General features: G+C 33.6%; 11 protein-coding genes and 1 non-coding gene across 12 annotated transcripts; 8 read left to right on the plus strand and 4 right to left on the minus strand.

Annotated features, from left to right (window-relative positions):
* Positions 1–8,470: 8,470 nt before the first annotated feature.
* Positions 8,471–10,230, plus strand: LOC125204847 (putative 2-oxoglutarate-dependent dioxygenase AOP1). Its single transcript, XM_048103592.2, has 3 exons — positions 8,471–8,885; positions 9,220–9,550; positions 9,744–10,230. Exons 1-3 carry the CDS (start codon positions 8,509–8,511, stop codon positions 9,990–9,992), a joined length of 957 nt encoding a protein of 318 aa, XP_047959549.2. The 5' UTR covers positions 8,471–8,508; the 3' UTR covers positions 9,993–10,230.
* A 2,954-nt stretch (positions 10,231–13,184) lies between these two features.
* Positions 13,185–14,809, plus strand: LOC148923438 (putative 2-oxoglutarate-dependent dioxygenase AOP1). Its single transcript, XM_089059970.1, has 3 exons — positions 13,185–13,549; positions 13,765–14,086; positions 14,558–14,809. Exons 1-3 carry the CDS (start codon positions 13,185–13,187, stop codon positions 14,807–14,809), a joined length of 939 nt encoding a protein of 312 aa, XP_088916096.1.
* Positions 14,810–17,127: 2,318 nt separating this feature from the next.
* On the plus strand, positions 17,128–18,560 carry LOC148923439 (putative 2-oxoglutarate-dependent dioxygenase AOP1). The gene is made up of 3 exons (XM_089061737.1): positions 17,128–17,507; positions 17,747–18,068; positions 18,171–18,560. The coding sequence occupies exons 1-3, from the start codon at positions 17,143–17,145 to the stop codon at positions 18,417–18,419; spliced, it is 936 nt and encodes a 311-aa protein (XP_088917863.1). The 5' UTR covers positions 17,128–17,142; the 3' UTR covers positions 18,420–18,560.
* A 14,499-nt stretch (positions 18,561–33,059) lies between these two features.
* On the minus strand, positions 33,060–34,829 carry LOC125207668 (gibberellin 3-beta-dioxygenase 1-like). The gene is made up of 2 exons (XM_048107105.2): positions 34,271–34,829; positions 33,060–33,761 (listed from the first exon to the last, which is right to left on the minus strand). Exons 1-2 carry the CDS (start codon positions 34,729–34,731, stop codon positions 33,125–33,127), a joined length of 1,098 nt encoding a protein of 365 aa, XP_047963062.2. The 5' UTR covers positions 34,732–34,829; the 3' UTR covers positions 33,060–33,124.
* Positions 34,830–49,832: 15,003 nt separating this feature from the next.
* LOC148923440 (uncharacterized) lies at positions 49,833–50,588 on the minus strand. The gene has a single exon (XM_089059889.1). The coding sequence runs from the start codon at positions 50,463–50,465 to the stop codon at positions 50,142–50,144; it is 324 nt and encodes a 107-aa protein (XP_088916015.1). The 5' UTR covers positions 50,466–50,588; the 3' UTR covers positions 49,833–50,141.
* A 3,988-nt stretch (positions 50,589–54,576) lies between these two features.
* TRNAF-GAA (transfer RNA phenylalanine (anticodon GAA)) lies at positions 54,577–54,649 on the minus strand. Its single transcript has one exon. It is a non-coding gene; the product is annotated as a tRNA-Phe (tRNA).
* A 4,279-nt stretch (positions 54,650–58,928) lies between these two features.
* LOC125204757 (putative 2-oxoglutarate-dependent dioxygenase AOP1) lies at positions 58,929–60,467 on the plus strand. The gene is made up of 3 exons (XM_048103485.2): positions 58,929–59,386; positions 59,491–59,812; positions 60,109–60,467. Exons 1-3 carry the CDS (start codon positions 59,013–59,015, stop codon positions 60,352–60,354), a joined length of 942 nt encoding a protein of 313 aa, XP_047959442.1. The 5' UTR covers positions 58,929–59,012; the 3' UTR covers positions 60,355–60,467.
* Positions 60,468–62,243: 1,776 nt separating this feature from the next.
* Positions 62,244–64,702, plus strand: LOC148923442 (deoxypodophyllotoxin synthase-like). The gene is made up of 3 exons (XM_089060712.1): positions 62,244–62,686; positions 63,284–63,605; positions 64,206–64,702. Exons 1-3 carry the CDS (start codon positions 62,307–62,309, stop codon positions 64,461–64,463), a joined length of 960 nt encoding a protein of 319 aa, XP_088916838.1. The 5' UTR covers positions 62,244–62,306; the 3' UTR covers positions 64,464–64,702.
* Positions 64,703–79,836: 15,134 nt separating this feature from the next.
* LOC148923443 (putative 2-oxoglutarate-dependent dioxygenase AOP1) lies at positions 79,837–81,596 on the plus strand. The gene is made up of 3 exons (XM_089060591.1): positions 79,837–80,251; positions 80,586–80,916; positions 81,110–81,596. Exons 1-3 carry the CDS (start codon positions 79,875–79,877, stop codon positions 81,356–81,358), a joined length of 957 nt encoding a protein of 318 aa, XP_088916717.1. The 5' UTR covers positions 79,837–79,874; the 3' UTR covers positions 81,359–81,596.
* Positions 81,597–84,550: 2,954 nt separating this feature from the next.
* LOC125203877 (putative 2-oxoglutarate-dependent dioxygenase AOP1) lies at positions 84,551–86,175 on the plus strand. Its single transcript, XM_048102383.2, has 3 exons — positions 84,551–84,915; positions 85,131–85,452; positions 85,924–86,175. The coding sequence occupies exons 1-3, from the start codon at positions 84,551–84,553 to the stop codon at positions 86,173–86,175; spliced, it is 939 nt and encodes a 312-aa protein (XP_047958340.2).
* Positions 86,176–88,493: 2,318 nt separating this feature from the next.
* On the plus strand, positions 88,494–89,926 carry LOC125204924 (putative 2-oxoglutarate-dependent dioxygenase AOP1). Its single transcript, XM_048103698.2, has 3 exons — positions 88,494–88,873; positions 89,113–89,434; positions 89,537–89,926. Exons 1-3 carry the CDS (start codon positions 88,509–88,511, stop codon positions 89,783–89,785), a joined length of 936 nt encoding a protein of 311 aa, XP_047959655.2. The 5' UTR covers positions 88,494–88,508; the 3' UTR covers positions 89,786–89,926.
* A 14,498-nt stretch (positions 89,927–104,424) lies between these two features.
* On the minus strand, positions 104,425–106,194 carry LOC148923444 (gibberellin 3-beta-dioxygenase 1-like). The gene is made up of 2 exons (XM_089060238.1): positions 105,636–106,194; positions 104,425–105,126 (listed from the first exon to the last, which is right to left on the minus strand). Exons 1-2 carry the CDS (start codon positions 106,094–106,096, stop codon positions 104,490–104,492), a joined length of 1,098 nt encoding a protein of 365 aa, XP_088916364.1. The 5' UTR covers positions 106,097–106,194; the 3' UTR covers positions 104,425–104,489.
* Positions 106,195–117,466: the final 11,272 nt, after the last annotated feature.

Raw genomic sequence — 117,466 nt, forward strand, 5'->3', positions numbered from 1 at the left:
TCGATACGATAACGATATGAAATTTTTTTATATCGAAAGTTCGATATATCGAAATTCGATATATCGAAACTTTCGATACGATAACGATATGAAATTCTTTCATATCGATATTTTCGATACGATACACGATACAACGTTTTCGATACGATATATCGTATCGACCCACCTCTAGTCGAATGTTGTATTAGAACTTGTGAGAATTTTGAAATGCGAATGTGATTACATGGGATTGTGTTGAAATGTTGCGATGCTTAGACTTGGACTTTTGAACCTAGCATGCTTTAGCTATACGATCACAGCACTTTTACCAACAATAGAAACGTGGAATGACTAGTATAAGGCCGTTAGTGTATGTGGGGATTCGACGAAACGCGAATGGAAAATGCACGAATAGTTATCTTAAGGACGAGAGCCTTGGACACGACGCTACCTTTGTACCATCGCCGTTTGACTTTTATACACTTTCGCAGCACCATTTGAGATCACACACTTTCTATTCTTTTCCACCCTTGTGACGGTGCTGACTTGTTCCTTTCCCCTTTTGTAGATGGTTCAACCCTATCACGCCCTTATGCGTCGCCGTTACGCTAAGAATATGAACTTTCCGGTGGAACGCTATAGAGAGCTGGAATGGGACGGAGAGCAGTTCCTCCTGAACTTCGTCACCGATTTCTACGGTCATTGGTTGGACGCTTACGCGTACGGGACTACCCATCACGAGGGAATCATGCGACTTATCCACATACTGTCTTACCCTTGGAGCGAGTGGACCGCTCAAGCCTCAGTATCCTACACTTGGTTTAGCCCGCCCAAATACACGCCTCGAGGAGACTTCGTCGGCCTAATAGGAGTCTTACTTCCGGCCATGTCTGCCGCCGTTGACGGACCTCCACTCCATCCGCCAACGCAAAGGTACTCGCAAGGAGCAGCACGTCAGATCAAGTATCGCGGTGACGAGGAGCCGCACGTTGCCCGCGTTCCCCGTAGAAGGACTCTTAGGATGCGCGTTTTGGCCCCTCGAAGGATCATAAGAGAGGCCGAAGAGATGCTTACCTCGATTCCTTCGCCCATAAGCGACGAGAAGAAGGACGAGGAGATGGGACCGTTCGAGAAAGGAGAGAGTTCGAACGCGGAGAGTGTCGGAGAGTCAGAAGAACCCGAAGAGGTCGAGGGCGGAGATGTCTAGTGCTCGAATAGAAATTTTGTTTTCTTTTCCCCATGTTTTTGAATTCTAGAACTTCTATTTATGTTGTTATTTTCTTCCGCGATTGTATCGCTCTTTGCCATTCATTGTACCAAGACCTTTTGAGATCACTTTTTGAAATTTAATGGGGAATTCGTACCTTTCATTTTATTATCTGGTAATGAAGCCGTCTTCACTCCTATCCATCCTTATTGCGTGAATATACTTGCTCGTTCTATTATCTTCCAAGTGTTTCCACCTTATGGTGCAACCTTATTATGTTCTCTCTTGCACGACTAAATTCCTTACAACTGTTATTGTGTGGTCTTTCTTTAGACCCTGCTTGTAAATGAGTTAAAAATTTCTTTTCTTTTCTTTCAAAGTACCCTATCGCTACCTTGAGTTTTAAATAAGTACGCTAACAACTCGAGTGTAATGAATCAGAATGCCACCTAGACGCAACGCAAGGAACGAGGAGCTTACCTCCCAGGCTTCGTTGGAAGAAAGTGTGACGCAACCAAGGCCCCGTCACCACCACCACCACCACCTCCACGAGTAGATAGGGAAGTCGTGAAACTGTTCCTTTACCAAAAGCCTCCTACCTTCGACGGGATGGGTGAACCTGCAAAAGCTGAAACTTGGATACGTGCCTTAGAGTTAGGGCTGGCAAATCGTGCGGATTGGGTCGTTATCGGGTCAACCCGATAACGACCCAACCCAATAAGGCCAAACCCGAACCCAACCTGTTAAGGAAACCCCAAACCCGAACACGAACCCAACCCGCCACCTTCAAACCGGGACACGACCTGGACACGACCCGAACACGATAACGACACGAACCACTTTGGGTTGACCCGACACGATAAGAACACGATATCGACCTGGACACGATAAGAACACGATATCGACCTGAACACAATACCTACACGAACCACTTTGAGTTGACCCGACACGATAACAACACGACAACAACCTAAGCACGATAACAACACGATTACATATTGCTTCACAAAATGATCAAGACTTTAAAAAGCCATATAGCATGAAGATGTTCCATTTTAAACAACAAAACTCTAACAAAATCCAAAAAAACCCAACAAAATACATAATTTTTGTTCCAAAACCCAACAAAAAAATTTGAAACAAGATAAAAGAACTAAAGAAGTAAAAAGAACAAAACAAAAAAGAGTGAAAATACTAATAATTAAATTAAATTTATTAAATCATAATAAAAAGAATATAATAGTAATAAAATTATATTATAAAATTATTTGTTGATTAGTTTTGCTAGTACGTAATATCTGAATTAACGTTTTGTATCTATAAGTATAAACTTACTTTTCATAAATTTATTCAAATTATCCTTTTATTCTAAACACTAATTGATTTAGTTTTATTTTTTACTTGGATCTCTCACGTACATTGTATTTTATTTCATTTCTTTCGACTACTTTAATTTTTGTAATTTGAAATATAATTTGAAGCTTGTAATTTCAAATATTTTCTATATATTATAACACATGAAGAAATATGCAAAGTAGGGTCATTACATGGTCATTTAATATTATTATCCAAAATTACATGAATGAAGACATAATTATATATTTTGAATATATTAACTAATATACTTGAAGTGTCACATGCCTAGACGTTGATAGCAACAACCTTCTATCGTCGAACTAGCTCTTATGCATCATTTGATGCACTATAATATATAACAGATTATTAATCATAAATTCATTTTCTAATATGGGTCTAAAATTTGTTGTGGTTTATCATAATATTTAAATATATCAATTTATATAGCAGTCATATAATTAAAGGATATGTTACAACTTACATGTTGGGTTCCACATGTTATCATCATACCATCTCTATTATGATATTATTACGCACTATGAAAATAATTATAAAAGTAATATTAAAATAATACAGTAATGAAATATTGAAAATATTGTGATTTATCATATAGTATACTAATAATTTTTCATGATCTTATCAATTTATGGAGCAAGCGATATACATTTGAATGTTGTATTACTATTATATGTGTTGAGTCCAACAATGTCTCATCATTGAATGACCCATATTATAATGTTAATAACTTTAGATAGAATAATCAACTATAATATTATTTTCAAAATTAAAAGTTAGAAATTATTGATAAAATATCAATGGTTTCAAAAATAATATGAGAGAATTTCCTAACAAAAAAATGTTTTCCTAATTTATACTTTGTAAAAAAAAAAGTAATTTATTTATCTTTATATCATTGTGATAGTTTAAATAAAATGAATAAAAAATTATTCCATTATTATTCTATTAAAATACTATGGATGGTTATTCTCTCTAAAATTTTATCTTTTAATAAGGGTCTTGGTACATATTGTATAACAATACAAATGAAAAATGAAAAATTATAAATAAGGTCAAATTAGTCACAAAAATATGTAATTAATGATGCTATCTAATCAAAATAAATTAATATTATCCTTTTTAAAATTTGAATGGCATTTTGTGTATACAATTTTTGCAAATTTATCTTTACTCAAAATAAAAATAATAATATTAATTTTTAACGGGTTACCCGACCCGACCCGCATCCAACCCGATTTTTTCGTGTTCTTAGTGGGTCGACCCAATAATGACCCGTATCCAATAAGACTTGATCCAAACCCAATAATTTCGTGCGGATTCATGTCGGATTATCGTGTCATATCAAAAATTGCCAGCCCTACTTAGAGAGCATCTTCAAGACATTGGTGTGCAACGATGCGGAGAAGATGATCTATGTGACGCATCAGCTGACCGGGTCCGCCGATTTTTGGTGGGACACTAAGTTAAAGACCATGCCCCAGGATCGCATAGACGAGATGACTTGGGAGGAATTCAAGACTGAGGTCTACGACAAATACGTACCCAAGAGCTACCGCAAGGCGAAAGCAGCCGAGTTTCACAACCTCTCCCAAGGACGTCTGTCCGTGACCGAATATGACCGCGCACTTTGTGACATGACCCGCTATGCGCCGGAACAGACGGATACCGATGAAAAGCTGGCTGATAAGTTTCGTGAAGGCCTTAGGCATGAGATTAGGATGGCATTGGCAGTCCGCGGAACCCTTACATACACCGAGGCGCTAGCCCTCGCACTGGACGTAGAGGCAGCAATGCCAAAGGAGAGGAGCGCGGGGAACGCCGCCATGACATTACCCCCGCCACGTCCTAACCATGATAAGAGGAGATGGGAGGAGAGTAGGATTCACTATGACAACAAACGATACCGCCCCACTCAGAATAGGCCGCCGTACGGAGGAGGACAAACTTCGTTCAATCCGAGGAGCGACCCCCGTGCCAGGCCACCCCAGTGTAGCGTTTGCGCCAAGTACCATTTCGGGGAGTGTAGAGGACCGAACTCGAATAGGTGCTTCAACTGTGGAGGGAATGGTCATTTCTCGAGGGAGTGTCCGAGCAAGAATATGGGGACCGGGTCGAGGCAGAACCATCAGGGTTTTCGTCAGCAGCCGAGGGCGCCACCTACGGGCTCGGGAGCAAACCAGGATCAGCCACTGCGGCTGCAGCAGCCTGTCCGCCCAAGACTTCCCGCCCCGGCTAGAGCATACGCTATAAGTCAGAGAAGCAGCCCAAGATCGAGCAAGGGAAGCCCGAGAGTGGAAATTTAGCAGGTATAGGCGAAATCCTCAATACCCCTATCGTTGTTTTGTTTGACACGGGCGCATCTCATTCGTTCATCTCTGAGTTATGTGTGCATACCTTAAGCTTGCCTACTAGGAAGTCTGAACATAGGATGATGGTGTCCTCACCAGTAGGAGGGATAGTAGAGATTTCCCGTTTTTGCACGAACATAGAAATCACGCTAGGAGAGCTTAAACTAGTTGCCTACGATCTGCGAGTTATGGCGATGAGAGACGTTGACGTAATCTTAGGAATGGACCGGTTAACCGCGAACTTTGCGACGATTCGCTGTAAGGAGAGGCTAATAACCCTACAAGCCCCGGGCACGAAACCCGCCGTGTACCACGGAATCTCGATGAACCGACGAATCGATATAGTCTCCGCGTTACAAGCCACCGCCATGTTAAAGAAAGGACGCCCGGCCTACCTTGTCTATCTCCACGGAGAAGAGAAGGAGGAAGCGAGGCTTGAAGACGTTGCCGTCGTACGAGATTTTCCCGACATTTTTCCCGAGGAGTATTACTCAATTTTGGGAGTATTACTCAGTTTTGGGCTTACAATTGAAATAAATGGGCCTTTTCTTGGTGTTTTTAACTTAGAAACGAAATTTGGTTGGATGCCTTTATCATCGTATATAAACTTCAATAATATTGGATACATACATTGTAACTCAAAAATATAAATTGGATGTATGCGTTTGCTTTAAATAATCTAATAAAGTAATAAAATAAAAAATTAAATATTTATAAAATGAAGTGATAATATAAATTGAATTAATACATTAAAATCCAGCAACATCAACAATGATTAATACTATATAAATTACTGTTGTTGATGAATAGCTGATCAAGTAGCTAGCTAGACTAGGCCTGCTTAACCGGTTCTCCGGTTCTCGGGTACCCGGAATCGGAACCGGAACCGATTGGGTAATTAAAGAACCAGAACCGAAGAATCCGGTTCCGGTTCCGGTACCGGTTCTAATGTTTTCATAAATTCCGGTTCCGGTTCTACCCGGAACCGACCGGTTCCTACCCGGAACCGAATAATATATATTAAATTTAATTATTTTTTTTACTAAAATTGAAGTATAGTAATTAACGGTAATTCATTTATTATTATCAAGGTTGGTTTTGATTCTTTAGTATTACTGAATGTATTCCTTTGCTACTTTGATATTGCTTAAAATAAATGCTACTCTTGGTTTGACAATATAATTTTTCAATTTATGTGTTTGGATCATTATTTACCATTATACTTTGAGTTCTTTAAACAAAAATAATTTTAACAGATCATGAAAGCTCTTAGAGGAGTCAAGGTGGAGGTTACCAATTGAGGAAACATGCGAAAGAATATACCGTAATTCTGGTTTGATATCACATACAACTCGTGGGCTAACGTGAGAATCATATTTCTTGATACTAAGTGGAGATAATGTAATTGTTGTTATATATAAGTTAAATCTAGATTGGTGTCAGATTAAAATTAGGTAAATAATAAACAACTTTTCATTAATTAGTATACTTAAATTAAAATTAAAACTACAAATCGGTTCCGGTTCGAAACCGGTACCGGCCGGTTCTTATCCGGTCGGTTCCAAACCGGAACCGGACGGTTCCGGTTCCGAGATTCATGAGATTTTGCAACCAGGTATCCGGTCACTGGATCGGGTAGAACCGGAACCGACCGAATAAGCAGGCCCAAGCTAGTCAGTATGTAAGTAATTCGCTTATGTTAAAGAAGTTAGTCAAATTGACTCAAATCCATGTCTTAATTAGATAAAATAAGTTATCATCATTCTCTGCTGTCAAGTATATTTAATTAAAACTATTCAATAAAATCGAAAAAAAATGTATGTATATACCTGTTGATAAACATAATCTTATTAATAGTTATTACGAAAACAGGTCGTCTTTAACACTTTTTCTCAATATAGACAAGCTCCGCCCCACTCCATCAACTGGCAGTAGGGGGGCATAATAGCATTTTAACTGGTAGCAATAATCATCAATAAATATCTAAAACTTTTAAAGAGCTAATTGTCTATTTTTATTTTTCTATTCCATCCGTTCTATTACAGTGGAGACATTTCTTTCTGGCATGGAGATTAAAAAGAATTGTGTTTAAAGAAAAAGATAAAGAGATGAAGGTAATTATTCAAGTTCTCAATTACTAATCTCTTTGCTAGTTTTATATGCAAGAGAAAATAGTTAACCAATAATTTAAAGTAGTTAACCAATAATTTAAAGTTGTTCAAATATTCAAAATTAGAGATCGATCCATTAACCTCTGATTAAGAAATAATGTCAGGATTATTTACTTTGTTGTATAAATTATTCATTTATCATGTTTAAATTGACATACTACTAAAATAAATAGTGAGACCATGCGGATATATGTAGTATTTAATTTGGTGACGCCGCCTCTTAATTATTAAGGCAGTTAGCTTAGTCTTGTATAGCTACAACAAACTAATGATACATAGCGGCGATATTATTACAACCTAAGTTAAACTTTATGCATTAATTGACAATTAATCCAAAATAAATGATAAATCAACCTGGCCGAAAAAAATCGCCTCAAATTTTGACAAATTTTTATTTTTTTCCTTTATCTAATTCATCTTTAAGTTTATGAACATAATAGTTAGAACCGAACCCATATTAATGTGTATAATTTATTACATAGGCAAAATAGACCAAGGTACTTTCTGCTCACTAAATTATAACCAAAACTATTAAGAATAACTATTAAAATTTGATCAATATCTTATTTTAATGCAAATATAATATTAACGGCTGCGCATGCCAGCCCATTCTAGACCAAGCCCATGACGAAAGTAGGCTAGACGGGGCTGAATTTCTTTCTATAAATTTAGACTCAATCCAGCCCAAGCTAGGTTGGGTAACCCATAAAATTATTGTTTTATCAATTTTTTACAAAAATATCATGTATTTTTAGTTGTTTTTTTTATTAAAATTGTGTTACTCCAAAGTAAAAATAGTTTTATTTAGAGAATTAAATAATTTATATTCCAAAAAAATTCTAATTTTAATTGTATTTCATTTTTATTTATTAGATGATTTTTGAGTCACGTTAAATATTACTCCCGTCGTCCCATAAAAATAGACACTTTTGGGATGACACGGGTTGATGCAAAATTGGTAAAATATGAGAGAAATTGAGAGAAAAAGTGGTTGGAATATTAGACGAGAATGAGCTCCACTTCATTAGAGAAAAAAAATTGCAAATATAGAATGGACTATTTATATGAGACGGATGAACATTAAATATGTATATTTAAATTTATCTTACTATAATTATTTTTTTAAAAATCAATTGCAAGGAGATTTTGAAAAATATATAAATAATTTGACTGAGTATAATTTAAACAAGATTAAAATATAATTTGTGGGTCATATTTGAGCCGGTCTTGGATTGAAGTAGGTTAGTTCTATGTTGACAAATATTAATGCTTACCATCCCTACTAAATGAGCTTTTTAATGCATAATTAACCCGCCAAACTAATTTTCATTTTGTGATCTATAAATAGCCCTAAAAAATGGAAAGTATAGCATAACCACAACCAACATCATTTGAGTTTTCCAGCAACAAAAGGTTTTTATTCAAAGAAATGAGTTGTGTAAGCATGAAGCTCCCTTTGATTGATTTGAGCAACCTAGGAGAAGATGATTCTCCAAGGTGGGAATCAACCAAAATGAAAATTCGAGAAGCCCTTCAAGAATATGGGTGTTTTGAAGCTACATTCAATAACATTATTCCTCTTGAGTTGAGGAAATCAGTTGGTGATGGGATTCGACAAATTTTCGATCTCCCTTTAGCCATCAAACTACTTAACAAAAATTCACACAAACCTTTCCATGGGTATGTTGGCCAAAACAATTTCATTCCACTCTATGAAAGTATGGGCATCGATGGGGCCCTCTCGTCTCACGCAGTCGACACTTTTGCCAACCTCATGTGGCCCGATCAAGGCAATCCCACTTTCAGGTTTGATCGATATGTACTTCAAAACCCTAATATGAAGTACTCATCCGTTTTTGTTTTGATTTATTAATTTTACCATCTTGATGAACCAATTTTAATGATAAAAAAGATTAATATTTCATTGAACTTATATAATAGTTTTAGTTTTGTTATAGTACTAATACTTAGTTTCATTTTTACATCGATGTTGAATATTTGTTTATGTTTATTTGCCAACATCAACTGGTGATTCAGTGGGGTGCATTATATTTGAAGTGGTCAACCTACTTTTAATTTTGACTAAACACATTTTGCATTAAGACAAATTATTTCCGTCTTGATTGTACTATTGTAATAGCAAGGATATACATCAATACTGTGAGAAACTGTCTGAACTGGACAAGATTGTGAGGCGGATGATAGTGGAGAGCCTTGGACTAAAAGGCTACACCGACGACTTCATCAATTCCACCGATTACGTCTGTCGATTCCAAAAATACGAGGCGCCTCAAACCCCTCACGCAACGCTCGGGTTACTTCCCCATATGGACAATAACATTGTCACCACATTGCATCAACTCAATCATGTTAATGGTTTGCAGATTCTTACCAAAGATGGCAAAAATTGGATCCCTGCAGATCCAACATCGCCCGATTCATTCGTCGTCATGATTGGTACCTCTTTCCATGTATGTTACTACTATCCTTTCCTCGTTAAAAAAAAATAATCTTTTTTTCCAATTATTTTATTTTATTTTACCACTATGTGTTCGTCTTCTACTATTGAGACTATTTTTTTTAATAGTAATAATAATTTTTTTTTTTGCCTTTTTAATTATAATGAATCTCATATTTCATTTCACCAATACACGTTATTTACAGGCATGGACAAACGGGAGACTGCATGATCCGTACCACAGGGTGGTGGTGAGCGGGGATGAAGCTCGATACTCTATCGGATTGTTTTCAGTTCCAAAAGAAGGGTGCATGGTTAAGACTCCGGAAGAGTTGGTTAACGAAGATAACCCGTTGCTCTACAAGCCTTTTGATTACTTCAAGTTCATTGATTTCATGTCCACAGATGCCGGTAGAACCTCTCCGGATCCTCTCAAGGAATATTGTGGAGCCTAAACTCGTCTCCATGCATGATTCTCAGCTTATGTATATGCTTCTTCCAGTTTTTAATTTATAGTTAATTTACTGCTATAATAATAGAAGCTTTGATGCTTCAAATAAAGGTGATAAGCTCATTTCTGGGTTTCTTTTGTCGGTTCTTTTCCCGAATCGCGAAAGAAGAGTCGAACCGCATATTATATATTTGAAGTTTGTATCCATTCATAATGTTAAAAAACATCCTCTTACTCTCCAACGCTCTCTCCTTTTAAAAAATTTATTTTCTCATACGAATGACATTATATTGAGATTTTGATATTTTGTACTCCCTCTGTCCCGTCCCGTCCCACAATAAAATATCTATTTCACTTTTACCATAGACAGATTAGATCCCACATTGCACCAACTTATTTAGTTCATATTTTATTATAAAACTAATATATATAAGTGCGACTCATATTTCACTAACTTATTCAATAAACTTTTCTTTACATTTTTTATAACCAGTTTCATAACCAAATATGAATCCTATTCCGGAGTATATAAAATTAATATGGAAAGGCCCTATCACCACCAACAAAATTATACTCGTACACGGACAATCTATTTGTTTTTTTTTATTCTTTTTTTAAATTAAGCTGGAATAATTTTATTAAGTATTTTAAAAATCATTGGTTCCGCCGTGAACCATATATAGGTTTATTTGGTGTTTTAAAAACAGGACCAGCCAGTTCGGCCTTGAACCAGTAGGCAGTTCGGTCAAATTCAGCTCTAAAACTGTAGGTTGATGCAAAACGTATAGAGAAAACAGACTAAACGGAGAAGTAACCAGAGAAACCCTAGTTTCTATGAAAAACGAAATATTATTATAAAAATTCAACTGCGGCCAAAAACAAAAACAACGCTACTTATAAGTATCTAGAAACCCTAGAAATTCAAAAGGAAATAAAACGCTAAATAGAAAATTAAAATTAAGTCCGAAAAAACAATAAAATGTCGTATTCACCCCCTAAACGATGTCAAATGGCCAAAATCCATCGTTCATCGTCGCGATGGTGTCACGATGAGTTCGATTCTGAATCGTGATTCAAAAGCACCGTGTATTATTACCTACTATATTTTTTATTAGTGATATTCGCAATTCATTCATCGTTATTACCTACAATAAATAATTAGTGATATTCGCAATTCATTCATCCATTTATTACTACCTACTATATTTTTTTTCTTTCAACGTTAATTATATCTCGTATTCTATAAAGAGTAAATTGCCGAGAAAATCATGAAATTTTGTCAAATTATGTGTCTGATAATTTTTTTAAATAACTCAGAAAAATCATCAATTTTTGTAACAATCTTCTATATATATATGACCATATTTTTTCAATGTAAAATACTCCAAATCAACCTAATGGTATTTTTCAGCTGATTTCCACGGGATAATTTATCAGAATTTGACCAAACTTCGTGGTTGTTTTTTAATTCACCTCTACAAATAGTCAACTAAGAAAGTTTATTAGTAATTGTTAGTTTAAATGTTGAATTGATGTGATGCTATTTTTTCACCAAATTATATAGAATCAACAAACAATGCATGAAATGTGAAATGTAATGTTGATTGCAGGCATGGAGCAATGGTAGGATATACTGTCCCCTTCACAAAGTGGTGGCGCGAGGAATGAAAGAAAATATTCTATTGGCACATTTTCATTTGTTAGGGGAATAGTGGAAGTACCTCAAGAATTGGTGAATGGACAAAAATCCACTCCAATTCAAACGTTTCAACCATTTGGATTTTCTTGACTACTGCTGTGAAGGGGGCCCCAAGATGTACGGAGCCATTCAAAGATACTGTGAAGAAGAGTCGAACCGCATAGAATCCTAGATCGAACCCGCCACCCATGGAGATATAGGGACTATGTTTTCTTCTTGTTGAATATATGTAGACTATTATTGCTTGAGCCTGATTTAATTTGTGTCTGGGCCTTTTATCCTTATTGGACTTGGCCCAGAAGCCCAGCTGCTTCCCCTTCTCACTTGGATGGCTACCACGTGCCTCTTCACTTGGATCCTGCTTCCTGGCCGTTGGATTGAGGACTTGTGTGGTGTGTTTGTTTATGTGAGAGCGTGAGCCGTTTCTATTCTCATTCTACACACTTCTCTTTCTCTCTCTACTCTCTAAAAACTCTATGTCTTCTCTCTGCTTCTCCGATGGCTTCTCCGGTTGATTCCTTGAGATTCTTCACCACTCTTGTATGATTAATCTAGCGTGAGTTGTTGAGAAGGCAACTTCTTCGGTTGCTTAGTGTCCGTGAGAAAACTAGGGTTTCTTCTCTGAGTTTGGGTGTGGTGAGCTAATCCGGTGTGAAGGGGCGGTGCGGTGAAGGTAGTGACGGTGTGAGGGTAGACTCCAGTCGATTCATCGGCGCTCCCTTGGATTCGGTTCTAGTTGAATAGATATGGGCTATGTGGCGGGTTCTGAGCCATATTTTGTGATCTATTCTACTTTGCTTTGTTTTCTCTTGTTACTAGTTGTTTAAGGTCCGCAAGGATCTTGTGTTGTTATACTAACAAGTTTCTTGAGTGTGCAGGTGTACCAAGAGGTCAAGATTACTCAAGAACCTTACCTAGAACTAGTTACTGTAATTGTAATAGTTGTGAGGGATTTTCTTTGTAATCTGTTGTACTTATCAGTCGCGTGGTTGGAGTTTGAATGAAGAACAAAGAGGTCTTGGTAATTAGTGAATTCGTCCTTAGTCTGATCCCTACACTTCTATTAGTAGTATTTTAATAAGTACCACTGTTCGGCGGTTCTTTCCCGAATCATATCAAGAGTGTTGAACCGTATTTATATGTTCCTAGTTTATTTATTTAATGTTAAGTTAATATAAGCAAAAATTAAAACTATTCTCTTTCCTTTAAACATCTCTCTCTCTTGAATTTTCAAATCCTATTTACAAGTAATAGCTAAAAGTCTTTTATTTATATACTACCCCGCCGTTCAAATTAAAGAATTTTCGAATGCTAGATATAGATATGACAATGAACTATACAAGAAAAACAATGACTAAGGATGCTTTTTGCTAATCAACTTTACAATTAAATTTATGTCACATGGTAATGATCGCTGCAGATTAAAGTGGCTCCAATATTTAACAACTCAACCCACGAAAGAAAAGGGAATTAATCAACTCTCAAATTGAAAAGAAAATGGGTTCTGAACCAATTAAACTCCCAATCATAGATTTCTCCAACCTTAAAAATCAAACTGAAACCTGGGAATCCACGAAAGCCCAAGTCTGGCAAGCCATAGTAGAATACGGCTGCTTCGAAGCAACATTCGATCACATTCCTCTTCATCTTCAAAAATCAGTCATTCATGAAACGAAACAACTCTTCGATCTCCCTTTATCCATCAAATTACTCAACAAATCCAACAAACCCTTCCATGGCTATGTCGGCCAGTACTCGATAGTCCCGCTCTTTGAAAGCCTCGGGATCCCCGATCCCCTCTCCCCGGGAAAAATCCAAGGCTTCTCTGACCTAATGTGGGCCGAAGGCAATCCTTCGTTCAGGTACCCTTAGCCAGAATAATTTCAAGTTCAAGATTTCGAAAAAACGCACAACTATGCTTATTTTTAATTTTTTATAGTTTTTAAATTTATGCACAGTTCAATGATCTGAATCATCTAAAAAAATATGTTTTCGAATATTTTTTTTTTGTGTAGTCCTTGGAGTTAATATATTTTTTTCTGCGTCCGCTTCTGTTTATGTGTGTGTAAATTACCAGCAAGACTGTTGAGTCCTTCTCGGACAAGCTGTCAGAATTGGACAAGATTGTGAGGAAAATGATTGTGGAGAGCCTTGGACTACACAAGTACATGGATGAACACATGGATTCATCGGATTACATCTTTCGATTTCAGAAATACGATAGACCTCAAAGCGATGAGAGTGAGCTAGGGTTAACATCCCACACCGACAAGAACATCGTGACGATCTTGTACCAGAATGAGATCAATGGACTCGAAGTGCTCACCAAAGATGGACAGTGGTTTACTTCTCAACCCTCACTTAATTCCTTTGTTGTCATGATTGGAGACTCCTTGTATGTAAGTCCTTTTCTACCTTGGCTTTGAGTATGAGAATTCGCAGTAAAAAAGTGAATTAGCTCGCCGGATTAAGAAAGCATGGAATTTAATGGTCAGGCAGAGTGAGAATAAAGTAAAATAGAGAAAAAAAAAGTAAAATAAAAAAACAAATAAAGTAAAAGAAGTTAAATATGTTGTGTTTTATTCTAGAAACGACTCAAGTAATTTGTGACACGATACGTTATACTCCATGGGACGGATGAGAGTATTATAACGTTAGATTTAGGGCCTAATTTTCTCTTCATTTGTAGCACTATTTTAACTCGAAAACGTTAAATAATGCCAAATTTTTTTCTTTCTAAAAATTTATGTTATGAAACTACAATTAAATGTGTCACATAGTTCATTTTAGACTGCAAACATTTTCACCCAATGAGTCGTTTAAAAATTATGTTCTCGATTTGTCACTTTTAACCTAGCTATTGGATGCAGTCATGGACAAATGGGCGGCTGCAGGCCCCCTACCACAAAGTGATGATGAGCGGGGACCAAGCTCGATACTCTATTGGTTTGTTTTCGGTTCCCAAACCGGGGTACATAATCAAGGCCCCTGAAGAGATGGTGGATGAAGAGCATCCAACGCTCTTCAAGCCCTATGATCATCATCAGTTTCTTCAATTTTTCTATACCCAAGCTGCTCAGAAATCTTCCATTGATGCTCTCAAAGAATATTGCGGCGTCTAATCTCTATAAATTGTTACTACTCATAATGTTATGATCCAAATTTGTGTTTGTTTATGAATTTCTTCAGTTTCTTGGAGGTTTTCCTATAATAAAGAATACTACTAGTATAGGGTCCTATTCTAATGCTTTTAGCACCCTAATCCAAAATCAAGACTAAATCTCCACCCTTGGATTTTAAAATGAGTGGATGAGATTAAAACTCACAAAATCTCAATAAATAATAGACAAAATATCAACAAAAGGGTAATATCGTCATTATGTTATCATATGATAATTTTCGTGAGTGTTTTTTTATATCAACATTGTGTATTACAAATATCAACACAAGGACAAGAAAATATCAACACATTTTTATTGAGATTGGACATACATAATATTGAGATTTTGCCTACAATATATTGAGATTTTTTGTTGCATTTGTTGAAAATAGCTGCTTATCAACATGTACGAAAATTGAAATATAATTTATCAAATTTCATCACCCGAACATCGTCGGAACATATGCAATTGAGATCTCGTTGGAATCCTTATTAAATTATCTTTAATTTGATATATTTTTTGCGAAAAAATAATTTAAATTGAGAGAGTTACGGAAATTTAAAGATTTGAGATGATTTTGAGGAGAGAGAAAGTAGTTAGTTATAATTACTATATATAGGATTTGACATTAATACCCTTTTAATTTAATTAATAATTATTTAAATTTAAAATGTATTACACTTGGCATTATATTAACCACAGGATCTTCTAGTCTAATGATTGAAAATTGGTCTCAATTTAAGATTGATAATTAATTAGTCATTGATTGCATCCCCTACTAGTATATTAATAGAACGATGTATTTTTGCAAACAATTATAATAAGCAATAGTGCTCAATGTAGATGACTGTAGCACGTTTTAATCTTATAAGAATAAGAATGAGTTTATGAGTTTACTTTTCTTTCGATATTTGTTGGGCCTTTTAATGAGATCACATCCCAAATACTATATGGGTCGTTGGATTAGCCCACTTAGTAATTAAAACTCAGAACCAAAAATGAAGCAAGGCCTAATATTTTGCAAGCAGCGAGATTTGATCATTGACCAATCATACAAATTTGTCCCTCCAAAATCAACTGCGCTGCTCCTGCGGACTAGTCATCCATACTCTAATATTGCAAGAAAGGGGCTAAACAAGTTTTGTTCATAGATACATACGCCACCGTTCAAATAACAGGTTTTTCTAATGCTTGATATAGATATTCTGACAGTAAAGGATAAATATGTACTACAATGAATATATAGATCAATAAAATTAAAAATTAAAAATTTTCTGTCACTTAGCAATGATTGCTGGAATGGTCCATCAATTAGATCCATGGATCTTCTGTTCGGCAAACAAAATATTCCAGGGACAGTTTTCATTTTATAATATAACTCCATACACAATAATTAATTGGACATTACTCGAACAAATGATGGAATTGATTAAATGAAACATATAAATCCCATAATATATAGTATTTATTTAATTTCGTATTGTATAATTCTATCACATATCACTAAAATGAAATATTACAAAGAATATACTATATATATAAAAGGGGGACAACAAAATCAGCTTCAAATCTCTTCTCGTAAGTACTCATTGCATAAACTATATTATCATAGAAAAATTTATGTATGCCAATTTATATCATTACAACGGACAATTTGCAGTTTGATTGCATATCTTAAACTTATACTATAAGCAATTTAAATATTCAGTAATCATGTAGTAATCGAGTATTTAATTAATCAGTACGAAAGTGGTCCAATAATCTTTCGTTGGTTTATCTTTTGCCATGTAGTCTAAATGGTATTTTAAGTTTCAATTTCCACTCTTCACCTATTAAGGATTCACGGTTAAATCAGAACTGTCGGTTCTGTTTAAAATCAGAATAGTAGTCTTGGTTTTTTAAATGTAACCGCTTCTCACGGGGTTAATCAGAACTGACATGCTAGTTGCGATCATGTAACCATTGGTTAACCTTCGAGTTTAGCTAAAAAAATAAAATTGGAAAAAATAGTGGGGCTTAATTGGATCGACATACATGTTCTATTGGTCTGATTTCAATATTTCTTAACATAAATTAACCATCGATTTCGGCCAAAATATGAGAAAATTGGAAAAAATTGTGGGAAACCACGAAATCATGGGTCTAGGGTTTTGAAACTGTGAAAAAACGTTTCCAAACCCAGAACCACCATTTCCTTTTTCAAACTAAACCGGCGGTTCATGAACCGTATTCAAAAAGTGATTTCTATAAATTTGACTAAAGAAAAGGAACCACACCTCTCACATAGAAAGAAAATGGGTTCAGAAACAATCAAACTCCCAATCATAGACTTCTCCAATCTCAAACCTCAAACTGAAACCTGGGAATCGACGAAAGCTCAAGTCCGGCAAGCCTTAGAAGAATACGGCTGCTTCGAAGCAACATTCGATCACATTCCTCTTCATCTCCGAAAATCAGTCATTCATGAAATTAAAGAACTCTTCGATCTCCCTTTACCCATCAAATTACGCAACAGGTCCAACAAACCCTACCACGGGTATGTCGGCCAGTACCCGATTGTCCCGCTCTACGAAAGCCTCGGGATCCCTGACGCCCTCTCCCCGGGAAAAATCCAAGGCTTTTCGGATCTCATGTGGGACCAAGGCAATCCCTCGTTCAGGTATTGCCTAGGCCGGAAAATTTCAAGTTTATGATGGTCGGGGGGTTAAGCCCCGACCATGCTTATAGTCTTTGAATTTATTCATATTTGTGTAGATCGTTACGCAAAAACCTCTATCATGATTTGATTACTTATAAATATATTTTTGAATAAATTTTTAAAATATAGCCCCTACCAAAAAAAAAATTCCGTGTCTGCCCCTGCTTATGCTTGCGCGTGTGTGTGTTTGCTCTTACCAGCAAGAGTGTGGAGTCCTTCTCGGAGAAACTATCAGAATTGGACAAGATTGTGAGGAAAATGGTTGTGGAGAGCCTTGGACTAGACAAGTACATGGATGAGCACATGGATTCGACGGATTACCTCATTCGACTGCAAAAATACGATAAGCCTCGAAGCGAGGAGACAGAGCTAGGGTTATCATCCCACACGGACAAGAACATCGTAACAATCTTGTACCAGAATGAGATCAACGGACTCGAAGTCCTCACCAAAGATGGACAGTGGTTTACCTCTCAACCCTCACTTAACTCCTTTGTTGTCATGATTGGAGAATCCTTTACTGTAAGTCTTTCGTATTACAATTTTACCCCTTATTTGAGTAAATGAATCCCGTAAAAAATTATATCTTGGATCCGTCACTGCTAACATAGTTATTGGGTGCAGGCATGGACAAACGGGCGGCTGCACGCACCCTACCATAAGGTGATGATGAGTGGAGACGAAGCTCGATACTCTATCGGATTGTTTTCGGTTCCTAAACTGGGATACGTAATTAAGTCCCCCCAAGAGATGGTGGATGAAGAGCACCCATTGCTCTTCAAGCCCTATGATCATCACCAGTTTCTTCAATTTTACTATACTGAAGCTGGTCAGAGATCTCCAGCAGCTCTCAAACAATACTGTGGTGTCTAAGCTCAGGAAATTCTCACTTCTGATTATGTTAATTATCTTCCAAATTTGTGTGTGTTAGTGAATTTCTTTAATTTCTGTGAGGTTTTCCTTTGTAATAAAGAATTACTACTATATTATAAGATCGTCGTACTTCTCTCATTATTAACTTCTTTGAAAATGTGTTGTAGCTCTAAGTTTAATTATCTTATAAGATGTCTCAAAAGCTTATAAAATAAATGTTTGTAATAAAATTAATAATACTCCCTTCGCCTATGATTAAACGTGATATGGTTTACGGGTTCAGATTTTAAGAAATTATTAGACTTTAAAAGAGAAAATGGATAGTAAAAGCTAATGGAACGTGAGTCCTACTTTATATTTAATTTTATAATAAAATATAAGTAAAAGAGGTTTAGTTGAATGTGGGATCCACTTATTAAAAAAATAAAAGTGAAATGAGATTTCATTGGCGGAAGAAGAAAAAGAAAAAAATGAGACATTTAATAATGGGCGAAATAAAAGAGTATACTACAATGACATCAATTAAGATACTATACCATATATAGTGTATATGGGATCACAACATCATCTTTTAAGGTGCTAAATTCTACGTTGGATCACATGAGATGAAAACTACATGGGCACATGCATTTTGAAACCAAGATCAATATTACATTCATTTGAACTTAAAAATAAATGGGAATGACTTGAATAAAATCAGAGTATCATTTCAATAATTGACTAATTCAAAGAGATACAATATCTCATCCAATATATGAACTCAAAAGAAACAAGTGAAAGCATTCGAGAAAAAAATAATACTTTTATATATAAAGACATAATATATTCGGAGCATTTAAAAGCAAACACATATCTTCACCAGCTCAACCTCATTCGTTGAACACCAAGCGTACGTGAAGCCATCCATTAATTTGATGTTGATGTACTCCGGCCCAATCCTAATTAACTCCAATCCATCTCCTTATCACAACAGTAGGCCCAAATCTTAAAATTAATCACTTCGGCCCAGACATTAGATAAAACAAAGGCCCAAACGTTAAATCTCATTTTGGGATTTGAAGTCCCCAAATTTCTTCTCCTTTTTCTCTTTTCTCTCACTGCTTTTTTCGATTTCTCACCAGACACTCTCTCGCCTGTGAGGAGTTGGAGTTTCTCCAATGTGAGAGAATGGTGCACTAGATGTAAAGCGTCCAGATAATGGGAGAATGCACGGTTTCTCTGAAATTGAATGAATGTGGAGGGAGATTGTGTGATTGAGGAAAATATACGATCTGATTTTGTGGTAATAGATTTGTGAAAAACACACGACAGAATTAGAGAATCAATTGGACTTATTTGCAGACAAAAAAATAAACTTGAATTGGGGCTCAACAATAATAAGAAAAATGGTTGGACATTGAAAAAGAATACTCCCTCCTTCCACGAAAATTTGTCTCATTTTTCTATTTTCGTTCATTCCCTAAAATTTGTCTCATTTCATTTTTATTATTTATGATAGTGGACCTCATATTCCACTAACTCATTTTTACTCACATTTTATTATAAAACTAATATATAAAAGTAGGACCCACAATCCATTAACTTTTTTAACTCACTTTCTTTTATATTTCTTAAAATCCATGTCCAGTCAAATCGGGACGAATTTTCATAGACGGAGGGAGTAATTGTCTAAGCCCATAGTTTATTGAAAGATTCAATTGTCTAAACTTTTGAAAGAGTCAATTGTCTATTTTCACAATATTAATACGATATTTGAAAACAGTGTAATAATATATACGTAGTATGCAACTATTGTATTCTTTCTTTTACTTTACTGCTTCTTATTTCTCTTACTTTATTATTTTTTCTATTTTATTTAATTCATTAAATATAACTTTCTTAAATCTCGTGTCAAAAATAAATGTCTCAAGTAATATGGGATGGGGAAAGGATTTGAAAACAATGTAATAGTTACCACTTTCGTTTAGTTTATACTACAGGTATTTATTGTAGGTCTCAATTACTAGTCTCGTTATATGCAAGAGAAAATAGTTAGCCAAGAATTTAAAGTTGTTCAATATCCAAAATTGGATATCGATATATTAACCTTTGATTAAGAAAAAAATGTCCTATTTTCACAATATTAATACGATATTTGAAAACAATGTAATAATGTCACCACTTTCTTTTGGTTTATAACTAAGGTATTTATTGAAGGTATCAATCACTAATCTCTTTGCTAATTTTTAGGGATGTCAATCGGGCCAGTTCGTCGGGTTTCGGGCTAGCTCTACTCGGGTTGCGGGTCAGTTGGATGCGGGCTAATTGAGTTGTGATTTCTTTCGGGTTATAAAAGTTCGACCCTAACCCTAAAAGCTCGGGTTTCGAGCTAGCTCAGCGGGTTAATCGGGTTGCTATCGATAATATTAACATGCGATCAATCCAATAAATAATAATTAAAATTACTAATATTCATACAAGGTAAAACCTTTAAATATGATATACTTGAGATATATGCTTAAATCAAATACTAACATTTGAGCTATTTTGTGACATTTTAATACATGTTTTAGAAATTTAAATATTTTTTTTGTGAATTTGAAGTTTTTAATTTATTTATCAATTATTATATTAATAAATATTTAATATATAATTTGTATATTTAATATAAAATTGAAAGTTATTTTTTTAGTTAAAATTAATCAATGAAGTGTCGACCTAGGAGTAAAAAAATAGAATAATAGAAATTTTATCGGGTTTTCGGGTCTGGCCCTAGCGGGTTGCGGGTTAATCGGGTGCGGACTAATCGAGTTTTGATTTTATCGGGCTATAAATTTTCAGCCCTAACCCTATAAATTTAGCTGGCTATTCTGACCAGCCCACGAGTTACGGGTTACATTGACATTAATTTTATACGAAGGAGAAAATAGTTAGCAAGAATTTAAAGTTGTTAAATTTATTCAAAAATAGAGATCGATATATTAACCTCTCTGATTAAAAAATAATGTCAGGACTATTTAATTTGCTATATAAATTATTCATTTATCATTGATGTATTTAATTTGGTGACGCCGCCTCTAATTATTACTACAACCTATAGATAACGGCGATGTTATCACAAGTTCACAACCTTAGTTAAACATTATGCATAATTTACAATTAAATCAACGTCGCCGAATAAACGCCTCACAATTTATTTGAAGGAATGGATTTTGCCAAAAGTTGCCAAAGTTTTCTTTTTTCCTTTATCTTTATCTTTAGGTTTACGAACATAATATGGAGTAGTTAATATTAGAACCACACCCATATTAATATGTAAAATTGATTACATAAGACAAAATATGCATACTAAATTATAACCCAAAAGGCCAAAAGGCCCAAAACCATTAAGAACATCTTAATCAGAGTATCTTATTTTAATGCAATAAAATATTAGCCTATCACTTTACATTCAAAATAGAGTTGTCCCACACAATTCTAGACCAGGCCGATCTAAAGTAGCCGAAACGGGCAGAATTTCTCTATCCAACCAAGGTAGGTTGGGAATACCCATAAAATTATTGTTTATCAAATATTTTTTAAAAAAAGATCAAGTAATTTTAAATATTTTTTTTACTAAATAGTACGATAAATTAAAAAAAATTATTTAGAGAATAAAATCGTTTATATTCCTATAATTTTAATTCTAGTCATGGATGATTTTCGAATAATATAAGTTATTTGAGGGAATGTATTTTAAACAAGATTAAAATTAAAGTACAAATTATTAAAATAGTATAGAGTTGGTTGTAATTCCGATCTATGCTTGACAAGTATTCATGTTTATCCATCCCTATCAAATGAGCTTTTATTGCATAATTAAACCGCCGCCAAATAGTTCTTTTTGTTATCTATAGATAGACCTACAAAATGGAAATTATAGCGTAACCATAACTAAGATTATTTGAGTTTTCCAATAAGAAGAGAGCTGCCTAGGTTTTTATTCATAGAAATGAGTTGTGTAAGCTTGAAGGTCCTTGGATTGATTTGAGTAACATAGGAGAAGATGATTATTCAAGGTGAGAATCAATCAAAATCAAAATTCGAAAAACTCTTCAAGAATATAGATGTTTTAAAAGTGGAATGAAATCGTTTTGGTCAGCATAGTCATTGTAAGGTTTTGAGAATTTTTGTTGAGTAGTTTGATGGCTAAAGGGAGATCGAAAAGTTGTCGTATCCCATTACCAACTGATTTCCTCAACTCAAGAGGAATAACGTTATTGATTTTGAAGGGCTTCTTGAATTTGGATTTTAGTTGATTCTCATCTTGGAGAATCATCCTGGAATGTGATCAAATGTAGCTTCAAAGCACCCATATTCTAGCAGGGCTTCTCGAATTTGGATTTTGGTTAATTCCCATCTTGGAAATCATCCTTCCCTAGGTTGCTTAAATCTATCAAAGGGAGCTTCATGCTTTCACTGCTCATGATTTCTTTGGGTAAGGAACTAAATGATCAATGGTCTTTGGGTTGTGCATCTAATTTACATTCCGTAGGGATATTTATACATTGTCATGATCGTTACGAAGGTCAAATCATTGCTAATAGTTATCCGATACAGTTTTTGGTGTCAGTATCGCTTGAATAAGGTGAAAAAACTTTAAATTATGTTTGTTGATATCATATTTAATTAGCTAAAGAATTGTTTTTAATTCTTAGATTGAAAACATAGTCACTTTATCATCTTAAATTCAAAATATTTACACATTATTTGTAAATAGAGGTATTGGCGTGGGTGTGAAAAAATTACGTGACTTAAAAATTTGTGATCTTAAATATCACACTTAATTATCTTAAATTATACTCCGTATTATAATTTTTTTCATTAAATTAAAGAGTATACAATGTTTATAATGAAATGTGAATCGATGATTTAATGGATGTGAAGTCCATAAATAAAATAGAAAAAATATATATATAAAACTTTTAAATCGTGAATATTCTAAAATGATAAAATCAGAGATCCAACTTAAGCAAGGAAGCCTAGTCAGATGATTAAGATTCATAAAATACCGAAAAGAGCACATCTTAAATTTCATTAATTCGATATTAAATATCGGAAGAACACAAAATAAAGAGAAAATAAATCAGGAACATTTTATGTATCGAAATTTACTCCTAACAACTCAAATAATTAAGAAATAAAATACTCCAAACCATTCTCCAAGATCCCAGACAAGGGTTGGCAAGATTTAGTTCGTAGAAACCTTGAAGAAATCTAAGATATACTATCTAATAGAGTATCTATTAAATCCATATACCATTAATTTATTCTCTGCACCCCTAATTATATTTCATCAGCCATAATATAACTTTTGACTTCCCCAAAACATGATCTAATTATAATTAAACATCACAAACCAGCAATCATATCCTAATAAAGAAGCTAGAAAAGATAATAAAAGAAGGTTGACAATAAAAAAAATACGATTAGAAAAGATATAAATCACGCCGTAGATGTAGTTTTCATCGACAAATCAATATAAAATTCATTGATTTGGTATTAGAAATATTCCCTTTAATTGTAATATTAAAAGAGTATTATGGAGTATATTAGTATCCACCATAACTAGATCTTCAATTAAATTGTGCTTTGTTTTACAAGCACCGACGCATCTATCAGTTCAATTCCATGTAGTTGACATTATTATTAAATGTTTAAAAGTGCTATTGAGTTTTAATTTTAGAACAAATTTCTAAAACAACTCACGATGGTTAATATCTAGTCAATTCCTTAATTGTCCCGCTTATTTGAATTTGAAGAAAATTGTGTATGATATGGAAACCGAAAATTCATGATTTAAACATAAATTTGTATGTCACTCAGAAAAGTCATGAACTTTAATATGAAAATTATAGAATATTATAAGATAAAGCTAATGTATTTGACTTTCAAATAGTACATTTACCCCCCAATATCCGAATCAATATAACAATTAAAATATATGTTAAAATTATGATATAAACAACTACTTAAAAATTATGGAATAGATCATAAATACCGAGCTTTGTGAAAAAATATGGCAATTTGCCCATATTTTTATTACAAACAATGTTCAATATGGCTGTCGTTATTCTTATGGGAGTGGGAAGAGAACAATATATAAATATATTTTCACATGAGAAAAAGCATAATTTAGTGCTACTATATAATTGAGACAGGCTTCAAGCAACAAAATCATTTTATTTTTAAAAAAAAATTATACTCGATTTTACTCCCTCCGTCCACGAATAAGAGTCCCGTTTTTTCATTTTGGTCCGTCCACGAATAAGAGTCCCGTTTTTTCATTTTGGTCCGTCCACGAATAAGAGTCCCGGTTTATAATTACCATAAATGGTAAAGAGACCTCACGTTCCATTAACTCATTCCACTCACATATCATTTAAAACTAATATATACAAGTGGGACCCCTATTCCACTAACTTTCTTCCACCCACTTTTCTTAATATTTTTTAATATTTTTTAAAATCTGCGTCATTTGGAAATGAAACTTTTAATCGTGGAAGGAGGGAGTATTTCTTTTCTATACAACTTTGAGAGAGAGGGAGAATTGCGTTTCCTGATTCGTTTGGAAATTTATAAGATTGTATACTCTGTTTTGGGCTTAGTTTTGATATAATGGGCTTTGTTTAGCCTTTTTTTTTTTGGCAATTAGACTATAAATTCGTTTGCGCTTTGTTTTGAATTAATGGGCCTCATGCATTTTTTTATTTGAAATAATAGGCCTTAGTATATACTCCATAGAGAGAGTTCACAATTATTGGATCTGTTGTGACACTAAAATAATTATTGGATAGATGTGTTTTTTTTTAAAATATGACATATTAACAAAATATAAGATTAACTATTTAAAGGATAAGATGGTGAAATAAGCTTACATTTATGTTATTTTGTTGATGATGTTAAAGAATGTTAGTCAAAGACACATTTCTTAGATAAAATAAGCTGTTGTCAAATTTTTTGACTGCTTCAAAATATTTATAAAGAAATTATGTGTATATTCTTTTGATAACCATATTTCTTATTGGAGGAATAAGGATTGGGCGAACATGTAACTTCAAAAATTGTGGTACAGTACTTCTTTAATTATCATGTCACAAATTATTTTTTAGCCATTTGAAAAATCAAAACACATCTTACAAAAATCAAAATCATATTATTTTAATCAAAAGCTAAGTATATAGTTTGATAACCAACTAACAAAGAAAAGTTCGATTAATCTGGCCAAACTAACTCGATTTTCAAGCTAGTCCTATTCGACTCAAACCATTATTGATTCAGACCAATTACACTGATTTTTTTTTTTTTGGATTAGGCTTTTGGCTCTAACCGGCGGTCTCTTGTTACGTGAGACGTATCTCTCTAATTATATTTTTTTTGGAAAATTGACGAAATAACCACCAAGTTTGGTTAATTTATGGTCCATCCCACAACTTTAAATATAATCGATCATAACACTTTCGAAAAATTTATCAAATGTTCCATGACCAAATAATCTGCGGTTTTACATGTCTTAGATAACTTTTACGCTGTACATAAAAAAATAACACATATGACACCAGAGTTTTTTGACTATATGACACTTGGGAAAATTGCCCAATTCATGATTTAATCACTTATTTTTTCAAGTTTCTAGATTGACCAGAAACTAACCGAATTTGGTTGTTTTCCGACAATTTGTCCTACATTTTTATTGAAGGGATATATAAATATAGTACTCTATATATTTATCTCTCTATACATAATAATATCTATTTTGTACGTTCTTGTGTGGATTGTGGTTGGATTTCATTTATGGAAAATGATATGAACCTCATAAACCTCCTTTTTCTATGGCCAACATAAACCTCCTCCTTTACTTTATATCCTCCAAATATCAGCCTGAGCAATTAAATCTTGCAAAGATCACATTGTGCTACATTTATTTTCCCAACATACATAAAGATTCCAACAGATTTTATCGACAGAAAAAGGAAGATATGGTGCAAGTTGATTGGGAGTGGCACACAATCGTGTTTGGACTTACTTCACACCCTTTTAATATGCAGTGATCATTATTAATATTTGAATTTCATAAAAGTGAAACTTTTTCACTTTTGAGCCTATGTGATGTATTGTTATTTGTTTTATTTTATCAGAACTTTATTAGTAGTTGACAAAATAAAGAGTGATGAGGGGATGCACACCATTTCTTTATTGTGTTTCTTCGTTTTCATAAAGAAGTGGGTGCATTTTGTCATTTTGCATAGGAGATTAATCATCGATGTTGTATATATAATGTGGAATAATAAAATGTAAATAATCGAGATTTAGACTATGATTGAGTGAGCATGTGATATTTCTATTTTTGTAGTGCTTTTGTTGAGTCTTTAGAATATATAATGAGTGGATGGAGGAATCATATAACATATCAAAAAAACGGAATTTGTGGGTTGGGTGCAGTACAAAAGGTTGTTGTCGGTGTCTGAAGGCAGACAGAGGTGGTGTGACGGCAATTGCTAGCCACAGAGATGATAGAAGAAAATGGAAGTGAACCTCGATCCCAATGGGTTGGTATGGAACTGTCATTGTCGTAGAATAGACGACGATGGCGACTCTAAATATCTTATATAAATAGAGTATTCCGACCCTCTAAACCCCGAATTGATCGATCCCTGAGCCCACATGGATATGACATTGCATAAAATTGTTGTGGTTGCATCAACTATTTCTAAAGCACATGTTAATTTTTAGGATTTATGATTAACCACTCAAATTAGAAAGAATAAATTAAAAATTAGTAAATTATGGTATAAAGTTGTTGTTTAGTTACTTATAACATGATTACTATATATGATCTAGTGGAAGTGGTGGAAATGGTTAATTATAGTAATATTTATTATCTTAAATCGCTATTCTCATTCTTTTACTTTTGCATTGGTGTATGGTGACAAAGGAAAAGACTAAACTACATTTCGACAAAGCAAAATAGGCAAATCTTGAAATTTTATTTCGCCTTCTTTTTATCTGTTAGTCACAAGCTTGGTTCGGGAATTTCTGCCACAAAACATTTATCTCTTGGAATCACAAGAAAATATTCAAACTAACACTATTGTAACATTCTAGTAATTTGTAGATATATAATTGGCAAATAGTATCAATTTATATGGTGTGGTTCCACTATAGATTATATTATTACTAGCCCTTTTTACCAAATGAATTCACCTTACATATACATATTCTAATCATTAAAGCATCTCCAATGCAAATAGGCTAGCCATAGGCCACGCATTCTCTCTCCCTACCACGTCAGCAGCACTAAAAATCCACATGCCACATCAGATTTAGGCCAGCCATATGTCAGCCGCAATAAAAATAATTCAAAATATACTATATTTACGGAATTAAAATTATGATTAAATTACGGATTAAATTTACGACACAGATACGGGAAAATTAATTCATTTCATTCAAAAAAGGTACAAAGATTTAAAAAATATACATGATTTTTTTTTTAAAAAAAGGGCTTCCACACACGAGCCTCGCCACTCTCTACTCCTCGTCGCCGTCGCCGCCGTCGCCACGGCCGCTGCCGCCACCCGGGGTATCTGACCCCACGTCGGAACCCCCCATCTGTGCCCTCGCGGTATCCAAATCAACCCGCATGCTCTCGAGCATCGAGTGAAGAAACATCTTCTCCGTGGGGTCAGTGGCGTTCTTCCAATCTTGGAAGACCTTGTACATCTGCTCCCGCGTTTTGTTACGCGAATAGAGAGTGTACTCGAGTAGGGCAGGTGGGAGGGCGGCGGACTGGACCTCATGGGGCGATAGGGGGGATCCTCCCCTCGCAGCCCGTTGCGCCCGCTTCTGTCCAACCGGGCGAGGGCGACCAGCAAATGAAGGAGGGGATGGAAACTCCTCAGCATCCGGGGGGAGGTCGTGGGATCCGCCGTTGCAGTCGCCGGTATAGTTCAGCCTCTGCTTCTTCGGCCACCCAGCGTCGCACCCCGCACGGAACTTCTCGGAGTCCTTCAGCAACTCAAAGCATTCCCAGAAGTGGAAATCCTTGTACTTCCCCGCCAAGGGAACTGATTCCCGGCTATCCTCCGGGCGTCCTCCTCATTCTGCCCACTAGTGAGGTGACGGAGGGCGTTGGCGTACAACACCGAAAAACGGCCGACCGCGGCCCTGATGCGCTCCCACCCCTTCCGGACCTCCTCCCCGCTGAAGTCCTTCCCGTGCGGGCAGGGCCTCCTGTAGGCAGCTCTAATCTTCGCCCACATATTGACGACCCGCTGGTTGTTCACAACCAGCGGATTGTCGCACACCTCCAACCACCCCCTGGCCACCCCGGCGTACTCATCCTCCGGCCGGGGGTGTCGTCACCAACGGGCTGCGACGAGTCGCCGACCGCCTTGGCCTTCCCCCTCGTCTTCTTCTTCTTCGCCGCGGCCCGCCCCGCTGGAACGGGAGTGTCCGGATCGCCGAGATCGATCCCCATGTCATGCAATGACAAAAGGTCATCGCCAGTGAACTGCGTCTCCACTGGGGTCGACGTGTGAGACGAAGCCGTCAAAAAATCCAGAGAGGGACGATAGACCGTGTCCCCCCCCCCCCCGGTGACCCGTGCATCCCGGGATGCATACCCATCATCTGCTGCTGCATCTGGTGCATACCTCCCCACCCCTGCCCGCCGCTGGCCTGTCCGCCGCCCGGCATACCCCACGGCATGTTCCCACCCCCTGGCGCTCCGGCCATCATCCCCATCAGCTGATTCCAAGGGACGTTAAACCCTGGGCCTATCTGCCCGCCCATCTGGCCCCATCCAAATCCCACGGGTACCGTGGGAGTTTGAGATCCACTCGTCGCTGGACTGGACTCGTTGTTGTGATCCATCGCTCGATGATGCTACAGAAAGTTAGAGAGAGAGAAAACTCGTTAAAACAAGTGGTGCAAATGAAAATGAAACTAAAATCGCGTTTATATAGGTTTAAAAAAAAATCAAAAATCGTCGCTGGCCGATCGGGCCGCCACAATGGCGGCCAGCGCATCGGCTAGCGACACGCGTTCGGCTAGCCCACGCCAAAAATTTGGCCGATTTCCCGATGCCCGCCTCCTATGGTTCGGCTAGCCGACATTGGAAATGCTCTTAAAAGTAGTTCATAATTCGTAAGAGCTATTTTTAGTAAGGTGGGTCATATCAAAACTTTTCTTAGTTTAGGAAATTAGGTCAATCAATATCACTAATCTTTGCATGACGTAATATTGTCATGATGTAAAGAAGCATTATTATTATTCACACATATATGAATATAATAGTATTAGCCATTAGGAATAGGGTTATGACTTATGATATATATATATATATATATATAAGAAAACCTTTACCTTCTACCCCAGTCATGTGATAACGAGATATTATCAACAATAGTAAGATTCCATTAGACACAACAATATTTTATTATTGGGTACGTGTCGTGTCAGAGCTTCATTAATCGATAATAAAAAATGTGGATCTTTACTCGGTTGACTTTGACTAGCCATCAATCTTTAATGTTATGTCATTATAAATATTAGTGCAAAGATTTTCCAAAAGATAAAATAAATATTTAAAAAATAGAGATAGTTATGAATTATACTGATTTTAATGTAAATTTAATAAAGTAAATAAGAGATTTATAAAAAAAAAGTAATTAAAGTATTGGTAGTGTAAAATGACCTTATTAGAGAGAGAAAAAACTTATCATAAAAATAGAGAATAATTTTCATGAGTGATTCAAAATATATATAAAAAAAAAGATTATTTTTTATGGGAGCAGTACAGAGGAAAAATAATCATGAACTCCTAATACTTTCATTTAAGGAAAAAAAAAGTTATGGAAACATTTTATTTTCCATCTTTTTCCTCAAAGTGGAGTAAGGTAGCTACAAATATAATACATTATCTTAATTTGGTCCATCATTGAATTCCTATTGTCTCCAAAGTGAGAGTATTGTTTGCAGTTTGTAACATTGTTCAGATTGGGACAAAACATAGCCTTTCACTTAGAAATTTCTGGTAACAAATCTAAATATTCATGTATGAGTGGTGGAATACATATATATTTAGCAAAAGGTTGATTCCTCCTCTTTGCAAAATGGCTGATCATCGTTGGTGTTCTGACTAACTAGCATATCTCATGTTTTCAAAAAATTGCATTGACCAAATTTTCTATCTAATTGTCGTTTTTAAATACTCGAAAAAAGATGTTGGTGCTTTGATTTAGATCTTGTTTGTTGTTTTTGTTTTCTTTTTTCTTGTCTTTTATGGTTCAAAAATATTTATTTGGTTTTCTTGTTTAAGAAGATTGTAGTGTTCACTTGTGTTGTCATATTGATACTTTTATACCGATCCTTTACTTTGGGTATGGAGCAACTTTAAATTCTTGCGCCAATTAAGATACATAAAAATCAGTAATAGAACTAGTCACTAGACTGCTAGTGGAAGACCTGTTATAAACAATAAAATGGGATAGACGGACACATTAAGACAGTGGTAGTAATTTTTTTGTTGTTTGTTAGCTTGATTTTGTATCTTGTCATTATTATGTTGCTCTTTCATGTGCTTTGTTGATTTTATATTGTTTGAATTGCCACCATTATGGTGCGCAGTTTCTGACTTTGAACATTTTTACACTCATCGAAAAAAACACCATCGATATCTCTCTCTCTTACACACACACTTAGGCCTATCTATCGACAAGCATGACCCCCAATGTGAATGATTAGATGCAAAACATGTCCTTACAAAACTTCTAAACTTTTCATGATCTACTAGGAGCTAGAGAACCACATAATTCAGACAACAAACTAGTCTCTCGATTTTGACTTCACAACCTACATTTCTGAAGTCGCCATGTTATATTATTTGATTGGAATTGGATCTTCCCCCACAAACCACTTATACTAATAGATAACACGATAAAAAAGTTGAATTTGCCAAAGAAGATGAAACAAGAGGAAACAGGGAGGGCTACACTAGTCCTATACTATATAACTCTTCAATTTATATTTTTTTATCTTAGACTTGATAGCTGCATTTGAGTGATTATGAAATGTGACAGGTGCTTTATCTTAAAAGACATAAGCTTTTTCACAAAATGTATGAAGACCAGACAAAATTGTTTCTAAAGGTGAAAGAAGGCAAAAAACTAATGACATTTATAGATTAAGACAATAGTGAAGACACCCTTTATTAGGCCGACGAAAATTCAACGAGGAAAAAAAGCAGCAGCTTTGTCCTATCTTTCTTGCATTGAATCAATGATCATTCCACGCATTAATCATTTGCATTCACACAACAACATAATTTGTAGGGTAGTTTGCCGTCCGAGTGAACAAACGGTGGAAGGAAAATGTTTTAAAAAAAAAAACTTTTATAGGGATAAATTTGTGATTTCATAACGATTTTTTTGAAAAAATATACTAAAATCATTCTACAAAAATCTACATATCAATATAACAATCATGACATTTTCGACCGACCCTAAGTTAAAAGAGTATTTGTAATTAAGTACTACTCCTACTTGATTTAAGTTTACATGCAAAAACAATATTCGAACCATTTGATAATCCAAAGAAATCTTAGTTTTTTTTAGATACCCAACTTTTATTCAATATAAAAATTGACTTCAAAAACAATCTTCCCACTATTTCAATGAGGTACAAGCTCTAAAAGGAAACAATATAAAATGTGGAAATATGAAATTAAATTCAAAAATAACACAAAATTTGAAATTTATGAAAATGACATTTTTACCCCTCAAATGACTTCTAATACCAGCACTCCTCAAACGGTGTCCTGAGTTCAATTCCCCTTTCCATTTTGCAGGTACCTACGAATTTCAAGTCATTCTAAGACAAAAGTTACATAGAGAGAGATATTTCCTAATGTTGAGAAATGTTATATACAGAGATGGTGAGAATATTTTGGAGTCGGCAGGAAAATAGTTTTTAATAAAAAGGACAACGTGGAAGTTGCAATGCAATGTAATAAAACTACCATCGTTGTTGCTACTATGATTAATCACCCTTTGTAAAAGAGCACATGGTTTCAGAGACAGATCACATCTCAACTCAAAGTAATGTGCACAACCCTACAAGAACTGTCCCTCAATCTTTACAATAAAACCAAATTTCTAGAGAGAGATTCAAGAGAAAATAGACAAAATTATACACCTAATCTTTCCCAACTTGTCCTACAAATTTATGTGGTGGTAACAATTTTTTTGTTTCACAGCTCATCATTCAGCAAAACTAACAAGCCCCATTTTTTTCATTCACACTAGCTACGATTTTTCCATTCCAAACAATTCAATTATTCAATTAATTTCATATTTAAGGTATAAATTTAAAGATGTCGGTTTCCATGTCCTTTGCCCGTAGATTTACATTCAATAAATCCAAATCCATATCCCTTCTCTCTCTCTCTCCAGATCACGTTCGTTTTGAATATTGGTGATTCAATTCAACTTTGTTTGTTCCATTTAACACTATTGTTTAATGTTCATAACTCGTTTTACGTTGCTACGGCTTTAAGTACCGGATTATGTTGATACAAGATTTTGGTTAAATTAGAAAGAAAAAAAACACTCGAGACAATAATTGGTTAAATTAAAGTTAAACACTACTATAAAGATAATATAATTACACAATCAATTATCCAAAATCTATCCAACTCTTACACTACTATGATCATTGGTGTCGACAAATCCTGTCCGTGGCGCGCAGAGGCGCACTGACGTCAGCGCCTTGTCGAAATGCTTAGCTTTAGTCCCCAAATATTCAGTCCAAGTAATCGGTCTATACATTTGGGGGTGAGAGTGATCGACTAGTTTCGAAATTGGGCTTATTTTGACGCTCGTTGGGGGCCCATAGAGGTACGCCACGGAGAGGCGGTGCCGAGTCCGGTTCACCATGGCCCGGTGGAGCACGCTCGGGTACGACCCGTTGGACAGTATGTGCATCAGGTCGCCCACGTGCACCACGAGGGCCCCCGGGTGCGGGGGCACCGTAGTCCACCTCCTGGCCCCCTCCCGGAGCACCTGGAGCCCGCTCGTGTTGCTCTGGTGGAGGACGGTCAGGATGGTGGAGTCCGTGTGCGCGGCCAGCCCCATGGCCCGGTCGGGGTCCGGGCAGGCCGGGTAGGAGTTCATCTGGAGGGCCGCGCACCCTTCCTGGGTGCCGTCCTTCTTCGGGCTGGCCCACTTGACGTCGTCGCTCGACACGCCGAGCGAGCCCAGCATCAGCCACATCAGCCTTCCAGCTAGTTTGTTCATTGCCTTTTGGTATTCGTCCACCGTATTGCTGGAGTGAAACACGAGACGAAAATTAATTAATTAATTAATATATCATTGTTAGGAAAAGGACATGGTATTTTACAAACTCATATTCTCTGTTTCTACTATTTTGTACTTCCTCCGTCCCAAAGAAGATGACTCATTCCTTAGGCGGCCCGAGATTTTATGCAGTTTCATTTTATGTGTTAGGTGAAGAGAATAAAGTAAGTGAGAGGTTCTTAGTAAATAAGTAAAATAAATGGATTTCTATTTTTAATAATAGGTCATTTTGATTTGGACAAATTAAAAAAGAAAGTGGAAAATCTTCGATAGGACGGAGAGGGTACTCCCGCTATTCCCTTAAAATAGGGATTTTGAGGACAGTATAAATTTTAATATGAAATTGGTAAGGTAAGAAAGTTAAGAAAGAAAATAAAAATTGCCAGAAATGAAATTGGACTAATTTTATAGGTCGGATCAAAATGGTAAAAAAGAAGATTATTTTTGGGTAGGGAGTATTTATTTTATGTGACATACCAAAATTGATGGTGACGATGGTCGTGGGGCCAGAGGAGGCGGGCGTGGTCGGCGGGCGAGCCGGTAATGGTGAAGCCCTCGGACCACATGAGCTTGGGGAAGAAGGAGGAGATACGGGCCACACCATAACCCGACACGCCGTCAGCTGCACGCGCCGCCTTCATCTTCTGGTGCATGGGGAGGGAGAAAAGGCTTCTGCCCGTCTGCTCGATTTCGTCTAGCAAATTCTTGGGGACACTGTGGTTGATGACTTGGAACACGCCCCAGGTCTTGCATGCATGCCCTATCAGCTCCTGGGCGCTCCCGTTGTTCAGATCAATGATGGGGACGCCCTCGGGATCCGGGCCATCGCAGCCGCCGGCGTCAAGGGGCGGAGACGTCCATGCATGGGTGTCGGGGAGCTCCTTCACGGAGTTGAGGTCTAGGAATTTGTTGGCATCTGAGAGTGCTATTGAAGGCATGTTTTTTTTTTAATTTTTTTTTTAATTTCTCTTTTCTTGTTATAGGAAGGAAGAAGAGGAGTAGGGCTAAGTTTTTTTAGTGGGAAGAAAATGTGATGTAGGTTGAAGAGAGGGGTGTGTTGTGTATATATAGATGAGGAGGAGATGGTGACCTCTCATTGTGGTGTAGTTTTTGTGTTTATTTAGTGAGTTTGTGTGTGTGTATGTGTGTGTGTGCATATATTTGATTGGTGTTTATTTGGGCTTTAGTGGAATTGATTTTAGTGGGAGGGGTGGGTTGGGGTGGGGTGGTGCAAGATAACAAGATATGAAACTTTTTCTTGAAATATATAGTATCACACAACAAACAATCATCTCATCCCCCATAAAACATATGATATTTTCTAAATAACACTCTTACACCATGTTGCCTTTTTATTAGTATAGACATGACATATAATACTAAAAAGAAATTAAAATAGAAAAAAAATTCATACTATTCTTTAACACTTGTATGTATACATATCGGAAGAATTTGCAACTACTATCTTTGATGCGCACGAAATGTGTGTATAGTGTAATAAGAAAGGGTCCTCTTTCTCTCTCCATGTGCCCTTGTCTTGTCTTCAAGTAGAAAAACATCTTCTTTCACCTCTTCCCTACTTGGTGCTAATCCCTCTTCCACTAAGAGACAACAACATTCACCTCTTCCCCATTTATATATGTTTGAAGATACCATCTTGCCCCTACCGATTTCAAACTTCTCTTCACTCTAGAAACCATTCATGTAGTCACAAATACTATGATGATAAACATTAAACGTGGAAGGGTTTTATGTCGTATGATAATATTTTTTTTCTTGTAATCGCTTTTTAATTACATCTACGTAGAAGGATGAGTTTGTTATATTCTAGGAGAAATATAAATTAGATTTAATTAATATTAAAATTTTTTTATGTATTTATGTACTACTAAACATCATTATTAGGAGTAGTTTTTTCGAGTAGGTTCTACTGGTCTAGAAAGAATGTTTAGAACTTTGCTATAACTTTCTTCAAAATAGATTCTCCCACGTTGATAATGACAATGGTGATAAGAATAGCACTATTAAGTTGGATGCTTTTTTATGAGAAATTTGTAGGAGTTTTGGTGAAAAAAATTGCAACTATACAATGAATTGAGGTCTTTTGGGTAAGAAATTAATTAAGGAAAATGGTAGATAAATGCAAAAGTTGGGGCTGTTTTAGATTCAGTGTAGTGGAGTGATCTTGATTTTGCATTTTCATTCATGTATGTAGAAAAAAAACCAATCTTTTTCATAAATTGAATGCGTGAATTGCATTAATTTGTTTCTATAATTAACAAAAAAAAGATTTTATCACTAATACTAGTATGGACGTTGGGGAGGGCATACTTGTCCTTAAACAAAGCACGAGTGCTCTATTGATTTCTTTTCATTTGAATTTGAATTTTATTATAAAATAAAAGGTCTATATATTTGATAAATCTCATAGTCACTTTAGGTTTCTATGGTTAGATCTGTGGATTTTGTCCCTATAGTCCAAGTGGGAACCCTAATCATCAAATTGATTAATCCAAGCATTTCTCACATCCATCACATATATTTGGGTCCTCATTTTATCTTGGATTTCGAATAAATAGGAATCCATTGCCACTACCGCTTGCCTTCTAGCTATCCCCACATAAGAGATAATTCTATATATATCTTTTAATTCTTGAATAAACTAATGTTAGTTGAAACTCGTACAATATCGGATAATAAGAGAAGTTGGAAACAATACACAAGTATTTTCCAACATTGATTAGTTTGAGACCTTTTAAAGTGATCCACAAAAATATGTGCATACTTGACCCAAAGTGTAGCCGGTGATGGTAGCAGAGCAAAAACAAATCTGTACAAACTTGACTCAAAGCAGATAATATCCAATTAATGCAATCGTCCTAACGAATAGTAATTATTAAAGTTAAATCCATAACAAAAATCCCTTTTTGTTTGTTTATGTGGTTGTTATATGGTGACCACACTATAGATGAGAACAATAGGAGCCATGACATATTTTGGCATGCAAAGGACATTAGCATACATTCGCATGTGCTATAAAGGACACATACACATGCATATTTATCATTCTGCATGCATATGCCCATCACGTGAAGCTAACATGCTTCACCTCATATTTATTTAATTTGGTTCATTTATGTATTTTTTAAAAATCAATCACTATGATTTTTTCTTGATGTGATCGGTGAAGTATGTTCAATTTATGGTTAGCCTTAGGATGACAATGTTTTATTGATGTGCTATATGTTTACACATGATTTTGGCTTCTTATGTATGAGGGAAAAGTAGCCAAATATCAGAAATCAAAGCTTCAACCTCTTATTTTATTATAGGTTAAATTGCTAGTAAAACATCTAATTAGGTCTAATTCTGTTTAATACTGCAACTTTCGAAATAGTTGATTATATATTTTAATTTGGATATTTTTGAATTGCCTCTTGATGGAGAAATATGCATACCATCTAAACGCGTAGAGTATTTAATATATTCGCATATATATAGGAATGTCAATTTAGTTGGAAACAAATTGTTCATTCGAATAGATTAAGATTTCTACCAAACTAGCTCGAATCGATAATATCCAAGGCCTGATGGCCCGAAATGACATATCATATCATGAAAAAGCAATATATTGAATAGAGTTCTAATAATTCATAGAATAACATGCTGATGAGAATCAATGAATCATAGTACTCAAACCAAATTACTACGCCTTCTTATTATAAAGTGGATTTTTGGCTTTAAACTTACTATTTCACTTCTTGAATTGAATCATTTGATTATAAAATTTTATTCGTGAAAACTAGATTCACTAAACTGTAAAATCAATGCAATAACCTTAATTGTAAGCGTAAAAAATGAAATTAAATGATAGTTTTGCTCCTTATGGTTTCAATCTAACTTTTTTAAAAATAAATAAATTCTTATTTTAAATATATGTCATCATTTAAACATATCTTTCCAGGAAAATAATCAAAGCAAAAATGCATCTTAGTACTGAAATGCAACTCAAATCGTGACCCTTGACACTGTGTTGAAATTTTTTCTGTTTATGTTATTTTATCACCTGTTGACATTTACTAACGGTCTAGATCACATTTTAGTGTTTGTATGATATATAGAGTTTGTATTTGATTACATCCTTATATATATATATATATATATATATATATATATATATATATATATAATAATCCCTCCGTCCGCCATCAAGAGTTCCATTTATGGGCGGCACAGGTTTTAAGAAATGTTTAAAAAAATGGGTGGAAAAAAGTTAGTAGAATAGGAGTCATACTTGTATATATTAGTTTAAATAAAATTTGAGTGGAATGAGTTAGTCGAAGGTGAGACCATATTACCATTTATGGTAAAAGTGAACCTAAACTCTTATTCACATGTACTAAAATGAAAAACTAGACTACTATTTGCGGACAGATGGAGTACTACATTACTCCATTTGACGGTTATTTCCGGTAAAGCATGGAATGGGCCCAAGATATTTCTATGGTCGAAAATTTTCACTACTTTCAACCTTTTCATTTATCAAAAAGATGATGATGGTAGTGCTGATGGTAATAATTTCAATAGCGATGATGATAATAATATCAATACCAACAATAATGATAATGGATTAATGGTACTAGTGATTTTGTAGAGTTACACATATATATTTATCCATCTAAATAACTCAAATTCTTCGACCAATTGTTAAAACTATATACCTTTACCTACCCATGCCAATCCATAAAAGTAACTACTCTTATACTCCTATGAAGATAAAAATTTATCAAATATCACATACTCTAATAATTTTTTTCCATGCACTAAAGTTTTAATCAGCAGTTTCATACTGATATGCATTAATCAAGAATTGAGACTGTTCTCATTCTAACACGAAAACTGAATAAAAAGTTAAAAACGCTATGTGAAAGGGATTTACGTGGAACACGTAATGTCATTTTTAATTATGACAATAGGAAGAGTTTGTATATTTGAATTCAAGAGACTCTTAATTATGAATGGAATGACAAGAGTCTTGCACATTTGAATCCAAGAGACGCTTAATTAAATATATTCATATCACCATCCAACAATATATATAAACGAGTCCATACATACACATCCTCAACCTAAAAATTAAGAGGAACGGACAAACGGTGGTGGAGAATAAAAGGGAATGGGTGAAGGAAGATAGATTTGGGAATTGGGGATGAAGCAGCGCCGCTGCAAAACTCATTTCTCTTGACGCTAGAATGAAATTCTATTGACTACGTATGGTTTGTACATTTAGGGTCGAATAAATAAAGTTATACTTTTAATTTTGTTCTCTATATTTGTATAATGTAGATTTTAGGAGCTACTTGGTATGATGGAATGGAATGTGATTCATACTTCCATTCTATTTATTTGCTTGGTGTGATGAAATGAATGAGTGAATGGATGAAAATGCAAAGGAAATCCAAGGAAATTGATATTTCATTCCTATCTTCATTCCATTCCACCCTCATTCCATTCTATCATACCAAGCATGGCCTTAGTGTTTGGTAGAAATCCACCACCACCATCCTCTTCTCATATTGTTCTATAAATTCCAATTAAAGAAATATTGAACTGGGACGGAAGGAGAATTTTATTGATATTTTGCATATTTGTTAGTCATGATTAGCACATTTTAAAGTTATTTAGGATTTAGGTTTCAAGGTTTGGATTTTTAGTGTATAGGATCACTATATTGTAATGAAATGAATGTTTTGAAAGATGATTGAGAGAAGTTAAAAAACTATAATGAATATTATAGTGGTAATAATCTAATTTTAAAGATTTATTTTAATACTATAAAATTATCTATTTGATAATATCAGTATACTATTGTAGTGAAATATATAATTAAGTTAACTAGTAATTTATATTTTCTATCTTCTATCAATAAAAAATTATTGTATTGATAAACTCACTTTTGTACGTCTGCGTGAATGTTATTTAATACTAATAATTTATTTATTTTTATTATAATTATAATCTTTCTAAATTGATATGTACACTTTAATTTAATTTCAGGTTTATTATCACAAATAATTATGGTGAATAGTGTTTAGTATGCACCATACATAAATATATTTTTCCGTTTCTTGATTCTCAATAATTAAATAAATTTTCATTCACATTAACTATAATTAGTAATTCATTAAATTTATTTAAAAATTTAAAAAGTTAAATTCACAATTGTTTATAATTTAAACAAAATATTTCATAATTGGAAGAAAATAAAATGGACCGTGCATAGCACGGCGGTGATACTAGTTAAAGATAAACATTAAGATTATAGAGACATAAAAATAAACTGTAAAATATGGAGTAAATCTTAGAGTTCTTAGCTCTATTCACTACTAATATCAGTATTATACTTCTTTTTCTTTTCTCTGACACTTGTCACTAATTTTGTTATTGTCTCTATGACTATATGAAGAAATGCTACATTGTTGCAACATATACAAAAAATAGTATTCTGGGATGAATATAAAAAAACAATTATTGTATATTACATGCTCGATCGTGTTTTAGATTACCACCCATTTTTACTTATATAATAAATATATAAAAAATAATCGACCAACATATCATATTGAAATCATATTTAAAATATAGTTGATTAAATCATTCGATTATATTATTTTTCTAATTTTGAAAATTCAAGGTTACCAATTTAATTTTAATTTCTAATTAAAAATTCATGGATCAACGAACAAAGTCAATACTCATGGATAAATATAAAATAATGATTATAGGAGTACATATTTAAACATATTTTAGACTATTGCCAATTATGTTATAAGAACAAAATCAATACTCTATTCTTGGGGTAATTTTGATATACTAAAAATCATATCGGAAATATGATCGATTAATCTATCATTTAGATTTTTTAATTTTAAAAATCGAATGAGAGAAATTCAATTTCATATTTTAAAGTTCATGATTACCTGAATGGAACCAAAATCCATATATAATTATAAAAAATAATGACTATAGTTTATAATAAAATAAAGAATGCTATTAATGATCATGGTCACACTAATAATAACTATAGGTTACAATAAAATAAAGAGTGCTATTAAACTTTAGGGAAATTAGAAGTTAATATCAAATAATTTGATTTGGGCTTATTAAAGGTTAGAATAAATAAATAGATGAAAACCATAATTTAAGGATCTTATTGAAACCTATTACAACTATGCAATACAATTTAGGTAATTAATTGTAGGTATAGTTACTGATATTTTAAATAATCTATTAACTAATAGTCTGATATATTGAATAATTACTAAAAATTAGTATTTTCTTGTGATGGATGGTAAAAAGAAAATATAATTTTTGAAAATGCAAGAAACACATGTTCTTAGCTCATCTATTTAATATTTTAAATCAATATAGTTAATATTTTTAAATTTCATATAGAATATTACATAGAAAAAAGTATATTGCACAATGTTGTTAAATTGTAAACTATGTTGCTAAGTCGGCACTACAACCTAGCCCTATGGATTACTAAACCCTTTGGAGATGGATTTAACTTCGCTTACATAGCGAACGGTATTTTATTGAGTCGGTATTATACCCTAACCCCATGTACTACTAAACATTTGGAGTGTTGGATTTACACTTCAGCCCCAGCGCGATGCGCAACTTACGATATTTTTAGCAATCAAATAAGTACATAATCATGTATTATCGATACATGTGAACTTTAAGAATCGAATTATTATATGCTCCATCCGTCTAATGTAATATTGTCCATATATTCAATCCCAGTGCGATGCACTATTTTATTAATTGAATAAGTATATAATTAAGTATTGTTAATAACGTTAAATTTTGATATCACTATATAGTATTAAGATTGATTTCTATTCCACAAAAATAAACAATTAATGATTGAAATGAAGAGAGAAAAAGAGCTCGATATTTTAATTGGAATGAGAAACGTGGTTAAGTGTATTAATTGAAGAAGGAAAGTTTTAAAAAGGAGAAAAGTGTCATTTTATTTGGGACAAACTAAAAAATAAAATGTTTCATCTTAAGTGGATGATAAAATTTACTAAAACTAATACTCCTACATGGCCATAATTAAAATTTTAAAACTAATACACCTACATGGCCATAATTAAAATTTTACTAAAACTAATACCTTCAATTTACTAAAAAAAATATTCCTACACGGCTATAATTAAAATTTACTAAAACTAATACCTTCAATTTACTAAAACTTATAACCATAAATTAAATTTTAAATTATCATTTATTAATTCGAAGTAGGGTTTTAGGCCCCACATTCTATAAATGGTATTAGGCCTCACATCCCACTATCCTTTTTCCACTCACATTTTATTATAAAACTAATATTAAAAAGTAGGACCCACATTCCACTATATTTTTTCACCAACTTTCCTTTACATTTCTTAATACCCGTGCCGAACTCAACCGGGACTCCTAAGGTGAGACGGAGGGAGTATAATGTATCAAAGTAAACAAAAAAATCATTTCAAATAAATAAAAACTTCACTAAGACTAAAAATAAATATGATCGAATAAACACAAAACAACATTTTTTGGAAAAACTCTATAGAATTTACAAATACATTATCTTTAGAACCAATAAAAATGCAATTACATTATCTTTAGAACCAAGAAAGATGCAAATACATTATCTTTAGAACCAATAAACATGTGAAAACATCTTTTGGGGTAGAAGAAAATAAATTTCCTCCAAAATACATAACAACATCCACAATGATAGGTATTTGATTGCATTTATTCAAGGTTTAAATCTTAGCACCTCCAATAGAATACATAAATATAAAAATAAAGATTGGTATATATATAATTACTAAATTGGGTGAAAAAATAATAATATAAAAATTATCATTTATAACAATCCTATTGTGAATTGTCCAAATCTATAACCGAACAAACTTCATTGGATTCAAATAAAGCTTAAATCCGAGCACCTACAACTAAATAACAAAAGGTTAACAAAAACTATTATATAGAAGTATAATACATGCAAAAATTATTATTTAAAATAATACAAAAATTTCAAAATAACTACCATCTATGACAACACTATTCATTGAAACTATTGTAACATTTCAAATAGATAAAAAAAAATTCAGGCCATAAAACAAAATAAGACATATAAAATTTTAAATTACTTCTGTTGTTGTATATTATTTTTATTCAATGTTTTAAGATATTAATTATTTTCAAAGTACAAATAATAATTTTATTAGAGATAAATGAAATAAATGCAATAGAAAGAAAACCGAAAAAGTATAAAAAAGGGAATAGAAATCGTAAATAAATTGGAAGTGTTGAAATAAAACATTTGTTCAAATAATGTTGGTGCAATCTATCTTCACAAAGTATCGCAAATATGAACTATATATTTTTTAAAAGACCATTTTTGCAATTCAAATCACTTTTAAGTTTTGAATCAAAATTTGTCCACTCAAAATAAAGCAAGGAGCATATGCCTTTAACTCAAATGTCCAAAAATAATGAAAATTTATATCAAAGGGAATAAAAGCTTTGTTCAAATAATTCTGGTGCAATTTATTATTAAAAAAAAAATTCTCAATAAAGGTAAGAATTAGTTTTTACATTACACACAGTTCTGTTAAATTGTAAACTATGTTCCAAAGTCGATACTACAACCTAGCCTTATGGACTACTAAACCCTTTGAGGATGGATTCAACTTCGATCACTTAGTAAACACTATGTTACTGAGTCGGTATTACACCCTATCCTCATGAACTACTAAACCCCTGGAGTTTTGTGCCCAAAACACATAGAATTGTTATCAAACGACGTTCGTATGATAAGTGAATTTGCACTTCAGCCCCGACGCGATGCGCAGCTGACGATATTTATAGTAATCAAATAAGTACGTAATGATATACTATTAGTACCTATGAACTTTAGTACTATTATACATTATCGAATTGTTATATACTCCATCTGTCTATTAATAATTGTCCATATTTTCAATTCCAGTATGATGCAATATTTTATTAATTAAATGAGTACATAATTAAATATTATTAACAACGTTAAATTTTGATATCGTTGTATAGTATTAAAATTGATTAGTAGTAATAACTTTAATAACTTTAATTAACGTTAAATTGATTAGTTGGCAGGTGATTCAATTTGTTTTATGCAACATGTACGTAAAAGATAACTTTAAAGCAGTATAGTAAACTTAAAAAAAAGTAACATAATAATACTAATTAAGTTTATGATTGCATGTTCTTTAACTCATTTATTTAATATTTTAGGGAACAAATCATCTATTTCATATTTTAAAGCTATATAATTGATATTTTCTCTGTTTCTTTATAAAATACACTTAGCAACAAATCAATTATTTATACTAAATAAAAAATGTTTACAATTTTATTAGTAGAACATTAAATGCGATACCTAATTAAGTAAATAGACTTAATCATGGAATATGCGTATAATTATGTGTACAGTTATGCGTATTATGTGGATTATGTGTAGTTAAATATTAAAAACAAATTTTATACACTTATTAATAAAATTTTAAATGCAATACAAAATTAAATTAAGTAAATTGACTTTATTATGGAATGTGTATAATATTAAATATAGAGATATGGAATAATTATGTTGATTAAAAAAACAAAAGAATATGGAATGCTTATGATGTGTCTGATATAATTTGGAATTTCGTTTAGTTTATATTATGACTGATTTAATATAAAATATAAAAAGCCTATAATGTAAATCATGACTTAGTTAATTTGCAATGAATCAATTATAATACAAAATGCTATATTTTTCTTTCATTAATTCCATCAAGCCCAAAAGGTGATGCTATGTGTTTGAGAGAATAAACACTAACATTTGAATTTCAAAATGCTCAACTCTTCTGCATTTGACGTATTTTGATGATACGATTGCATGTCTTGGCAAAATGTTGTATTCGTAGTCGATACTCTACTAATTAATTAATGGTAGATCTATACCCTTGGTATGTAGATATTTTCAGGTAATAATGGTAAATCTATATTCTTGGCGCGTAGAGTTATCCAATAATGTAGATATCAATACTCTTGGCACGTAGATAGTCATGGATTATCTATCTCTATCTATCTCACTTGGCAGAGATCTCCTTTTAGTTGTTCGCATACAAATCTTTTGGTAAAGATTTGTGCATGCAACTGTAGGTTATGAATCAAACTCATAATTACTCCGTCTGTCCCTAAATTTTGTCCCATTTTTTTCATTTCCGTCCGTCCCACAAAATTTTCGCATTTCACTTTTTACCATTTTTGGTAGCGGACCTCACATTCCATTAACTTATTAGCACTCACATTTTATTATAAAACTAATACTTTAAAAGTAGGACCCACATCCTACCAACTTTTTCAACCCACTTTCCATTACATTTCTTAAAACTTGAGTCCGGTCAAACTATGACAAAATTTGGGGAACGGAGAGAGTATTTTTTTTATCGGCACTTCTGGTGTTTGATCTGAGTAATCTATCTCCCCTCAACCAATTACCTAAATAATTGCCTGTACATTAATTGCAAATTAACTTTTACATGTTTGTATTGTATTTGTTCTTGTGCAGTTCAGAAGCAATGGAAAATGAGAGGCTCAATTATCAGTCAGTAATAAAGTTTTTGTAAATTTTCAAAAAATTTGCACGTGAAGAAAGGTTTACTTTGTTATATTTTTATTTTAACTTTGTAGACACCATGTAATTTTTTTTTTATTTCTTTTATAAAATATTAATTTGTCAGTATAAGCAGGAAAAACATTTGACCATATGGTATCAAATTTTTGAATCACCCAATTTGTGTCGACCCAGATTCATCAATATCTTAACTAATGTATAGCAATAGCTGTGAGGAAGGTGAATGAAAATGCATGATGGTACTTGTGTTTATCTTTTTGTAACATCAACTTTTAATCTATTTTCTTACACATGTCAATTTTATATCTTTTTTCTTTCTTTTTGTCATTTTATCATGCACTTCAACTTTCTTTACGTTGTAATCAACTACTATTGTCATTATAATCATACTAATTTATCTTTAATGTTAAAATAAATATTCATTAACATATGTTAATAATTCTTACTAAGGTTTGATTACTTAAATATAAAAAACAAATATATCTAATGGAAACTTGAATATAAATGAATTTGTTATTTTTGGATTTATTTTATAAACTGTCACTAATCTAGATCCTAATTATTTTTTTATAGTACATCTTCACTTAATTTTTAAATTCGGAAAGATATTCACTATCCTTGATTCTAGGATTGAGAAATGTTTGTTATTGGAATGAATATTTATAGGGCAACTTCTAGTTGAGTTTTGGCTCTTAAAATTTAAATTTTAAATTTTTAGCTCTGAAAAATGATCAAATTTTCCTCCCATTGTTTTGGAGGGAAAGAAAACCTGCTCTTTTTTTAAAGGGGAAAACCTGCTCTTTTTTTAGGGGGGAAATTCCTCCCATTATTTTGTGGTGAAAACTTGCTCTATTTTTTAGGGGGGGAATACCTACTCTTTTTTTTAGGTGGGAAATCCTTGTTATGTAGAAGTCACGCTCATTATTTTTGGGAAAAAACCTTGTTATGTAAAATTGGTTTTGTATCTATATTCAAAAGTTGATGCGTAGCAATAGTTATGAGGAAAGGTGAATGAAAATGTATGATGGTACTACTATTTGTCTTTTTTGTCACATCAACATTCAATCTTTTCTTACACATGTCAACTCTATGTCTTTTTTATTTTACATGTGTCAACTTTTTGTCATTTTATCACACACTTCAACTTTCTTTACGTAGTAATCAACAACTATTGTCATACTCCTAAAACAAAATAAATACTCCACATGATTACATAACATGATACATATATGATTAGTATTTAATCAGCTCAGTCCACTAACTATATTCTACTACGTAATTTAAACCTAATTTTATCTATCTGCAACGCTGCTATCTTCTTTCCCTTCTCTTTTTTTTTCATTTTCTTCTCTGGCTTTGCATCTCAAAATTTTATTCCCAAGTACTTCAACCATCAACAACTCTCCAGGTAAATCCTTGCTTCCATTTGGAGGCGAAATCTACCCCCAAAGATGAGTTTTGCATCATTGTTGCCCTGCGTTTCAATGAACAATAAGTTAGAGAGAAGAAATTGTAGGGAGATAAAAAAAGTCACTCTAAGAATATAGAGAGAAAAATAAGAACCTGGGATTGAGAAACGCTTATTATTTGTCCTATAATTTATAGGGCAAATTGTATTGGAAATAAGAGATAAAGTTTCTCTACTTTCTTTGTTGTGCAGTGTGCTTAAGATGTTGAAAGAAATTTGTCTATGTTTCTTTATTGATTTATGCAGTGTAAATGTAATAGGTAGAATTATAAATAAATACAATAATATAAGGAAGTAACAAACCAAAAAATAATAAAAGTGAAGCAATGTAAAATAGAAAATTGTTAGGTAGTGTTCACAAACCTTAATTATTTGCAAATACACATAATACTCCATGCATGCAGTCTTTTTGACGTTAACATTAAAATGATTATCATAATTTATTCACCAAATGATTTCCACCTTACAAATTTATTTTATTTCATATTTTATAAAAGATGAAAAGACATAAAAGATTGAAAACATTCATTTCCAGACATTGAGGATTGTGCAAAGAGTGCAAGTTGCTTCCCATTTTCAAAGAGAAAAGATTGAAAAAAGATTTCAACAATCAATAATTAGTGTAGTATAATATTAATAGGTACTAATATATACATTTTCGCCCCCAACTTAATGAGTTCATGTGTTTAAATTGTGAGATATACTCCCTTGTGACATTGAAGATGACTCACTTTCTTTTTAGTTTGTCCCAACCAAGATAACTAATTACTAAAAATGGAACAATCCTATCTTTATTTTATTTTCTCTCTCTTACTTTGCTCTCTACATGTCACACACAAAATAAAATTACATAAAATTATCAATTTTTATCATGCAATAATAAATATTTCATGCAATAATATTATTACAAAAAATTAATAAAAATAAATATATAATGGTGTGGTTGGATAGACACAAATAAATCATAAAAAAAATGTATAGTTGAGTGGGTTAAATATTGAGCCTATCTTAAAATATTATAATTATTATTTTGCTACATAATTCAATCCTAGAACTTATCATATCTGAATCCTAGATTGTACTCGTTTTAAGATATGTCAATTGTAAGATCTCACAATTCAATTCTAAATTGTATCTTGATATTATTTTATGTAGGAAACCGAACATCATCATAGTAAATAAGTCATCGAATAATGACACATTGTAGTTTATAACTTATCACATCTAAATCAATACATCACATTTTATGAGATCTTACTATTGGATGATTCACTTTTGTTTTTAGCTTGTCCCAACCAAAATGACTCATTACTAAAAAATAGAAATACTTCTATCTTTATTTTATTCTCTCTCTCTTACTTTACTCTCTTCACTTCACGCACGAAATAAAATTACATAAAAATATCAATTATTATTATGCAATAATGTAATAATATTATTATAAAATTAATAAAAATAAATATATAATGGTGTGGTTGGATAGTCACTGATAAATCATAAAAAAATGTATAGTTGAGTTGGTTAAATATTCAACATATCTTAAAATATTATAATTTATTATTTTGGGTTCTCTTATACATATATGATACAAAAAGTAATTGTCCATTGTACAAAACAAAAGCTTGATTGATCAATCAAACACACTAAAAAAAAGTCCAAAAGTTACATCAATTATATAGCTTCTTTTAAAAGCTTTGCATAAAACCTAAATAAAATGCAAAAGTATAAATTGAACCAAATTGATTAAATTTATATACTCCATATATCAATACGTGGAACGATTTTTAATTTATATGACCACACCTGATATAAAGTACATAACATTAGACTAAGGTAACAAATTTTTACTTTGTATTCTTAATTAATTTTTGACAAAATTCAATAAACCATTCAAACGATTAAAATCTAAGAAATAGTTGGATAAATACCATCGTTATGACCTATTTAATATATTCTTTTTTTGGAAAACTACTTGTTTGATAATACTAATATCTAAGTAATGTTTTTAAGACGGCTAATTAATACTAATATCTTTCATTTAAATTTCATTTCAGTAATTATTTTATTTTAAAATGGTAGTTGAGATTTATTTGTGATTGGATTTTGTAGCAGTGTGTTTCGAGGACTAATACTATTTAAGATAAAAACAAAGATTAAAGAATGTTTAAAAGAATAAAATATTATTTTGTGAATGACAAATGTTTTTTCTATATAGCAGGGTTTGGTAATTATATTTCGAAATGATAATCATACTATATTATTTTTTTTAGTTTTGTTCTATTCAAAGCATGAAAATGATGAAAAAGAAAGAAAGAAAATGTCCTATGTTTAATGCTTAAAATTACCAAAATAAAATAAAACTGAAAGATATTAAAATTAATTACCCATAAAAAAATATCCTATAAAAATAATTAACAAAGAAAGTAAAATTAAAGCTGACAAAGTGACAAGTATCACAATAAATAAACAATAAATCTATATAACCAAATTTTGTACAACCAAAATCTAGTTTATTTGAAAAAAAATAGATTTATTTATGCATTTAATTAAAATATTTAGATACATATATTACATGGAAAATGTATAATATTGTGGTCATATATTTATGATTTTTGTATAATTTTTTTTATTTTTTTAGAACTATAAATGTAATTAGTACATACTTTAATTCAAATTTTAAAAATAATAGAAAGAAAATTTAAATATAAATATAAAAAATGAGTTTAAAGGCTAATAAGTCTTTTTAACTTATCCACTTACCATATTTTAATATATAATTAATAATCAAATTATTAATATAATCTTATTTTGGTTGTACAAAATTTAGCTGTTTATCATTACTCAAATGCAATGATGACTTTACAATAGTCCTAGGACATACCTATTATTTCTACCTATTTACTTTTACAATTTCCTTTCAATTGGTAATCTCTTCATCTTCACATAGACATTCTCTCTCACATACACAAATCTATGGGCTGCCATGGCGGAGAACTGAGGCTGGCTACGCTTGTTCCGTCAGTGGACTTGTTTTCTTTTGTTCCATGAACAAATTGGCTATCACATTACCTCACATCAATTCAGCAGAAGTAGCATCGAAACATTAATAAATAAATAAATAAAGGCTTCAAAAGGGGAGAAATCTAGCATCAAAATTACACGTTTTTCCTTCTGATTTTTCCCTTGCCGTGGGACTTTTTCTTGACAATCTTAATCTTCTTCTTGAGCTTGTTTCCAATAGGTTTGAGGAATTTGGAACTCTGATTATCATCCGCAGCAGTCTCGACTTCCATGGCGGCGATAGAGACGGAGGCATCGTCGTCGGCGCGGGTGGGTTTAACTGGGAGCTTGGGAGCGGCGAGGGCGGCCTCCTGGATGGCTAGCTTGGCGGCGTCCTTCTTGTCGTTAATCGGCTCAACCATCTCCCTCCTAATCGACCTCAGCCTCTTCTCCCTCTTCGATCTAATCGATTTTCCCATTGCTTCGGCGGCGCCCAAATTTGCTGCTCAATAAAATATTTGCACAGCCATAGTGAGCTTTGATAGAAAGTATACTCTAGCAGTTAGAGCATGAACTGTATGTATTATGTTTTCATGTTTACAAATTTATGTATGGTTTTTCAAAAATGAACTTGTATTGCTGTTGTCTTCTTCTTATTCTGAAATCTGATTCTGTTTTGTGTTGATCTATGTCGTGTAAATGTAATAGCTAGAATCATAAAAAACAAATACAACAATAAACACAAATAACTAACTAAAAAAATACAAAGTGAAGCAATGTAAAAAGGAAAAATGTTAATTAAAGCTAACGTACCTTAATAATCTGCAAAATAAACACAAACTAAAAATCAATAAAGAGTTAAGCTATGTAAAAAAGAAAAATATTAGATAACATTCATATATCTTAAATATTTGCAAAATATAAATAAAAAATGTTGATAATATTCACATACCTTAAATATCTGCAAAATATAAATGGTGAAAATAAGCAGTGAAATATTAAAATAAAAAAAAATAAAAAGATGAAGAAAGATATGAAAGCAAATGTAAAGAGTGAGAGAAGAACCTGCAATTTATGAATGTGTGTTGTTGCCACTGATATTTATAGAGCAACTTTCTAAATAACTCATGGGTTTTAAATTTTAAATTACAATTTTTTTTTACTCTAAAATGAACTGATTTCCTCCCATTTTTTTGGCTCCAAGAAACCCCTCCATTTTGGAGGGAGGAAAACCCACATTATTTTTGGGAGGGAAAACCTACTTTTTATTTAGGTGGGAAAACGTTCTCATGTTATGGGTTTCATATGCATACAAATTGTAAATTGTGTATATATAAATGATGTGATGTTTAGTCAGTTTTACAATTAAAAATGATCCTATTAACTATAGGTTTTAATGCATGATGTTGGTGGAGTCATTTTAACTTTTGGTCAAAGAATGGAAGTGTGAGTTGCCTCTACCACTTGCAAAATTCTCCCCAAATCAAAAATTTGAAAACAGGGGGGAATTCCCTTTGATTTCCCCCAAAAAAAAACTGAGCTTTTAGAGCATCCGCAATGGTGCTTAGGCCAGCCATAGGCCAGCAATAGGTCAGCCATTCTCTCCCCTGCCACGTCAGCAACACTAAAAAATCCACCTGCCACATCAGATTTAGACCAGCCATAGACCAGCCGCAATAAAAATAATTCAAAATATACTACATTTACGGAATTAAAATTACGATTAAAATACGGAATTAAATTTACGAGACATATACGGGAAAATTCATTAATTTTATTTAAATAAAAAAAAGTACATTAACTAAAAATCATAAAAATAACATAATAAAAAAAAAATCCGGGCTTCCACACACGAGCCACCTTGAATCTGTTATAGTTTGCCGCTAGTTGTTGTTGTCCATCGCTAGATGTTGCTCTTGTACTGAAATTTAGAGATAGAGAAAATCGCGTTTATATAGTTTTTCAAAAATTAAAAAAAAAATTAAATTTTTTTTTTAAAAAAAGAATTAAAAAAAATTAAAAAAAAGAATTAAAAAAAAAAAACAAAATTCGGCGCTGGCCGATCAGGCCGCCACAATGGCGGCCAGCGCCGAGCGATCGGCCAGCCCACGCCGATCGGCTCGCCGATTTCGCGCTGGCCGACTCCAATGGTTCGGCTAGCCGATCGGCCAGCGCGACGAATCGGCTAGCCGGTCGCTAGCCGACCATTGCGGATGCTCTTAATGATAGTATAGATAGATAAGTTCATTGATTTTACCTCCACAGATGCTGGTAGGGCTTCACCGGATCCTCTCAAAGAATATTGTGGAGCCTAAATTCCATGATTATCAGCTCTATATATCTGCTTGTTTGAGTGTTTAATTTCTTGTTAATTTACTGCTATAATAATAGAAACTTCTGATGCTTCAAATAAATGTGACAGATAAGTTTTCTTTGTTGGTTCTTTTCCGAATCACGAAAGAAGAGTCGAACCGCATATTAGGTAGATGGTATATATTTGGAGTTCGTAATCATTCATAATGTTGAAATACATCCTCTTATTCTCCAATTCTCTCTCCTCTAAAAAATTATTTTTAACATTATTTGGTTTTTGATATTTTGTAAAAATAAATATGAAAAAGTTCTTTGCTTCAAAAAAGAAATAACTTGACACAACGGAAAGAGTAATATAATTCATGTTTTAATATTTCATTTATTTTTAAAAGAATCACAATTAATTTGAAAACCTCCTCCTATATGTATAACTCTATTTTTTTACTTTTAAACTAGTTTCACACCCTTGTATATGGATACATGGATTAAGATATTTTTTAACATTGATATATATAAGTTAATAAATTAATTAAATGAAATTAAAAATATAATAAATATGAAACAATTTAATCACAAATTATAATGTTCCAATATTGATGCCACAATCTGTTGAGAAGGAGTCCACTGCTCACTCCGGAAAAAGGCCGTCACACCTGCAGCCGGTGGCTCTTAATAAGCCCTTTAGTAGTATCTTCCCCATTATGGGGCTAGATCGATCCCATCGCTAGACCATTATGGTAAAAAAAAAAAAATCATTAAATTTACGTTTAGAGTTGTTGCTGATTTCACAACCGTAGTTTAAGTTATGAGGTATGGTATGTAAGTTTTATGTCTCACATATGTGACATGTGATAGAATCCTAAATAGAATTGGATTTTTGGTATAATACATATAATTGGTATAAGACACATTTTTCCCTAATTAATTTACTATCAATTAATTATCGTATTAATTGGAATGAAAAGGGACGATCAATTAGCTATAATATGTTCTCTAAATTATTAGTTGATCACTAATATATACAGTACATTTCCTTTTCTATAGTAATTCCAATATGGAAAAGGGCGTATACATGTAGTTGTTCAAATTAGAGCACATATATATAAATGGCAATGATTACAATTAAATTATAACCAATTGGTAATACGATTGATTTAGGAATTATATTCCTATAATTATGATCAATATATTACAATATTAATGTAAAGAATCGTCCATATTATTACATGGCCTCTTTGATGGAAAGGGCTTTTAGGGTTTGATAATTAGGGTTTGTCCTCTCTCTGCCTATAAATACAAGTGTGGGATCCCATCAAATCACACACATTACAGAGAACACATAAATGAGGGAAAGAGAGAGAAACAAATCCTTGGAGTTGCGCCACTACGCCGGAAAAGGTTCAAGGAAATCGTCTCCTCCTTCCTCAATCGCTTCCGCTATGGATCGCCAAGGTATATCTCGATCCTATTATGCTTATGGTTTACGTGAAATACATGTAGTTCGAAAATCTTACTTTATTTATATTCAATTATGTATTCTTAAATATATTATGATAAATAATGTCCAACATGGTATACATACACTATACACACTGTGGATACTGTGCATAAATTTTGATCCCTTTCACTTAAATACCTTGATTTCAGTGATCAGCTACCTCTTTTGGTAGTGAAAGCAAATCCCATTTGTAAAAGTGAAAATAAAAGGGAATTTCAAATCTGTTTAAGCCCACACTTAATGATGCCATTATTATTCCCATAATTTGCAACAACAAAATCTGAAATCACGAAAAAAGGAAAATAAAAGTTAAATTCTTTTTCCATGAAATGAAGAAGGGAAACCGAAATTTTAGAAAGAAAATAAACCAAAGGAGAAAAGAAAGAAAAATGAAAAACAAAATCGATTTATTCATAAAAGAGGAGAGAGAAGTATTTTAAGTTTTAAACTTTTAATCATTATAATTTTACATATCAATCCGATTTTTTTATAAAATATAGTATCACATACTTATTAATTACGAATAAAAAAAATTCAGTTACAGACTTCAAACTGATTTTAAATTGACATTATTCTGATTTTCACATAAGTAATATAACTGACAGAAAAAAGAAAACATGAAGGTAACAAAATTATTAAAAGTAAATACGAAAATCATCGTGAAAAGTATATACTAATACCATTATCGAAACTATAAATGAAAATTGTGTCCACAATTACTGAAAATAATATTAAGAAAATCATAGTGGAAAGATAAATTATTAATTAATGACCAAAAATGCGGTGAACGTGGATCGAACACGTGACCTTCAGATCTTCAGTCTGACGCTCTCCCAACTGAGCTATCCCCGCATGTTGTTTAAATCGAAAACTATTTTTAATTATATCTCATGTTATATCATTTTAAATGATTCTATATATATAGTATATTATCATAATTTGTGAAGTTTGTAATAAATGCATAAACGTTCTTGTGTATGTTCCATAATATTAACCACAATTTTGTTTTTATGAAATGTATAATCATCAATAGATAAAGAATTCCTAAATCATACACGAGAGCCAATTTTTCTTTAGGATTGGCGGAAAACGCTATAGCCGCTATTCCGATTTGGATAATTAATTTGGGAAATGAAGAAGACATCAAACAATATAGGTCTGAAATTTGTATAATTTAGTTTCTAAAGTTACATTATAGTAAAAAAAGATCCCCGTTTCCTCATTATTCGATCACTTACTATTCTATATAAGTACAAAAATATGAAGCTATACCTTCACTCGATCAGCATGATACACGATTAATTGTTAATTTCAACATCAATCGAAACTTGATCGTATAATCAATTAATTGCCCACAAAAATCGAAGACCACACATACATATCTTATTTGATACAAACAAGAATGTAATTACTACAATCTCAAATTGTTGGACCATCCCCTGTCTATTTCAAATATTTGTCATGTGCATAAAACTTAAAGTCGTGGATATATCCAATAACGAAATAACGAAAGTTATGTGACAACACAAATTATTTGGTAGTATAACTGAGGGGACCAAAATTAAATATATATAGTCACAAAGAGGACCAAATTGCTGATAATGAAATTATGAAAACCATCTTTATGTATCCGCCCAATTATATATATGATACATCATCCACACAAATTCAAAATCAAATACCCCAAAGTATTTTACTAAATACAATTTAATTTAAATTTTTTTAGTTAAATTATATTCACCATTACCAGAGTGTTACTAAATAAGGACGATGTATTTGGTTAAAGTGTTGACTAGATATCAATATTAATAACTAATGTTCACTTTCAACTTTTAATCAGTTAGATTTTAAACAATTAACTATTTGTTTAATTAATTGAGTCTTAATAATATATACCAACTAGAGGTTAAATTAATCCCAATCAATTCATTATCGGTTCAACATCACAAGAAATTAGACTATATAGACTCCATAAAGGATCATAAAAATCAAAAGTGAATCATGCTTACTAATGACGAATATGATATCAACATAAACAACAATTATGTCACACCACTTTTCCTAATTTGACTTGATCAGGAATGTACTCGATCGTCAAATAATTAATCTAGTTTAGGACCACTTTGGTCTGTATCAAGCATTTTGATTTAGAAAGATATACATAAAGATTGAAAAGGGAACCCTTAATTGTTTATTCTCGACCCGTGAATAGTTGTGAAAGAGACAAAAAAGAATATATTATTTCAAAATTGAAAAGTTCATTTTCAATCTAATTAAAAAACAAATTAGGTTAACAACTTTGCCATTGGTCCGACAAGTAATTGATTAAGAAACCCTTTTCTAGATAAGTGACACCTTTTTATATCGACCGAACTACAAAATTAGCCCCTATGTATAGTTAATCGAACGTTGAAGGTACTCATATTTCATAAAATGCACCAGACGCCTCTACGTATAGGTATAATATCATTTGAAGTCCATCTTCCCTATTTACGGTCTTTCATGCCCTTCTCATCCTCAATTTATTTCCAAAATGCCACTCCAAGGGCATTAATGTCTTTCCATTATTTCACATATTCCTAGTATAAATTAGTTTTAAAAGAATGTGGGAAAAATAACTTTTATATATTATTAGTATACTTTAATATTTTTTAGTATTTCTTAAAGAAAAATAATTGGAGAATTAAATATATTTAATTACCATTAAAACATTCGATAATAATACGTGTATTATAATTACTAGTATAATTTATTAGTATTATGTTTATATATATATAAGAGTGAATATATATATATATATAGGGGTGCGTTAGGCTCCTTTGTACTCTAAGTGTCCTATTTCCTTCTTAATCTCAGCCCTTGGATCCTTGAATTGGATGGTTGTGATCAATGCATTATTAGTCTATAATGTTGCATTATTAGCCGTTGTGCATTATTAGAATGAAAATGTGCATTATTAAATGACACGTGACATTAATCTAACCGTCAGATGACAAAATCGTGGGGCTAGGATTAAGAAGGAAAAAGGACAAAAGATATGAAAAGGATTTGAATACATCCCTATATATATATATATATATATATATATATATATATATAGGGGAGCACTAGGGTGCCCCCTTATTTAGAGTCACAACGTACATCCAATCTGGTGCTGCCATGTGGCACAAAACATGCAATATTTTAAACACAAAAATGCAATCTAGTTGTATATGCATTTTCGCAGATTGCATTTTTGTTGTATGTAAATTGCATTTTATAGTGTTGAGTTTTGCATTTTCACATAAATTGCATTTTTTATTGTTAAGTTTTGCATTTTCACATATAAAAATGCAATCCGTCTATATATAAAATGCAATTTAAACAGTCAATATCTAAAATGCAAAACTTAACAATAAAAAATGCAATCTGCATATAACAAAAATGCAATCTGCCGAAATTCATTTATAGCTTCTACAACTGTGTATTGCATTTTTCTGTATACAATATTGCATTTTTCGTGCCATTTAGCAGCACGTGGTTGGATGTACGTTGTAACTTTAAAATTAGTTGCTATACTAGTACACCCCTATATATATATATATATATATATATAATATCATTTGAAGTCCATCTTCCCTATTTACGGTCTTTCATGCCCTTCTCATCCTCAATTTATTTCCAAAATGCCACTCCAAGGGCATTAATGTCTTTCCATTATTTCACATATTCCTAGTATAAATTAGTTTTAAAAGAGTGTGGGAAAAATAATTTTTATATATTATTAGTATACTTTAATATTTGTTAGTATTTCTTAAAGAAAAATAATTGGAGAATTAAATATATTTAATTACCATTAAAACATTCGATAATAATACGTGTATTATAATTACTAGTATAATTTATTAGTATTATGTTTATATAAAAATTAATGTTTTAATAATTTATTTTACAATATTCATAAATTTAAATTTATTTATATTAATGAAATGTAATGATGAAATATTAGAAAGACTAAAATGTCCTTAGTGGCATTTTGGAAAAAAAATGAGGGTGAGAAGGGCATGGAACACCGTAAATAATGAAAAAGGACTTCAAATGATATTATACTCATACGTAGAGGTGTCTGGTGCATTTTTTGAAACACGGATACCTCCAGCGTTCGATTAGCCATACATAGAAGCTAATTTTGTAGTTCACTCTTATATATATATAATATATATATATATATATATATATATATTAATTAATTATATATATATATATACAATTTTTTTTAAAAAAAGTAGTATATACTACATTCTTTACTATATATTTATGACATATATGGAATATTTATCGCTCCTTCCGTCCTATAAAAATATGTGCACTTTCCATTTTCATCGGTTCCACAAAAATATGTGCATTCCATTTTTGGAAAGTTATATCAATTTAATAATGTATGTCCCACTATCCGCTAACACTAATTTAACTACCATTCTCCTCCTCTCTCTTACATTTTAATATACCATTCTCCTCATCTCTCTTATTTTACCAATTTTGTCTTAATTCTTGTGTCATAGTCATTGCCCATATTTTCATGGGACGGAGGGAGTATTAAAAAAATATTTAATGATAGACTAAAATGTAATAGTATTAAGTACTCTCTGCGTCTCAGCTAAGATGATACATTTCTTGGCCAACACGGAGTTTTAGGAATTATTGGTTAAAGTGTTTAATTGGAGAACGAAATGGTGGATGTAAATATTAAAGTAGAGAGATAAAGAAAGATGAATATTTTAATATGAGTGTGAAAAATTGGTTGGATGTATTAATTGGAGAGAAAAAGTTTCCAAAAAGGAAAAATGTCTCATCTTAGTTGAAACAAATTAAAAATGAAAACGTGTCATTTTAAGCGGGACGGAGGGAGTAACGTAATGGTTTACTAAACTTATATTAATAACAATGATCCCATTTAATTATTTGGAGGAAGGAGACAATATATATATCACCAATGAAATTATTATATACTGTTTTATACTTTTGTTATATGACCAGGCTGTGAGATTTTTATTTGCCTAATATTATTTTATGATACTATTGTTTTATCAACCAATAATTTTTCTCTAGGCAGCAAATAATTGCATATGACAAACTTCAACTAACAATCATATATCTCTATTCCCTACAAATCAAATCGATCATATTTCAAAACCAAAACCACTTTCAAATAACTAAAAACAAACATATCCCATCCATGGGTTCTCTTGCAAATCAAACACTCCCCACGATAGCCTTCTCATCCCAAAATCTTGAAGTAGGATCATCTTCTTGGCTTTCCACAAGCAAACAAGTGGTTCTTGCACTAGAAGAATTCGGTTGTTTCATCGCCACTTACACCAACTTCTCCCCCCAACTCCACCATGCCATCTTCCAAGCTTCCGAGGAGCTCTTCGATCTCCCAACTCCTGTCAAAATGCTCAACACTTCCGACACACCTTCTCACGGCTATGTCGGCCAAGAGCCCATCGTTCCACTCTACGAAGGGCTAGGGATCGAAAACTCCACCACCGAACAAGGCATGGAACGCTTCACTAGTCTCCTATGGCCTTCCGGAAATGAAACTTTCCGGTAACTAATTTTTTAGGGGTTTGTTAATTTTTTTTAGGGTTTTATTAGGGTTTTTAGGGTTTTTTTTCCCCAATTCTTTGGTTGATTTTGATCTTTGTGTGCAGTGAAGCAGCCTTTGAATACTCTAAGGTTGTGGCGGAATTGGATAAGGTGGTGATGACGATGGTGTCGGAGGTTTATGGGATAAGGAATGCATATGAATCGTTAGTCGAAGCGACGTCGTATCTTCTCCGTTTCATAAAGTATCTTGCTCCGGTGGGAGATGAGGCTGGTTTAGGGATTGTCCCTCACACTGACAAGAGCTTCACCTCCATTCTTCACCAGCGCCAAGTGAAGGGACTCCAAATTATGACAAAAACCGGCGATTGGGTCGGTGTCGATCCCTCGCCGTCGGCTTTTGTTGTCATGGCCGGCGACGCTTGTATGGTATGCATATAGGAAAAAAAAATATATGTCACATCGATAACGACTATATAAGTTTTATGGGCTACAGAACCCACTTGCGGACACAAGTGGGCCCGACAAGGGCCTTAAGCCCCTACCCAAAATATATTATTCTTATGCTGTTAAATATTTTTATAATTTTGTGTAAATTATTTTATAAAAACCCATATAATCAAATTGCATCATAAAAAAATTATACTTTCATATTTGGAATACAAAATATAGATTACGTGGCCCCTGTGGTTTAACTTACATTGGATGATCTTGTTTTATGGTAGGGATTCACAAATGGAAGAATAGAGCCTTCATATCATAGAGTGATGATTGAAGGGAGTGAAGAAAGGTATTCACTTGGGGTGTTTACTTTTATTAGGGATGTGGTAATACAAGTGCCGGAAGAGCTAGTTGATGAAGATCATCCTTTGCAATTTAAGCCTTTTGACAACTACAAATATATCCATTTTTATTACACCGAGGAAGGAAGGAGATCAAAGTGTCCAATTAGGGCTTATTGTGGAGTTTGAGATGCAATTTCATATTATAATTATGCTTACTATCTAGTGTGGTTTGTACTTTGTATGTTAATTAAAACTTATTTACCTCTCGTTAATTTGAATAAAGTTTTTGTGTGATTCAATATTTTTTCTACCCTCAAGTCAATTCCATTTCTTCATTACTAATTTAATAGTGATGAACTAATTCATGGTTATAATCAATTACTACAAGATTACAACTAATAGCTTATGACCTTTACTATTTATGATATCAATCTAATTTAATTTAATTTACTTGTTTTATTTGTCATCAAAAATTTTGTAGCATTTATTTGATTTATTTCTATGGTAGACTCATCGAAAAATGATAAGACTAACATAAAAATCCAGAAAAAAAACAATAGCAAAATCTCAACAAAGGAAAACCCAAACACAACCCTGACAACTTAATTAATTAATATATATATATAACACACACAAACCAATAACAAAAAATACTGCAACAAAATCAAACTCTGGGGGACCTAACATCGCAGAAACAAAAGCAAAAGCTAGAAAAGGCATAGGGACCGTGACAACATATCTAGTAACAATCTTCACACCAATATCTGATATCACTAACTTGATCATTCGAAAATTCCATTTGCTGAAGGGAAATTTGAATACCAGGTTCTAATCCACAATTGTGGTAATTTAAAAAAAAATAAACAAATTAAATATTTATTGTAAATCTTACTCCATTATCTTATACTAACTTATTTTAGAACAAACTTACCAATAATATATTTATATTAGTTGATTCAATAATTTACGTGGACCAAACTAAACCTACCAAATACCAATAGAAATAAATAATTAACGTATCAAAATATTTTTTTATTATAATATTGAAGGAAGATTGCATAATCGCTACTCGACATTGAGATGGTCCTGCATGTGACTCACCATATTTATGAAATTATTATCAAGATGGAGACTTATTCGACGTTTTTCATGATGTTTTTGGAACATTTAATCTTCTTTCTTACTGATATTAATGTCAATTATTATCAAGTGAAATAAAGTTATAACTCGTCGCATTCAGTTGGACGCTGCTTGATTGAAGACTGAGATCTAATAAGCATTTTTTTTTATATCAACGTTTGAAATTTGATTCGCAACATCCAAAAAATGTCGAAATTTTATTAATCAGCGATTAAATCTATAATAGAAAAGTTGATTTAGACAAGGTTTATATTTAGTGTACAATAGAAATATATATATTAATTTCACCATAAATTTGAGATCATTAATTTGTGTTCTTTTGTATGGAAAGCTACCTTAATTCTTTAAGAAATCTTTCTGGACCACTGTTTAAACTACTTATTAATCTTAGTATTTCATTTACGTATAGTGATCGCTCATTAATATATTAGTGATATGTAAATCGAACCCTGTCGATCTAATTCAATTTCTTACCATTAATGATTTCATATGGTTCTTTTTATACTCAATATATTATTTAGAGTATACCGACCATTTTACACTAAACTCAAACTAATACTCAAACTAATATTAGTGTAAATATCACATGAAATAGTGATTTTATTCGTATTTCAGTCGGTCATAAATAGCCTTTAGTTGGTCATGCAATAGAAATTATTGATAACCCTTATTGAAACATCATATCTTAAATATCTATTTTGCACTAAAACTCGTAAAAATCTCACGTATCAAACATGTCCACCATAAAATCCCACACAACTCAGCTTGCACATCGAGCATTGCCCCAACACGAGGTCTGATCTTATATATAATTCCATCGATTAAAAAATGTAAAAAATCATGAAATTAAATATTTTATATCAAACAAAAATTAAAACTAGTTGTCATATAATGGTTTTATCTAGCCATATAAATAGTTGTAGTATCAAGAAGCATGGCACTCAACTCAATCAATAGAAATTTACAAAAATAATCAAAATCAGTAAAAATTTCTTTAGATGGATTCCCCCTCCCAATCTCAGCTCCCCACAATCAAATTCAAGTTGAAGAATTTGAAAAATGGAAGCACAGATTCGTTCAATTCGACCTCGGATTCAGTCCGTGCGGCTCTGGAGACGTACGGGTGCTTCGTGATCGAGTACGAGGAGATGAGTCCACAGCTGTACGAGGCGATGTACGGGCTTTCGGAGGAACTGTTCCGCCTCCCCATTGAAACTAAACGCAACCACACTTCTCAACTTCCAGGTTTCGGCTATGGCGGAAATTATGCTGCGATGCCTCTCTTTGAATATTTCGGCATCGAACATGCTCAAACTGATCTCGAATCAATGAGAAAGTTCACCGGCTTGTTCTGGCCCGACGGCAACCACTACTTTTGGTATGTTACCTTTCCAAATGCTAAATATACACGAGTCATCTATTGTGACACTTTTCAATTTCACTATAGATATTTAACCAATTTATATATAGTTTAAATGTCACATTAGATGCTGTGCATTATCAATTGTGACATTTTTGAAGCGTCAAAATACATATTTTACCTATTGTGATCAAATTTGAAAGTGTAATAGTAATAGTATTTTACCTATTGTGATCAAATTTGAAAGTGTAATAGTAATAGATAGCTTGCATGTCAGACCTCCTTTTTAGTTAAGGATTGTAGTCATAAAAATCACAAAGTTTGTCGAATTTGAAAACGATCCATGCACAAAACGAATTCTTTAGTAGTGAAACAAGTGTTTTTGCTTTTCACTGTTAAATATTTTTTTTCTTATTTTAAAGATGTCATTTTGAACATTAATTGAACAACCGAGAAAAATTAAAATTTCAAAATATTATCATAATTTTATTCATGATTAAAGTAATTACTATGCCTTTAACTAATAGAGGAATAAATAGTAGTATATTTTTGATTTGATGATATTGGAATAAAATAAGTAACCCATTATTTGTCGTCGTCGGTTTTGATGTAAAGTGAGACGCTACAGTCATACTGCAATTTGCTGTCGGAATTGTATTGGACGGTGATGAAGATGGTTACAAGCAGTTATGGATTAGAAAGATACTACAGCCCCCTTGAAACGGCGTCGTTTTATATGACACGATTGATGAGGTATCACGCCCCAGGTGAAGGCAAATCTAACATCGGCATCTTGCCTCACAGAGACAAGAGTTTCTTGTCTGTAATTGGGACTAACGAGGTACGAGGTTTGGAGATCGAAACTCGTGATGGTGACTGGATCCATTTTGAGCCAGCTCCCACAAAGTTCATCGTTGTTGTTGGTGAAGCTCTCATGGTCAGAACTCCCAATTCATTCATCCATTTATTATTACCTATATTTCTTTTTTTTATAAGCTCTCGTATTCTATAAAGAGTAAATTGTCGAGAAAATCATGAAATTTAGTCAAATTATGTGTGTCCGATAATTTTTTAAATAACTTTAAAAAATCATCAATTTTGAAATTTGTTTGCAGTTTTCTAACTATTAAACTTTTGGTGAATTGAATCAATATAACGACTAGAAAATTATACTCTATCAGTGAGTTAAACAATATCGCCTAGTCATTGAGAAAACAATACAAGTAGCATGTTTGAAAAACATTAACAACATACTGCATATAAATGACCATATTTTTCACACAGAGATAAGTGTGATCCAAAATCAACCTAATGACATTTTTCAGCTGATTACCAAACTTGAGGGATAACAAATCAAAATTTGAACAAAATTCAAGGCTGTTCTTTTAATTTACCTCTATAAATGGTCAACTAATAAGGTTTATTAATTGTTAGTTTAATTGTTGAATTGCCGTGATGTTATTTGTTCACCAAATTATATAGAATCAACAAACAATTGGAAGTGCGCATGAAACGTGAATTGTAATGTTGATTGCAGGCATGGAGCAATGGTAGGATATACTGTCCCCTTCACAAAGTGGTGGCGCGAGGAATGAAAGAAAAATATTCTATTGGTACATTTTCTTTTGTTAGGGGAATATTGGAAGTACCTCAAGAATTGGTGAATGACAAAAATCCACTCCAATTTAAACCTTTCAACCATTTGGATTTTCTTGACTACTGCCGTGAAGGGGGCCCGAAGATGTATGGAGCCATTCAAAGATACTGCGAAGAGTCGAACCGAATAGAATCCTAGATCGAACCCGCCCCCATGGAGATATGGAGACTATGTTTATAAGTTACCTTTATTGTTTTCTTTTATTAGTAGTTAAATGTAATTTAATAAGTATCTCTTTCCGGGTTTTCTAACGGTTCTTTCCCGGATCCTATCAAGAGAGTCGAACCGGTTATATATGTTCCTAGTTCATTTATTTAAAGGGTCTTTCAATGTTAAATTAAATAAGTAAAAATTAAAACTTTTCTCTTTCCTTTAAACATCTCTCCCTCTTGAACCTTCAAATCCTATTTACAAGCAATGGCTGAAAATCTTTTATTTATATACTACACCGCCGTTCAAATTATTGATTTTTCGAATGCTAGATATAGATATGAAAGTGAACTATACAAGAAAAACAATGGCTAAGGATGCTTTTGGTAATCAACTTTATAAATAAATTTAATGTCACATTCAACCCACGAAAAAAAGGGAATAAATCACCTCACGAATAGAAAAGAAAATGGGTTCTGAACCAATTAAACTCCCAATCATAGATTTCTCTAACCATAAAAATCAAACTGAAACCTGGGAATCCACGAAAGCCCAAGCCTGGCAAGCCATAGTAGAATACGGCTGCTTCGAAGCAACATTCGATCACATTCCTCTTCATCTTCAAAAATCAGTCATTCATGAAACGAAACAACTCTTCGATCTCCCTTTATCCATCAAAATTACGCAACAGGTCCAACAAACCCTTCCATGGCTACGTTGGCCAGTACTCGATAGTTCCGCTCTTGTAAACACACATTGGAAGACAATCCCTCGTTCAGGTAACCTTAGCCAAAAAAATTTCAGAGTTCAAGATTTCGAAAAAACACACATTGGAAGACACATGTGGCTTAAATCTGAATCATCTGAAAAAATACTACTATGTTTTTGAATAAAATCTTGTAAATGTATTCCCTGAAGGTTTTTTTTTTTTTCTTTTGCGTCTGCTCCTGTTTATGCGTATGTCTAAATTACCGGCAAGACTGTGGAGTCCTTCTAGGAGAAGCTGTCAGAATTGGACAAGATTGTGAGGAAAATGATTGTGGAGAGCCTTGGGTTACACAAGTACATGGATGAACACATGGATTCGTCGGATAGGCCTCGAAGCGGTGAGAGTAAGCTAGGGTTAACATCCCACACGGACAAGAACATCGTAACGATCTTGAATATTGAATATTATTCAAAATATTTAATTTATAGGGGGCGAGTGGTCGAGGTAGGCATGAAGGTCCAAAATCATTTAAAATTATTTATTTTTCATTTTCTTAATTTGTGCGAAAAAAAAATGTCTCATCTATCATGAAAGCGGAGAGAGTAGTATTTTTTTAATTTTACAGTACTATCAGAGAAAGGAATTATCATTTCAACTTATATTCGTTTTGATTTCAACTTAAAGAATCAGAGAGGAATTATCATTCTAGTTTCGTTTTGGAATTAGTACTATACTCCCTCTGTAACATCCCGCTTTTTCGAACCCTAATTTTTGTGACGTGGAAATTTCTGCATTAAATGCTTTTAATGCTATGATTATGTGGAATTAAATGACGAGTGATTTATTGCAATGTTCTTGTGACCTAATTGCGATATGGAGTTGAGTTTGAGTTGAATAGTCAAACTTGTTGAATATGTGACGTGGCCGTGGAATGGTGAAAGTCGTTGGAAAATGTGAAGTGGAGGTAAAATGCGAATATGTGAATACTTTGATGCGGGGTGAAATAATATTGTGGTGAATTATTTTCTTAAGGGATGAGTGAGAATTTAATAGGAGCATTATTTAATAAAGTGGAATTTTCGACCCCTCCTATTTATTGGAAAGAAATCCTATTTTTCTTGGATTTAATTATTGCTTGGGATAATTATCCGAATTAAATCCAAAGTCCGAATATTCCTAATTATTTGATGAAATTTTTCGGCCCATATGATTGTGTCTAGGGGGATTTTCGAAAATCCCTTATTTTATGGGAGAAGGGAATTTTTATTATATTATTTGATCCCTTATTTATTCTCTTCCATAAATAAATTCAAATATCCTAGCATATCTTGCCAAATCTAAGAAGATCTTGCCATATCCTATTTAAATAAGATTTTAATTAAATTCCTTGTGGAAGGAATGAAAATCACGCCTATTTCCTTTTAATTGGGGAAAATTATTATTTTTATTTTGCTCTGTGATATCTTATTCTACTCCGTGAAATATTCAAATTAAATCATAGGCTAATTAAATAGCCAAAAATTCGAAACCCCCTTATTTCTCCTAGTAAATCACGCCAACTTCAACCAACAAATCTCTTCCAAATCTTTATTTATTTAATTATTGGATTATATCTTGCACTCTATAAATACATGAGAAATCCTAAACCCTAGCATCACAAAATCACGCCCCCACTCTCCCAAAATTTCAATCTCTCTCTCTCCTACTCTCTCAAATTTTTCTTCTACTTTCTCCATTAATTCTTCATCTTTTGGAGAAGAATTGAAGCTTCAATTCGAGAATTTGTTGAAGAATCAAGATCCTACTTGTTTCCTACCGATTGTTCTATTGAAAATGTATTTTTATTTTGATCTTCTCTTCTACCAATCAATCGGTGTTCTTGAGTCCACATGCATTTAGAATGAGTGAAGGGGAAATTAATCGATGAATTTGGGATGCATATGTGTATGTGTGTGTGACCGTGTGTGTGTGTGTGCATGCCTCGGGATGCGTGCACATGCGTTGTGTGTGTGTGCGTGTGTTGTGTGTGGAAAACACTCATGCGTGTCACGATTTGATGATAAATGTGGAGTTGTTGTGTGAATAAAAACGATATGATAATCGTACTTTGATTTTGAATGGGAATATTGAAAATAATCGATGGGTAAAGGGAAATGTGAGAACATGCATGATTTTGATCCATGATTGAGACTTATTTGAAATACATGAACTAAAGGTGATAGCTCGCGTTCTCGGTGTGAAAACAAGAAGAAGTACGTACTTGAAATCGAAGGAAATCGAGGTGGGCTTTATTCTTAACTCTCTCTTATGTTGCAAATTATGATAGTGGAGCAATAAGGGTGGATTAAACTGTTATGCCATGCCTATGATTATTTTGGATATTGTGTGTGCCTGATGCCTAGTTTGCGAGTGCGCTCCATTAGGCTAAAGGGCTATATAAACGAATTTGGGTCTGAGTAGGGCCGCAAACCCTATCAAGCTAGTGTACACGGGAGATCGGGAGCCGTCCTTGCTAGTCGGCCGGTCTCGTGGGCGAAAGTGTGGCCACACTTCGTCGCACCATGATATTGTTGATTGATGAGAAAATGGGAGGTATTGTTTGACTGGCCAGTCCATGAAATATATTTTGTGATACTCGATGCTTATCTTTAAATAAATACAAAAACTCGAGTTCGCTATGGTAAGGGTGGCATAACTATAAAATGTTTTGGCATGAGTCCACTGAGTATGCTTAAAATACTTAGCCCTGCATGTGTTTTCCCTATGTGCAGGTTGAGCGGCGATGGGCGGTCGGTGGTGTTGAGACTGTAACATCTCGGAATTTAGAACCCTAATTTTAGAGCCCTAAAATTTATTATTGATGACGTGGAGTCGTGAATGCATTTATTGCATGTGATGCTATGGCCGAGTTGAGTCTAGGGTTTGCGTTGAATGTTTGAAAAGTCAAACTTATTGATTTTATGATGTGGCATGTGATTTATTAAATTATGAGATTATGTGGTAAATTAATTGTCTAAGGGTGAGTGAGAATATTAGAGAAAATTTCCATAAATACTTGTCACCCTAATTCTTGAGGTTTTCGACCCCTTGGCCTTTTGGAGAAGGAATTCTATTTTTTCCGGTTTTAATTTAATTCTTGGGATATGTATCCAAATTAAATCCAAGACCCAATTATTTTCCTTTTGAAGAGAGAAAAATCGAGCCCCTTTGTTTCTTGGTGATTTTCGAAAATCACCTATTGTGGGAAGGAAGGAATTATTTTATTTTAGTTAATCCCTTATTTGATTTCCTTTCATACCTAGAATTTAAATATTCTACCAAATCTTTCCATACCTCAAGAGATCTTGCCTTAACTTATTCTAGACAATATTTAAAAATCCATGCCTTATTTAAAGGACATAGGAAACGCCACTTTTTACTCCAAGATTGGGAGAATTCTTATTTTTATTTTGCTCCGTGATATTTTGTTCTACTCCGTAAAATATACCAAAACAAAGTCTTGGTTATTTTAGAAGCCTAATTTTCGAAACCTAGAGGATCTTACCCTAGGATCTATTTTTGTTAACTCTTCTTCCCTACTTCATAATATTTATTTATTTAATTGTGGAGAATAAGATCTTACCAAATATTCTATTATTTACCTAAAGATTTTATTTGACTCTATAAATAAGGAGCCAAAAACCTAACCCTAGCCATCACAAATTTTCGCCCCCTACCCTAATTTTGGCCCCTCTCATCTTTTCCATACTCTCTCAATTTTCTTCTACTTTACTCCATTAATCCTTCATCCTTTGAGAAGAAATTGAAGTTTAATCCGAGGATTTTGAAGAACTGAGTTTAATACTTTGTTTCTACCGATCATTTTTCTCTAAAGAGGTATTTTGTTTATGAGTTCTTCTTATTCTTCTTTTTCTCATTCTTTTTCTTCTTCTAACCGATTAATCGGTCTTCTTGAACCCACATGCATCTTAGTTGAGTGAAAGAGGGATAAAAGGGGTGTGGGAATACGTTCATGTGTGTGTGTGTGTGTGTGTGGCGTGTGGTGTGTGTGTGTGTGTGTCGTGTATGTGTGTGTTGTTGTGTTGTGTGGTGTGTGTTTGATGGCTAAATAATCTTGTGTGATAAACATGATCTTGATTAATTAGTAATGATAAGATAAATCGATGGGAAAAGGGAAAAATAATGAGACATGCATGAGTAAGAGTAGTATTGAACCTAATTTGTGATATGTGCCTATGTGATTAAAAGGTGAAACTTTGGTTGCGAAGCCGGATAACGGAAAAACGAAACTACTTGAAAACTAAGCAGTCGAGGTGGGCTTTACTCTAAAAACTCTCTTTTATTTTATCAAAATGTTGTTTGGTGTTATAAGGGTGGTTTAACTGTTATGCCATGCCTATGTCTGTTTTATTGTGATATTGTGCGTCCGATGCCTAGTTTGTGAGTTCGCTCCATTGGGCTAGGGCTATAGATATGTTTATACGAATTCGGGTCTGAGTATGAGCCGCAAGCCCTACCAGGCTGTGTACACGATGGGATCGGGAGCCATCCTTGCTAGTCGGTCGGTCTCGTGGGCGTAAAGTGTGGCCACACTTTCGTCACACCATGGAATGATTATGATTGTTGATTTTGTTGAGGAAAATGGGGAGTTATTTTGACTGGTCAGTCTATGAAAATATATTTTTGTGATACTCGTTATATTTCTTTTATAACTGCTTAAAACTCGAGTTCACTTGGTAAGGGTGACATAATTTATAAAATGTTTTGGCAATGAGCTCACTGAGTATTTCAAAATACTCAGCCCTGCATGTGTTTTCCTTATGTGCAGGTTGAACGATGACGAGCGGTGGCGGGTGTTGAGCATGATAACTAATTAATATGGATATGTTGAACTTCAAGCGTAGTTGTGTCTTCATACATAGCTATTCTTTCTCTTGGTCGCCTTCCGCTGAATTTTGATACACTTTAGAATTTGTTTTGGAATATTTGCATCTTGCCTTCGGTTTGAGGCCTTAGCCTTTCCTTGTGATTTTCTCTTGGATATTATGTCGTACTCTTAAGATAGTTGATCGTCATTTATGATACTTTCTTTTTCTTTTAAACTTCTAGGTTAAGTAGTTGCTTTAAATGCTCTGATGGTTCCTTTATTAATTTGGCCAACATTCTTTAAATGAAATCCCATCCTATGCATTTATTGTACCCTAGGAGGGCGGACTGTTACAGTTGGTATCAGAGCCTCAGTTCTTTCCACTCTGGATCCAAGAGTCTTTTCAAAATAAGTTTGTCTCGTAATCTTTTGCTAATAAACTGATCATAAATATTTTACGACATTCATACTTTTATACTTGAAAAACACAAAAGAATAATAATAATAATAATAATAAAAGAACATGAATATGAAAATTTAGAACACTGTTCCATAAGCATGCAAAAATACTTCTTACTAATATTTTAGAACACTGTTCCATAAACATGCAAAAATATTATTTTTCGTATATAAATGGGTAAATGGTCAAGATCTCTTATTTATTATTCATATTAATTGAATAATCAAATCTATTACAAAAAAAAATCCAAAATTCCAACAAATAAACAAGAAATGTAGAAAAATCATTATGTTTAGTCAAACTATGATCATCCCGCAACTTGTAACATCGAAAAAAAAAAAATAGATGCTTGCATGTAATTCAAATCAAACATCGTCTTCATACTAGATGAATATACGACATTGTTTAACTCGCTGTGTCTAAATCCATTTACTATTTCCAACTACCATATTTTCATTATTTTTCAAGTAACTAACTTATAAAATTGTGGTAGGAAGTTTTGCACCAGAAACAAAAACAAAATGGTACCAATAGTAGATAATTGAAAAACAGAGCATTTGCATTTCCAAAAATTTAAACAAAAACCTGATTTAAAACCTGATATATCGTAATTTTCGAATACGATACGATATCGTATCGTAAGTTTTCGATACGATAACGATATGAATTTCCTTATATCGCGATATATCGTTTTATATCGAAAATACGATATATATCGAAAATTTTCGATATATCGATATTTTCGATATATATCGATATTTTATTTTCGATATATATCAATATATATCGAAATTTTCGATATATATCGATATTTAACGATATATCGAATTTCGGTACGATATATCGAAATATCGATACGATAACGATATGAAATTTTTTTATATCGAAAGTTCGATATATCGAAATTCGATATATCGAAACTTTCGATACGATAACGATATGAAATTCTTTCATATCGATATTTTCGATACGATACACGATACAACGTTTTCGATACGATATATCGTATCGACCCACCTCTAGTCGAATGTTGTATTAGAACTTGTGAGAATTTTGAAATGCGAATGTGATTACATGGGATTGTGTTGAAATGTTGCGATGCTTAGACTTGGACTTTTGAACCTAGCATGCTTTAGCTATACGATCACAGCACTTTTACCAACAATAGAAACGTGGAATGACTAGTATAAGGCCGTTAGTGTATGTGGGGATTCGACGAAACGCGAATGGAAAATGCACGAATAGTTATCTTAAGGACGAGAGCCTTGGACACGACGCTACCTTTGTACCATCGCCGTTTGACTTTTATACACTTTCGCAGCACCATTTGAGATCACACACTTTCTATTCTTTTCCACCCTTGTGACGGTGCTGACTTGTTCCTTTCCCCTTTTGTAGATGGTTCAACCCTATCACGCCCTTATGCGTCGCCGTTACGCTAAGAATATGAACTTTCCGGTGGAACGCTATAGAGAGCTGGAATGGGACGGAGAGCAGTTCCTCCTGAACTTCGTCACCGATTTCTACGGTCATTGGTTGGACGCTTACGCGTACGGGACTACCCATCACGAGGGAATCATGCGACTTATCCACATACTGTCTTACCCTTGGAGCGAGTGGACCGCTCAAGCCTCAGTATCCTACACTTGGTTTAGCCCGCCCAAATACACGCCTCGAGGAGACTTCGTCGGCCTAATAGGAGTCTTACTTCCGGCCATGTCTGCCGCCGTTGACGGACCTCCACTCCATCCGCCAACGCAAAGGTACTCGCAAGGAGCAGCACGTCAGATCAAGTATCGCGGTGACGAGGAGCCGCACGTTGCCCGCGTTCCCCGTAGAAGGACTCTTAGGATGCGCGTTTTGGCCCCTCGAAGGATCATAAGAGAGGCCGAAGAGATGCTTACCTCGATTCCTTCGCCCATAAGCGACGAGAAGAAGGACGAGGAGATGGGACCGTTCGAGAAAGGAGAGAGTTCGAACGCGGAGAGTGTCGGAGAGTCAGAAGAACCCGAAGAGGTCGAGGGCGGAGATGTCTAGTGCTCGAATAGAAATTTTGTTTTCTTTTCCCCATGTTTTTGAATTCTAGAACTTCTATTTATGTTGTTATTTTCTTCCGCGATTGTATCGCTCTTTGCCATTCATTGTACCAAGACCTTTTGAGATCACTTTTTGAAATTTAATGGGGAATTCGTACCTTTCATTTTATTATCTGGTAATGAAGCCGTCTTCACTCCTATCCATCCTTATTGCGTGAATATACTTGCTCGTTCTATTATCTTCCAAGTGTTTCCACCTTATGGTGCAACCTTATTATGTTCTCTCTTGCACGACTAAATTCCTTACAACTGTTATTGTGTGGTCTTTCTTTAGACCCTGCTTGTAAATGAGTTAAAAATTTCTTTTCTTTTCTTTCAAAGTACCCTATCGCTACCTTGAGTTTTAAATAAGTACGCTAACAACTCGAGTGTAATGAATCAGAATGCCACCTAGACGCAACGCAAGGAACGAGGAGCTTACCTCCCAGGCTTCGTTGGAAGAAAGTGTGACGCAACCAAGGCCCCGTCACCACCACCACCACCACCTCCACGAGTAGATAGGGAAGTCGTGAAACTGTTCCTTGACCAAAAGCCTCCTACCTTCGACGGGATGGGTGAACCTGCAAAAGCTGAAACTTGGATACGTGCCTTAGAGTTAGGGCTGGCAAATCGTGCGGATTGGGTCGTTATCGGGTCAACCCGATAACGACCCAACCCAATAAGGCCAAACCCGAACCCAACCTGTTAAGGAAACCCCAAACCCGAACACGAACCCAACCCGCCACCTTCAAACCGGGACACGACCTGGACACGACCCGAACACGATAACGACACGAACCACTTTGGGTTGACCCGACACGATAAGAACACGATATCGACCTGGACACGATAAGAACACGATATCGACCTGAACACAATACCTACACGAACCACTTTGAGTTGACCCGACACGATAACAACACGACAACAACCTAAGCACGATAACAACACGATTACATATTGCTTCACAAAATGATCAAGACTTTAAAAAGCCATATAGCATGAAGATGTTCCATTTTAAACAACAAAACTCTAACAAAATCCAAAAAAACCCAACAAAATACATAATTTTTGTTCCAAAACCCAACAAAAAAATTTGAAACAAGATAAAAGAACTAAAGAAGTAAAAAGAACAAAACAAAAAAGAGTGAAAATACTAATAATTAAATTAAATTTATTAAATCATAATAAAAAGAATATAATAGTAATAAAATTATATTATAAAATTATTTGTTGATTAGTTTTGCTAGTACGTAATATCTGAATTAACGTTTTGTATCTATAAGTATAAACTTACTTTTCATAAATTTATTCAAATTATCCTTTTATTCTAAACACTAATTGATTTAGTTTTATTTTTTACTTGGATCTCTCACGTACATTGTATTTTATTTCATTTCTTTCGACTACTTTAATTTTTGTAATTTGAAATATAATTTGAAGCTTGTAATTTCAAATATTTTCTATATATTATAACACATGAAGAAATATGCAAAGTAGGGTCATTACATGGTCATTTAATATTATTATCCAAAATTACATGAATGAAGACATAATTATATATTTTGAATATATTAACTAATATACTTGAAGTGTCACATGCCTAGACGTTGATAGCAACAACCTTCTATCGTCGAACTAGCTCTTATGCATCATTTGATGCACTATAATATATAACAGATTATTAATCATAAATTCATTTTCTAATATGGGTCTAAAATTTGTTGTGGTTTATCATAATATTTAAATATATCAATTTATATAGCAGTCATATAATTAAAGGATATGTTACAACTTACATGTTGGGTTCCACATGTTATCATCATACCATCTCTATTATGATATTATTACGCACTATGAAAATAATTATAAAAGTAATATTAAAATAATACAGTAATGAAATATTGAAAATATTGTGATTTATCATATAGTATACTAATAATTTTTCATGATCTTATCAATTTATGGAGCAAGCGATATACATTTGAATGTTGTATTACTATTATATGTGTTGAGTCCAACAATGTCTCATCATTGAATGACCCATATTATAATGTTAATAACTTTAGATAGAATAATCAACTATAATATTATTTTCAAAATTAAAAGTTAGAAATTATTGATAAAATATCAATGGTTTCAAAAATAATATGAGAGAATTTCCTAACAAAAAAATGTTTTCCTAATTTATACTTTGTAAAAAAAAAAGTAATTTATTTATCTTTATATCATTGTGATAGTTTAAATAAAATGAATAAAAAATTATTCCATTATTATTCTATTAAAATACTATGGATGGTTATTCTCTCTAAAATTTTATCTTTTAATAAGGGTCTTGGTACATATTGTATAACAATACAAATGAAAAATGAAAAATTATAAATAAGGTCAAATTAGTCACAAAAATATGTAATTAATGATGCTATCTAATCAAAATAAATTAATATTATCCTTTTTAAAATTTGAATGGCATTTTGTGTATACAATTTTTGCAAATTTATCTTTACTCAAAATAAAAATAATAATATTAATTTTTAACGGGTTACCCGACCCGACCCGCATCCAACCCGATTTTTTCGTGTTCTTAGTGGGTCGACCCAATAATGACCCGTATCCAATAAGACTTGATCCAAACCCAATAATTTCGTGCGGATTCATGTCGGATTATCGTGTCATATCAAAAATTGCCAGCCCTACTTAGAGAGCATCTTCAAGACATTGGTGTGCAACGATGCGGAGAAGATGATCTATGTGACGCATCAGCTGACCGGGTCCGCCGATTTTTGGTGGGACACTAAGTTAAAGACCATGCCCCAGGATCGCATAGACGAGATGACTTGGGAGGAATTCAAGACTGAGGTCTACGACAAATACGTACCCAAGAGCTACCGCAAGGCGAAAGCAGCCGAGTTTCACAACCTCTCCCAAGGACGTCTGTCCGTGACCGAATATGACCGCGCACTTTGTGACATGACCCGCTATGCGCCGGAACAGACGGATACCGATGAAAAGCTGGCTGATAAGTTTCGTGAAGGCCTTAGGCATGAGATTAGGATGGCATTGGCAGTCCGCGGAACCCTTACATACACCGAGGCGCTAGCCCTCGCACTGGACGTAGAGGCAGCAATGCCAAAGGAGAGGAGCGCGGGGAACGCCGCCATGACATTACCCCCGCCACGTCCTAACCATGATAAGAGGAGATGGGAGGAGAGTAGGATTCACTATGACAACAAACGATACCGCCCCACTCAGAATAGGCCGCCGTACGGAGGAGGACAAACTTCGTTCAATCCGAGGAGCGACCCCCGTGCCAGGCCACCCCAGTGTAGCGTTTGCGCCAAGTACCATTTCGGGGAGTGTAGAGGACCGAACTCGAATAGGTGCTTCAACTGTGGAGGGAATGGTCATTTCTCGAGGGAGTGTCCGAGCAAGAATATGGGGACCGGGTCGAGGCAGAACCATCAGGGTTTTCGTCAGCAGCCGAGGGCGCCACCTACGGGCTCGGGAGCAAACCAGGATCAGCCACTGCGGCTGCAGCAGCCTGTCCGCCCAAGACTTCCCGCCCCGGCTAGAGCATACGCTATAAGTCAGAGAAGCAGCCCAAGATCGAGCAAGGGAAGCCCGAGAGTGGAAATTTAGCAGGTATAGGCGAAATCCTCAATACCCCTATCGTTGTTTTGTTTGACACGGGCGCATCTCATTCGTTCATCTCTGAGTTATGTGTGCATACCTTAAGCTTGCCTACTAGGAAGTCTGAACATAGGATGATGGTGTCCTCACCAGTAGGAGGGATAGTAGAGATTTCCCGTTTTTGCACGAACATAGAAATCACGCTAGGAGAGCTTAAACTAGTTGCCTACGATCTGCGAGTTATGGCGATGAGAGACGTTGACGTAATCTTAGGAATGGACCGGTTAACCGCGAACTTTGCGACGATTCGCTGTAAGGAGAGGCTAATAACCCTACAAGCCCCGGGCACGAAACCCGCCGTGTACCACGGAATCTCGATGAACCGACGAATCGATATAGTCTCCGCGTTACAAGCCACCGCCATGTTAAAGAAAGGACGCCCGGCCTACCTTGTCTATCTCCACGGAGAAGAGAAGGAGGAAGCGAGGCTTGAAGACGTTGCCGTCGTACGAGATTTTCCCGACATTTTTCCCGAGGAGTATTACTCAATTTTGGGAGTATTACTCAGTTTTGGGCTTACAATTGAAATAAATGGGCCTTTTCTTGGTGTTTTTAACTTAGAAACGAAATTTGGTTGGATGCCTTTATCATCGTATATAAACTTCAATAATATTGGATACATACATTGTAACTCAAAAATATAAATTGGATGTATGCGTTTGCTTTAAATAATCTAATAAAGTAATAAAATAAAAAATTAAATATTTATAAAATGAAGTGATAATATAAATTGAATTAATACATTAAAATCCAGCAACATCAACAATGATTAATACTATATAAATTACTGTTGTTGATGAATAGCTGATCAAGTAGCTAGCTAGACTAGGCCTGCTTAACCGGTTCTCCGGTTCTCGGGTACCCGGAATCGGAACCGGAACCGATTGGGTAATTAAAGAACCGGAACCGAAGAATCCGGTTCCGGTTCCGGTACCGGTTCTAATGTTTTCATAAATTCCGGTTCCGGTTCTACCCGGAACCGACCGGTTCCTACCCGGAACCGAATAATATATATTAAATTTAATTATTTTTTTTACTAAAATTGAAGTATAGTAATTAACGGTAATTCATTTATTATTATCAAGGTTGGTTTTGATTCTTTAGTATTACTGAATGTATTCCTTTGCTACTTTGATATTGCTTAAAATAAATGCTACTCTTGGTTTGACAATATAATTTTTCAATTTATGTGTTTGGATCATTATTTACCATTATACTTTGAGTTCTTTAAACAAAAATAATTTTAACAGATCATGAAAGCTCTTAGAGGAGTCAAGGTGGAGGTTACCAATTGAGGAAACATGCGAAAGAATATACCGTAATTCTGGTTTGATATCACATACAACTCGTGGGCTAACGTGAGAATCATATTTCTTGATACTAAGTGGAGATAATGTAATTGTTGTTATATATAAGTTAAATCTAGATTGGTGTCAGATTAAAATTAGGTAAATAATAAACAACTTTTCATTAATTAGTATACTTAAATTAAAATTAAAACTACAAATCGGTTCCGGTTCGAAACCGGTACCGGCCGGTTCTTATCCGGTCGGTTCCAAACCGGAACCGGACGGTTCCGGTTCCGAGATTCATGAGATTTTGCAACCAGGTATCCGGTCACTGGATCGGGTAGAACCGGAACCGACCGAATAAGCAGGCCCAAGCTAGTCAGTATGTAAGTAATTCGCTTATGTTAAAGAAGTTAGTCAAATTGACTCAAATCCATGTCTTAATTAGATAAAATAAGTTATCATCATTCTCTGCTGTCAAGTATATTTAATTAAAACTATTCAATAAAATCGAAATAAAATGTATGTATATACCTGTTGATAAACATATATAATCTTATTAATAGTTATTACGAAAACAGGTCGTCTTTAACACTTTTTCTCAATATAGACAAGCTCCGCCCCACTCCATCAACTGGCAGTAGGGGGGCATAATAGCATTTTAACTGGTAGCAATAATCATCAATAAATATCTAAAACTTTTAAAGAGCTAATCGTCTATTTTTATTTTTCTATTCCATCCGTTCTATTACAGTGGAGACATTTCTTTCTGGCATGGAGATTAAAAAGAATTGTGTTTAAAGAAAAAGATAAAGAGATGAAGGTAATTATTCAAGTTCTCAATTACTAATCTCTTTGCTAGTTTTATATGCAAGAGAAAATAGTTAACCAATAATTTAAAGTAGTTAACCAATAATTTAAAGTTGTTCAAATATTCAAAATTAGAGATCGATCCATTAACCTCTGATTAAGAAATAATGTCAGGATTATTTACTTTGTTGTATAAATTATTCATTTATCATGTTTAAATTGACATACTACTAAAATAAATAGTGAGACCATGCGGATATATGTAGTATTTAATTTGGTGACGCCGCCTCTTAATTATTAAGGCAGTTAGCTTAGTCTTGTATAGCTACAACAAACTAATGATACATAGCGGCGATATTATTACAACCTAAGTTAAACTTTATGCATTAATTGACAATTAATCCAAAATAAATGATAAATCAACCTGGCCGAAAAAAATCGCCTCAAATTTTGACAAATTTTTATTTTTTTCCTTTATCTAATTCATCTTTAAGTTTATGAACATAATAGTTAGAACCGAACCCATATTAATGTGTATAATTTATTACATAGGCAAAATAGACCAAGGTACTTTCTGCTCACTAAATTATAACCAAAACTATTAAGAATAACTATTAAAATTTGATCAATATCTTATTTTAATGCAAATATAATATTAACGGCTGCGCATGCCAGCCCATTCTAGACCAAGCCCATGACGAAAGTAGGCTAGACGGGGCTGAATTTCTTTCTATAAATTTAGACTCAATCCAGCCCAAGCTAGGTTGGGTAACCCATAAAATTATTGTTTTATCAATTTTTTACAAAAATATCATGTATTTTTAGTTGTTTTTTTTATTAAAATTGTGTTACTCCAAAGTAAAAATAGTTTTATTTAGAGAATTAAATAATTTATATTCCAAAAAAATTCTAATTTTAATTGTATTTCATTTTTATTTATTAGATGATTTTTGAGTCACGTTAAATATTACTCCCGTCGTCCCATAAAAATAGACACTTTTGGGATGACACGGGTTGATGCAAAATTGGTAAAATATGAGAGAAATTGAGAGAAAAAGTGGTTGGAATATTAGACGAGAATGAGCTCCACTTCATTAGAGAAAAAAAATTGCAAATATAGAATGGACTATTTATATGAGACGGATGAACATTAAATATGTATATTTAAATTTATCTTACTATAATTATTTTTTTAAAAATCAATTGCAAGGAGATTTTGAAAAATATATAAATAATTTGACTGAGTATAATTTAAACAAGATTAAAATATAATTTGTGGGTCATATTTGAGCCGGTCTTGGATTGAAGTAGGTTAGTTCTATGTTGACAAATATTAATGCTTACCATCCCTACTAAATGAGCTTTTTAATGCATAATTAACCCGCCAAACTAATTTTCATTTTGTGATCTATAAATAGCCCTAAAAAATGGAAAGTATAGCATAACCACAACCAACATCATTTGAGTTTTCCAGCAACAAAAGGTTTTTATTCAAAGAAATGAGTTGTGTAAGCATGAAGCTCCCTTTGATTGATTTGAGCAACCTAGGAGAAGATGATTCTCCAAGGTGGGAATCAACCAAAATGAAAATTCGAGAAGCCCTTCAAGAATATGGGTGTTTTGAAGCTACATTCAATAACATTATTCCTCTTGAGTTGAGGAAATCAGTTGGTGATGGGATTCGACAAATTTTCGATCTCCCTTTAGCCATCAAACTACTTAACAAAAATTCACACAAACCTTTCCATGGGTATGTTGGCCAAAACAATTTCATTCCACTCTATGAAAGTATGGGCATCGATGGGGCCCTCTCGTCTCACGCAGTCGACACTTTTGCCAACCTCATGTGGCCCGATCAAGGCAATCCCACTTTCAGGTTTGATCGATATGTACTTCAAAACCCTAATATGAAGTACTCATCCGTTTTTGTTTTGATTTATTAATTTTACCATCTTGATGAACCAATTTTAATGATAAAAAAGATTAATATTTCATTGAACTTATATAATAGTTTTAGTTTTGTTATAGTACTAATACTTAGTTTCATTTTTACATCGATGTTGAATATTTGTTTATGTTTATTTGCCAACATCAACTGGTGATTCAGTGGGGTGCATTATATTTGAAGTGGTCAACCTACTTTTAATTTTGACTAAACACATTTTGCATTAAGACAAATTATTTCCGTCTTGATTGTACTATTGTAATAGCAAGGATATACATCAATACTGTGAGAAACTGTCTGAACTGGACAAGATTGTGAGGCGGATGATAGTGGAGAGCCTTGGACTAAAAGGCTACACCGACGACTTCATCAATTCCACCGATTACGTCTGTCGATTCCAAAAATACGAGGCGCCTCAAACCCCTCACGCAACGCTCGGGTTACTTCCCCATATGGACAATAACATTGTCACCACATTGCATCAACTCAATCATGTTAATGGTTTGCAGATTCTTACCAAAGATGGCAAAAATTGGATCCCTGCAGATCCAACATCGCCCGATTCATTCGTCGTCATGATTGGTACCTCTTTCCATGTATGTTACTACTATCCTTTCCTCGTTAAAAAAAAATAATCTTTTTTTCCAATTATTTTATTTTATTTTACCACTATGTGTTCGTCTTCTACTATTGAGACTATTTTTTTTAATAGTAATAATAATTTTTTTTTTTGCCTTTTTAATTATAATGAATCTCATATTTCATTTCACCAATACACGTTATTTACAGGCATGGACAAACGGGAGACTGCATGATCCGTACCACAGGGTGGTGGTGAGCGGGGATGAAGCTCGATACTCTATCGGATTGTTTTCAGTTCCAAAAGAAGGGTGCATGGTTAAGACTCCGGAAGAGTTGGTTAACGAAGATAACCCGTTGCTCTACAAGCCTTTTGATTACTTCAAGTTCATTGATTTCATGTCCACAGATGCCGGTAGAACCTCTCCGGATCCTCTCAAGGAATATTGTGGAGCCTAAACTCGTCTCCATGCATGATTCTCAGCTTATGTATATGCTTCTTCCAGTTTTTAATTTATAGTTAATTTACTGCTATAATAATAGAAGCTTTGATGCTTCAAATAAAGGTGATAAGCTCATTTCTGGGTTTCTTTTGTCGGTTCTTTTCCCGAATCGCGAAAGAAGAGTCGAACCGCATATTATATATTTGAAGTTTGTATCCATTCATAATGTTAAAAAACATCCTCTTACTCTCCAACGCTCTCTCCTTTTAAAAAATTTATTTTCTCATACGAATGACATTATATTGAGATTTTGATATTTTGTACTCCCTCTGTCCCGTCCCGTCCCACAATAAAATATCTATTTCACTTTTACCATAGACAGATTAGATCCCACATTGCACCAACTTATTTAGTTCATATTTTATTATAAAACTAATATATATAAGTGCGACTCATATTTCACTAACTTATTCAATAAACTTTTCTTTACATTTTTTATAACCAGTTTCATAACCAAATATGAATCCTATTCCGGAGTATATAAAATTAATATGGAAAGGCCCTATCACCACCAACAAAATTATACTCGTACACGGACAATCTATTTGTTTTTTTTTATTCTTTTTTTAAATTAAGCTGGAATAATTTTATTAAGTATTTTAAAAATCATTGGTTCCGCCGTGAACCATATATAGGTTTATTTGGTGTTTTAAAAACAGGACCAGCCAGTTCGGCCTTGAACCAGTAGGCAGTTCGGTCAAATTCAGCTCTAAAACTGTAGGTTGATGCAAAACGTATAGAGAAAACAGACTAAACGGAGAAGTAACCAGAGAAACCCTAGTTTCTATGAAAAACGAAATATTATTATAAAAATTCAACTGCGGCCAAAAACAAAAACAACGCTACTTATAAGTATCTAGAAACCCTAGAAATTCAAAAGGAAATAAAACGCTAAATAGAAAATTAAAATTAAGTCCGAAAAAACAATAAAATGTCGTATTCACCCCCTAAACGATGTCAAATGGCCAAAATCCATCGTTCATCGTCGCGATGGTGTCACGATGAGTTCGATTCTGAATCGTGATTCAAAAGCACCGTGTATTATTACCTACTATATTTTTTATTAGTGATATTCGCAATTCATTCATCGTTATTACCTACAATAAATAATTAGTGATATTCGCAATTCATTCATCCATTTATTACTACCTACTATATTTTTTTTCTTTCAACGTTAATTATATCTCGTATTCTATAAAGAGTAAATTGCCGAGAAAATCATGAAATTTTGTCAAATTATGTGTCTGATAATTTTTTTAAATAACTCAGAAAAATCATCAATTTTTGTAACAATCTTCTATATATATATGACCATATTTTTTCAATGTAAAATACTCCAAATCAACCTAATGGTATTTTTCAGCTGATTTCCACGGGATAATTTATCAGAATTTGACCAAACTTCGTGGTTGTTTTTTAATTCACCTCTACAAATAGTCAACTAAGAAAGTTTATTAGTAATTGTTAGTTTAAATGTTGAATTGATGTGATGCTATTTTTTCACCAAATTATATAGAATCAACAAACAATGCATGAAATGTGAAATGTAATGTTGATTGCAGGCATGGAGCAATGGTAGGATATACTGTCCCCTTCACAAAGTGGTGGCGCGAGGAATGAAAGAAAATATTCTATTGGCACATTTTCATTTGTTAGGGGAATAGTGGAAGTACCTCAAGAATTGGTGAATGGACAAAAATCCACTCCAATTCAAACGTTTCAACCATTTGGATTTTCTTGACTACTGCTGTGAAGGGGGCCCCAAGATGTACGGAGCCATTCAAAGATACTGTGAAGAAGAGTCGAACCGCATAGAATCCTAGATCGAACCCGCCACCCATGGAGATATAGGGACTATGTTTTCTTCTTGTTGAATATATGTAGACTATTATTGCTTGAGCCTGATTTAATTTGTGTCTGGGCCTTTTATCCTTATTGGACTTGGCCCAGAAGCCCAGCTGCTTCCCCTTCTCACTTGGATGGCTACCACGTGCCTCTTCACTTGGATCCTGCTTCCTGGCCGTTGGATTGAGGACTTGTGTGGTGTGTTTGTTTATGTGAGAGCGTGAGCCGTTTCTATTCTCATTCTACACACTTCTCTTTCTCTCTCTACTCTCTAAAAACTCTATGTCTTCTCTCTGCTTCTCCGATGGCTTCTCCGGTTGATTCCTTGAGATTCTTCACCACTCTTGTATGATTAATCTAGCGTGAGTTGTTGAGAAGGCAACTTCTTCGGTTGCTTAGTGTCCGTGAGAAAACTAGGGTTTCTTCTCTGAGTTTGGGTGTGGTGAGCTAATCCGGTGTGAAGGGGCGGTGCGGTGAAGGTAGTGACGGTGTGAGGGTAGACTCCAGTCGATTCATCGGCGCTCCCTTGGATTCGGTTCTAGTTGAATAGATATGGGCTATGTGGCGGGTTCTGAGCCATATTTTGTGATCTATTCTACTTTGCTTTGTTTTCTCTTGTTACTAGTTGTTTAAGGTCCGCAAGGATCTTGTGTTGTTATACTAACAAGTTTCTTGAGTGTGCAGGTGTACCAAGAGGTCAAGATTACTCAAGAACCTTACCTAGAACTAGTTACTGTAATTGTAATAGTTGTGAGGGATTTTCTTTGTAATCTGTTGTACTTATCAGTCGCGTGGTTGGAGTTTGAATGAAGAACAAAGAGGTCTTGGTAATTAGTGAATTCGTCCTTAGTCTGATCCCTACACTTCTATTAGTAGTATTTTAATAAGTACCACTGTTCGGCGGTTCTTTCCCGAATCATATCAAGAGTGTTGAACCGTATTTATATGTTCCTAGTTTATTTATTTAATGTTAAGTTAATATAAGCAAAAATTAAAACTATTCTCTTTCCTTTAAACATCTCTCTCTCTTGAATTTTCAAATCCTATTTACAAGTAATAGCTAAAAGTCTTTTATTTATATACTACCCCGCCGTTCAAATTAAAGAATTTTCGAATGCTAGATATAGATATGACAATGAACTATACAAGAAAAACAATGACTAAGGATGCTTTTTGCTAATCAACTTTACAATTAAATTTATGTCACATGGTAATGATCGCTGCAGATTAAAGTGGCTCCAATATTTAACAACTCAACCCACGAAAGAAAAGGGAATTAATCAACTCTCAAATTGAAAAGAAAATGGGTTCTGAACCAATTAAACTCCCAATCATAGATTTCTCCAACCTTAAAAATCAAACTGAAACCTGGGAATCCACGAAAGCCCAAGTCTGGCAAGCCATAGTAGAATACGGCTGCTTCGAAGCAACATTCGATCACATTCCTCTTCATCTTCAAAAATCAGTCATTCATGAAACGAAACAACTCTTCGATCTCCCTTTATCCATCAAATTACTCAACAAATCCAACAAACCCTTCCATGGCTATGTCGGCCAGTACTCGATAGTCCCGCTCTTTGAAAGCCTCGGGATCCCCGATCCCCTCTCCCCGGGAAAAATCCAAGGCTTCTCTGACCTAATGTGGGCCGAAGGCAATCCTTCGTTCAGGTACCCTTAGCCAGAATAATTTCAAGTTCAAGATTTCGAAAAAACGCACAACTATGCTTATTTTTAATTTTTTATAGTTTTTAAATTTATGCACAGTTCAATGATCTGAATCATCTAAAAAAATATGTTTTCGAATATTTTTTTTTTGTGTAGTCCTTGGAGTTAATATATTTTTTTCTGCGTCCGCTTCTGTTTATGTGTGTGTAAATTACCAGCAAGACTGTTGAGTCCTTCTCGGACAAGCTGTCAGAATTGGACAAGATTGTGAGGAAAATGATTGTGGAGAGCCTTGGACTACACAAGTACATGGATGAACACATGGATTCATCGGATTACATCTTTCGATTTCAGAAATACGATAGACCTCAAAGCGATGAGAGTGAGCTAGGGTTAACATCCCACACCGACAAGAACATCGTGACGATCTTGTACCAGAATGAGATCAATGGACTCGAAGTGCTCACCAAAGATGGACAGTGGTTTACTTCTCAACCCTCACTTAATTCCTTTGTTGTCATGATTGGAGACTCCTTGTATGTAAGTCCTTTTCTACCTTGGCTTTGAGTATGAGAATTCGCAGTAAAAAAGTGAATTAGCTCGCCGGATTAAGAAAGCATGGAATTTAATGGTCAGGCAGAGTGAGAATAAAGTAAAATAGAGAAAAAAAAAGTAAAATAAAAAAACAAATAAAGTAAAAGAAGTTAAATATGTTGTGTTTTATTCTAGAAACGACTCAAGTAATTTGTGACACGATACGTTATACTCCATGGGACGGATGAGAGTATTATAACGTTAGATTTAGGGCCTAATTTTCTCTTCATTTGTAGCACTATTTTAACTCGAAAACGTTAAATAATGCCAAATTTTTTTCTTTCTAAAAATTTATGTTATGAAACTACAATTAAATGTGTCACATAGTTCATTTTAGACTGCAAACATTTTCACCCAATGAGTCGTTTAAAAATTATGTTCTCGATTTGTCACTTTTAACCTAGCTATTGGATGCAGTCATGGACAAATGGGCGGCTGCAGGCCCCCTACCACAAAGTGATGATGAGCGGGGACCAAGCTCGATACTCTATTGGTTTGTTTTCGGTTCCCAAACCGGGGTACATAATCAAGGCCCCTGAAGAGATGGTGGATGAAGAGCATCCAACGCTCTTCAAGCCCTATGATCATCATCAGTTTCTTCAATTTTTCTATACCCAAGCTGCTCAGAAATCTTCCATTGATGCTCTCAAAGAATATTGCGGCGTCTAATCTCTATAAATTGTTACTACTCATAATGTTATGATCCAAATTTGTGTTTGTTTATGAATTTCTTCAGTTTCTTGGAGGTTTTCCTATAATAAAGAATACTACTAGTATAGGGTCCTATTCTAATGCTTTTAGCACCCTAATCCAAAATCAAGACTAAATCTCCACCCTTGGATTTTAAAATGAGTGGATGAGATTAAAACTCACAAAATCTCAATAAATAATAGACAAAATATCAACAAAAGGGTAATATCGTCATTATGTTATCATATGATAATTTTCGTGAGTGTTTTTTTATATCAACATTGTGTATTACAAATATCAACACAAGGACAAGAAAATATCAACACATTTTTATTGAGATTGGACATACATAATATTGAGATTTTGCCTACAATATATTGAGATTTTTTGTTGCATTTGTTGAAAATAGCTGCTTATCAACATGTACGAAAATTGAAATATAATTTATCAAATTTCATCACCCGAACATCGTCGGAACATATGCAATTGAGATCTCGTTGGAATCCTTATTAAATTATCTTTAATTTGATATATTTTTTGCGAAAAAATAATTTAAATTGAGAGAGTTACGGAAATTTAAAGATTTGAGATGATTTTGAGGAGAGAGAAAGTAGTTAGTTATAATTACTATATATAGGATTTGACATTAATACCCTTTTAATTTAATTAATAATTATTTAAATTTAAAATGTATTACACTTGGCATTATATTAACCACAAGATCTTCTAGTCTAATGATTGAAAATTGGTCTCAATTTAAGATTGATAATTAATTAGTCATTGATTGCATCCCCTACTAGTATATTAATAGAACGATGTATTTTTGCAAACAATTATAATAAGCAATAGTGCTCAATGTAGATGACTGTAGCACGTTTTAATCTTATAAGAATAAGAATGAGTTTATGAGTTTACTTTTCTTTCGATATTTGTTGGGCCTTTTAATGAGATCACATCCCAAATACTATATGGGTCGTTGGATTAGCCCACTTAGTAATTAAAACTCAGAACCAAAAATGAAGCAAGGCCTAATATTTTGCAAGCAGCGAGATTTGATCATTGACCAATCATACAAATTTGTCCCTCCAAAATCAACTGCGCTGCTCCTGCGGACTAGTCATCCATACTCTAATATTGCAAGAAAGGGGCTAAACAAGTTTTGTTCATAGATACATACGCCACCGTTCAAATAACAGGTTTTTCTAATGCTTGATATAGATATTCTGACAGTAAAGGATAAATATGTACTACAATGAATATATAGATCAATAAAATTAAAAATTAAAAATTTTCTGTCACTTAGCAATGATTGCTGGAATGGTCCATCAATTAGATCCATGGATCTTCTGTTCGGCAAACAAAATATTCCAGGGACAGTTTTCATTTTATAATATAACTCCATACACAATAATTAATTGGACATTACTCGAACAAATGATGGAATTGATTAAATGAAACATATAAATCCCATAATATATAGTATTTATTTAATTTCGTATTGTATAATTCTATCACATATCACTAAAATGAAATATTACAAAGAATATACTATATATATAAAAGGGGGACAACAAAATCAGCTTCAAATCTCTTCTCGTAAGTACTCATTGCATAAACTATATTATCATAGAAAAATTTATGTATGCCAATTTATATCATTACAACGGACAATTTGCAGTTTGATTGCATATCTTAAACTTATACTATAAGCAATTTAAATATTCAGTAATCATGTAGTAATCGAGTATTTAATTAATCAGTACGAAAGTGGTCCAATAATCTTTCGTTGGTTTATCTTTTGCCATGTAGTCTAAATGGTATTTTAAGTTTCAATTTCCACTCTTCACCTATTAAGGATTCACGGTTAAATCAGAACTGTCGGTTCTGTTTAAAATCAGAATAGTAGTCTTGGTTTTTTAAATGTAACCGCTTCTCACGGGGTTAATCAGAACTGACATGCTAGTTGCGATCATGTAACCATTGGTTAACCTTCGAGTTTAGCTAAAAAAATAAAATTGGAAAAAATAGTGGGGCTTAATTGGATCGACATACATGTTCTATTGGTCTGATTTCAATATTTCTTAACATAAATTAACCATCGATTTCGGCCAAAATATGAGAAAATTGGAAAAAATTGTGGGAAACCACGAAATCATGGGTCTAGGGTTTTGAAACTGTGAAAAAACGTTTCCAAACCCAGAACCACCATTTCCTTTTTCAAACTAAACCGGCGGTTCATGAACCGTATTCAAAAAGTGATTTCTATAAATTTGACTAAAGAAAAGGAACCACACCTCTCACATAGAAAGAAAATGGGTTCAGAAACAATCAAACTCCCAATCATAGACTTCTCCAATCTCAAACCTCAAACTGAAACCTGGGAATCGACGAAAGCTCAAGTCCGGCAAGCCTTAGAAGAATACGGCTGCTTCGAAGCAACATTCGATCACATTCCTCTTCATCTCCGAAAATCAGTCATTCATGAAATTAAAGAACTCTTCGATCTCCCTTTACCCATCAAATTACGCAACAGGTCCAACAAACCCTACCACGGGTATGTCGGCCAGTACCCGATTGTCCCGCTCTACGAAAGCCTCGGGATCCCTGACGCCCTCTCCCCGGGAAAAATCCAAGGCTTTTCGGATCTCATGTGGGACCAAGGCAATCCCTCGTTCAGGTATTGCCTAGGCCGGAAAATTTCAAGTTTATGATGGTCGGGGGGTTAAGCCCCGACCATGCTTATAGTCTTTGAATTTATTCATATTTGTGTAGATCGTTACGCAAAAACCTCTATCATGATTTGATTACTTATAAATATATTTTTGAATAAATTTTTAAAATATAGCCCCTACCAAAAAAAAAATTCCGTGTCTGCCCCTGCTTATGCTTGCGCGTGTGTGTGTTTGCTCTTACCAGCAAGAGTGTGGAGTCCTTCTCGGAGAAACTATCAGAATTGGACAAGATTGTGAGGAAAATGGTTGTGGAGAGCCTTGGACTAGACAAGTACATGGATGAGCACATGGATTCGACGGATTACCTCATTCGACTGCAAAAATACGATAAGCCTCGAAGCGAGGAGACAGAGCTAGGGTTATCATCCCACACGGACAAGAACATCGTAACAATCTTGTACCAGAATGAGATCAACGGACTCGAAGTCCTCACCAAAGATGGACAGTGGTTTACCTCTCAACCCTCACTTAACTCCTTTGTTGTCATGATTGGAGAATCCTTTACTGTAAGTCTTTCGTATTACAATTTTACCCCTTATTTGAGTAAATGAATCCCGTAAAAAATTATATCTTGGATCCGTCACTGCTAACATAGTTATTGGGTGCAGGCATGGACAAACGGGCGGCTGCACGCACCCTACCATAAGGTGATGATGAGTGGAGACGAAGCTCGATACTCTATCGGATTGTTTTCGGTTCCTAAACTGGGATACGTAATTAAGTCCCCCCAAGAGATGGTGGATGAAGAGCACCCATTGCTCTTCAAGCCCTATGATCATCACCAGTTTCTTCAATTTTACTATACTGAAGCTGGTCAGAGATCTCCAGCAGCTCTCAAACAATACTGTGGTGTCTAAGCTCAGGAAATTCTCACTTCTGATTATGTTAATTATCTTCCAAATTTGTGTGTGTTAGTGAATTTCTTTAATTTCTGTGAGGTTTTCCTTTGTAATAAAGAATTACTACTATATTATAAGATCGTCGTACTTCTCTCATTATTAACTTCTTTGAAAATGTGTTGTAGCTCTAAGTTTAATTATCTTATAAGATGTCTCAAAAGCTTATAAAATAAATGTTTGTAATAAAATTAATAATACTCCCTTCGCCTATGATTAAACGTGATATGGTTTACGGGTTCAGATTTTAAGAAATTATTAGACTTTAAAAGAGAAAATGGATAGTAAAAGCTAATGGAACGTGAGTCCTACTTTATATTTAATTTTATAATAAAATATAAGTAAAAGAGGTTTAGTTGAATGTGGGATCCACTTATTAAAAAAATAAAAGTGAAATGAGATTTCATTGGCGGAAGAAGAAAAAGAAAAAAATGAGACATTTAATAATGGGCGAAATAAAAGAGTATACTACAATGACATCAATTAAGATACTATACCATATATAGTGTATATGGGATCACAACATCATCTTTTAAGGTGCTAAATTCTACGTTGGATCACATGAGATGAAAACTACATGGGCACATGCATTTTGAAACCAAGATCAATATTACATTCATTTGAACTTAAAAATAAATGGGAATGACTTGAATAAAATCAGAGTATCATTTCAATAATTGACTAATTCAAAGAGATACAATATCTCATCCAATATATGAACTCAAAAGAAACAAGTGAAAGCATTCGAGAAAAAAATAATACTTTTATATATAAAGACATAATATATTCGGAGCATTTAAAAGCAAACACATATCTTCACCAGCTCAACCTCATTCGTTGAACACCAAGCGTACGTGAAGCCATCCATTAATTTGATGTTGATGTACTCCGGCCCAATCCTAATTAACTCCAATCCATCTCCTTATCACAACAGTAGGCCCAAATCTTAAAATTAATCACTTCGGCCCAGACATTAGATAAAACAAAGGCCCAAACGTTAAATCTCATTTTGGGATTTGAAGTCCCCAAATTTCTTCTCCTTTTTCTCTTTTCTCTCACTGCTTTTTTCGATTTCTCACCAGACACTCTCTCGCCTGTGAGGAGTTGGAGTTTCTCCAATGTGAGAGAATGGTGCACTAGATGTAAAGCGTCCAGATAATGGGAGAATGCACGGTTTCTCTGAAATTGAATGAATGTGGAGGGAGATTGTGTGATTGAGGAAAATATACGATCTGATTTTGTGGTAATAGATTTGTGAAAAACACACGACAGAATTAGAGAATCAATTGGACTTATTTGCAGACAAAAAAATAAACTTGAATTGGGGCTCAACAATAATAAGAAAAATGGTTGGACATTGAAAAAGAATACTCCCTCCTTCCACGAAAATTTGTCTCATTTTTCTATTTTCGTTCATTCCCTAAAATTTGTCTCATTTCATTTTTATTATTTATGATAGTGGACCTCATATTCCACTAACTCATTTTTACTCACATTTTATTATAAAACTAATATATAAAAGTAGGACCCACAATCCATTAACTTTTTTAACTCACTTTCTTTTATATTTCTTAAAATCCATGTCCAGTCAAATCGGGACGAATTTTCATAGACGGAGGGAGTAATTGTCTAAGCCCATAGTTTATTGAAAGATTCAATTGTCTAAACTTTTGAAAGAGTCAATTGTCTATTTTCACAATATTAATACGATATTTGAAAACAGTGTAATAATATATACGTAGTATGCAACTATTGTATTCTTTCTTTTACTTTACTGCTTCTTATTTCTCTTACTTTATTATTTTTTCTATTTTATTTAATTCATTAAATATAACTTTCTTAAATCTCGTGTCAAAAATAAATGTCTCAAGTAATATGGGATGGGGAAAGGATTTGAAAACAATGTAATAGTTACCACTTTCGTTTAGTTTATACTACAGGTATTTATTGTAGGTCTCAATTACTAGTCTCGTTATATGCAAGAGAAAATAGTTAGCCAAGAATTTAAAGTTGTTCAATATCCAAAATTGGATATCGATATATTAACCTTTGATTAAGAAAAAAATGTCCTATTTTCACAATATTAATACGATATTTGAAAACAATGTAATAATGTCACCACTTTCTTTTGGTTTATAACTAAGGTATTTATTGAAGGTATCAATCACTAATCTCTTTGCTAATTTTTAGGGATGTCAATCGGGCCAGTTCGTCGGGTTTCGGGCTAGCTCTACTCGGGTTGCGGGTCAGTTGGATGCGGGCTAATTGAGTTGTGATTTCTTTCGGGTTATAAAAGTTCGACCCTAACCCTAAAAGCTCGGGTTTCGAGCTAGCTCAGCGGGTTAATCGGGTTGCTATCGATAATATTAACATGCGATCAATCCAATAAATAATAATTAAAATTACTAATATTCATACAAGGTAAAACCTTTAAATATGATATACTTGAGATATATGCTTAAATCAAATACTAACATTTGAGCTATTTTGTGACATTTTAATACATGTTTTAGAAATTTAAATATTTTTTTTGTGAATTTGAAGTTTTTAATTTATTTATCAATTATTATATTAATAAATATTTAATATATAATTTGTATATTTAATATAAAATTGAAAGTTATTTTTTTAGTTAAAATTAATCAATGAAGTGTCGACCTAGGAGTAAAAAAATAGAATAATAGAAATTTTATCGGGTTTTCGGGTCTGGCCCTAGCGGGTTGCGGGTTAATCGGGTGCGGACTAATCGAGTTTTGATTTTATCGGGCTATAAATTTTCAGCCCTAACCCTATAAATTTAGCTGGCTATTCTGACCAGCCCACGAGTTACGGGTTACATTGACATTAATTTTATACGAAGGAGAAAATAGTTAGCAAGAATTTAAAGTTGTTAAATTTATTCAAAAATAGAGATCGATATATTAACCTCTCTGATTAAAAAATAATGTCAGGACTATTTAATTTGCTATATAAATTATTCATTTATCATTGATGTATTTAATTTGGTGACGCCGCCTCTAATTATTACTACAACCTATAGATAACGGCGATGTTATCACAAGTTCACAACCTTAGTTAAACATTATGCATAATTTACAATTAAATCAACGTCGCCGAATAAACGCCTCACAATTTATTTGAAGGAATGGATTTTGCCAAAAGTTGCCAAAGTTTTCTTTTTTCCTTTATCTTTATCTTTAGGTTTACGAACATAATATGGAGTAGTTAATATTAGAACCACACCCATATTAATATGTAAAATTGATTACATAAGACAAAATATGCATACTAAATTATAACCCAAAAGGCCAAAAGGCCCAAAACCATTAAGAACATCTTAATCAGAGTATCTTATTTTAATGCAATAAAATATTAGCCTATCACTTTACATTCAAAATAGAGTTGTCCCACACAATTCTAGACCAGGCCGATCTAAAGTAGCCGAAACGGGCAGAATTTCTCTATCCAACCAAGGTAGGTTGGGAATACCCATAAAATTATTGTTTATCAAATATTTTTTAAAAAAAGATCAAGTAATTTTAAATATTTTTTTTACTAAATAGTACGATAAATTAAAAAAAATTATTTAGAGAATAAAATCGTTTATATTCCTATAATTTTAATTCTAGTCATGGATGATTTTCGAATAATATAAGTTATTTGAGGGAATGTATTTTAAACAAGATTAAAATTAAAGTACAAATTATTAAAATAGTATAGAGTTGGTTGTAATTCCGATCTATGCTTGACAAGTATTCATGTTTATCCATCCCTATCAAATGAGCTTTTATTGCATAATTAAACCGCCGCCAAATAGTTCTTTTTGTTATCTATAGATAGACCTACAAAATGGAAATTATAGCGTAACCATAACTAAGATTATTTGAGTTTTCCAATAAGAAGAGAGCTGCCTAGGTTTTTATTCATAGAAATGAGTTGTGTAAGCTTGAAGGTCCTTGGATTGATTTGAGTAACATAGGAGAAGATGATTATTCAAGGTGAGAATCAATCAAAATCAAAATTCGAAAAACTCTTCAAGAATATAGATGTTTTAAAAGTGGAATGAAATCGTTTTGGTCAGCATAGTCATTGTAAGGTTTTGAGAATTTTTGTTGAGTAGTTTGATGGCTAAAGGGAGATCGAAAAGTTGTCGTATCCCATTACCAACTGATTTCCTCAACTCAAGAGGAATAACGTTATTGATTTTGAAGGGCTTCTTGAATTTGGATTTTAGTTGATTCTCATCTTGGAGAATCATCCTGGAATGTGATCAAATGTAGCTTCAAAGCACCCATATTCTAGCAGGGCTTCTCGAATTTGGATTTTGGTTAATTCCCATCTTGGAAATCATCCTTCCCTAGGTTGCTTAAATCTATCAAAGGGAGCTTCATGCTTTCACTGCTCATGATTTCTTTGGGTAAGGAACTAAATGATCAATGGTCTTTGGGTTGTGCATCTAATTTACATTCCGTAGGGATATTTATACATTGTCATGATCGTTACGAAGGTCAAATCATTGCTAATAGTTATCCGATACAGTTTTTGGTGTCAGTATCGCTTGAATAAGGTGAAAAAACTTTAAATTATGTTTGTTGATATCATATTTAATTAGCTAAAGAATTGTTTTTAATTCTTAGATTGAAAACATAGTCACTTTATCATCTTAAATTCAAAATATTTACACATTATTTGTAAATAGAGGTATTGGCGTGGGTGTGAAAAAATTACGTGACTTAAAAATTTGTGATCTTAAATATCACACTTAATTATCTTAAATTATACTCCGTATTATAATTTTTTTCATTAAATTAAAGAGTATACAATGTTTATAATGAAATGTGAATCGATGATTTAATGGATGTGAAGTCCATAAATAAAATAGAAAAAATATATATATAAAACTTTTAAATCGTGAATATTCTAAAATGATAAAATCAGAGATCCAACTTAAGCAAGGAAGCCTAGTCAGATGATTAAGATTCATAAAATACCGAAAAGAGCACATCTTAAATTTCATTAATTCGATATTAAATATCGGAAGAACACAAAATAAAGAGAAAATAAATCAGGAACATTTTATGTATCGAAATTTACTCCTAACAACTCAAATAATTAAGAAATAAAATACTCCAAACCATTCTCCAAGATCCCAGACAAGGGTTGGCAAGATTTAGTTCGTAGAAACCTTGAAGAAATCTAAGATATACTATCTAATAGAGTATCTATTAAATCCATATACCATTAATTTATTCTCTGCACCCCTAATTATATTTCATCAGCCATAATATAACTTTTGACTTCCCCAAAACATGATCTAATTATAATTAAACATCACAAACCAGCAATCATATCCTAATAAAGAAGCTAGAAAAGATAATAAAAGAAGGTTGACAATAAAAAAAATACGATTAGAAAAGATATAAATCACGCCGTAGATGTAGTTTTCATCGACAAATCAATATAAAATTCATTGATTTGGTATTAGAAATATTCCCTTTAATTGTAATATTAAAAGAGTATTATGGAGTATATTAGTATCCACCATAACTAGATCTTCAATTAAATTGTGCTTTGTTTTACAAGCACCGACGCATCTATCAGTTCAATTCCATGTAGTTGACATTATTATTAAATGTTTAAAAGTGCTATTGAGTTTTAATTTTAGAACAAATTTCTAAAACAACTCACGATGGTTAATATCTAGTCAATTCCTTAATTGTCCCGCTTATTTGAATTTGAAGAAAATTGTGTATGATATGGAAACCGAAAATTCATGATTTAAACATAAATTTGTATGTCACTCAGAAAAGTCATGAACTTTAATATGAAAATTATAGAATATTATAAGATAAAGCTAATGTATTTGACTTTCAAATAGTACATTTACCCCCCAATATCCGAATCAATATAACAATTAAAATATATGTTAAAATTATGATATAAACAACTACTTAAAAATTATGGAATAGATCATAAATACCGAGCTTTGTGAAAAAATATGGCAATTTGCCCATATTTTTATTACAAACAATGTTCAATATGGCTGTCGTTATTCTTATGGGAGTGGGAAGAGAACAATATATAAATATATTTTCACATGAGAAAAAGCATAATTTAGTGCTACTATATAATTGAGACAGGCTTCAAGCAACAAAATCATTTTATTTTTAAAAAAAAATTATACTCGATTTTACTCCCTCCGTCCACGAATAAGAGTCCCGTTTTTTCATTTTGGTCCGTCCACGAATAAGAGTCCCGTTTTTTCATTTTGGTCCGTCCACGAATAAGAGTCCCGGTTTATAATTACCATAAATGGTAAAGAGACCTCACGTTCCATTAACTCATTCCACTCACATATCATTTAAAACTAATATATACAAGTGGGACCCCTATTCCACTAACTTTCTTCCACCCACTTTTCTTAATATTTTTTAATATTTTTTAAAATCTGCGTCATTTGGAAATGAAACTTTTAATCGTGGAAGGAGGGAGTATTTCTTTTCTATACAACTTTGAGAGAGAGGGAGAATTGCGTTTCCTGATTCGTTTGGAAATTTATAAGATTGTATACTCTGTTTTGGGCTTAGTTTTGATATAATGGGCTTTGTTTAGCCTTTTTTTTTTTGGCAATTAGACTATAAATTCGTTTGCGCTTTGTTTTGAATTAATGGGCCTCATGCATTTTTTTATTTGAAATAATAGGCCTTAGTATATACTCCATAGAGAGAGTTCACAATTATTGGATCTGTTGTGACACTAAAATAATTATTGGATAGATGTGTTTTTTTTTAAAATATGACATATTAACAAAATATAAGATTAACTATTTAAAGGATAAGATGGTGAAATAAGCTTACATTTATGTTATTTTGTTGATGATGTTAAAGAATGTTAGTCAAAGACACATTTCTTAGATAAAATAAGCTGTTGTCAAATTTTTTGACTGCTTCAAAATATTTATAAAGAAATTATGTGTATATTCTTTTGATAACCATATTTCTTATTGGAGGAATAAGGATTGGGCGAACATGTAACTTCAAAAATTGTGGTACAGTACTTCTTTAATTATCATGTCACAAATTATTTTTTAGCCATTTGAAAAATCAAAACACATCTTACAAAAATCAAAATCATATTATTTTAATCAAAAGCTAAGTATATAGTTTGATAACCAACTAACAAAGAAAAGTTCGATTAATCTGGCCAAACTAACTCGATTTTCAAGCTAGTCCTATTCGACTCAAACCATTATTGATTCAGACCAATTACACTGATTTTTTTTTTTTTGGATTAGGCTTTTGGCTCTAACCGGCGGTCTCTTGTTACGTGAGACGTATCTCTCTAATTATATTTTTTTTGGAAAATTGACGAAATAACCACCAAGTTTGGTTAATTTATGGTCCATCCCACAACTTTAAATATAATCGATCATAACACTTTCGAAAAATTTATCAAATGTTCCATGACCAAATAATCTGCGGTTTTACATGTCTTAGATAACTTTTACGCTGTACATAAAAAAATAACACATATGACACCAGAGTTTTTTGACTATATGACACTTGGGAAAATTGCCCAATTCATGATTTAATCACTTATTTTTTCAAGTTTCTAGATTGACCAGAAACTAACCGAATTTGGTTGTTTTCCGACAATTTGTCCTACATTTTTATTGAAGGGATATATAAATATAGTACTCTATATATTTATCTCTCTATACATAATAATATCTATTTTGTACGTTCTTGTGTGGATTGTGGTTGGATTTCATTTATGGAAAATGATATGAACCTCATAAACCTCCTTTTTCTATGGCCAACATAAACCTCCTCCTTTACTTTATATCCTCCAAATATCAGCCTGAGCAATTAAATCTTGCAAAGATCACATTGTGCTACATTTATTTTCCCAACATACATAAAGATTCCAACAGATTTTATCGACAGAAAAAGGAAGATATGGTGCAAGTTGATTGGGAGTGGCACACAATCGTGTTTGGACTTACTTCACACCCTTTTAATATGCAGTGATCATTATTAATATTTGAATTTCATAAAAGTGAAACTTTTTCACTTTTGAGCCTATGTGATGTATTGTTATTTGTTTTATTTTATCAGAACTTTATTAGTAGTTGACAAAATAAAGAGTGATGAGGGGATGCACACCATTTCTTTATTGTGTTTCTTCGTTTTCATAAAGAAGTGGGTGCATTTTGTCATTTTGCATAGGAGATTAATCATCGATGTTGTATATATAATGTGGAATAATAAAATGTAAATAATCGAGATTTAGACTATGATTGAGTGAGCATGTGATATTTCTATTTTTGTAGTGCTTTTGTTGAGTCTTTAGAATATATAATGAGTGGATGGAGGAATCATATAACATATCAAAAAAACGGAATTTGTGGGTTGGGTGCAGTACAAAAGGTTGTTGTCGGTGTCTGAAGGCAGACAGAGGTGGTGTGACGGCAATTGCTAGCCACAGAGATGATAGAAGAAAATGGAAGTGAACCTCGATCCCAATGGGTTGGTATGGAACTGTCATTGTCGTAGAATAGACGACGATGGCGACTCTAAATATCTTATATAAATAGAGTATTCCGACCCTCTAAACCCCGAATTGATCGATCCCTGAGCCCACATGGATATGACATTGCATAAAATTGTTGTGGTTGCATCAACTATTTCTAAAGCACATGTTAATTTTTAGGATTTATGATTAACCACTCAAATTAGAAAGAATAAATTAAAAATTAGTAAATTATGGTATAAAGTTGTTGTTTAGTTACTTATAACATGATTACTATATATGATCTAGTGGAAGTGGTGGAAATGGTTAATTATAGTAATATTTATTATCTTAAATCGCTATTCTCATTCTTTTACTTTTGCATTGGTGTATGGTGACAAAGGAAAAGACTAAACTACATTTCGACAAAGCAAAATAGGCAAATCTTGAAATTTTATTTCGCCTTCTTTTTATCTGTTAGTCACAAGCTTGGTTCGGGAATTTCTGCCACAAAACATTTATCTCTTGGAATCACAAGAAAATATTCAAACTAACACTATTGTAACATTCTAGTAATTTGTAGATATATAATTGGCAAATAGTATCAATTTATATGGTGTGGTTCCACTATAGATTATATTATTACTAGCCCTTTTTACCAAATGAATTCACCTTACATATACATATTCTAATCATTAAAGCATCTCCAATGCAAATAGGCTAGCCATAGGCCACGCATTCTCTCTCCCTACCACGTCAGCAGCACTAAAAATCCACATGCCACATCAGATTTAGGCCAGCCATATGTCAGCCGCAATAAAAATAATTCAAAATATACTATATTTACGGAATTAAAATTATGATTAAATTACGGATTAAATTTACGACACAGATACGGGAAAATTAATTCATTTCATTCAAAAAAGGTACAAAGATTTAAAAAATATACATGATTTTTTTTTTAAAAAAAGGGCTTCCACACACGAGCCTCGCCACTCTCTACTCCTCGTCGCCGTCGCCGCCGTCGCCACGGCCGCTGCCGCCACCCGGGGTATCTGACCCCACGTCGGAACCCCCCATCTGTGCCCTCGCGGTATCCAAATCAACCCGCATGCTCTCGAGCATCGAGTGAAGAAACATCTTCTCCGTGGGGTCAGTGGCGTTCTTCCAATCTTGGAAGACCTTGTACATCTGCTCCCGCGTTTTGTTACGCGAATAGAGAGTGTACTCGAGTAGGGCAGGTGGGAGGGCGGCGGACTGGACCTCATGGGGCGATAGGGGGGATCCTCCCCTCGCAGCCCGTTGCGCCCGCTTCTGTCCAACCGGGCGAGGGCGACCAGCAAATGAAGGAGGGGATGGAAACTCCTCAGCATCCGGGGGGAGGTCGTGGGATCCGCCGTTGCAGTCGCCGGTATAGTTCAGCCTCTGCTTCTTCGGCCACCCAGCGTCGCACCCCGCACGGAACTTCTCGGAGTCCTTCAGCAACTCAAAGCATTCCCAGAAGTGGAAATCCTTGTACTTCCCCGCCAAGGGAACTGATTCCCGGCTATCCTCCGGGCGTCCTCCTCATTCTGCCCACTAGTGAGGTGACGGAGGGCGTTGGCGTACAACACCGAAAAACGGCCGACCGCGGCCCTGATGCGCTCCCACCCCTTCCGGACCTCCTCCCCGCTGAAGTCCTTCCCGTGCGGGCAGGGCCTCCTGTAGGCAGCTCTAATCTTCGCCCACATATTGACGACCCGCTGGTTGTTCACAACCAGCGGATTGTCGCACACCTCCAACCACCCCCTGGCCACCCCGGCGTACTCATCCTCCGGCCGGGGGTGTCGTCACCAACGGGCTGCGACGAGTCGCCGACCGCCTTGGCCTTCCCCCTCGTCTTCTTCTTCTTCGCCGCGGCCCGCCCCGCTGGAACGGGAGTGTCCGGATCGCCGAGATCGATCCCCATGTCATGCAATGACAAAAGGTCATCGCCAGTGAACTGCGTCTCCACTGGGGTCGACGTGTGAGACGAAGCCGTCAAAAAATCCAGAGAGGGACGATAGACCGTGTCCCCCCCCCCCCCCGGTGACCCGTGCATCCCGGGATGCATACCCATCATCTGCTGCTGCATCTGGTGCATACCTCCCCACCCCTGCCCGCCGCTGGCCTGTCCGCCGCCCGGCATACCCCACGGCATGTTCCCACCCCCTGGCGCTCCGGCCATCATCCCCATCAGCTGATTCCAAGGGACGTTAAACCCTGGGCCTATCTGCCCGCCCATCTGGCCCCATCCAAATCCCACGGGTACCGTGGGAGTTTGAGATCCACTCGTCGCTGGACTGGACTCGTTGTTGTGATCCATCGCTCGATGATGCTACAGAAAGTTAGAGAGAGAGAAAACTCGTTAAAACAAGTGGTGCAAATGAAAATGAAACTAAAATCGCGTTTATATAGGTTTAAAAAAAAATCAAAAATCGTCGCTGGCCGATCGGGCCGCCACAATGGCGGCCAGCGCATCGGCTAGCGACACGCATTCGGCTAGCCCACGCCAAAAATTTGGCCGATTTCCCGATGCCCGCCTCCTATGGTTCGGCTAGCCGACATTGGAAATGCTCTTAAAAGTAGTTCATAATTCGTAAGAGCTATTTTTAGTAAGGTGGGTCATATCAAAACTTTTCTTAGTTTAGGAAATTAGGTCAATCAATATCACTAATCTTTGCATGACGTAATATTGTCATGATGTAAAGAAGCATTATTATTATTCACACATATATGAATATAATAGTATTAGCCATTAGGAATAGGGTTATGACTTATGATATATATATATATATATATAAGAAAACCTTTACCTTCTACCCCAGTCATGTGATAACGAGATATTATCAACAATAGTAAGATTCCATTAGACACAACAATATTTTATTATTGGGTACGTGTCGTGTCAGAGCTTCATTAATCGATAATAAAAAATGTGGATCTTTACTCGGTTGACTTTGACTAGCCATCAATCTTTAATGTTATGTCATTATAAATATTAGTGCAAAGATTTTCCAAAAGATAAAATAAATATTTAAAAAATAGAGATAGTTATGAATTATACTGATTTTAATGTAAATTTAATAAAGTAAATAAGAGATTTATAAAAAAAAAGTAATTAAAGTATTGGTAGTGTAAAATGACCTTATTAGAGAGAGAAAAAACTTATCATAAAAATAGAGAATAATTTTCATGAGTGATTCAAAATATATATAAAAAAAAAGATTATTTTTTATGGGAGCAGTACAGAGGAAAAATAATCATGAACTCCTAATACTTTCATTTAAGGAAAAAAAAAGTTATGGAAACATTTTATTTTCCATCTTTTTCCTCAAAGTGGAGTAAGGTAGCTACAAATATAATACATTATCTTAATTTGGTCCATCATTGAATTCCTATTGTCTCCAAAGTGAGAGTATTGTTTGCAGTTTGTAACATTGTTCAGATTGGGACAAAACATAGCCTTTCACTTAGAAATTTCTGGTAACAAATCTAAATATTCATGTATGAGTGGTGGAATACATATATATTTAGCAAAAGGTTGATTCCTCCTCTTTGCAAAATGGCTGATCATCGTTGGTGTTCTGACTAACTAGCATATCTCATGTTTTCAAAAAATTGCATTGACCAAATTTTCTATCTAATTGTCGTTTTTAAATACTCGAAAAAAGATGTTGGTGCTTTGATTTAGATCTTGTTTGTTGTTTTTGTTTTCTTTTTTCTTGTCTTTTATGGTTCAAAAATATTTATTTGGTTTTCTTGTTTAAGAAGATTGTAGTGTTCACTTGTGTTGTCATATTGATACTTTTATACCGATCCTTTACTTTGGGTATGGAGCAACTTTAAATTCTTGCGCCAATTAAGATACATAAAAATCAGTAATAGAACTAGTCACTAGACTGCTAGTGGAAGACCTGTTATAAACAATAAAATGGGATAGACGGACACATTAAGACAGTGGTAGTAATTTTTTTGTTGTTTGTTAGCTTGATTTTGTATCTTGTCATTATTATGTTGCTCTTTCATGTGCTTTGTTGATTTTATATTGTTTGAATTGCCACCATTATGGTGCGCAGTTTCTGACTTTGAACATTTTTACACTCATCGAAAAAAACACCATCGATATCTCTCTCTCTTACACACACACTTAGGCCTATCTATCGACAAGCATGACCCCCAATGTGAATGATTAGATGCAAAACATGTCCTTACAAAACTTCTAAACTTTTCATGATCTACTAGGAGCTAGAGAACCACATAATTCAGACAACAAACTAGTCTCTCGATTTTGACTTCACAACCTACATTTCTGAAGTCGCCATGTTATATTATTTGATTGGAATTGGATCTTCCCCCACAAACCACTTATACTAATAGATAACACGATAAAAAAGTTGAATTTGCCAAAGAAGATGAAACAAGAGGAAACAGGGAGGGCTACACTAGTCCTATACTATATAACTCTTCAATTTATATTTTTTTATCTTAGACTTGATAGCTGCATTTGAGTGATTATGAAATGTGACAGGTGCTTTATCTTAAAAGACATAAGCTTTTTCACAAAATGTATGAAGACCAGACAAAATTGTTTCTAAAGGTGAAAGAAGGCAAAAAACTAATGACATTTATAGATTAAGACAATAGTGAAGACACCCTTTATTAGGCCGACGAAAATTCAACGAGGAAAAAAAGCAGCAGCTTTGTCCTATCTTTCTTGCATTGAATCAATGATCATTCCACGCATTAATCATTTGCATTCACACAACAACATAATTTGTAGGGTAGTTTGCCGTCCGAGTGAACAAACGGTGGAAGGAAAATGTTTTAAAAAAAAAAACTTTTATAGGGATAAATTTGTGATTTCATAACGATTTTTTTGAAAAAATATACTAAAATCATTCTACAAAAATCTACATATCAATATAACAATCATGACATTTTCGACCGACCCTAAGTTAAAAGAGTATTTGTAATTAAGTACTACTCCTACTTGATTTAAGTTTACATGCAAAAACAATATTCGAACCATTTGATAATCCAAAGAAATCTTAGTTTTTTTTAGATACCCAACTTTTATTCAATATAAAAATTGACTTCAAAAACAATCTTCCCACTATTTCAATGAGGTACAAGCTCTAAAAGGAAACAATATAAAATGTGGAAATATGAAATTAAATTCAAAAATAACACAAAATTTGAAATTTATGAAAATGACATTTTTACCCCTCAAATGACTTCTAATACCAGCACTCCTCAAACGGTGTCCTGAGTTCAATTCCCCTTTCCATTTTGCAGGTACCTACGAATTTCAAGTCATTCTAAGACAAAAGTTACATAGAGAGAGATATTTCCTAATGTTGAGAAATGTTATATACAGAGATGGTGAGAATATTTTGGAGTCGGCAGGAAAATAGTTTTTAATAAAAAGGACAACGTGGAAGTTGCAATGCAATGTAATAAAACTACCATCGTTGTTGCTACTATGATTAATCACCCTTTGTAAAAGAGCACATGGTTTCAGAGACAGATCACATCTCAACTCAAAGTAATGTGCACAACCCTACAAGAACTGTCCCTCAATCTTTACAATAAAACCAAATTTCTAGAGAGAGATTCAAGAGAAAATAGACAAAATTATACACCTAATCTTTCCCAACTTGTCCTACAAATTTATGTGGTGGTAACAATTTTTTTGTTTCACAGCTCATCATTCAGCAAAACTAACAAGCCCCATTTTTTTCATTCACACTAGCTACGATTTTTCCATTCCAAACAATTCAATTATTCAATTAATTTCATATTTAAGGTATAAATTTAAAGATGTCGGTTTCCATGTCCTTTGCCCGTAGATTTACATTCAATAAATCCAAATCCATATCCCTTCTCTCTCTCTCTCCAGATCACGTTCGTTTTGAATATTGGTGATTCAATTCAACTTTGTTTGTTCCATTTAACACTATTGTTTAATGTTCATAACTCGTTTTACGTTGCTACGGCTTTAAGTACCGGATTATGTTGATACAAGATTTTGGTTAAATTAGAAAGAAAAAAAACACTCGAGACAATAATTGGTTAAATTAAAGTTAAACACTACTATAAAGATAATATAATTACACAATCAATTATCCAAAATCTATCCAACTCTTACACTACTATGATCATTGGTGTCGACAAATCCTGTCCGTGGCGCGCAGAGGCGCACTGACGTCAGCGCCTTGTCGAAATGCTTAGCTTTAGTCCCCAAATATTCAGTCCAAGTAATCGGTCTATACATTTGGGGGTGAGAGTGATCGACTAGTTTCGAAATTGGGCTTATTTTGACGCTCGTTGGGGGCCCATAGAGGTACGCCACGGAGAGGCGGTGCCGAGTCCGGTTCACCATGGCCCGGTGGAGCACGCTCGGGTACGACCCGTTGGACAGTATGTGCATCAGGTCGCCCACGTGCACCACGAGGGCCCCCGGGTGCGGGGGCACCGTAGTCCACCTCCTGGCCCCCTCCCGGAGCACCTGGAGCCCGCTCGTGTTGCTCTGGTGGAGGACGGTCAGGATGGTGGAGTCCGTGTGCGCGGCCAGCCCCATGGCCCGGTCGGGGTCCGGGCAGGCCGGGTAGGAGTTCATCTGGAGGGCCGCGCACCCTTCCTGGGTGCCGTCCTTCTTCGGGCTGGCCCACTTGACGTCGTCGCTCGACACGCCGAGCGAGCCCAGCATCAGCCACATCAGCCTTCCAGCTAGTTTGTTCATTGCCTTTTGGTATTCGTCCACCGTATTGCTGGAGTGAAACACGAGACGAAAATTAATTAATTAATTAATATATCATTGTTAGGAAAAGGACATGGTATTTTACAAACTCATATTCTCTGTTTCTACTATTTTGTACTTCCTCCGTCCCAAAGAAGATGACTCATTCCTTAGGCGGCCCGAGATTTTATGCAGTTTCATTTTATGTGTTAGGTGAAGAGAATAAAGTAAGTGAGAGGTTCTTAGTAAATAAGTAAAATAAATGGATTTCTATTTTTAATAATAGGTCATTTTGATTTGGACAAATTAAAAAAGAAAGTGGAAAATCTTCGATAGGACGGAGAGGGTACTCCCGCTATTCCCTTAAAATAGGGATTTTGAGGACAGTATAAATTTTAATATGAAATTGGTAAGGTAAGAAAGTTAAGAAAGAAAATAAAAATTGCCAGAAATGAAATTGGACTAATTTTATAGGTCGGATCAAAATGGTAAAAAAGAAGATTATTTTTGGGTAGGGAGTATTTATTTTATGTGACATACCAAAATTGATGGTGACGATGGTCGTGGGGCCAGAGGAGGCGGGCGTGGTCGGCGGGCGAGCCGGTAATGGTGAAGCCCTCGGACCACATGAGCTTGGGGAAGAAGGAGGAGATACGGGCCACACCATAACCCGACACGCCGTCAGCTGCACGCGCCGCCTTCATCTTCTGGTGCATGGGGAGGGAGAAAAGGCTTCTGCCCGTCTGCTCGATTTCGTCTAGCAAATTCTTGGGGACACTGTGGTTGATGACTTGGAACACGCCCCAGGTCTTGCATGCATGCCCTATCAGCTCCTGGGCGCTCCCGTTGTTCAGATCAATGATGGGGACGCCCTCGGGATCCGGGCCATCGCAGCCGCCGGCGTCAAGGGGCGGAGACGTCCATGCATGGGTGTCGGGGAGCTCCTTCACGGAGTTGAGGTCTAGGAATTTGTTGGCATCTGAGAGTGCTATTGAAGGCATGTTTTTTTTTTAATTTTTTTTTTAATTTCTCTTTTCTTGTTATAGGAAGGAAGAAGAGGAGTAGGGCTAAGTTTTTTTAGTGGGAAGAAAATGTGATGTAGGTTGAAGAGAGGGGTGTGTTGTGTATATATAGATGAGGAGGAGATGGTGACCTCTCATTGTGGTGTAGTTTTTGTGTTTATTTAGTGAGTTTGTGTGTGTGTATGTGTGTGTGTGCATATATTTGATTGGTGTTTATTTGGGCTTTAGTGGAATTGATTTTAGTGGGAGGGGTGGGTTGGGGTGGGGTGGTGCAAGATAACAAGATATGAAACTTTTTCTTGAAATATATAGTATCACACAACAAACAATCATCTCATCCCCCATAAAACATATGATATTTTCTAAATAACACTCTTACACCATGTTGCCTTTTTATTAGTATAGACATGACATATAATACTAAAAAGAAATTAAAATAGAAAAAAAATTCATACTATTCTTTAACACTTGTATGTATACATATCGGAAGAATTTGCAACTACTATCTTTGATGCGCACGAAATGTGTGTATAGTGTAATAAGAAAGGGTCCTCTTTCTCTCTCCATGTGCCCTTGTCTTGTCTTCAAGTAGAAAAACATCTTCTTTCACCTCTTCCCTACTTGGTGCTAATCCCTCTTCCACTAAGAGACAACAACATTCACCTCTTCCCCATTTATATATGTTTGAAGATACCATCTTGCCCCTACCGATTTCAAACTTCTCTTCACTCTAGAAACCATTCATGTAGTCACAAATACTATGATGATAAACATTAAACGTGGAAGGGTTTTATGTCGTATGATAATATTTTTTTTCTTGTAATCGCTTTTTAATTACATCTACGTAGAAGGATGAGTTTGTTATATTCTAGGAGAAATATAAATTAGATTTAATTAATATTAAAATTTTTTTATGTATTTATGTACTACTAAACATCATTATTAGGAGTAGTTTTTTCGAGTAGGTTCTACTGGTCTAGAAAGAATGTTTAGAACTTTGCTATAACTTTCTTCAAAATAGATTCTCCCACGTTGATAATGACAATGGTGATAAGAATAGCACTATTAAGTTGGATGCTTTTTTATGAGAAATTTGTAGGAGTTTTGGTGAAAAAAATTGCAACTATACAATGAATTGAGGTCTTTTGGGTAAGAAATTAATTAAGGAAAATGGTAGATAAATGCAAAAGTTGGGGCTGTTTTAGATTCAGTGTAGTGGAGTGATCTTGATTTTGCATTTTCATTCATGTATGTAGAAAAAAAACCAATCTTTTTCATAAATTGAATGCGTGAATTGCATTAATTTGTTTCTATAATTAACAAAAAAAAGATTTTATCACTAATACTAGTATGGACGTTGGGGAGGGCATACTTGTCCTTAAACAAAGCACGAGTGCTCTATTGATTTCTTTTCATTTGAATTTGAATTTTATTATAAAATAAAAGGTCTATATATTTGATAAATCTCATAGTCACTTTAGGTTTCTATGGTTAGATCTGTGGATTTTGTCCCTATAGTCCAAGTGGGAACCCTAATCATCAAATTGATTAATCCAAGCATTTCTCACATCCATCACATATATTTGGGTCCTCATTTTATCTTGGATTTCGAATAAATAGGAATCCATTGCCACTACCGCTTGCCTTCTAGCTATCCCCACATAAGAGATAATTCTATATATATCTTTTAATTCTTGAATAAACTAATGTTAGTTGAAACTCGTACAATATCGGATAATAAGAGAAGTTGGAAACAATACACAAGTATTTTCCAACATTGATTAGTTTGAGACCTTTTAAAGTGATCCACAAAAATATGTGCATACTTGACCCAAAGTGTAGCCGGTGATGGTAGCAGAGCAAAAACAAATCTGTACAAACTTGACTCAAAGCAGATAATATCCAATTAATGCAATCGTCCTAACGAATAGTAATTATTAAAGTTAAATCCATAACAAAAATCCCTTTTTGTTTGTTTATGTGGTTGTTATATGGTGACCACACTATAGATGAGAACAATAGGAGCCATGACATATTTTGGCATGCAAAGGACATTAGCATACATTCGCATGTGCTATAAAGGACACATACACATGCATATTTATCATTCTGCATGCATATGCCCATCACGTGAAGCTAACATGCTTCACCTCATATTTATTTAATTTGGTTCATTTATGTATTTTTTAAAAATCAATCACTATGATTTTTTCTTGATGTGATCGGTGAAGTATGTTCAATTTATGGTTAGCCTTAGGATGACAATGTTTTATTGATGTGCTATATGTTTACACATGATTTTGGCTTCTTATGTATGAGGGAAAAGTAGCCAAATATCAGGAATCAAAGCTTCAACCTCTTATTTTATTATAGGTTAAATTGCTAGTAAAACATCTAATTAGGTCTAATTCTGTTTAATACTGCAACTTTCGAAATAGTTGATTATATATTTTAATTTGGATATTTTTGAATTGCCTCTTGATGGAGAAATATGCATACCATCTAAACGCGTAGAGTATTTAATATATTCGCATATATATAGGAATGTCAATTTAGTTGGAAACAAATTGTTCATTCGAATAGATTAAGATTTCTACCAAACTAGCTCGAATCGATAATATCCAAGGCCTGATGGCCCGAAATGACATATCATATCATGAAAAAGCAATATATTGAATAGAGTTCTAATAATTCATAGAATAACATGCTGATGAGAATCAATGAATCATAGTACTCAAACCAAATTACTACGCCTTCTTATTATAAAGTGGATTTTTGGCTTTAAACTTACTATTTCACTTCTTGAATTGAATCATTTGATTATAAAATTTTATTCGTGAAAACTAGATTCACTAAACTGTAAAATCAATGCAATAACCTTAATTGTAAGCGTAAAAAATGAAATTAAATGATAGTTTTGCTCCTTATGGTTTCAATCTAACTTTTTTAAAAATAAATAAATTCTTATTTTAAATATATGTCATCATTTAAACATATCTTTCCAGGAAAATAATCAAAGCAAAAATGCATCTTAGTACTGAAATGCAACTCAAATCGTGACCCTTGACACTGTGTTGAAATTTTTTCTGTTTATGTTATTTTATCACCTGTTGACATTTACTAACGGTCTAGATCACATTTTAGTGTTTGTATGATATATAGAGTTTGTATTTGATTACATCCTTATATATATATATATATATATATATATATATATATATATATAATAATCCCTCCGTCCGCCATCAAGAGTTCCATTTATGGGCGGCACAGGTTTTAAGAAATGTTTAAAAAAATGGGTGGAAAAAAGTTAGTAGAATAGGAGTCATACTTGTATATATTAGTTTAAATAAAATTTGAGTGGAATGAGTTAGTCGAAGGTGAGACCATATTACCATTTATGGTAAAAGTGAACCTAAACTCTTATTCACATGTACTAAAATGAAAAACTAGACTACTATTTGCGGACAGATGGAGTACTACATTACTCCATTTGACGGTTATTTCCGGTAAAGCATGGAATGGGCCCAAGATATTTCTACGGTCGAAAATTTTCACTACTTTCAACCTTTTCATTTATCAAAAAGATGATGATGGTAGTGCTGATGGTAATAATTTCAATAGCGATGATGATAATAATATCAATACCAACAATAATGATAATGGATTAATGGTACTAGTGATTTTGTAGAGTTACACATATATATTTATCCATCTAAATAACTCAAATTCTTCGACCAATTGTTAAAACTATATACCTTTACCTACCCATGCCAATCCATAAAAGTAACTACTCTTATACTCCTATGAAGATAAAAATTTATCAAATATCACATACTCTAATAGAAAATTAATAAAGTAAAAGTAAATGTTAAAGTATTATAAGTAGGTGGTGAGATTCACATCGTTAGCGGTGTAAGGTATGGTGAAAAGGTATCCAAAATATGAAATTGACTAATTTTGATGAATGAACCAAAATAGCAAAAGAAGACTATTTTTTAGCCCGAGGGAGTTTGAGTTTAGCCCGTATTTTCTACCCCAAAATCTTGACAGCATTAGTTGGATGCCCACTACAAAAAAACAGCTAAAGACATTTTGTGGTGCAATTAAGGGTGGTAATTTGTATTTCTAAATAGATTACCAATGCTTCAATTATAAACCATCTTCATTCTTGGTGTTGCAATAAAATTATGGGATGCAAATAAAAGTGTCATAAAGAAAATATCAAGATATTTGTCATCAATTTAGAAACGTTTTCTTTTGCGTATTAATTATAATTATTTTTCAAAATTTTCTGACGCAGGTCATTGCGCCTCTATTTTTCATCCTTAAAAGATAAGTTTTTATAGCTCCGCTAATTTAATTTATGTTTTTTAGAAATGGCACAAATTGACCCTAATACTCGAAAGAAAACATGAGCTATGATTTCTGATATAGGCTTATAGCTGCATTACAACTTACAAGCCAAAATTAGATTTTGGTGTTCCTTCTTTGTTATACAACTATGGTATAAGTACTTGTTATAAATATTTTTGGTTGGATGTACAAGTATAGGTCAATGGTTGTCGGCAGAACCCACAAATGGGGAATGAGAGATACAGTAATTACTGTTCCTAATTATTTGCTATAAGCATACAATTAGACAAACTTTTGACTTATCTATACAAGTTTGCCACTGATGTGGAGAACAACACCAAACTCTAATTTAATCATTGGTTTATGGAATTATATTACTCATTGTTGTGTAAGTTCCAATTATTATCTCACTCCAACTACTTCGTGTTTACTGTCGGCATACCCAACCCAAAAAACGTGGCAAGAATAATTACGAGTTAATTAACATCATTGCTTGATCCTCTAATCACGAAAGAAACTAAAAGAAAGTTATCTATAGGAAAAAGAATTTAAAATAAATGTTCGTGAATGGAACGCATTGTGATTTTTTGCACATCATTTTAATTTTAATACTTCACCCGTTTATGAAAAATAAATTATTTTATGACATAATTTATTTTTTATTATTGTTAATTTAACTTATTAAAATAATATAAATTGAATAAACAAGTCATCAATAAAGGCTAAATAAAAAATATCTGATAGAAGATTTTACGGTCGAATACTTATATTAGAAAATTGAGATTCACAACCAAGATATACATAGACAATTAATCATAAAAGTTGCACTATTGATACAAAATCACTTTCAATCTTAGTTGATTGGTTAATTGATGACAATCGAGTGATATAGCATTAAATTGAATCATGATAGGGCAAGTAATCCCATGTTGGTTAATTCAGTTGGGGTCTCGGGGATTATTTATTTTTAAATTTATATACTCAGAATATACATTGAAAAAAAATATTACTCTCTCCTCTCCGTTCCTTAAATTTTGTCACATTTTTTCATTTCTGTCCATTCTACAAAATTTATTACATTTCACTTTTTACCATTTTTTTAATGGACCTCATATTTCACTAACTCATTCCAACTCACATTTTATTATAAAACTAATATATAAAAGTAAGATTCACTCTCCACTAACTTGTTTAATACGCTTTCCATTACATTTTATAAAACTCGTGCGTGATCAAAATGTGACAAAATTTAAGGGACGGATGAAATACCAGTATTAATTTTACAAATATTTAACCTAGACGCAAAGGTATCTAGTCACCAAACCTGCACAAGAAAATACCGTTAATTACCGTTTGTGTTATATTTCGAGAACTAAAAAACAACGAAAAAAGACAAAGCGCCAGCAAATTAGTATACTCTGCGTGCTTGTATTTGATTGGTGATTATAAATTTTGTACTATTTTCAAAGGTGATGTGGCCAATATCTTTAAATTATTGAGAAAATAAAATGGTTGGGAATTTCTTGAAAGTAGAGACTTTGAATTTTATAAGAACAAAATAAATTAGTACCATCACCATAAAAACGTACTCTTATGGTATTTATATTCTATTCTTACTTAACCATTCGGAACTACGAGGGGTTTCCAAGGGAATAAGCAATGTAATATTCAGCACTTTTACTAGTACTTTATTCGGGTGTGATATCATAGGATGCAATTTTAGAGGGAGCCAATTTTTTTTTAAAAAAAGTAAATGATTGAGAGATGAATATAGTATTAATAGTAGTAAAATTTTAATTTGAAAAAGTTATAAGTTGTTAAAACAATTCATAATGAATGAGGAATTAATTTTTTAATTTTTTACCTTTTAATAATGGGTATAGTATAATTTTGTAAATTTTCACAATAAATTTTAAATATATATAATATCATTATGTAGTCCATTTTCAGTAGTTAGAAGAATTGTCATAACTTTTGCTAGAGGCCTTCTATTGAGGGATGCAAGATATTCATAGAAAGCTCTCTCCATGATGAAGGATCTCATGAAGAAAGGATGAGATTTTACAAACCACACGGTCGTGCATTTATGATAGATGCACGGCCACGGAAATCGTCGAAAGTTATTTGGAACCCACCACGTGACCATTGATTTTGTACAAGAATTAACATACACGACTAGTATAATAACTAATTGTTATGTCAATTTCTAATTGCTCAAGTAAATAATAAGTTCTAGTGTAGTGATGCTAGGATTGTGGAACATATTTTTCGCAAATGCACTATATCCTAAAATATGCCATCTTTATTTTTGTTGCTATTAATATCAATTAAATAAATAATGAAAAATGCTTCGAAGCTTAAAAGGTCAAAGGAAAAGAAAAGTGAATTGAGTAGAGGTAATTGGCTAATGTCTGTCTATCTGCATTTTTGGACTTGCAAACAACTTCCATAAAACCAAAAAGCTAGGGTCTCTAATTAGGAGAACAAATCCCAACAATATTTAATAATCAATATCATATAGTCTCTTAGCCTATAGATCTCAACAAATAGCTGTTCTATCTCTTTCGAGAAGCTACTGCCTAAAATTCATATATATTTATGATACAATTATTAGATAACAAATTGGCGAAATTTGTTCCCACTTGAACTCATTTCCAAGACATCAAAAGGGCGAAATTTGTTCCCACTTGAACTCATTTCCAAGACATCAAAAAGGGAACCAAAAAAGATGTAATAACAAAATATGAAGTTTCCTTCCTCATCACTGAAATTCCCTAAATTATAGATCGAGTATTGGTTGGCATTGTGATCTTATATCTCAATGATTGAATCATGGATAATATCAATCGTGGATTCAGAAATTATATCTCGTGAAGTCGTATACAATGAAGTTAATCATCATTGATGTCGGAAGGTGGAGACAATTAATATGGCGGTTGTCGCTGAAAATGAATGGCTGGCGGAGAATGAAAATAAACACTGACTTTTTTATCATTAAAATGCTTGAACCCCTAAAGGGCGAGCCCACAACACCCCAAATACAAAGTTAGGGCAATAGATTGCTGCCACATAACCTAAAGCAAAATCCACAATAAACAATGATAATAATAACAAGTCACGGGGTACTCTGGACAAATCAAAAGAAAAGAGCAAAAGAAAACAATGATACAACAAGACAACACCGACCTAGAGTAACAACAACCAAAAAGCAGAAAACATGTCATTGATCAGCGAGACTATGAGAAAGCCAAATACCTACCAAGTCGAATCTCCCTACCTGAAAGGTGGATTAACGTTTATAGGATATTTCAGGTAGATTAACGTTTATAGGATATTCTTTGGCTCGTCCATCTCTGATCTCTTCAAAAATTTTAATCATGTGCACCTGTGAACAAGAGAAGTCTAAACACTTACACCAAGATCCTTACACTCACGTTCCCAGCCATAAAAAAAATTCATTTCGTCTCAAACTCCCAGTTTGATTCGAAGTTTTGAAGTAAACCTTAAGTATAGGGTGGGAGCCACCACATGGTAAGGTAAGATCAACAATAAATTACTAATAAAAATTTAATTGAGTTTTTCGACCCTAACGAGTCGTGGGCATATCTAGGAAGTATTTTCATTAGTGAGTGTTGCTCCATGTCACGAATAATTTTTTTCCAACTTTATGATTGGAAATTGCAACGTGACAGTAGCAAATACGTAGCCCACTTGCGTTCACAAAAGAAACCTTCTGTTGTTGCACCCTATATGTTAGAATTAAATAAAATTCTATCTGATCAACTGCTACAATTCTTTATTGTTATTTTATTAATGTTATTGTCGTTTGTATTCTTTTGGTATGTGCTTTTGGTTTTTAATTTTAACACGTGTGGGAACCCATTTAACGTACGTGACATTTGTACTTGTTGTCGAAAAACAATCCGGCCGTTGATAATTGATATTGTGTTTGATTCCTAATCTATATAATCGTTGTTTGAATTAACACAATTTTGTCTTTGTTCTTTAATTTTCTATTTTATTAATTTGTTCATTGATCACCTTAATCTATCGAGTTGCCTCTTCCCAATATTAAAAGTTTTTATTGTAACAATCACTTGCAAACACAATATTAAACAAGACTTATCTTATGTTTTAAATGAGAATTTTGTCTACGAATTTATGGCATTTTTATAGCAAACAATTGTTGCACCATCACGGGTATATTTTGATCAATTAAATTAACTACATGTATATTTATTTATTTATATTTGGACAGCTTGATGAAGGTATATTTTTATTGATTAATATATTTGTGAACTTATTTATCATCTAGATGTAGAATTGATTGCCTTATCCAATGGATGACAAGTTTTATCATTTACTTTTTATTATGTTTCCAGAAACCTGAGTCCCAATCACTGGCGCAGCTAATATATATATATATATATATATATATATATATATATATATAGGGGAGCACTAGGGCGCATCCTTAATTAGAGTGCTAACATACATCCAATCACGTGCTGTCATGTGGCACGAAAAATGCAATATTGTATATATAAAAATGCAATACACATTTGTGAAGTTGTTCATGCATTTCCGCAGATTGCATTTTAGTTATAGGAAAATTGCATTTTTAATTGTTAAGTTTTGCATTTTCACAAAATTGCATTTTATATTGTTAAGTTTTGCATTTTCACATATATAAATGCAATCCGTATAGATATAAAATGCAAATTAAACAGTCAATATCGAAAATGCAAAACTCAACAATAAAAAATGCAATCTTCATATAACAAAAATGCAATCTGTCGAAATTCATATTGCATTTTTCTGTATATAATATTGCATTTTTCGTGCCACATGGCAGCACGTGATTGGATGTACGTTAGCACTTTAAAATTAGTTAGCATATTAGTACATCCCTATATATATATATATATATATATGGAGATGATCAAAATAAGTATGCATTTAGGCTTGTAGTAGTGTTATAGGCTTGTATTCCAGACATTCATACAATAGGGATGCATTCGAATCCCACTCCTAGTATTATAGTATCTCTAAATTTTCTATTACTCATCCTCTAATTAGTTCATTTTCTATCTCCAGCGCGCAACGCACTACATATGTCAGAGTTATTTACGCATCGTTGACACGAAAACACTCAACAAATTTTAATACACTAGTAATTTGGGCCCCCGGATTAAAATCCTGGGTCCGCCACCGGTCCCAATCCCATACACTATTGTGGGTGAATAGCATATTATTTTGCACCTATTATTGAAGAGAATTCTCGATCTGAAATTGAGTTTCTCAACATAGCAAAAGAAATAAATTTTAAAAAATTAATTATTAAACGTTGATCTGTATAGCTAGATAGATAAGATTCAAAAATTGCACGACATACTCTGATGTTGTGCAAATGCAAAATGACAGAACAACTTTCTAGAGAAATATGGAATAAGTGCTTCACTGGGAAGAATGGGCTAAGGTTTTTTTTTATAGAAAAATAGCTGTTTATTAAACACTATTATATGCACATAGTGACATGATTTTTAATACACACACACAAACGTAATTGCATTATATGCACATTCCTTTCGCTACGAAAAAACTAATCTTTTAAGGACACAAAATAAAAAAGTAACTACTTGCATTGGAAAATTTAAAAAATTAACTGCAATTTAAAACGCAAAAAAGAGTATTCATATTTTGTTAGTACACTTCATATATGTCCTCTAATTTTAGTTGGGACATTAAAAAATAGGACAGTTTTTGAAGCTTGGTGGCTTACTTAAAAACACAAATTAGCATCTTTATTTGTATTAAAAAAACTTCTTATCCGTTTTTTTTTCTTGGAGTGATAAGGACTAAAAATGATCCATTAGATTAAAATTTTGAAAAATTTGGACCAAGGGCATATTAGTCATTGATGTAATAATATCGGTGGTTATATTTGAAGAAGCCATAAATTAGGAAATATTAATATGGATTAGATATATTTTCTTCAATACTGATCGTTTTTTTCTGCCTTAGTCATTTTACAAATTCGAAATAGTACAAGAGATGAACAATATTTAGTGGTAAAACGAAAGGGACAATGTTCGTTGTTATTCATAAATGAATTTTTTTTTTTTTGAAATATTTTATGATGTGGGTAATCATATGAACATGTAATTTATTTTTCAAAAATAATTTTTTGAAATATACTAATATTCTTGTTGAATTAATGTGGCCTCTATTCTTTGGGCTTGGTTTATTTGTGTCTGGGCTGTTAATATTATTGGGCCAAGCCCAGAAGCCCAATCTCTTAAGTGAGAGTAGCTGGATCACTGCCATGTGTCCCTCTCACTCGGATGATGTCTCCTGACCGTTGGATGGAGGGTTTGTGAGATGTGTGGCTATGAGATGTGTGAGCCGGTTGGTTTGCTCATTTATTCGATACTTCTCTCTCTCACTACTCTCTGATTTCTCTCTACTTCTCCGATTGCTTCTCCAGTTAATTCTTTGGGGTTATTCACGATTCTTGTGTGAACATCCAAGTGTTGAGTGGTAGGAAAGCAACTGCTTCGGTTGCTTGTGGTGTGAGAACGAGGGTTTCTGATCTAAGGGGTTTCAGTGACCTAATCCGATGGAAAGGAGTGATGTGGTGAAGGTATCGACGGTGCGAGGGTAGACTCCAGTTGATTCAGCGTTACTCCCTTGGATTTGGTTTCTAGTATAATAGATCTTGGCTATGTGGAGAGCTCTGAGCCATATGTTGTGATCTATTCTGTATTGTCTCTCTCTTTGTGTGATTTACTTGTATTTGATCCGAAAGGATCTTGTGTTGTGAATCTAACAAGTTTCTTGAGTGTGTAGGTACTCCAAGAAGTCAAGGTTACTCAAGAACCCTAGATAGAACTTGTTACTACGATTGTAATAGTTGTGAGGGCTTCTTTTGTGTAACTTGTATACTTATCAGTCGCGTGGTTGGAGTTTGACTGAGCTCCCTTAATGAAGAAC

This window comes from Salvia hispanica, chromosome 6 (assembly GCF_029641045.1).
Source record: "Salvia hispanica isolate PSC_SH4W2 chromosome 6, Shi_PSC_v1, whole genome shotgun sequence".
In the NCBI taxonomy this organism is placed as follows: Eukaryota; Viridiplantae; Streptophyta; class Magnoliopsida; order Lamiales; family Lamiaceae; genus Salvia; species Salvia hispanica.

Excerpts from the sequence above, each read along its gene's own strand:
- LOC125204847 (XM_048103592.2), top strand. The coding sequence starts at position 8,509 with ATGAGTTGTGTAAGCATGAAGCTCCCTTTGATTGATTTGAGCAACCTA. Across the intron at positions 8,886-9,219 it reads CAAGGCAATCCCACTTTCAG|CAAGGATATACATCAATACT; the intron begins GTTTGATCGATA and ends CTATTGTAATAG. Across the intron at positions 9,551-9,743 it reads TGATTGGTACCTCTTTCCAT|GCATGGACAAACGGGAGACT; the intron begins GTATGTTACTAC and ends CGTTATTTACAG.
- LOC148923438 (XM_089059970.1), top strand. The coding sequence starts at position 13,185 with ATGGGTTCTGAACCAATTAAACTCCCAATCATAGATTTCTCCAACCTT. Across the intron at positions 13,550-13,764 it reads GAAGGCAATCCTTCGTTCAG|CAAGACTGTTGAGTCCTTCT; the intron begins GTACCCTTAGCC and ends GTAAATTACCAG. Across the intron at positions 14,087-14,557 it reads TGATTGGAGACTCCTTGTAT|TCATGGACAAATGGGCGGCT; the intron begins GTAAGTCCTTTT and ends TATTGGATGCAG.
- LOC148923439 (XM_089061737.1), top strand. The coding sequence starts at position 17,143 with ATGGGTTCAGAAACAATCAAACTCCCAATCATAGACTTCTCCAATCTC. Across the intron at positions 17,508-17,746 it reads CAAGGCAATCCCTCGTTCAG|CAAGAGTGTGGAGTCCTTCT; the intron begins GTATTGCCTAGG and ends TGCTCTTACCAG. Across the intron at positions 18,069-18,170 it reads TGATTGGAGAATCCTTTACT|GCATGGACAAACGGGCGGCT; the intron begins GTAAGTCTTTCG and ends TATTGGGTGCAG.
- LOC125207668 (XM_048107105.2), bottom strand. The coding sequence starts at position 34,731 with ATGCCTTCAATAGCACTCTCAGATGCCAACAAATTCCTAGACCTCAAC. Across the intron at positions 33,762-34,270 it reads CATCGTCACCATCAATTTTG|CAATACGGTGGACGAATACC; the intron begins GTATGTCACATA and ends GTTTCACTCCAG.
- LOC148923440 (XM_089059889.1), bottom strand. The coding sequence starts at position 50,465 with ATGGGAAAATCGATTAGATCGAAGAGGGAGAAGAGGCTGAGGTCGATT.
- LOC125204757 (XM_048103485.2), top strand. The coding sequence starts at position 59,013 with ATGGGTTCTCTTGCAAATCAAACACTCCCCACGATAGCCTTCTCATCC. Across the intron at positions 59,387-59,490 it reads TCCGGAAATGAAACTTTCCG|TGAAGCAGCCTTTGAATACT; the intron begins GTAACTAATTTT and ends CTTTGTGTGCAG. Across the intron at positions 59,813-60,108 it reads TGGCCGGCGACGCTTGTATG|GGATTCACAAATGGAAGAAT; the intron begins GTATGCATATAG and ends GTTTTATGGTAG.
- LOC148923442 (XM_089060712.1), top strand. The coding sequence starts at position 62,307 with ATGGATTCCCCCTCCCAATCTCAGCTCCCCACAATCAAATTCAAGTTG. Across the intron at positions 62,687-63,283 it reads GACGGCAACCACTACTTTTG|TGAGACGCTACAGTCATACT; the intron begins GTATGTTACCTT and ends TTTGATGTAAAG. Across the intron at positions 63,606-64,205 it reads TTGTTGGTGAAGCTCTCATG|GCATGGAGCAATGGTAGGAT; the intron begins GTCAGAACTCCC and ends TGTTGATTGCAG.
- LOC148923443 (XM_089060591.1), top strand. The coding sequence starts at position 79,875 with ATGAGTTGTGTAAGCATGAAGCTCCCTTTGATTGATTTGAGCAACCTA. Across the intron at positions 80,252-80,585 it reads CAAGGCAATCCCACTTTCAG|CAAGGATATACATCAATACT; the intron begins GTTTGATCGATA and ends CTATTGTAATAG. Across the intron at positions 80,917-81,109 it reads TGATTGGTACCTCTTTCCAT|GCATGGACAAACGGGAGACT; the intron begins GTATGTTACTAC and ends CGTTATTTACAG.
- LOC125203877 (XM_048102383.2), top strand. The coding sequence starts at position 84,551 with ATGGGTTCTGAACCAATTAAACTCCCAATCATAGATTTCTCCAACCTT. Across the intron at positions 84,916-85,130 it reads GAAGGCAATCCTTCGTTCAG|CAAGACTGTTGAGTCCTTCT; the intron begins GTACCCTTAGCC and ends GTAAATTACCAG. Across the intron at positions 85,453-85,923 it reads TGATTGGAGACTCCTTGTAT|TCATGGACAAATGGGCGGCT; the intron begins GTAAGTCCTTTT and ends TATTGGATGCAG.
- LOC125204924 (XM_048103698.2), top strand. The coding sequence starts at position 88,509 with ATGGGTTCAGAAACAATCAAACTCCCAATCATAGACTTCTCCAATCTC. Across the intron at positions 88,874-89,112 it reads CAAGGCAATCCCTCGTTCAG|CAAGAGTGTGGAGTCCTTCT; the intron begins GTATTGCCTAGG and ends TGCTCTTACCAG. Across the intron at positions 89,435-89,536 it reads TGATTGGAGAATCCTTTACT|GCATGGACAAACGGGCGGCT; the intron begins GTAAGTCTTTCG and ends TATTGGGTGCAG.
- LOC148923444 (XM_089060238.1), bottom strand. The coding sequence starts at position 106,096 with ATGCCTTCAATAGCACTCTCAGATGCCAACAAATTCCTAGACCTCAAC. Across the intron at positions 105,127-105,635 it reads CATCGTCACCATCAATTTTG|CAATACGGTGGACGAATACC; the intron begins GTATGTCACATA and ends GTTTCACTCCAG.